Source organism: Pristis pectinata, chromosome 34 (genome assembly GCF_009764475.1).
Source record: "Pristis pectinata isolate sPriPec2 chromosome 34, sPriPec2.1.pri, whole genome shotgun sequence".
Lineage (NCBI taxonomy): Eukaryota > Metazoa > Chordata > Chondrichthyes > Rhinopristiformes > Pristidae > Pristis > Pristis pectinata.
In genome coordinates, this window is record NC_067438.1 from 8689476 (window position 1) to 8811371 (window position 121896).

The 121896-nt window shown below is 52.1% G+C and overlaps 2 protein-coding genes and 1 non-coding gene across 6 annotated transcripts; 1 reads left to right on the top strand and 2 right to left on the bottom strand.

Moving 5' to 3' along the window:
* The first annotated feature begins 3649 nt into the window (after window positions 1–3649).
* On the top strand, window positions 3650–3813 carry LOC127586143 (U1 spliceosomal RNA). The gene has a single exon (XR_007958648.1). It is a non-coding gene; the product is annotated as a U1 spliceosomal RNA (small nuclear RNA).
* Window positions 3814–6860: 3047 nt separating this feature from the next.
* On the bottom strand, window positions 6861–35014 carry LOC127585839 (zinc-binding protein A33-like). The gene is made up of 6 exons (XM_052043539.1): window positions 34607–35014; window positions 16739–16834; window positions 14620–14853; window positions 10481–10503; window positions 8304–8416; window positions 6861–7408 (listed from the first exon to the last, which is right to left on the bottom strand). Exons 1-6 carry the CDS (start codon window positions 35003–35005, stop codon window positions 6861–6863), a joined length of 1413 nt encoding a protein of 470 aa, XP_051899499.1. The 5' UTR covers window positions 35006–35014.
* Window positions 35015–65841: 30827 nt separating this feature from the next.
* LOC127585784 (pre-B-cell leukemia transcription factor 2-like) lies at window positions 65842–121398 on the bottom strand. 4 transcript variants are annotated; one of them, XM_052043476.1, is made up of 9 exons: window positions 121003–121398; window positions 120686–120759; window positions 89866–90110; window positions 88596–88786; window positions 83073–83223; window positions 81363–81411; window positions 75053–75141; window positions 73874–73957; window positions 65842–72381 (listed from the first exon to the last, which is right to left on the bottom strand). In XM_052043476.1, the coding sequence occupies exons 1-9, from the start codon at window positions 121281–121283 to the stop codon at window positions 72289–72291; spliced, it is 1257 nt and encodes a 418-aa protein (XP_051899436.1). In that variant the 5' UTR covers window positions 121284–121398; the 3' UTR covers window positions 65842–72288. The 4 variants fall into 4 exon arrangements, with proteins under 4 accessions (XP_051899436.1, XP_051899433.1, XP_051899437.1 ...); XM_052043473.1 differs by having other exon boundaries at window positions 81255–81411; window positions 121003–121397; XM_052043477.1 differs by having other exon boundaries at window positions 83088–83223; window positions 121003–121396.
* Between the last annotated feature and the right edge of the window lie 498 nt (window positions 121399–121896).

A 121896-nucleotide genomic window follows, 5' to 3' on the forward strand; every position in this document is an offset into this window, starting at 1 on the left:
TTAGGAGTCTGAGCTCTCCATGATATCATGCTACAATAAAGATTTCTGAAGCAGACACCTACCAAGTCTGTGTGATTTAATACCGCTTCTCCACAACAGTGCGTGTGTGTGTGTGTGTGTGTGTGTGTGTGTGTGTGTGTAAGGAAATAGCTGTCAGGCAATGATGCAAGAGATTCTGCAGATACTGGAATCTGAAGCAAAACACACAAAATGCTGGAGGAGCTCAGCGGGTCAGGCAGCATCTGTGGAGGGAAACGGATGTCGATGTTTTGGGTCAAGACCCTTCATCAGGACTCAATTAGGTAGTTTGGTGAGGCAGGGCCACCAGTTGCGAAAGGTGGTTACTGACCGTTCCGGGGTGTGCGTATACGCGTTCAGGAGACCATTTAGCAGTGCCTTCATTTTTGAGTGTGTGTGTGTGTGTGTGTGTGTGTGTGTGTGTGTGTGTGTGTGTGTGTGTGTGTGTGTGTGTGTGTGTGTGTGTGTGTGTGTGTGTGTGTGTGCTGAGAATAAGTTTGAAACTTTGGGGTAACAGAGTTTTATCTGGAAGGGAGTACAACAGCCATGATGAGTTGAGAGCCACAGGAGCGGGAGATTGCAGAGTATATACACTCTCTGGTTTTAAGCATGTGCTGTTTTATTCCTGTCCTTCCCTTGTCTTTTGTTCAGTGTGGGAATTAGCATGGAAAATACTCGCGGGAGAGAGGTAAGTGCCAGGCAGAGCAAGGGGCTGAAGTGGAAGAGAAAAGGGACAGGCACAGAGAAGATTTAGACGGGATGCAAAGACTGGGTTGGATATAAGGAACAGTCAGAGCACAGAGAGAGCGAGAGCGAGAGAGAGAGAGAGAGAAAGCAGATAGAGGAATTAGAACAATATAAGGACCAAATAGTCAGGGACCTGGATAGTCTGAGACATAAATAGGGAAAGGCCCAGTGGGCGGGTGCTCACTGGGCAGCAGTCATGGGAACGGCCAAAGAGGCAGGTGAAGAGATAGACTGGGAGGTATTGGCCCGGGAAGTTGACAAGTGGGAAGGTGCCAGCATACAGGAGAGGCTACACCAGCCTTGCATGTCGGGGTGGCACCTATCGAGGTCAGACAGAGGTAGGCAGGGCATTCTGCCTGAGCTGCCTTCAAGTAGAGTTGCCAGTGGGAATGCAGAATCCTGGTGCAAGCTCCAAGAAACGATCGAAACTCACCCAGTGCCACCCCAAGGATAGACGTGCGCAGGTTAAAGCCAAATGCCCGAGGAATACGTGGGGCAGTGTGGCCCAGGAGGTGCAGGGTGGTACCCGGACGACCAGTGGGAGTGCCAGTCACCAGGGAGAAGTGAGGCAGCGACTGGGGGGAGGTGACATAGCCGCCAAATGTTGTGACTGTGACCTCAGTCCTTGTGTTGCTAAACTGCAGTGATCAGAGTTGTTTCAAGAACTGAATGAAGGGAAGTAGCTGTTCCAGAACCTGGTGGCGTGGGACTTCAGGCTTCTGTACCTCCTACCCGATGGGAGCTGTGAGAAGATGGCATGGCCCGGATGGTGGGGATCTGTTAATGATGGGTGTTGCCTTCTTGAGGCAGCACCTCCTGCAGATACTACCGATGGTGGGGAGGGACGTGCCCATGATCTATTGGGCAGAGTCCACTGCTCTCTGCAGCTTCTTATGTTCCTGTGCATTCGAATTGCCGTCCCAGACCATGGTGCAACCTGTCAGGATACTTCCAACAGTAGATCTGTAGAAGTTTGTGGAGTGTACGCTGACAAGCTGAACCTCCTTAACCTCCTAAAAAAGTAAAGATGCTGGCGCCCTTTCCTTGTGATTGTATTCATGTGCTCGGCCCAGGACAGGTCATCTGATATGTTAACGTCCAGAAATTTAAAGCCGCTGACTCTCTCCACCGTCAATCCCCCAATGTAGACTGGCGCATGTTCGCCCTCCTTCCCCTCCTGAGGTCACCAATCAGCTCTTTAGTTTTGCTGATGTTGAGTGAGAGGTTGTTGTTGTAGCACCACTCAACCAGGTGTCCTATCTTGCTCCGGTAAGCTGACTCATTGCCAGTGATTCATCAACAGTGGTGTCAACAATGTGTGGAGCTGTGTTTATCCACACAGTCATGTGTGTATAGAGAGTAGAGCAGGGGGCTAAGCACGCTGCCTTGAGGTGCATGTGTTGATGGTCAGCGAGGAGGAGATGTAGTTACTGATCCTCACTGATTGAGGTCTGCCAAAGACCCAACCTACCCAGGTCATTCTCTCTTCTCTCCTCTTCCATCAGGTAGAAGATACAGGAGCCTGAGGGCACGTACCACCAGACTTAAAGACAGCTTCTATCCCATTGTGGTAAGACTATTGAATGGTTCCCTTATATGATGAGATGGACTATGACCTCACGACCTTGTTGTGACCTTGCACCTTATTGCACTGCTCTTTCTCTGTAGCTGTGACACTTTACTCTGTACTGTTATTGTTTTTACCTGTACCACATCAATGCACTCTGTACTAACCCAATGTAACTGCACTGTGTAATGAATTGCCCTGTATGGACGGTATGCAAGACAAGTTTTTCACTGCACCTCGGTACAAGAGACAATAATAAACCAATACCAATACCAAGTCAAGGCCCAGGTGCAAGAGGGAGGTACAGAGGCCCAGGTCTTGAAGCTTGCTGATGAGTTTGGATGGGACGATTGTGTTGAACGCTGAGCCGTAGTCGATGAACCAGCAGCCTGACATTTGTGTTCCTGTTGTCCACATGGTCCAGAGCAGAGTGAAGAGCCAGAGAAATCGTATCTGCTGTTGACCTGCTGTGGCGGGAGGCAAACTGGAGCGGATCCAGATCATTTCTGAGGCAGGAGTTGACTCTCCAACCTCGCGAAGCACTTCATCGCGGTTGACGTAGGTGCTACCGGACGGTAGTCATTGAGGCAGGTCACCATGTTCTTGGGCACTGGTACAGTAGATGCCTTTTCGAAGCAGGCGCCAACCTCAGACCGCAAAAGCGAGAAGTTGGATATGGTGAGGGTGCTGATTGCGAGGCCCTTTATGTGAAACACCCTTGAAGACAGGCATTCCCCTCCACAGATGCTGCTTGACCTGCTGAGTTCCTCCAGCGTCTTGTGTGTTGTTCCAGACCAGCAACTGCAGTCTCTCCACATGGTAAAACTTCCTGCTCTTCTCTCAAATAACGCCATGAGGTCTTTCAGCTCCGCTGGAGAGGTGAGTCAGGCCCTGGCCCTGTGTGAGCCGAGCTCAAGGGAGCGCTGGCTGAGCCCGGTCTGTGGGTCCCGGCCGGACAGGACGAGGCGGGGTCTGCAGAGGCTCCGAGAGCGGACGGGAGCCCCGCACCGGGTCCCAGCCCCACGCCCGCGATTTGTGAATGAAACCCTGGGGCGGTGTGACACCCAGCGGGGAGCCGCGGCACTGCAGGGCGGCCGCTTCCATTTAAGGAAGATATGCAGATAAGGAGGGCGAAAAGACAGCGTGAAATGTTGAAAAGTAACACTAGAAAGACGGGAAAGGCAAAACATGGAGATATACGTTTCTCTAGGCTGATTGTGGGTAAACAGAAGCAATGTAAGGTTTGACAATGTGGCTCGTGTTGATGTTAAGGGGTGATGCATGTGGTTGGCTGGGTGAGCGGGAGCGGGGTAAAGCATACTTACCTGGCAGGGAACCGTCGGTGATCAGGATGGCCGAGGTTCCAGGACGAGGCTATCCCATTGCACTGCGGGTGTGCTGACGCCTGCGATGTCCCCAAATGCGGGATACTCGACTGCATAATTTGTGGTAGTGGGGGACTGCGTTCGCGCTCTCCCCTGGTCACTCATCTAAAGGCAGAACTAGTCCATTAACACGACCATTCGCCGTTGCTGCGAGGGAGATACCACGTTAAACTTCAGGCAGGTCTTGCAACAGTTTTAGTTAAGCAGGCTCGCTGCGCCGTTTTAGTCCAGTCTGGAACTTGCTTTTTTTTCCCTGCCACTCGCTTGGTGCCGCCTTCTTGAGGATGTCCTCGATGGTGGGGAGGGTTGTGTCCGTGATGGAGCTGGCCGAGTCTACAACCCTCTGCAGCCTCTTGCAATCCTGACTATGTGGGATACCACAGTAAACTTGAGTCGGGTCTTGCAACAGTTTTAATCTTAATTTATCAGAATCACTGCGCCGTTTTAGTTTATTCTGGAACTTGCTTGTTGCTTTTTCTTCGTCGTAAGCTTTTTTTTCCCTCCTGCCACTCTAGGTATACGTACAGCAGCTTTGATGCTCCTAATTCACCACAAATTGCGCTTGACTTGCATTTAATTCCATAAGAACTCACCACTTTTCATTGGTTGCAGCTTTGTTCTTCCAACAAAGTTGGTGGCTGCACAATCCCAGTTTCTGCTTTACTTCACCAAATTATCAAACGCATGCCCGGCTCCCCTGAACAATGTCCCCAGCACCTTTTGAGAATCCCACTGCTGCTGAAAATGGAGAATGCGATCCCGTCTTCGGGACAGTGGAGAAAAATTGGTGCGCTTAAGGCCGGATGGGGAACAAAAGAGACAGAAAATAATAACGTTGATCTGTGCAGCATATCCTTTTAATGTGAAGAGTGAACTGAGCCAGGTGTGTTTGGAAGGAGCACCAGAAACAACGTCCCAGCCCGCTTCAACAATCCAGAAATCCAAGTTCAAATCCCAGCAGGCCTGCTGTGGAATTTAACATTTCACTAATACAATGTTTAATGATGAAACATCAGTAGCGCTGACACAATGTAAGAGAATGTATTGAATTGGCGGTATAATATAGAGAGACTTGTAGTGATTGCATTTACTTTGTATATCATGAGTAAAGTATGTCTGGAGAAACCAGTTAATAATCTGGAATTTAAATCCAGTTAATAAGAAGTTTATGGTTGACAGAATGTTTGGGGGACATTGGTAGCGATTGTAATGATAAATTTGTTCAGTCTCTGAAGACAATGTCCCGGATTGTGTAACTGTGTTTTAGCAATAATGTATATTTTTTGAATTCACTTAATAACCTTGAATTTGGAACAACTACTACTGCTCTCAGTAACGACGACCACAAAATCTACTGGATTGATGTAAAAACGAAATCCTGGTTCACTGACCCCCTTCCTAGCCCTTACACCTCCAGGGGCACAATGTCATTCCAAGTGGACCATTGGCTAATGCTCAGTGTTCTGCTGCACAAACCTGTCCTCGGGATACGGGTGGTACAAGCAATGTCCAAGTGAAAGTTACAACGTGGCCAGACTCATCTTTGGTGTGTTATGACAACGTTTGCAGTGCCCACAGAGGGCAGCGTCTGTAGAGTGTGGACTTCAACGAGCAAGAGCAATAGCGCCACTTTATACTGAAAGAATTAAATTCATTGAAATTAGGATAGGCAAGAGAGACCCAGTGATGTGTTGCGTCTGTAATATGCTGGAGTTGGTGGGATCTGCAGTAAGGTCTGTAGCTCGAAGAACTTTGGCTCAAAGTTGGTGAGCTGGAGTCTGAGCTTCAGACACGGCAGTGGTGCATCAGGGAGGGAATAGGTGGCTGAATTGTTCAATCAGGCAGTCAGAATTTCTGCAGAATTTACTTGTCCAGAGGAATAGAAGGGTGCAGCTATGAGTGGCACGTTTCTGGGAAGGTGGTGTTGGAGGAAATTCAGCCCGAACCTGGTGGATGAGGGCAGTGTCTACAGGGAGGGTGAGAAGTCTGACCATAGCACTACGTAGAGGAGTGTAACAGTGATAGGGGACGGCCGGCAGGTTAAGGGGATAGATGGTGCTCTCTGCAGCTGCCAGTGTGGGTCCCGAAGGCTGTGTTGCCCACCCAGTGCCAAGGTTAAAGTCATCTCTGCAGGAACATATAGCAGGAGGGGAAATCCATGTGGGATCCTGAGGCATAAATAGGACCAAGAGGGAGGTTCTGAAGGAGTGGGAGCAGCCAGGGACCATGAAAAAGCTGGGGGGGGGGGGAAGGATTGAGAAGGGACCAGGAGTTGGGTTGAGTGACAGGAGAGGGAGGCTGGAGAGCAGTGGGGGATCTTATGGGGCTCCGTGGAGATTTGAGCGGGACCCTTTCCGTGGTGTGTGCATAGATTGGGTGGGAGCTCTGTGTATCCAGGGCTATGGCTGGACCCAAGTGTGGAGGGAGAGCTATCCCTGTGGAGGCTACACACACACACTTATTCTGAGACCGTTACCCCTGGATCTAGACTCCTCGGCCAGGGGAAACGCCCTCCCTGCGTCCAGCCTGCTGAGCATCAAACGTTTCAATGAGATGTTCTCTCATTCTTTTGAACTCTGGAGTCTGCAGTCCCTGTCTACTCAATTTCTCGATTCGCAAACCCACCATCCCTGGAACCGGTCTCGTGAATCGTCGCTGCCTCCCCTTTTATGGAGACGAAAACTCCAAGGCCTTGTGTAATTCCTTAGTCCTGTACTCATATCTCCTCAGAATGTAGCCCATCAGACTATTTCCCTCCCGAAATGCCCGAATGTTCGTCTGAGCGCATTGTGTACAAGCACAGCGAGATCCCTCTGAATATCAACATTACCCAATCAACATTTTAACAAGTTTTGTTTTGTTTTGCGGATGACTTCACAGATTTTTTTTCCACATTATGTTCCCTCTGTCACTCAGTCAGCTACCTCTTTCCCTCCCTGAAGCCTCTTTACAACCTCTCCCCACTCTTCATAATCCTTCCCAACTGAACCCACCCCCACCTAAGTCTGTTGGGCCACCGACTTTGCAAACGCTTTCTGGGACGGGTTGCGGCCCGAGTCTCCCTATTCAGCGGAATTCCAGCCCTTTTCCCCACCCCCCACTCCCCCCGCCAGCCCCCACCCCCAACCAACATTTCCCCACCCTCACAGCCGCAGATGGAAGAGCCTGAGGACCTCAGTCTCGGCCGGTTCCAGGCCGGACAGAGGGAAAACGAAGGGGTAGATCTTCTCGGCGAAGTGGTCGAAGAAGGTGCAGAGGTGCGACATGTCGCCGGCGTCGTAGAAGGAGAGCTGACCCGCCTCGTAGTCCAGGTAGACCCCCACCCGCTGGGGCTTGGCGTCGGCGCAGGAGTGAGCCGATGCCAGCCTGTCGCGGCACCAATGCACCTTGTCGTTCCACAGCCGGACGGTCCAGTAGCCGTTGGCGGGCGTCAGCGGCACCTCCTCGCTGCGTTCCGCCGTCTCCCTGGCGGCGCCGACGATCCAGCCGGCCGAAGTCTCCACGTCCACCTCCCAGTAGTGCGTCCCGGAGGCGAAGCCCTCGGTGGTCAGCGCGGCCGCACAGAAGGCGAACCTCCTGCCGCTCTCCGGCACTTGCCGGAGCTTGGTGCGCCTCTTCACCATGGTGTGGTCCTTGGAGAGCATCAGGCAGGGGCTCGCCGTCTCCGGGTCCAACGTGAGCGGGGCCGGAGCTGGGACAGAGAGAGAGAGAGAGAGGTGGCAGGGAGCCGCCGGCGGGGAACAGGGAGAGGCAGGAGTGGTGGCAGGGAGCCCGCTGTCCCGGGACACCTTGGGCGTGAACCGCGAGGGGCTTCAGAGGAGTGACGGGCGGGCTCCCTGAAGTGTGTTCTGCTTGCCGTTCCTGTGGTGGGGGTGGGGGTGGGGGCGGGGGCGGTGGTCGGGGAGGGATGTGGGGAGGTTAGGGGCTCTGGGTGAGGAGCGGTGGGAGGGAGGGACGAGGAGGAGTGAATGGGGAGGGAAGGGAGGAGGAAGGGGATGGCGAGGGGATGGAGGAGAGGGTAGGATAGGGTGAGGGGAGGGAGGGGAGTGAGGGGGGAGAGAGGGAGGGGAGAGGAAAGGGAGGGGAGGGGGTAGGAGGGAGGAGAGGGGTGGGGAGGGAGTAGGGGAGGGAGGGGTGGGGAGGGAGGGGAGAGGGAGGGGGGCATGGGGAGGGGCGTGGCAGGGGGGATGGAGGGGCAGGGGAAGGGTAGGTGGCAGGAGGAGGGAGGGGGAGGGAGCAGTGGGTGTTAGGCGGAGGGAGGTAGGAGGAGTGGGGGGAGGGTGCGGGCGGGCGCAGGGGTGAGTGGGGGCGGGAGTATCGGGTAAGAGGGTCCCGGGGGGAAGGGCGGGTTGCCGGTGAGGGTGTGGGGGTCCCGGGGAGGGTCGGGTGAGGGAGTAGGTCCCGGAGTGTGTGTGTGGGGAGGGACTCGGGGTGGGTGATCCCTGTGGGGATGTGGGGGTCCGGGGGAGGGTGGGGAGGGGGGTGTAGGTATGGGGCTGAATCTCGGGGTGAAGGGAGGATGTGTCGGGACGGCAGTCCCGCGGAGTCGGAGGGGAGGGGAGGGGGCGTCGGTGCCGGGACCTCACCTGGGCTGACGATGCTCAACATCTGCTTCCACGCCGCGTACTGCAGCGGCCCGCGGAACTCACCCACGCTCATCCCGGGCAGCTGGAGCACCGGCTCCTGGTGCAGGTCGCTCCTGAAACGGCAGTCGCAGCCGTCAGACACGCTCTGGGCCGGTCGGGGGCGCGCGGTGTGATCGTGCACGCGCTGGTGTTCGCGTCCCGTGGGTGCGGTCGTTCCAAGGTTCTGGGTTTGAGCGTGTGTGCACGTGTGTGTGTGTGAAGTGAGAGCAGGTGTGTGCATATGTGAGCGTGTTACATGTGGCAGAGCATGTGAATGTGTGGTGAGTGTGTGTGTGAGTGTGTACGTGTGGGAGAGTGTGTGAGTGTGTACGTGTGGGAGAACGTGTGTGAGTGTGTACGTGTGGGAGTGTGTGTGAGTGTGTATGTGTGGGAGAGTATGTGTGTGGGTGTGTAGGTGTGGGAGTGTGTGTGTGAATGTGTACGTGTGGGAATGTGTGGGAGTGTGTGTGTGAGTGAGTGTGTACATGTGGGAGTGTGTGTGTACGTGTGGGAGTGTGTGTGTGGGAGACTGTGTGTGTGTACGTGTGGGAGAGTGTGTGTACGTGTGGGAGTGTGTGTAAGTGTACGTGTGGGAGAGTGTGTGTGAGTGTGTACGTGTGGGAGTGTACGTGTGGGAGTGTGTGTGAGTGTGTACGTGTGGGAGTGTGTGTGTGTGAGTGTGTACGTGTGGGAGAGTGTGTACGTGTGGGAGAGTGTGTGTGAGTGTACGTGTGGGAGAGTGTGTGTGAGTGTGTACGTGTGGGAGTGTGTGTGAGTGTACGTGTGGGAGTGTGTGTGTGAGTAAGTGTGTACGTGTGGGAGTGTGTGTGTGAGTAAGTGTGTACGTGTGGGAGTGTGTGTGAGTGTACGTGTGGGAGAGTGTGTGTGAGTGTGTACGTGTGGGAGTGTGTGAGTGTGTACGTGTGGGAGAGTGTGTGAGTGTGTACGTGTGGGAGAGTGTGTGTGAGTGTGTAAGTGTGGGAGTGTGTGTGAGTGTACGTGTGGGAGAGTGTGTGTGAGTGTGTACGTGTGGGAGTGTGTGTGAGTGTACGTGTGGGAGTGTGTGTGAGTGTGTACGTGTGGGAGTGTGTGTGAGTGTACGTGTGGGAGTGTGTGAGTGTGTACATGTGGGAGTGTGTGTGTGTGGGAGAGTGTGTGTGAGTGTGTACGTGTGGGAGTGTGTGTGTGTGGATGTGTACGTGTGGGAGTGTGTGTGAGTGTACGTGTGGGAGAGTGTGCAAGTGAGTGTGTATGTGTGGGTGAGCATGCGTGTGAGAGAGTGTGTACATGTGGGAGTGCACATGTGTGAGTGTGTATGTGTGGGAGAGCACATGTATACTGTATGTGTGGGAGAGCACATGTATACATGTGGGAGAGCGCATGAGTGAGTGTGTACCTGTGGGTGAGCACATGTGTTAGTGAGTGTGTGCATGTGGGAGAGTGTGTTTGTGTCAGAGGGCATGTGTGTGAGTGAGTGTATACATGTGGGAGAGTACATGTAAGTGTGTCTGTGTGGCAGAGCATATGAGTGTGTAAGTGTGGGTGAGCATGTGTGTGTCTGTGCATAGGGGAGTGCATTGTGTGTGTGTATGTGTGGGAGAGTGCATGTGTCAGTGAGCAAGTGTATGGGAGTGGCTTAAATAAAGCTTGAGTATGCAAGAGAGTGTAGGTGCAGAATTGTGTGTGCGGATGAGAGGGTGAGAAAATGAGACTGTGCATGGGCAAGACTGCGTGTGTGAGTGAATGGCATGTATGTACATGTGTGTAATTCTGCCAATATATGTGCCTGCCTATGTCATATTAGTTTGTGTCTGTACATGTTCCTGTGTATATTGTGTTAATATGTGTACAAGTGTATGAAGACTGCATGCTCAGACTTACAAATGCACTCACACAATCACTCAATGAAATAATGTTCTCAAACTTTGGCACACCGACATCGGCACATGTACTCCCTGCACCTGCATGCTCACATGCTCTCAAACACTATCATATATTCACACACACACACACACACACACACACACACACACACACACACACACACACCTGCCACACTCCCCGGCACAGCCTCACAGGTTGAGCCAAGCTGCGCCACAATATTTTATGAAAATATTTTTGGGGTGAAGGACACTCACCTTTGGAGGATGTTCTTGATTTCCTGAATAAATCAAAACCAAGCACAATTAATGCTCCAAGTGGTTACCTTTAACCAGCAGGTGTGAGTCCCCCCCCCCCACCCGCCTCCCCCACCCACCCCTGCAGACACACCAGCCCTACAGCACCGAACCTCGCTCAGGAACCTCCCTCAAACCTCAGTCGTGGCGACTTTCCCTCCCCTCCTCCGCTCGCAGGTCCCAGAGATGTTTCCCGTCTTCTGGCTCTTGCGCTTGGTGGTTGCACAGTGACCTCGTGCTGACCCCCAGTGTGGGTCAGGCGTCTGCTGTGGGATTCTGCCAGCCACCAACCCACTGACCTGCAAACCCACACCTGGTCAGTGGTCAACATACCGCCCCATCTCCAGCAGCACTGAACTGGGCTACAATAACCTCACACAACTATAATGACCGTACAAGGGACCTCTTACAGTAAAACTCCGATAATCCAGCATCCAATTGTCTGGATATCCTGATAGTCCAGCATTTGGCTCACCCATTAGTCCGGAATATGAGCCGGGCCTCCAGACTGCAAGCAGGGTGTGCAGCCAGAGTCAGGATTGGGAGCCGGAATGCCGGGGTCTGGAATGCTTGGAAATGTTCTGCTCCCTTTAAACTCACCGGGTTCACCAGAAAAGGTAGTAAATTACATGTAAAAACAGTGAATTAAAAATGTGTTTGGGTATCAATCGGAGTAACATCCAATAGTCTGGAAAATCTGCCTGTTTCAAGGATGCCAGATTATCGGAGTTTACATAGTTATTATCACACAGAAAGGGGTCGTTAGTCTCATTGAGTCCACGTCACCTCCCAGCAGAACAACGCAATGTTTTAGTATGAAACGTTAGTGTCTTTGACCTATTATAAAGGAATGTTTTGAACTGCCTGCTACAACGAATGCAGATAAAGATATATCCAGATTGTATTTACTGTATACTTCAGAAATAAAGTATATTTTTGAAGAAAATCCCATCACCCCCCCCCCCCCCCCACTCTCCCTCTCCCTGTCACCCTGCAACTTATTGTCTCTCAGGTGAACATCAACTTTGAATCTTTTGCCACTTAGCTACACCAGGGGGAATTTACAGCAGCTGATTAACCTATCAGCACATTTTTGGGATGTGGAAGAAACTTTTAACTCTTTAGCCACCTTCCTTCCTTGGCCTTTATAGCATCCTTCAAGAGGGTGAACCCTCAAAAGGTGTCAGGTCCGGATGGTGTACCTGGCCGGGTTCTGAAAATTTGTGCCAACCAACTGGCTGGAGTGTTCAAGGACATCTTCAACCTCTCACTGCTGCGGTCTGAGGTTCCCACCTGCTTCAAGAGGGCAGCAATCATACCGGAGCCCAAGAAGAGCAGGGTGAGCTGCCTCAATGACTGGTATACTCGCATCTACTGTGATGAAGTGCTTTGAGAGGTTGGTCATGGCTAGAATTAACTCCTGCCTGAGCAAGGACCTGGACCTGCTGCAGTTTGCCTATCACCACAACAGGTCTACAGCGGAAGCAATCTCACTGGCTGTCCACTTGGCTTTGGAGCACCTAGACAACAGCAAAACATACATCAGGCTGCTGTTTATCAATTACATCTCAGCGTTCAACACCATCATCCCTCTGTACTCATCAACGAGCTTCAAAACCTGGGCCTCTGTACCTCCTTCTGCAACTGGATCCTTGACTTCCTTATCGGGAGACCACAGTCAGTGTGGATCGGTAATAATATCTCCTCCTCACTGAGAATCAAGGATGTGTGCTTAGCCCACTGTTCTACTCTTTCTATACTCATGATTGCGTGGCTATACATAGCTCAAACACCATCTATATATTTGCTGATGACACCATCGTTGTTGGCAGAGTCTCCGATGGCGAGAAGGATATGTGCAGGAGTGAGATAGATCGGCTGGTTGAGTGGTGTCGCAACAACAACCTCGCACTCAACGTCAGCAAGACCAAGGAACTGATTGTGGACTTCAGGAAGGGGAAATCGGGAGAACACACACCAGTCCTCACTGACGGGTCAGCGGTGGAAAGGGTGAGCAGCTTCAAGTTCCTGGGTGTCAACATCTCAGAGGATCTATCCTGGGCCCAACATATTGATGCAATCATGAAGAAGGCACGTCAGTGGCTCTACTTCATTAGGAGTTTGAGGAGATTTGGTATGTCACCAAAGAATCTTGCAAATTTCTACAGACATACGGTGGAGAGCATTCTGACTGGTTGCATCACCGTCTGGGATGGAGGCTCCAATGCACAGGATCACAAGAGGCTGCAGAGGGTTGCAGACTCAGCCAACTCCATCATGGGCACAACCCTCCCCACCATCGAGGACATCTTTAAGAGGTGGTGCCTCGAGAAGGTGGCATCCATCATTAAGGACCCTCACAATCCGGGACATGCCCTCTTCTCGTTACTACCATCAGGGAGGAGGTCCAGGAGCCTGAAGACTCACACTCAACGATTTAGGAACAGCTTCTTCCCCTCCGCCATCAGATTTCTGAATGGTCCATGAACACTACCTCGTTATTCCTTTGTTTTTCACCATTTATTATTTTGTAACTTTTTATGTCTTTTTATTTAGTAATTTTATGTCTTTGCACTGTACTGCTGCCACAAAACAACAAATTTCATGACATATAAGTCAGTGATAATAAACCTGACTCTGATTCTGAAATTACACAGGGCACTAGTGAGACCACATGGTAATTACCCCGTATGTCTGACCTCCATATCTGAGGAAGGATACATTTGTGGTTAGTGAAAGGGTGGCTAAAGTTCACCTGATTTGTTCCTGGGATAGGGGACTGTCCTTTGAAGAGAGATTAAGCAGACTAGGGCCATGAAGAATTAGCGCTGATCACATTGAAACCTACAAAGTTCTTGCAGGGCTTGACTGGGAAGATGCAGGGAAAAAATGTTCCCCTGGTTGGGGTGTTTAGAACCAGGGATCACAGTCTCAAAATAGGGGGTCAGGATGGAGTCAAGAAGAAACGTCTTAACTTAGAGGGTGGTGATTATTTGGAAATTTCTCCCCAAGAGGCTCCGTCACTGAGAAACAAAAGGACTGCAGATGCTGGAATCTGGATGAAAAACACGATGATGCTGGAGGAACTCAGCAGGCCAGGCAGCATCCGTGGAGAAAAGCAGGCGGTCAACGTTTCGGGTCAGGACCCTCCTTCAGGACGCTGAGTATGTCCAAGAAACAGACTGATAGATTTTCAGATATTAAGGTACACAGGGTTAGTGCAGGAAAACAGACTGAGGGAGGTCAGTGGTGGACATTGAATGGCTGTGCAGAGATGAGGTTCTAGAGGACCCACTCCTGTCTCTGTTTCCTATGGTCTCTGAGCTCTGTGAGTGTCACTCCAATGCCAGCTGATCCCCCAAACTCCTCCTACGGAAAGTCAAAGGCAGCAGATTCAGGGGAACACTACCATATAATCAAACCAGATCCACTAGGAGCCAAGTCTCTGCTGGCTCCCTAGAAAGAGCATCAGCCCCATTCCCCAGCCCTACCTCCGGCAAGTATCCGAATCCCACAGTGATACATCGGGTGGAGTCACTGCCTCACCGTTCAATCCTGACCTTGGGCGCTGTCCGTGTGGAGTTCGCCTGTTCTCCCTGTGACCGCATGGGTTTACAACACGGAACAGCACAGGAACAGGCCCTTCAGCCCACCATATCTGTGCCCAATACCATGACAAATTAAACCTTTTCTGCCTGCATGTGATCCATTCCCTGCATATTCAGGTGTCTTAAACACCACTGTCGTATCTGCTTCCACCGCACCCAGGCAGCCTGTTCCAGGCACCCACTGCTCCCCGTGTAAAAAACCCTGCCCCGCACATCTCCCTTAAATGTTCCCCCTCTCAGGGTGGGTAGGTGAAGTGGCCGCTGTTTGTCCCAGTGTGTAGGTGAGGGGCAGAATCTGATGGAGATGTGGAGAGAATAACATGGGATTGATGTGAACGGACGCTTGGTGGCCAGCACGGACGATGGGCCAAAGGGCCTGTTTCCATGCTGAATGACTCTGTTGAAGACCTTGATGACCCTCATTCGATCTCCCCCCATCCCGACCCATGCCGGCGATTCACTCAGGACCTTCCCGGACAGTTTGGTTCTCACCGTCAGGAGCCTGTCTCGGTCCTCAGTGTCGGTCAGTGAGCGTATCTCTGCGATGAGCTTCTGGACGGAGGCGGTCCTCTTGGAGACCAGCTTGAGGTTTCCCTCCAGCGCCTGCACAAGGCCCTGGGACTCCTCGGTCAACCGGTCCCTCAGCTTCATCTCCTGCTCCGACAGGAGCTGGTGCATCTTGGCAAATTGTGTCTCGATGTTCTCCTGGAGGTTATCTGCCAACTCCTGGGCAAGGAAGAAGGGTTAACGGATGCCAGATCCTACTGGGTGAAGGACTGAATGACTGCCCTCCACAACACCAACCCTCCTGTCCTCTCTCTCTCTCTCTCTCTCTCTCTCTCTCTCTCTCTCTCTCTCACACACACACACACACACACACACACACACACACACACACACACACACACACACACACACACACACAGGGAGACCCATCGTGTGTCTGAGTGCACGCCGTCAAATCTCGCTTCCACCACCAGGTGGCAGCAGGGACCACGCTTGCTCTGAATCGGAGGGCTGGGGACAGGAGTCCCAGTCCCAGAACCGACCCTCAACCCCCGGCTGGGGACAGGAGTCCCAGTCCCAGAACCGACCCTCAACCCCCGGCTGGGGACAGGAGTCCCAGTCCCAGAACCGACCCTCAACCCCCGGCTGGGGACAGGAGTCCCAGTCCCAGAACCGACCCTCAACCCCCGGCTGGGGACAGGAGTCCCAGTCCCAGAACCGACCCTCAACCCCCGGCTGGGGACAGGGGTCCCAGTCCCAGAACTGACCCTCAAACCCTGGCTGGGGACAGGGGTCCCAGTCCCAGAACCGACCCTCAAAACCCCGGCTGGGGACAGGGGTCCCAGTCCCGGGACTGGCCCCGCCCCCGCTGACACTCCGCTCTGCACGTCTCTCGGACGAGATATTAACCCCGGTCGCGTCTCCCCTGTGGACCCGTGCACCGCCCGCTGGCCGAGGTCAGGGCCGATACTTATCCCTCGATCGACACCACGGCGGCGGGCGACCTGCTCGGAGTGGGATCGTGCTGTGCACAAAAAGGAACATCAGTCTGCCGCACCTCCCCGCAGGACCGTGCGGCGGAAGGACTGCGCCATGCCGCAGGGCCGAGAATGGGTCAGGTGCTACAGAAATGAAAGCTTCTCTGTTTGCCCAACGTTCCGCAAGTGGTTTCCAGCTGCCAGTCCCCGCTGGAGCGGAGTCGACCGCAATCGTCCCTCGGGGCTCCCAGTAGCCTGCTGACCCCTCCTCCCACCCACCCACCCCACCCACTTCCCTCCCTGCCCCAAGGCTCCCGGGTCCATTACCAACGTGATAAACCCCACAGGGATCCGAGCCCAGTCCCCACATGTGCTTCCCCCTCTCCATGGGATAGTCGTTAACCCCAGGGGATGTTCGGCCACTGGAGGAGGCACAGTGGGCTCCCCGCGGCTGTCACCCTCCCGGTGCTGCTGGGGGCGATGAGTGGGGGTGGGGGAGGAGGGGGGGGTCGGCGGGGGGGTGACTGTCAGCACCGACAACACTTTCACATTAGCGGCGGGTCGGTGGGAGAGCGGGAAGGGGAGAGCGGGGAACGTTGGTCCGGGGTCAGTCTGAATGGGAATTAATTTGGGGGGGGGGGGCTGTTCCAGTGTAGGGCAGTGAGAAGGGTGGGTGAGTGGGCGGGATCCAGTGTAGGATGAAAGGAAGGGGTTGGGTGGATGGGATCTAATGCAGGACCATGAGAACAGGGCAACAGGTGGGCGGGACCTGGGATGGGAGGGTGTGATCCAGTGTAGGACAGAGAGCAGGGGGTGGGTGTTATCCAGTGATGAGATTGGAGGGCGGGAGGGGGGGATCCAGTGAGTTCACTGAGTACGGGACGGGGGGTGGATTTGTGGGTGGGATCCAGTGTCGAGATCAGTGGGATTCAGCGAGTTCACTGAGCATGGGGGGGGGGGGGGGGGTAGATTTGTGGGTGGGATCCAGTGTAAGGATCAGGGGCAATAGGTGGGTGGGATCCAGTGTGGCGATCGGGAAGTGATGGGTGGGTGGGATCCGGTGAGTTCACTGGGAGATCCTGAGCTCCGCTCCCCTGTTACCCTCCCGCGACGGGTGAAGTCCTCACCAGAGTCTCGGAGATTCGGGCGCCCTGGCTGGACTCCGCCAGCCGATACTCCTCCAATCTCTTCTCCAGGAACGCCGCCGAGTTCTCCAGTTTCTCCTTCAGGGAAACACATCGCCGGGTAAGTCAGGGAGCACTGCAGAATTTCGTCTGGAAGCAGGGATCATCCCAGGAGCTGGGTCCCAGGATCTCACAGGGAGCAGGAGAAGGTCATTCAACACGAGGGACAGCTCCACCAACCAATCAGAGCAGGTCTGGCCTGGATTCCAGCTCCACAGACCAATCCGAGCAAGTCTGGCCGAGATCCCAGCTCTAATGGACCAATCCGAGCAGGCGTGGCCGGGATCCCAGCTCCATGGACCTGCCTTTGCTTCACATCCCCTGTTGCCTTGAGCAATGATCCATTGATCTCCAATGACCCCCGGGATGTGATGGGAAGTTGTGCCTGGGCTCATTGAACGGCTCCTCGACCAGATTACCCCTCAATATTGTACAACAGAATAGGAAGAGTGGACCATTCAGCCCCTCGAACATGCTCCACCATTCGATCAGATCAGTGCCCATCTCTTACCTCAATGCCACTGACCTGCACCTACCCCCATATCCCTTGATTTCCTTAATCTACAGAGAACGTCTATCTTGAATATGCTCAGTGACTGGCCATCCACACCTCCCTGGTATAGGATTCCTAAAGGTCACCACCCTCCGGATGAAGGTACTTCTTCCCATCTGTCCTGAATGCCCAACCCTTTATTCTGAGGCTGTGACCCCGAGTCCCTTGATTCCCCAGACAGGGGAGACTTCCTCCCTGCATCAGGCTGTCGAGCTCACATTTCAGTGAGATCTGTTCTCCTTCTGAATGCAAGAAAATGCAGGAGAACACCCCCATCCCCCATCCCAGGAACCAAGGTAAACCTTCGCGGAACTCCCCGTATCCTTCCTTTAATGGGGACACAAGCCCTCTGCACAATACACACGGTGCAGTCCCACCAGCCCCTGTATCATTGCAGTACGACATCTTTACTCTTGTGTTCAAAAGATCTTGCAATTAAGCCAGATTTATCTAATTATCTAAAAACAAAATTGCTTACTGTACCTGCATGTTAACCCTGAGAGATTGATGTACGTGCATCCTCTGCACACCCCACACCTTGCAACCTCTCGCCATTTAAACAATTCTCCGCCTTTACCAAAGTGGATGTCCTCACACATCTCCACATTACCTTCCAAATGTCAAGCTGTGGCCCATTCGCTTAACCCGTCTGTAGCCCCTCTGCATCCTCCTCATGGCCCTCACTGCCACCCAGCTTCGGATCATCAGCCAACTTGGAGATCATACACTCGGTCCTCCTGGCCAATTTGTTGCTGCTGATCATGAACAACTCTGTCCCAGGACCAAACCCCTTGGGTCACAACCTCCCATTCCATATCTGTTTTCTGCCCAGGCACCAATCCTCAATGTACACCACTATTTTAGCCCCACCTGATGGGCTGTTAAAGAATCTCCTGTGTAATACCTTTGGAAACTCCAAATATCCCACATCAACTGGTTTCCCCTTATCTATTCTGCCAGACTCAACCTCAAGCACTCTAACAGATACAGCATACTTAATTTCCCCTTCATAAATCCACCTTGTCCCTGCTTAATCCTATTATTATTTTCCAAATACTTAATAATAAATTGCATCATTTTCCCCACCGCTGATCTCAGGCTCCTTGGTATATGTGTGGCTCTCTCTCTCCCTCTGTGTAGTGTAGCGGTTAGCATAACGCTATTACAGCGCCAGCGACCTGGGTTCAATTCCGGCTGCTGTCTGTAAGGAGTTTGTACGTTCTCCCCGTGTCTGCGTGGGTTTCCTCTGGGTGCTCTAGTTTCCTCCCACATTCCAAAGACATACAGGTTAGGAAGTTGCGGGCATGCTATGTTGGCACCGGAAGCGTGGCAACACTTGTGGGCTTCCCCTAGCACACTGTACGCAACAGATGCATTTCACTGTGTGTTTTGATGTACATGACCAGTAAAGATATCGGATCAGATCAGAAGTACTGTGGCTAGATCTGTTGAAGTTTGAAAGATAACTGGTACCACTAAGAGAAGCACAGCACCAGAGACCCCGGTTCAATCCTGACATCTGGCGATGTCTTTGTGTGTGTGTGTGTGTGTGTGTGTGTGTGTGTGTGTGTGTGTGTGTGTGTGTGTGTGTGTGTGTGTGTGTGTGTGTGTGCGGAGTTTGCACCTTCTCCCTCTGACAATGTGGGTTTCCCCCAGGTTGCTCCAGTTTCATCCTGCATCCCAAAACCATGCAGATTGGTAGGTTAATCGGTCTCTGTAGATTACCCCTAGTGTGTGGGTGAGTGGTAGACTCTGGGTGGGAGGAGGGAGTTGATGGGAATGTGGGGAGAATAAAACGGGATCAGTGTAGGATTGGTGTCAATGGGTGGTAGGTGGCGGGCGCAGACTCGATGGGCCGAAGGGCCTGTTTCCCTGCTGTATCTCTCTGTGACTTTTTCTACTCTCCCCATCACCACCACTTTCAAACCCTGTAGATGCAGCTCATCAGTTCCCAGGGATTCACTGGCTTTCAATCCCAGTGATTTCTCAGGTGTTATTTTGTTACCCGTGCTTATTATTTTTCAGCCGCTGGAACTGAATTTGTTCACTTTAAGTCCTGTAATTCTCCACATTTTCCAGGATGATTTTTATTTCCTGAAGACAGAAGCTAAATATGTGTTTCATTCCTCTGACGTGTCCTTATTTCCCTCTGTATTTTCTGCGGTCACCATCTGCAAGGGACTCAATTACACTTTGTTTTTTTCTCCCCCCTTTTTACACACCCTAGAAACATTGGCAGCCTTTTTCGATGTTTCTTGCTACTCATATTCTGCTTTCCAATGTCTTGGTCCTCTTTTGCTGACTTCTAAAATTCAGGCTTTTGCTCTTTTTTTTGCAAGATTATAAACCTTTTCTTTTGTTCTAATCCTGTCTTTGACTTCTCTTATTGGCCATGGCTGGATCACTTCATTACTTAACACCCATTTGCATTGGTAAAGCACAGAAACAGGCCCTTTGGCCCATCATGTCCTTGATGGCCGTCGTACCCATCCAGACTAATCCCATTTCCCAGCACTTGGTCCAAGACTTCAATGCCCTGGTGATTTAAACGCCCGTCTCAATTAATTCTTCAACATTGTGAGATCCTCTGCATCCGACATTCACACAGGCAGTGTGCTCCACTGCCCTCTGGCTGAAAAAAAAACTCTTCCTCAGATCCCCTCTGCCTCTTTCACCCGTATCCTTAATATATGACCTCTACCTTTAGACACCTCAGCTATGAGGAAAAGTTTCTCACTACCAATCCTATCCATAGCCCTCATCATTTACTATCCCTCAGTCACGTTCCCCCTCAGGCTCCTCCGCTCCGAAGAAGACAAACCCAGCCTATCCAGTAAGAGAACAATTTTTTTAAAAACTTCAGATGCTGGAATTCTGCGATAAAAAGAGAGAATACCGGAAACACTCATCAGGTCAGGCAGCATCTGTGGAAAGAGAAAGCGAGTTAACTTTTCAAATCAAAGACCCTTTGCCAGAACCTTTCTTTGACCTGAAATGTTAACTCAGTTTCTCTTTCCGCGGATGCCGCCTCGTGTTTCCATCATTTTCTGTTTTAATTCTACTCTGTCTCGTCTCAAATCAAAATGTAAAAAAAAAGCAAATAAATCTTCAAATGTTTGTCACCGTTAGAGACCATTTCTAAGGTTAATGGTGGTTAAGTGGCCTAGACTGGAAGCTGAAGGCTGAGAATCATTCAGCCATAGAGTCTAACAGCACAGAAAGAGGCCCTTCGGCCCATCGTGTCCATGCCGACCATTGTACCCATCTACAAAAACCTCATTTACCAGCATTTGGTCCTTAACCTTCTACTCTTTGGTGATTCAGGTACTCACAGAGATGCTTCTTCAGTGTTCTGAGATTCGCTGCCTCCACCACCCCCTCAGGCAGTGCGTTCCAGATTCCAAACACCCTCTGCAACCCCTTCTAAACCTCCTACTCCTTACCTTAAACCTATGTGCTTTAGTTTTGACACCTCTGCTGCAGAGAAAGGTATCCTACTATTTAATCCACTTATGCCCCTTATAATTTATGGTAAGACAAGATAAGACATTTATTTATTAGTTACATGTACATTGAAACACACAGTAAAATGCGTCTTTTTGCGTTACTGAGAATGTGCTGGGGGCAGACTGCAAGTGTCTCCACTCTTCTGATACCAACATAGCATGCCCACAGCTCCTAACCCGTACGTCTTTTGGAATGTGATAGGAAACCCACGCAGACACACAGGGAGAACGTGCAAACTCTTTACAGACAGCAGCGGGAATTGAACCCGGGTCGCTGGCACTGTGATAACGTTATGCTAACTGCTACACTGCCTTGCCACCCTCATTTTGCGTATCTCAATCAGGGCCCTCGTCACTCAAACGAAAACTAAGGCATTCTATCCAGTCTCTCATCGGAGCTGAAATGCTCCATCCCAGGCAACTCCCAGGTGTATCTCCAGTACAATCACACCTTCAGTCTAACTGCCTCTTGGGACCTTGCACACAGAGCCATGAGTGAACCACACCAGCAACTGCCAAGGGTTTGGGTAGTATTTAGTTTGTCGGGAATCTGACCTATGGACTGTTCCCAGGAACACACACTGAGACAGATGTCAAATGTTGTTGGAAGGTCATCAACTCGGTGAAAGATGCCCTTTCGTCTGCCCAAAACTTGTTGGTTTTCCAGCGCAGTGAGATGTCCGGAAGGGAATGCTGCTGACTGGCACATTCTAGGCTGCGGGAATACGTGCTGAGGGATGCACTGAAGCTCGGTGCAGCCAGGGCAAAGGCTCTGTGGGGAAGGCCTACAGTCTAAGATCCTTCTGTCACTGGGCACTGAGGGGCTGGGTCTGGGGTAGAAACTTCTCCAACACTCTCCAACCTCTCCTCAGTAACAAGAGCACCTAACAGAGAAGTAACTCGCTCTGGGATGTCCTGAGATACCAAAAAGAGATTCACGCCTCTGTATCATCCCAGGGGGCCACATGAGTGGCACTGGTGCCTTGTACATAAAACGTGCTCACTAATTTTTATGAATAAGATTTATTTTTGAAATAAAACAAAGTTTGTTGGGGGTGAATGAGATGGACGCTGGCCCACTTTTGTCCTCAGGACCCTGCAGGAGCTTGTTGTGTCTGCATGACTCCCGAATGCCTCTAACAGTGACTGTGCTTCAGTGACAAGAGCACTTAACAGAGAAGTAACTCGCTCTGGGACGTCCTGAGATACCAAAAAGAGATACATGCCTCTGCTCTCACAGCAGAGAGGAAGCGGTCATTCTTATCATCTCTCTGAATAAAGCTCCTCGCAGTGTGACAATGTTCCCCTCTCTCTGCCTCTATCCAGTTATCACAGATGCAGTTGGTGTCTGCGTCTGAAGGGTGGTCAGGGGTGAGATCCCAGTCCATTCAGCTCACAGACTAGGGATCTGGGACGTCTTACTGAGCTGCCTGTACTAGCTGGAACCTACCCACGGCCCCCACTTATGTTGGCCAGTTCAGTGAAACCAACTCCTTGGCACCATCAGGAACAGGAGGAGGCCATTCAGCCCCTTTGCACCTGCTGTGCCATCCAATGGGATCGTGGCTGATCCGACATTCTGCGTCCACTCACCCGCCCTCTCCCTGCCACCCTTGATTCCCCTCCTGATTGGAAGCCTCTCTGTGTCTCGGCCTGAAGTATACCTGGGTTCCCGCAGTCTCTGTGCCAGAGTTCCAACGATCCGGAACCCCCAGAGAGTTGTCCCTCGGTCTCAGATTTAATTGGGAGCCCCCTATTCCAGGACTGTGACCTCTGGTTCCGGACTCTCCCCTGAGAGGAAACATCCACCCAGCATTTACTCTGTCTGGCCCCGGCAATCTCCTATGTTTCAATAAGATCAACTCTCCAATGTGTAGAGTCCCAACCTGTCTAACTTTCCTCATGGGACAATCCCTCCATTCCTGGGATCATCCCAGTGAACCTTCCTTGAACTGCCTCCATTGAAATAATCTTTCCTTAAATAGAGAGATCAAAATTGTTTATGGCACAGTAAGATTCCAATAAACCAGCACCTTTGGACTCTGTGATACCAGTCTAGTAGGTCTTTCAGACTATTGGACGTTAATATTCTAATATGCTTTATGTTCACATATTTTTCACATGTTATGCAGCAGTATAATAAATTTTCCAGTGAACCTGGTGAATTCAAAGGGAATGCAGGAGATTCCAAACCATCAGCATATCCAGACAATCGGATATTGGATTATCGCACATCCTTAAAGTCTTTGATAGCTGGCCCACAAGCTTAGCTGGCTATCAAAATCATTAAAAAAAAGAAATGTCACAGAAAGTCAAAGAGCCGTAGAGTTGTACAGCACAGAAACAGGCCCTTCGGCCCAACTCATCTATGCTGATCAAGGTGCCTTCCTCAGCTGGTCCCACTTGCCTGCATTTGGCCCATATCCCTCCAAACATTTCCTGTCCGTGAACTTGTCCAAATGTCTTTTGAGTGTTGCAGTTGTACCAGCCTCCTCTGGCAGCCTCTTCCATATACCCACCACCCTGTGTGTGAAAAATCTGCCCTTTGGTTCGCCTTTAAGGCTTTCCCCTCTCACCTTAAACCTATGTCCTCCAGTTTTAGCCTCCCCTACCCTGGGGAAAAGATCTGAGCTTCCCCCTTATCAATACCCCTCATGATTTTATAAACCTCCTTGAGGTCACCCTCAGCCTCCTTTGCTCCAGGGAAAACAGTCCCAGCCTGTCCAGTCTCCCTTTAGAACTCCAGCCCTCCAGTCCCAGCAACATCCTTGTGAACCTTTAGTTCATCCTCTCTAGTTTAGTCACGTCTTTCCTATGTTATGGCGACCAAAACTGCACACAACGCTCCAGGTGTGGTCTCACCAATGTCCTATACAGCTGTAAGGTGACATCCCAACTCTTGTACTCAGTGCCCTGACCAATGAAGGCAAGCGTGCCAAACACCTTCTTCACAATTTTGTCTACCTGTGTCAGTGAACCATGTCCATGCACCCCTAGATCTCTCTGTTCTACAACACTCTGCCATTCCTTTGCCCACTTTCTGATGTTTTCAAGCAATCAAAACAAATTAATCAAACTATTAAAAGGTTTTTAAAGGGAAGCAAATTAGAACATAACCTTTGAAGACATTTAAATAATCTCAATGTCTGCAATCCCTTGCAAGATACCTGAAACTTACCTCTCTACCTCGCTGCTATTCCTCACCACTGAGCTGAGTTGAATCAATGAACCTGGATCAGTCCAACCTGCTGCAGGCTCAGCGGGGCAACTCCCTGGGGATTCAGGAAGCAGCTCCACCAACCCCGGAGTCTGAGTCAGAAAATCAGGAAATCACCAGCCGGGATACCTCTTGGAACTTCTGCCTTGGTGCAGTTTTATCGGAGTCCCCGGCGGTTCTGATCAGAACTACCATCACTTCTCCAGGCACATCGGAACCTACCAGACAGGAGGAGGCCATTTGGCCTCTCAGCTCTGTGCTGGCCCTTTGAAAGAGAGTAGCCCCGCACCCTTTAAGTGAGCAAATTTGGATTCCCATGCAAATTTCAAAGTCACGTGAAGTCCCTCTCAAGTGAAACTTGAAATTGATTATTTTCACGGATCGACCCATGGGGAATTATTGATTAATTTAGTCCAAGCTGGGAGAATTCTAAACTGCTCCAGAATCTCCAGGAACGGTTAATCTCCAGCTGGGAACAAAACCGGGAAAGAAGGGCAAAAAAGTTGGTGGGTTAATTGTCCGCTGTAAGTAGCACCTGGTGTGTAGGTGAGGGGTAGAATCTGGGGCAGGGGGGATGTTGATGAGAATGTGGGGAGAATAAAACGCGATCAGCTGAGGACTGGTGTAAATGGGTGGTTGATGGTCAGCACGGACTCGGTGGGCCAAAGGGCCTGTTTCTGTGCTGTGTGACACAAATACCAGAGAGCGAAGATAGGAATGTTGCTTCATACAGAGCAGTCAGCCATGGCTGGAGCACACTGAGGGGGGATGAGATGGGGGAGCAGTGTGTGGGATCCTTTAAGAGGGAACAGAGTAACCTCCAGAAAGGGAAACAGTTCCAGAACTACAGGGGAGTGGTATTGGTATTGGTTTATTATTGTCACTTGTACCAAGGTACAGTGAAAAACTTGTCTTGCATACCGATGGTACAGGTCAATTCATTACACAGTGCAGTTACGTTGGGTTAGTACAGAGAGCATTGATGCTAATTGGATCTGAGCTGGAACATGCGCAATGCACCAAATGGCCGCTCACAGAGACTTACAGCACAGAGAGAGGACCTTCAGCCCAACGTGTCCATGCCGACCATCAAGCACCCATTTGCACTGATCGTGGGGTCATCCAGCATGGAGGCAGGCCCTTTGGCCCGTCGAGCATGCACTGACCATCAAGCTGTCCACTTTGTTCTCATCGCACTCCCTTCAACGCCTCCCGTTTGAGGTCTAAAATGGTCCCCTTCCATCAAGGAAAATAACAGCCACTGTGTGCAAACCTTCCCCTTCAAGTGATTTTTTAAAAAAAACTGTGTTCGCCACATCCTCCGCTTATCTCTGAGGTTTTGGACATTGCTCTTCTCCCACCCCCCCCCTCCTGCTCTCGCTCTCTCTCTCTCTCTCTCTGCGTGGCTTGAACAGAAACCCACCGCAGGCCAGGAAGTATCAGCGAGTTCAAGGTATGAGATGCAAAGGCGCGGGGGCCGGCGATCCGACGCGGGGAGATGCTGGGGTCCTGCAGCTTGTTCACCCTGTAGCTGCGGCATACCCTGTCTGGGCCCCAGTCCTGATCCAGGTAGGGGTGGTGGAGGGCTCTCCCACTGCTGTTTTTAACCACAATCTCCATCTAGTTCACTCCACAAAACAGCTTCTTCCCCTCCACCATCAGATTTCTGAACGGTCCATGAATCTGTGAACACTACCTCGTTATTCCTCTTTAAGATATCTTTATTAAGATATCTTTATCTTTATTAGTCATGTACATCAAAACACACAGTGAAATGCATCTTTTGTGTAGAGTGTTCCGGGCACAACCCGCAAGTGTTGCCACGCTTCCGGCGCCAACATAGCATCCTACAACTTTCTAACCTGTACGTCTTTGGAATGTGGGAGGAAACCAGAGCACCTGGAGGAAACCCATGCAGCCATGGGAGAACGTACAAGCTCCTTACAGACAGCAGTGGGAATTGAACCTGGGTCACTGGTGCTGTAAGGCATTATGCTAACCACTACACTACTGTGCCTATTTACTTATTTTTGTAATTTACAGTAATTTTTAGGTCTTTATGTCTTGCACCGTACTGCTGCCACAAAACAACACATCTCACAACATATGTCAGTGATAATAAACCTGATTCTGAAGAACAAAGCTTCAGAAACACCGTGGTGAGGAGTGGCATTCAGAAGAGCTACAGTTTTGTGATACCACACCAGCTCTAGGCAGCCTGTCAGCCTGAGGACGGGACAGAGTCTGCAGCTTTTACTTCTGGATCAAACCCCTGGCCCCCTTATTACTAACCCAGTAACCTAACCACCATAATAAAAAGAGAGAGAATGCTTCAAAGACTCAGCAGGTCAGGCAGCATCTGCAAAGAGAAAAACAGTGGATGCGACCGTTCATCTGGACTCAGATTTTTATCTTCGATCTGCAGCTTTCCGTGACTTTCTTTTTTAAACTTAACCACAGCCCTACCTCACCCCTGAACATTGCTGTCTGTTGCAATGTAGGAAACCCAGTACATATAGAGCAAGATCCCATGGACCCAGCTGGGAATCCAAACTAAAAAGCAGCAGGACAAGTGCTGGGAAGACTCAAGTGGGTCAGGCACCAACTGTGGAAGCAGGAATGGGGGTTAACACTTCAGAGGATTTGTTTCTGGGAGGGTTGAATGAGGGGTGGTTGGAACATAGAACACTGGAACAGTACAGCACAGGAACAGGCCCTTCGGCCCACAGTGTTATGCCTAACTAATTAAACTAGTAATTAAATGCCTAACTAAACCAATCCCTTCTGCCTACACAATGTCTATAGCCCTCCTTTCTCTGCACATTCATGAGCCTATCTGAGAGCCTCTTAAATGCCTCTATCGTATCTGCCTCCATTACCACCCCCGGCAGCACATTCCGGGCACCCACCACTCTCAGTGTAAGGAATTTGCCCCGCACATCTCCTTTGAACTTTCCCCTTCTCACCTTAAATGCATGCCCTCTGGTATTAGACATTTGGACCCTGGGAGAAAGGTACTGGCCGTCTACCCTATCTATGCCTCTCTTTCAGCTCTCCCCTTGGCCTCCACCGCTCCAGAGAAAACAACCTGTTTGTCCAGCCTCTCCTTATAGCACATGCCTTCTAATCCAGGCAGCATCCTGGTAAACCTTTTCTGCACCCTCTCCAAAGCCTCTGCATGCTTCCTACAATGGGACAACCAGAACTGAATGCAGCCTAACCAATTATTGGCATGAATGTCAGGGAGGTCCCTGCTCTGTAAGCCAACAGGTTCTTTCATGTCCAAAATACAGGGAAAGGAGCATTCATCAGATTGACTCTCCCATGTTTTCCGTTATGATGTAAGATGAGGCCATTCAACCCATTGAATCTCTGCTGACTCTCTGTGCAATCCCATCACTTGCATTCTCCCCCTTGTCATCCTGTAACCCATTCTCTCTCACTCCCAACACCCACCTATTTCTGGGCAATTTAGAGCAGCAATATTCCCACACGACAAATAAGGAAGCCATTCGACCCATCGAGTCTCTGCTGGCTCTCAGAGAAAAGCCTATTCACCCACTTATTTCCTGCTAACCTATTCCCCCAACTTTCCCATCAACTGTCCCCTGATTCATCTTCCTCCCACCTGCACAATGGGGGCAATTTACAGTGGCCAATTAGCCCACCAACCCGCACGCCCTTGGGATGTGGGAGGAAACCGGAGCACCCAGGGGGAAACGCACGCAGTCACAGGGAGAACGTGCAAACTCCACACGGGCAGCACTGGAGGTCAGGATCAAGCCCGGGATCCCTGGAACTTCGAGGCAGCAGCACTAGTGGTTAGGGCGATGCTATTACAGCGCCAGTGACCCGGGTTCAATTCTGGCCACTGTCTGTAAGGAGTTTGTACGTTCCCCCCGTGTCTGCGTGGGTTTCCTCTGGGTGCTCCGGTTTCCTCCCACATTCCAAAGACGTGGCCACTCCATCTCTTTCCAACGGAAAATTTGTTTCATTTCCAACTCTTCCCTAATCCAGCCACAGAAACGTTAGCAGCTGCTGCCTGATCTGTTGGGTGTATCTGGCATTGTCTGACATCAGATCAGGAGAAATCTCAGCTGCAGGAACTTCTTGAGTAGCAGTTCCCATTCTCAGTTCCTCTGTTGTCAGTGGTGACTCAGTTGTGATTATCGGCGATGGTTCTGGAGATGGTAGGTTCAAATCCCACTCTAGTCACTTTGAGTTATGTTCAGCTGTGTACCATAAGGCTGAATTGTAGCAGGTGAGTGAGACAGCAGGTAAGATTTAAGATATCTCTGTCAGTCACATGTACACTGAAATGCACAGTGAAATGTATCTTTTTGCGTCGAGTGTTCTGGGGGCAGCCTGCAAGTGTTGCCACGCTTCCAGTGCCAATTTAGCATGCCCACAACTTCATAACCCATACCAGTCCCACACCACCAGGTACAAGAACAACTACTTCCCTTCAACCATTCGGTTCTTGAACCAACCGGCACAACCCTGACCACTACAGTTTAACAACACTATGACCACTATGACTTTGATCACTTTGCACTAAAATGGACTTTTTTTTTGTTCTGATTGCATTCTTTCTTGTAAAAATTGTTTAATTTATATTTTTCTTGTGAATGCACTGTGTGCCTGTGATGCTGCTGCGAGTAAGTTTTGCATTGCACCTGTGCACACATGTACTTGTGCATATTGCAAGAAACTCGACTTTGAACGAGGGAAGGGCAGAAGAGGATAAAAAGTGCTGGAGGAAGTAACATCTCCCAAGGGAAAAGCCAGGTGAGCTGTGTAATGAGTGACCATGTCATAACACCCATTTTGGACAATGTTAAATCTCCCTGTACATTCACCCACTACTGTAGGAGCTCTGTGGATCTGGACACAGGCAAGAAAGGAATGAGCCACAACTGTTATTGGGAGAGTCTTCAACCTAAAGTGTAGACCTTGTTCTTCTCACCACAGACGCTGCCTGACCTGCAAAGTGTTTCCAGCGATCTCTGTTTTTATTCCTCAGTAGGTCTTCAGGACTGTTTTAAAGCAATTCCCTAATTTGTGGAAGGGATGCGCTCCCGGAAAATGTTTCATTAAGCAAAATTTTGTAAATCCAAAAGGATTGGTGAAAGGGTGCACAGCATGGCTGCTGTGTTTACTGTATCACAGGGTGACTACACAAAAAATATTAATTCACTGACTTTGAGGTCCAGAGCTCATGAAGATGCTACACAATAATCCTCGGCCTGTACTGAAGTGATTTCATTGCAAGTATTTACTTTGCTGCTAGATTTTCCTAACCTTGTCTATTCCTCACTGTGAAGTGGCGGAACAGAGTCGATGGGCCGAATGGCCTACTTCTGCTCCTTGTCTTGTGATCTTCTGATTCCACTTGCAATGACAAGGAAATAGTGCACAAGTACACAAGAAGATAGGAGAAGGAGTAGGCCACTCGGCCCCTCAAACCTCTCCCACCATTCAGTGTGCTCGTGGCCAATCTGCCCCAGACTTCATCTCCTCTTTTGTGCCGGTTCCCCACAGCCCTCAATTCCACAATCTTTCAATGATTTATCTACCTCTTCTTTAAACAGTAGACAGCCAGTATCTTTTCCGCAGGGTCAAAATGTCTAATACTAGAGGGCTTGTGAGAAGGGGTAAGTTCAAAGGAGATGTGCGGGGCAAGTTTTTTATACACAGAGTGGTGGGTGCCTGGAATGCGCTGCCAGCGGTGGTGGTGGAGGCAGATACGCTAGTGGTGTTTAAGAGGCTCTTAGATAGACTCATGAATATACAGAGAATGGAGGGATGTGGAAATTGTGTAGGCAGAAGGGACTAGTTTAGTAAGCTTTTAATCACTAGTTTAATTAGTTTGGCACAACATCGTGGGCTGTTCCTGTGCTGTACTGTTCTGTGGTCTAAATATGCCCAGTGATCTAACCTCCACAACTAACAGGGCCAGAGAATCCCAGGGATTCAGCACCCTTTGAGAGGAGAAATTACTACACACATTTTAAAAGCTAGCCCCCTCATCTTGTAACTATTTCCCCTTGTTCGAGACGCTCCTGCTGGTGGAAACATCTTGACATCTACCCTGTCGTGCCCCCTGCAGATCTCCCAAGTTCCAAGAAGATCTTTCTCCTAAACTCCAAAGAATATAGATCTAATTTATCTGCTTATGAATGGACAACCCAGCAATTAGTCTAGTGAATATCTTCTGGACTGCCTTCAATGCCTGTATATCCTTTCTTAAATAGTGTAGTGGTTAGCATAACACTATTACAGCACCAGCGACCTGGGTTCGATTCTGGCCACTGTCTGTAAGGAGTTTGTATGTTCTCCCCGTGTCCGCGTGCATTTCCTCTGAGTGCTCTGGTTTCCTTCCTCATTCCAAAGATATATGGGTTAGGAAGTTGTGGGCATGCTATTTTGGCGCTGGAAGTGTGGTGACACTTGCGGGCTGCCCCCAGAACACTCTACGCAAAAGATGCATTTCACTGTGTGTTTCAATGTACATGTGACTAATAAAGATATCATATCATATCTTATCTTATCTTATCTTAAAGGGGACCTAGAGGACCCCGATGTGACCTCACCGACACCCTGTATACCTGCAACTATATTTCCTTACTTCTAACCTCCAGCCCTCTTGCAGTAAAGGCCAATATGCCATTTGCCTTCATAACCACGATGCGTCTGCCTGCTAATTGCTTGCCACTCTTTTGCAAGAACACATCTAACTTTTTTGCCTTTCAGGCACAAGATCGGCTGGATCCCTCTGTATTTCACTCACCTGCAGCCCCTTTCCATTTAGATAAAACATGGAGTGAAGTACTGCCAGTTTCCTAGTTAATTAGGTAACCAGCAAGAACTAGTAACTGAAGTTACCATCAGTGGTCTCAGTCTACTCCTCCCTGAGAAGTTTGCAAAGCCATGGACAAGGGAATAGAACTAGTGAGGTGCTCTGGTAGAGAGCAAGCATCCACACAGTGGGCAGAATGGTCTTCTGTGTTGTAACCACACCACAATTCCACAGTCCTACCTGGGGATGCAGTTGGAAGATTCAGTAGAGCTTGTTTGACCATGCACCTGAGTGTCTATGGAGTGTTCGCTCTGACATGTAAGGGATATTGCAATGGAAAGAGTGAAAGTACGGCTTCATGTTCAAAAGAAATACCACAGGATTAAAAATACTCTGTTTAATTTTCCCTCGGTTGAAGTGATCTTTGATGGGTCTGAGATAACCTGACTGATGAGATCATGCTTTTCTCCGTTTTAAAAGGTCTTGCTCCAAAATTATAACCTACCAAAGACATTTAGCTGAAGCAGGTACCTTGAAGCTGGACTAGTGACTTGACAACATTCTAATTTTAATGAGTTTAAATAACTTGTTGACAACTTAGTAACAAGTTAAGATTAAAGCAGGCCGTGGTTCAGGTGGCATGTTGTAACTGGAGTATGTGGGAGCTGATGGAAACCATTGCGCTCCATGGTGATCATATTTAGAACATGGAACATGGACTAGTACAGCACAGGAATAGGCCCTCAGGATGTTCTGCTGAACTAATTAAACTAGTAATTAGATGCCTAGCTAAACTAATCCCTTCTGCCTTCATAATGTCCGTATCCCTCCATTCTCTGCACATTCATGTGCCCATCTAACACCCTCTGTCGTATCTGCCTCCACCCCCACCCCTGACAGCACATTTCAGGCACCTACCACTATCTGCGAAAAAAAATTGCCCTGCACATCTCCTCTGAACTTTCCCCCTCGCGCCTTAAGTGCATGCCCTCTGGTGTTAGACATTTTGACCCTGGGAAAAAGATACTGGCGGCCTACTCTATCTATGCCTCTCATGATCTTAGAAGCTTCTATCAGGTCTCTCACCCTCCGCTTCTGCCACTCCAGAGAAAACAGCTCAAGTTTGTCCAACCCCTCCTTTTAGCACCTGCCGTCTAATCCAGGCAGCATCCTGGTGAACCTCTTCTGCACCCTCTCCAAAGCCTCCACATCCTTCCTGGAATGGGGCAACCAGAATTGAATGCAATACTCCTGCAATGCACCATCTGCTGGAAGTGTCTGTAGGCTGAGATGATGAGTTGGAATCTGAGCTTCAGACACTGCAATACATCAGGGACAGGAAAGAGGCAGTGACGTCCTTAGGTTTAGATTAAATGTTGCATGAACCTCCCATGCCTGCTGGGCACCTGTAGTGTGGCACAAGTGAGCCACAACAGTCAGGGAGAACCATCGCTCCACTGCCAGAATGTGTGTGTACACGAGGGACAGGTTATGCTGGTTGTGGGCACAGGGTTACCTAGGCACCGTTCTGGGGGTGGGTGGGGGTGGCCCAGGCTGTGCATCGAGGAAGGGGTCCATGACTTCGTGAGGGAGCTACAGCGTCGGGGAAGCACCTTCTCTTGCTTTGGCGCAACAGGTGGAGCCAGCTGCCTCACAGCTCCAGAAACGCCGGTTCGATCCAGACCTCGGGGTTGCTGTCTGTGTGGAGTTTTCACGTTCTCCCTCTGACAGCATTCCCTCCCGTTCCCCCCCCCCCCCAGGGTGCTCCTGCTTTCCCCCCACACCCCAAAGACGTGCAGGTTGGTCGGTTACTTGGTCCCTGTAAATTGCCCCTGGTGTGTAGGTGGGTGAAAGAATTGGGTGGGGGGGGGAAGATGATAACGGGAATGTGGGGGAAATAAAATGGGATTAATGTGAATGGATGCTCAGCATGGACTCAATGGGCCGAAGGGCCTGTTTCCATGTTACATGACTCTGCGGAGCTTAAGACTGTGTCGTCAGCAGAGGATTTCCTGTGGTAGGCACTGCTTATCATTCATTTCCTACATCTGGCCTGCCCTGGTTCTTGCCCTGGCCTCCAGCTTCTGCACGCCTCGCACGTCGCCCAGACCCGCTGATCCCTCCTTCCATTCCTCTCTTCGTAATGCGCTTGCTATGATGCAGGAGGCTATTCGACCCACCCTGTCCTTGCCAGCTCCCAACAGGACAATCCCATCAGCCCCTCTCACTCCCCTGCACCCCCACAACTTATTCCCCCCTCACGTGCCCACCCAACTCCCACCCCAATTCTCCAACCTTCCCACCTATGCCATGACCAATAAACAGCAGCCAATCGACCTACCAGTGTGGGTCACTGCCGATGTCACACTCAGTGCTGGTGGTCAGGATCGAACCTAGTCGCTAACTCGTACTGACATGGTTTCCCCTAAAATTCAGCCTCGTGGTTTGCCTCCCAGTGGAGGTGGCTGTCATGTTCTCACTCGCCCTTGTGCTCAGCTCCCTGTTCTGCTTCTATCGAGGCAAGGAGGCTGAAAGTTATGCAGCCATATGACCTTGGCCGATCTGCCCCAACCTCATCTCCCCTTCTGTGCCAGTTCTCCGTAGCTCTCAGTTCCCTGAATTTTCAGAAATCCATCTCCTTCCTTTTTAAAAAACTCACAATGACCTAACTTGCACATCCCTCTGGGGAACCAAATTCCAGAGATTCACCACCCCCTGCGAGAAATTCCTACTCACCTCAGCCATACATGAACACCCCCTAATCTTGTCTCCTCATTTGCGACTCTCCCACTAGTGGACACATCTTGACTTCTTGCCTGTCAAGCCCCATTAGTATCTTATGTGATTGAGTAAGATCACCCCTCATTCTTCTGAGATCCAAAGAATGCAGATCTAATTTCTTCAGACAGTTGTGACAGGACAACCTCCCCATCCCAGGAGTCAGCTGAGGGAATTTCTTTCGGACCGTCTCCCTCACCTGCTTGTCCTTTCTTAAATAAGGGGAGTAGAACTGTGCAGAGTACTCCAGATGTTGGCTCACCAACATCTCTATACTCTAACCCGCTTGCAGTAAAGACCAGTGTGTCGTCTGCCTTCCCAACCCCTTGCTGCACCTGCCGGCTAACTTTCTTGCGATCTGTGCATGGGAACACCTGGATCCCTCCGTACTTCACTCAACTGCAATCCCTCTCCCGATAATAACCTGCCTTTAGATTCCTCTTTCCCTGCGCTTTCCCCATGCGCTCACTGAACCTCATCTGTACCTTGTTGCAGAGTCCAAGTATCCTCGTCTCTACAAGCCTATTTTGTTGTCTTTGGCAGATCTGGACACTTCATGCCAGGTCATTGATATAAACAGCAAACCCAATACCTTCACCACCAGGGCAGCAGTCACAGGGTAACGCCACTGCCTGCACAATCCCCTCTGAGTTGCACACTGCCCTGACTTGGGACCTTATCTCCAAGTCATTCACCGTCGCTGGTTCTCCCTCCCTTACAGCACTGCGGAGCTTGTTCAGCAGAAGGACTGTGGCAGTTCGAGAAGGTGGCTTAGCTCACCCCCCCCCCCACCACCTCCTCAGGGGCAGTCGGGGATGGACGACAAGTGCTGGTCTTACCAACGACCCCAGATCCTAGAATCATGAACAAGAACCAAAACTGCTCCTGGTCTCGGAGCAACAACACCCCTCCCCCAAAAGTGTTGGCAAGATCATCTCCGAGATCCAAGTCTCCATACCTGGCAGAATGTGTAGGCTTCCTCTGGAGGCATTAAGGATTTCCTTTTGTCCGGATCCCGTGCCAGGCAGCTGGGACACACCAGCATGAGGTTCTTGGAGCAGAAGAGCATTGGCTCTGCCCAGTGGGATTGGCACCTTTGTCCGCTCACCACAGGGCTGGGTTCCAGGCTCAGGACACCCAGGCTGGTCACCAGGGTTGCCAACAGCTGGTTGGTCTTCAGCTCCCTCCTGGGGAACTGCTGGCCACACTGTGGGCAGGAGACAGTGTCCTCTAGGTTGCCCCACAGCCCCAGGACACAGGGCCTGCAGAAATTGTGCCCGCAGTCCAGGGTCACGGGCTCGGAATATATCCGCGCACAGACACCGCAGCGCAGGTTCTGGTCCAAACTCTCAGCCATTTGCCCTGCTCTCTGCAGCTTGAGCTCATCACACTGCTCTGCGCTCAGCCACTGCTGTATTTTTAGATGCTACACTTCCTGCTTTCAGTATTACAGCTCACCGGAGTGGTCAGTGACACAGGACGCAAAGAAAATTCTCTGGGCCAATGAATTAGCGAGTCTTTCATTTGAGGGCAGTAAGTTGGGAAACAAAATACACATCTGGCAATAGCACCCGGCATGGGGAGGTTCCCTCCCCGCTGTCCTGTCACAGGGCAGGGACAGCACAGGTCAGACACCGAGTAAAATTCCCTCTACACTGTCCTGTCACACTCTCCCAGGGCAGGACGACACAGGTCAGACACAGAGTAAAGTTCCCTCCACACTGTCCTGTCACACACTCCCAGGGCAGGTCAGACACAGAGTAAAGCTCCCTCTACACTGTCCTGTCACGTACTCCCAGGGCAGGACAACCTGAGGTTATGTTCGCGCCCAGGTAGCTGTGGAGAGGGAATATGCGGTGTCCACAGGTACCATGGAAGTTTTCCAGATTCGTTGGGCACCACAGGGGTTAAGCACCATCCTTGGAAGGGATGGGGATATTTTAATTTAATTTAGTTTGTGTTCGTGACTGTGTTTAGTCACTGTTATTGTCTCTGTGTTTGTTGTAGCTTTGTAGTATTGTCGATTGTATTTTGTAATAAAGAATTTTTAAAAAAGGGCAGGACAACAGAGGTTAGACACAGAGTAAAGTTCCCTCTACACTGTCCTGTCACACTCTCCCAGGGCAGGGACAGAGGGGCTGCTCCTCACCTTCTGGTTGCACTTTAGCCCCACCCTCTTCATATTTGGTCACCCCCCCACCCCGTGTGTAGGGGTTTGGGGGGGGCAGGGCTGGAGGAGGATGTACTGGTAAGGTTGCTCCTGGGGTTGGCCAAGTTAGCTAGCCGTGGGTCCTGGAGGCGGGTAGCTGAAAGCTCTGCCCGAGCTGATTGCCTGGCAATCTTCCGGGGTTACATCTGAGCCTGGGTATCCTTGGAAAAAGAGCATGTGTTGTCCACAGGCACTATGGAGGTGTTCCGGATAAACTGCATCCTAGATGAGGATGGGAATATTTTAATTTAGTCTGTGTTAACTATTGTTGTAGTTTATAGAGTTTTGTTGCAGTGTAGTATTGTACTACTTGTTATAAATTTGTTTCTGAGAAAAATAAGGGTAGGGACAGCACGGGTTAGACACACAGTGAACCTCCCTCCACACTGTCCCGTCACAATCTCCCAGAGTAGGGACGGCACGGGTTAGACATGGAGTAACGCTCCCTCCACACTGTCCCGTCACACTCTCCCAGAGTAGGGACAGCACGGGTTAGACATGGAGTAAAGCTCCCTCCACACTGTCCCGTCACACTCTCCCAGAGTAGGGACGGCACGGGTTAGACATGGAGTAAAGCTCCCTCCACACTGTCCCGTCACACTCTCCCAGAGTAGGGACGGCACGGGTTAGACATGGAGTAAAGCTCCCTCCACACTGTCCCGTCACACTCTCCCAGAGTAGGGACGGCACGGGTTAGACATGGAGTAAAGCTCCCTCCACACTGTCCCGTCACACTCTCCCAGAGTAGGGACAGCACGGGTTAGACAAGCAGTGAACCTCCCTCCACACTGTCCCGTCACACTCTCCCAGAGTAGGGACGGCACTTCCTAACCCTCTTCCGAAGACATGTCCATGCCCGAGTGTTCCTGGAGAGAGAGCACACGGTATCCGCTGGCTATCTGGAAACTTTCCGGGACCAGTGGGCACTAGAGGGGCTGGAGTGCATCCTGGACAAGGAAGACAATGTTTTAACATGACATTTTCATTTAATGTTCATTTGTAAATACTGAATTAAGAATGGTGTAAATATTGTAAATAAACTTTTTGAAAAAAATAACAAGTTAGACACAGACTTAAATGGAGACACAAGAGACTGCAGATGCTGTAATCTGGAGCTACACACAATCTGCTGGAGGAACTCAGTGGGTCGAGCAGCATCTGTAGGAGGAAAGGAATTGTCGAAGTTTCAGGTCAAAAGCCCTGCATCAGGAGTGCATCTGCCAATTAACCTGCCAACCTGCACGTCCTTGGGATGTGGGAGGAAACCGGAGCATCTGGAGGAAACCCATGTGGTCACAGGTAGAACGTGCAAACTCCACAGAGAGAGAACCCAAGGTCAGGATTGAACCTGGATCCCTGGAGCTGTGAGGAAGTGCCTCTATGTGTTACCATGTCACCCCATTCTGTTTTAAAAATGTCAGAATCAGATTTATTATCACTGACATATGTTGTGAAATCTGTTGTTTTGCGGCAGCAGTACAGTGCAAGATGTAAAATTACTGTAAATTACAAAAATAAATAAACCATGCAAAAAAGAGGAATAAATAATGAGGCAGTGCTCATGGGTTCATGGACAGTTCAGAAATCTAATGGCGGAGGGGAAGAAGCTGTTCCTGAATCACTGAGTGTGGGTCTTCAGGCTCCTGTACCTCCTCCCTGATGGTAGCAACGAGAAGAGGGCATGTCCTGGATGGTAAGGCTCCTTAGTGATGGATGCCTTCCTCTTGAAGACGTCTTACGATATTTTGAAATAACAAAGAAAATTGTAAACCGAGTCATTGGGTGGAAATCCAGTTGTAGGCAGCAATGTTGTGAGCTGACAGCAATTCCACCTTCAAACCAAGCTGTTAGTGTCCAGGCCCAATGATACTGGCCTGCGGAAGCAAATGCCCGGAGGGAGGGCACTGATGGTCACACTGCCCCCTGCACCCAGGCTCTCTAGCCTTCCTCTATGGGTCTTTGAGAGAAGTGTCAGAAAAAGTGGAAGCACATGTGAAGGCACAGTGAGGAACTGAGTATGGCAGTGGATTTATTCACCATACATGCCGTAGAGTTCAGGTGAGATTGAGGCATGGTTCAATTTAAAAGACTGTTTTATTTATTTGAAAGGTCTTGTTCCATGATTCTCATCAAATTTTGGTTAATTGCAGTGAAGTTGAGTGAATAAGAATGCTTTATATTTTCTGGATATATCAGTCTTAGATTGACTTTGTGAAGTGGATTGTACCTCTGAGGTAACATCCAGGACTGCTTAGGAGGTACAGTGCTGAGTTAAAGCCACATGATTGTTATGTTACGGCCGAAAGGATTGAATAATGCACATATAACATCCTTTCAACAAGACGCTGAAGGAATTTGGTAGCACAATGTTGGGATCTGAGCTGCATTGAGGGCTCTCTCCGTGTTAGTCGCTGTGTTCTCACCAGAGGGCAGCAGTGAGGGAGGAGGGGGCGGGGCTGGAGGGGGGCGGGGGTGGGTGGAGCTTGAGGCACTGGGTTTATTAACTGTTAAATATCCAGTACTAGACTATAGGTATCCAGATCTCAGAAGCATCCCGCCAATGCTGTCTCCACAAAATCCTCTAAATTCCCTGGAAGGACAAGCAAATCACTGTCAGTGTCTTCTCCCAGGCCAACATCCCCAATACTGAATGTCTACAGATGTACAGTGGAAAGCATTCTGACTGGTTGCATCACGGCCTGGTATGGGATCTCTGATGCGCAGGAACGCAAGAGGCTGCAGAGAGTGGTGGCTCTCCCCACCATCGAGGACATCTACAGGAGGCGGTGTCTCAGGAAGGCAACGTCCATCATCAGGGACCCCCACCATACAGGCCATGCCCTCTTCTTGATGCTGCCATCAGGCAGGAGGTACAGGAGCCTGAAGACCCCACACCTCAAGGTTCAACAGCAGCTTCTTCCCCACTGCCGTCAGGTTCTTGAACCCACCTGAAAATCCTGAATGCTACTTCAGAACATATTTTTACTCTCTCTCTCAACTTGCACCAGTGTCATTGTGTTTATTTTGTAGTTTATCTTTCCATGTGTGAAAGTTCTGTATAATTTATGCCAATTAAAATTTGTTAAATTAAATTTATCATGTTTGTAAAGTACTGGACTGCTGCTGCAAAAAGCTAATTTTCATTTAACAGAGCCGTGAGGTGATGTTGCAGCTCTATAGAACTCTGGTCAGACCACACTCGGAGTATTGTGTTCAGTTCTGGTCGCCTCATGATAGGAAGGATGTGGAAACTTTAGAGAGGGTGCAGAGGAGATTTACCAGGATGCTACCTGGATTGGAGAGCGTGTCTTATGAGGATAGGTTGAGCGAGCTCAGGCTTTTCTCTTTGGAGAGTAGGTGGAGAGATGACTTGTTAGAGATGTACAAGATGATAAGAGGCATAGATCCAGTGGACAGTCAGAGACTTTTTCCCAGGGTGACAATGGCTACCATGAGGGGACATAATCTTAAGGTGACTGGAGGAAGGTATAAGGGAGATGTCAGGGGAAAGTTTTTTTACACAGAGGGTGGTGGGTGCATGGAACGCACTGCCGGCAGAGGTTGTGGGGGCAGATATATTAAGGACATTTAAGAGATTCTTAGACATGAATGACAGAGAAATGGAGAGCTGTGTGGGAGGGAAGGGTTAGATAGATATTAGAGCAGGATAAAATGTCAGCACAACATTGTGGGCCGAAGGGCCTGTACTGTGCTGTAATGTTCTGTGTTCTATGTTCTATGACATTTATACCCTGCGAGTGTATGCCAATGACAATAAACTTGAACTTGTACTGAAGCCCTAGTTACAACAGTTGGCTCCATTGAGTGCGACACATCATGCCCAATACCAGAGTCCTGAAATGGACACACTACTCTGAGTGGCATGGTGGGGGGGAGGGGGTGGGCTTCAGCAGGTGGGGAGGGGGGAAGGATCAAGGGCGTGATCAAAGTCTCCTTGAAGAAACGCAGCCTCCCCACTGACTCCTGGGAATCTCCGGCCCATGGCTGTTCTTAGTGGAGAAGGAATGTTTGGAATGGCACTGAGAACCTCTAGGCCATGCATCGGGAATACGCAGAGGCCCTGTGTAAGCAGTCGAAGCAGCCAACCACTTCACAAACTGCACAGGGAATGACCTGCCCCATTTCATATTGTCATTTATTTCATATTTCCTTATGATATAGGAGGGCATTTGGCCCATCGAGTCTATACCAGCTCACAGAGCAATCCCACCAATCCCATTTCCCCACTCATCTCCCTGTAATCTATTCTCTCTCACTTTCCCATCAAGTCCCCCCAGGCTCTACCCCTCACCTACACACTCGGGGCAATTTAGTGTCCAATTAACCTGCCAATCAGCTCGTCACTGGGATGTGGGAGGACACTGGAGACGCCGGGGGAAACCCACGTGGTCACGGGGGGAACGTGCAAACCTCACACTGACAGCACCAGAGGTCAGGATTGAACCCAGATCACTGGCGCTGTAAGGCAGTGACTTCACCAGCTGTGCCACTGTGCATCCCTGGCAGAGTCTGGGGGGGGGGGGTCCCACGTTAACATTGGTCACCACAGAACCCACAAATGCAGAGTGGAAGGAAGTTACCCAGGGCACTCGGACAGGAACCTGGATAGGGAAGGCATAGAGGGAGATGGGCCTCATGCAGGCAAATGGGATTAGCATAGATAACCATCACAGTCAGAATGGATGAGGCTCCATTTCTACGCGGCATAGTTCTGTGATTGGTCACCACACCATAGGATGGACAGGGTGCAGAAAAGATTCACAAGGTCATTGGATTGGAGGGTTTGAGTTATCAGGAGAGATTGGATCAACTAGGTCTGTTTACACTGGTGCACAGGAGGCTAAGAGGTGACGCATAGAAACATAGAAAAGCTACAGCACAATTCAGGCCCTTCGGCGCACAAAGCTGTGCCGAATATGTCCCTACTTTAGAAATTACTAGGGTTACCCATAGCCCTCTATTTTTCTCAGCTCCATGTACCTATCCAAAAGTCTCTTAAAAGACCCTGTCGTATCCGCCTCCACCACCGTTGCCGGCAACACATTCCATGCACTCACCACTCTCTGAGTAAAAATCTTACCCCTGACATCTCCTCTGTACCTGCTCCCCAGCACCTTAAACCTGTGTCCTCTTGTGGCAACCATTTCAGCCCTGGGAAAAAGCCTCTGACTATCCACACGATCAATGCCTCTCATCATTTTATACACCTCTATCAGGTCACCTCTCATCCTCCGTCGCTCCGAGGAGAAAAGGCCGAGTTCACTCAACCTGTTTTCATAAGGAATGCTCCCCAATACAGGCAACATCCTTGTAAATCTCCTCTGCACCCTCTCTATGGCTTCCACATCCTTCCTGTAGTGAGGTGACCAGAACTGAGCACAGTACTCCAAGTAGGGTCTGACCAGGGTCCTATACAGCTGCAACATTACCTCTCGGCTCCTAAATTCAATTCCACGATTGAGGTGTATTAAATTATGAGGGGCATAGATAGCCAGTGTCTGTTTCCCATGGTAGTGGTATCTAAAAATAGAGGGCATAGGTTTAAGGTGAGAAGAAAGAGGTTTAAAGGTGATCTGAGGAGTAAGTTTTTCCACACACGGGGTAGCTGGTGTCTGGAATGAGCTACCAGGGGAGGTGGTGGAGGCAGGAACAGTAGTGACATTTAAGAGGCACCTGGACAGGTACTTGAATGAGCAGGGCACAGAGGGACGTGAAATTAATGCAGGTGAACGGGGATTAGTACAGATAGGCATGGTGGTCAGCATCGACATGGTGGGCCGAAGGGCCTGTTTATACGCTGTACAACTCTATGACTGTGATTGTGTGATCTCACTGGACTGCCAGAGAAGATTGGTGGGAGTGCCCTGTGAGCAGGTATAGACTCGATGGGCCAAATGGCCTCCTATATCATAAGGAAATATGAAATGGGGCAGGTCATTCCCTGCGCAGTTTGTGAAGTGGTTGGCTGCTTCGGCTGCATACGCACGGCCTCTGCGTATTCCCGATGCATCAAGTGGATGAGAAAACCAGAGGCCGGGATTCACACTCAGAGTCAGCTGTTCAAATCCCATCAGCAGCTGAGCACTTAAAATTCATTGAAGTTACATAAAGGGCTTTAAAATTCTCTTTAGTGGCAACGATCAAACTGTTGGAAGACTGAAGACCCACCGACTCCAAGAAAGGAAATCTGTCGCAGTTACCTGGTCTGGCCTGTCCCATCCAGGGACACAATGACCCCGGTGAGGTCTTCACACAGGCTTGATGGGGAATGGTCGCAATCTGGGGCCCTCTTGCCATTGCAAGGAAAAACTCAGTGAGGAAACCCCTTGGACTGTTTACACAGAAATAATTAACGTCATGCTCATCGAACGCTGATCTGGCAATAAGTGGATTGAGGCAGTCCTGGTGCGACCAATATAGCACCAAATGCATCCATCTCACACTGTCAACCACTTCTTCCCAATGCACTGTGTTTTATATCTACATGTGTTAAAATGGGGTATTTTTGGAAATATAAAACTTGAGAGATGAACCTGTACAAGTGATTGTCCATTTCCTGTGATTGAAGAAAAATAGTCACCAGAGTTGTGAAGCCAATAGTTTGCAGGTGTGGTGAATTTATTGTTCCAAGAAAAAATTCAGGTCATATCATTTGTGGATTTTTCAGTCACTGAGGAAGATGCAAATCCCCAGGCTGTCAGCATCACAGTTGTTATGTTGGGTTTCTGTGTGGTGTTCATGTCCATGCATGTTCACATCTGTGTGTTCACGTGTGTCCATGTACTCTGCACGTGTTAATGGTCGGATTCTGCGAATTACATGTGTATCTGCATGCGTATGTCTGTGTGACTCATTTTGTCTATAAATATATAAGTGGCTGTTTATGAGGCTAGGTCTATATTATATTCATTTGATGATGTGTTGGTGTGTGCTTGTCAATGTGTGTGTCTACGTATACATGTGTGTTTTTGTATGGGTGTGTCTGTCCATATATGCATGTGTGCATTTATATGTGTGGCTGTTTTGCTGTATATGGGTATGTGCATGAATCTGTACGTGTGTGTGTGTGTGTGTGTGTGTGTGTGTGTGTGTGTGTGTGTGTGTGTGGGGGGGGGGGGGGGGGTGGTTTGGTAATTTATGACTCCAGTGTAATGTGTCTGTGTGTGTATGACTGTGCACCTCTCTAATGCGTGTGAATCTGTGTGGGACATGTGTACTTCTGTAATATGTGTCGCTTTGTACGCCTGTGTATGTAGCTGTGTCTATCTCTCTGTGTGGCTATGGATACTGCTATCATATCCATATTTCTTTACAGTTTAGTGGAGGCTGTTCAGCCCATTGAGTCTATGCCAGATCATAAAACAAGCCCATCAGTCCCTTTCCCCCAGTTGTTTCCATGTAACCTGTTCTCCCCACATTCCCATCAACTCCCTTCAGATTCTACCCTTCATCTACACACTAGGGGCAATTTACAGTGGCTAATTAACCCACCTTTGGGATGTGGGAGGAAACCAGAATGGGGGGGGGGGTGTACCCATGCAGTCACAGGGAGAACGTGCAAACTCCACACAGACAGTTCTAGAGGCTAGGTTTGAACCTGGGTCTCTGGCACTATGAGGCAGCAGCACTACCTGCTGCCCTCATGTGCTGCTCATAAAGAGGCATTGCAGATAGACACTTCATGTGCATGTGTCTGTGGGTATGTGTATTATTGTGTGTGTGTTGTATGACTGTCCTTTTGTAAAATGTATATGTGTGTGTACACCTGTTTGTGGCTATTGGTATGTATCTGTGTATATTTGTGTGTGTGTGTGTGTGTGTGTGTGTGTGTGTGTGTGTGTGTCTGTGTCTGTGTCTGCATTTGGTGCATATGTCTGTTGGTATGTTTGTGTATGTGTCTGTGCCTCCAATTTTTAGTCCGTGTATGCCTACGTTGTGGGTCTGTGTATCCATGTGTGTGTCTGAACATGTGTCTATGAGTACTGGCGTGTGTATCTTGTCGGTGTTTCCATGTTGTGTATTTCCACGCATCTGTGCATTCCTGCATGTGTCTAACTGTGTGGCCATATACTTCAGTCTGTGTGTGGGTCTATGTGTGTATTTGTGTCTATGTTTGTGTCTGTGTGTGTGTGTCTATGTGAATGTGTGTCTGGCATGGTGTCTGGGTGTCCATGTGTGCCTTTGTATGTGTATGTCTGTGTGCATGTGTGTTTCTGTGCATATATGTGTGTCTTTGTGTGTGTCTGTGTCTTTATTTGCCTGTGTGTGTGTGTGTGTGTGTGTGTGTGTGTGTGTGTGTGTCTTTATCTGCCTGTGTGTGTATGTCTATCTACCAGTCTGTGTGTCCACACCTGACGACCTGCAAGTCCAGAAAACAGCCGACCTCACCGACCAGACGGGCGGATGGGACGCCCGCGAAAGCGGCCGAGCCCCCGCTCCGCCTGTAGCCAGGGGAGGGGAGGGGAGGGGAGGGGAGGGGGGAGGGAAGGGAAGGGAAGGGAAGGGAAGGGGGGGGCAGGGAGAGAACAAGGCAGCAGACAGGCAGCCAGGAGGTGGAATGAATTACCCAGCACTTAGTGCCAACCAGCAGCCGAGAGCCTTGACAATTAGAGCAATTACGACAATTAAAGCAGCTAATTAAAAACCAATTACACCAGTAAAGTGTGGTGATTATAGGATTTTAAATGATAATAGAGATGGAAATTAGATTAATTACATATTCATAGGAGCCAAATTAGAACAGGGTATCCTCCCTGGCGCTCGCCCTCCGAATATAAATCTAAATGGTTTTAATCAGCCACTTGTCGGCACTTACAGCGCAGAGAGGGAGGACCGATCGAATCTTATTTAAACTGTAATGAGACTGACAGATTGTGATGGTGCCGCTCAAAGGGCTGGCAATTTAACAAGAGAGCCCGCCTTCACTTAAAGGGGAAGTGCGCCTCTCCCGTTAAAGGGATGGGTTGTTTTTATTTTGCCGGCTGCTTTGTGCAGACTGCTGCATTAGGCCAATGTGGTGTTATAACGCCGTGAATTTGTTTGATCAAAGGTTGCATGTAATTGGAGTAAGGGGTTTTGTGATGAAACTTGACTTGAATGTTTTTTAAAATCATTTTTCAGGAGCTGGGCGTCGCAATATTGGGCGTGAGAAGGTGGGGGTTAGCCTCCTACTTGAACCGCCACAGTCCTTTTTTATTTCAAACATAAACTTTATTCATAATAATACAAAATATATACGAAAGAATAAATAGTGCAAAACTTTGCACGGTAGTGTAGCGGTTAGTGTAATGCTTTACAGCGCCAGTGACCCTGGTTAAATTCCGGCCACTGTGTGAAAGGAGTTTGTACGTTCTCCCCGTGTCGCGTGGGTTTCCTCCGGGTGCTCCGGTTTCCTCCCACATTCCAAAGGTTAGGAAGTTGTGGGCGTGCTATGTTGGTGCTGGAAGCGCGGCGACACTTGTGGGCTGCGCCCCAGAACACTCTACGCAAAAGATGCATTTCATTGTGTGTTTCGACGTACATGTGACTAGTAAAGAAATCCTATCTTATCTTTTTATGGCCATATGGTCAATACATTCAGTAGTGTTAACACCTTTTTTAAGCCACAGCACCATTGCCACTCATGTGGCCCTCTGAGGTGATCCACCATTTCAACGTTTGAGGGGCTTCCCCACCCGACTCAGCCCCTCTGTGTGCGGCAGCGGAAGGAGCCCAGACTGTGGTCCATCTCCACAGAGCCTTTGCATTGGCTGCACCCAGCTTCAGTGCGTCCCTCAGCACGGACTCCCACAGCCTGGAATGTGCCAGTCAGCAGCATTCCCTTACGGACATCTCGCTGTGCTGGAACACCAGAAAGTTTCGGGCAGACCAAAGGGTGTCCTTCACCGAGCTGATGGTCTTCCAGCAGCACTTGGTGCCTGTCTCGGTGTGTGTGTCCCCAGGAACAGCCCATAGATCGGAGGTGTCCTTCCAGTGAAGGGGCTGCCACAGTGCTGTTGGGGAGGGGGGGGGTTCTTGGATTCAGACCCAGTGATGATGAAGGAGCAGCGATGTGCGTCCAGCTCAAGACTTGGAGGGGAACCTGCAGGTGGTGGTGTTCCCCTGTCCTTCCTGGTGATAGAGGCATTGTGTTTGCTGGTTATGTTATTGACCTAGAAGAAGGGGATAGAGTGTAATGTATCCAAATTTGCAGATGACACTAAAATAGAAGGGAGAGTTACACAGCACAGAAACAGGCCCTTCAGCCCAGCTCATCCATGCTGACAAAGCTGCCTACCTGCGCAAGTCCCATTTGCCTGTGTTTGCCCCATATCCCTCTAAACCTTTCCCATCTATGTACCTGTTCCAATGTCTTTCAGTTGGTTGAGTGAGTGGATGGGGAAAGTGTGAGGTCCTGCACTTCTTGAAGAGGGATCGAAAGGCAGGTTATTATCTGGACGGAGAGGGATTGCAGATGAGTGAAGTCCAGAGGGATCCACTGAGTCTGAAGTTAGTGGTGCATACAGGGAGTAGAAGATAACTGAGGGCCAGTGATGGATGAAACCAGGGCAATATGGGGGTTTTCAGGTGGGGAAGTCATCGTCTGAGGGACCCAGGTGCAATCCCGACCCATCTGGTTCACTCATGTCCTTCAGGGGTGGAAGTTCATTTTCCGTATCTGGTCCAGGCTGTCCGTGACTCCACTTTACAACCTGGAATTTCCTTGTTCCTCCTTCTCCCCGGGTCAATTTCTCCAGCAGTGCGCCATTCTCAGTGAGGTTCCTGGGGCAATCTCCTGTGGTTTTCTCCCTCTGTCTCGCTTTGGGCATGCCGGTAGAGGTATGAACCACTTTCCTTGTTTCCCTTTCTCTCCCAGTCTCAAATCCCCACCCCACACCCTGAGATCAACAAGGTGTCTCCACAGGCTGGAGTGACATTGTTTGAGGAGACGATAGTGAGACTGTGTCTGCACTTTTCCCATTTATCATCACCTTCCTCTTCCCATTAACAGGCCCATTTTCAATCCAGATGGCTAATTTGCCATTAATCCTGAATGCTTTCGTTGTGCCTGAAAGCCTGAAAAGTGAAATGTGCTTTCAAATATCTCCTCGAGAGACTGGAATATTGGTATGAAATCTGTGCTGATTTCACCTTGCGGGTTTCTGAGGAGTCTCCAAGGGTGAAACTCACAAGGTACAATGATCTGAGTGTGAGCACTCTCGGATGTAATGCCTGAATAAAATATCCTAAAGGTGGGATGTCCGGGCACTGAGGTAGTAAGGATGGAATGTTCCAGGTGGTGAGGCTCTAAGGATGGGATGTCTGGCAAGTAAGTTTCTAAGGATGGAATATCCAGGCAGCCAGGTTCTAAGAATGGAATGTCCGAGCGGTGAGGTTCTAATGATGGAATATCCGGGCAGCGAGGTTCTAAGGATGGAATATCCAGGCAGTGAGGTTCTAAGGATGGAATATCCGAGCGGTGAGGTTCTAAGGATGGAATATCCGGGCGGTGAGGTTCTAAGGATGGAAGATCTGGGCAGTGAGGTTCTGAGGATGGAATATCTGGGTGGCGAGGTTCTAAGGATGGAATATCCAGGTGGTGAGGTTCTAAGGATGGAATTTCCAGGCAGTGAGGTTCTAAGGATGGAATATCCAGGTGCTGAGGTTCTAAGGATGGAATATCCAGGCAGTGGGGTTCTAAGGATGGAATATCCGAGTGGTGAGGTTCTAAGGATGGAATATCTGGGCGGCGAGGTTCTAAGGATGGAATATCCGGGCGGTGAGGTTCTAAGGATGGAATATCTGGGCGGCGAGGTTCTAAGGATGGAATATCCGGGCGGTGAGGTTCTAAGGATGGAATATCTGGGCGGCGAGGTTCTAAGGATGTAATATCCGAGCGGTGAGGTTCTAAGGATGGAATATCCGGGCGGTGAGGTTCTAAGGATGGAATATCCGGGCGGTGAGGTTCTCAGGATGGAATATCCGGGCGGTGAGGTTCTAAGAATGGAATATCCGGGCGGTGAGGTTCTCAGGATGGAATATCCGGGCGGTGAGGTTCTAAGGATGGAATATCCGGGCGGTGAGGTTCTAAGGATGGAATATCCGAGCGGTGAGGTTCTCAGGATGGAATATCCGGGCGGTGAGGTTCTCAGGATGGAATATCCGGGCGGTGAGGTTCTAAGGATGGAATATCCGAGCGGTGAGGTTCTCAGGATGGAATATCCGGGCGGTGAGGTTCTAAGGATGGAATATCTGGGCGGTGAGGTTCTCAGGATGGAATATCTGGGCGGTGAGGTTCTCAGGATGGAATATTGTCCAAGCAGCAGGAATATAATATCTGGGATGGAATTCTGTCCTCTCCTCAAGTAACCACTGATTCTCTATCACACGTTACCAGTGTTCTTATCTAGGATTCCATCTAGTCCTCTTTCTATTATTATCCCTGGTATTATCCTGATTTGCCCTCTATTAGAAGCTCTAAATCTCCACTGGTGTTTTCTCTTTCACGTCTGACAAACCTGTTGGTTTGCTTTGAGGCTGTAATTCGGAGCATAGATTAGAGATGTGATACATTGGACTTCCAGAAGGCCTTTGATAAGTTGCCACAAAAAAGATTGTTAAATAAAATTAGAGCACATGAGATTGGGGGCAAAATACAGATTTAAATCGAGCACCGGTTAATGGGCAGAGAACAGAGAGTCAGAATAAACGGAGCGTTTTTGGGTTGACAGTGCACCGCAAGGATCGGTGCTGGGTCCCCAGCTATTCATAATCATCATTAATGATTTGGATAAGGGGACCAAGTGTAACATATCCGAATACAATGTGGGCTGTGAGAAGGATGAGGGGATGAGGACAAGACAGACGGAAGACACCACGGAAAATGTGAGGTCATCCACTTCAGTGGAAAGAAACGAAAGGGAGAGCATTACATAAATGGCAAGAAATTGAAAGATGTTGGATTTCAGATGGTCTCCTTGTATAGGAATCACTGAATGTTCAACTGAAAGAAGATGGGGAGGCAAACAGTATGTTGGCCTTTATTCCGAGAGGATTTGAAAATGAAGTGGGCCCTGGCGAGACAGTATCTGGACTATTGTGCAAAGGTCCAGTCTCCGTAACCTGGAGAAGGATTTACTTGGAATAAAGGGAATGAAGTGAAGGTTCACCAGAACCTTCTTGTGATATTTGACAGTGTAGACATGGATTTTGATGCTCCCCCAGCCCGAGGTCAGAGTGTCAAAATAAGGGGTGGGACATTCCAAACACAGAAGAGGAGGAACTTCTCTATCTCAGAGTGCAGTGAAGCTCAGTCTCTGAGTATATTCAAGATGCAGATTGTTACGTTTTTGCATTTTAAGGGAATGGCGGGATATGGGGATAGTGCAGGGAAGTGATGCTGAGGTGAACAAGCAGTCATGGTCCAACTGAATGATGGGGCAGGCACGCTAGGCTGAATGGCCGCTTCCTTCTCCGATTGCTTGTGTTCATAAGGATGTGACATAGCTGGTGATTTGAGGAGTCTCGGTGGGTTGGTTAGTTGATTGTACAACAGCTCAGTGTTTGAGGACGGACATTCCCTGCGAATGCAAGGCTAGGGAAGCCAACTGTCGCCACCTGGGGTTGCCAGCTCTGGTTGGCTGTATTCCTGCAAGTTTTGTCCTGCCCCGAACCCCACCACTCCATCAGCGAGCCTTTACTTACCCCCCTCAGCCAACAAGTGATCAACAATGAAGACAAGAAACAAGCCGCTCTAGTTTCCATGGAATCCAGGGATGGAGCAGGAATTTGCTGGGATAGAACTAATCAGCAGGAAATCTGCTATGGATCTCATTCTGGGTTCGACCTTATACAGAATCTCTGAGCCCTGTTGTGGACTGCAGGAGAGCAGAGGAGAAACTGAAAAATAAAGCATTACTTCTTTAAAAATTGTTTCCGCTTGCTTTAATTTTAAAAAAATTGTTAATTATGCTTTGAAGTGTTCTTAATTGATTTTTTAATTCTCTTTGAAAGGTTTAATTTTTTTTTAAATCTTATTTTGAGTTGTTTATCAAACAATGAAAGACTAACTACTTTGACAGCTGGCAAAGCTGGGGGCTGGGATGTGCTGTCTGTCAAAGGTTTCCAGGGGAGCCACTCACCTCACTTCACTGGCCGGGCCAATCCATCCTTAAAACCTCCTCCACCAGACATCCCATCCTTAGAACCTCACCACCCAGACATTCCACCTCACTTACAATGTTCCTCGAGACCTGCAGATAGTCAGAACCTGGCCTCTCAGCTCCATAGACATTAGGGTTGTGACAATGGACTTTCAGATCTGGCGAAGGCAGGTTCGAAGGAACAGGGACCGGGGCAGTCAGTGGACCTCACTGTGTGTGTGTGTGTGTGTGTGTGTGTGTGTGTGTGTGTGTGTGTGTGTGTGTGTGTGTGTGTGTGTGTGTGTGTGTGTGTGTGTGTGTGTGTGCTGTTTGTGTATGCTGACGGCAACCTGATAGACAAATGTAAAATGATGAGAGGCAGAGATAAGGTAGAGAGTCAGTCTTGTTCCCAGGGTGGAAATGTCAAACACCAGAGGGTATAGGTTCAAAGTGAGAGGGGGAAAGGTTAAAGGAGATTTGCAAGGTAGTTTTTACACAGGGAGAATGGCAAGTGCCTGGAACGTGCTGCCAAGGGAAGTGGTGGAAGCAGATACAATAGCAACATTTAGACATAAAGAGGCAGGGAATGGAGAAATAGGGATCATGTGCAGGCAGATAGGATTAGTTTGGACTGGCATCATGGTCTGCACAGACATTGTGGGCTGAAGGGCCTGTTCCTGTGCGGTACCACTCTATGTTCTACCACATTAAAGAATTCTCACAATCAGCAAACCATAAAATGAAAAGGCACATCTTTTAGATAACTTTATTAACATGATACTGAGGGAAAACTGAAGATAAGAAGGTCTTATGAAAGCTAACATCCTGTTTAAGAGCCGCAAGTTAGTGATACAGCTCTACAAAACTGGTTAGACCACACTTGGAGTACTGTGTCCAGTTCTGGTTGCCTCATTATAGGAAGGATGTGGAAGCGTTGGAAAGGGTGCAGAGGAGATTTTCCAGGATGCTGCCTGGATTAGAGAGTATGCATTATGAGGAGAGACTAAGGGAGCTAAGGCTTTACTCATTGGAGAGAAGGAGGATGAGAGGAGACATGATAGAGGTGTACAAAATATTAAGAAGAATAGATAGAGTGGACAGCCAGCGCCTCTTTCCCAGGGCACCAATGCTCAATACAAGAGGGCATGGCTTTCAGGTAATGGGTGGGAAGTTCAAGGGAGATATCAGAGGGAGGTTTTCACCCAGAGAGTGGTTGGTGCATGGAATGCGCTGCCTGGGGTGGTGGTGGAGGCTGATACATTGGTCAAGTTCAAGAGATTGTTAGATAAGCATATGGAGGAATTTAAAATAGAGGGATATGTGGGAGGAGGGGGTTAGATAGCCTTAGGTGAGGTTTAAAGGTCGGCACAACATGGTGGGCCTTAGGGCCTGTATTGTGTTGTATTGTTCTATGGTTCCATGGTTCTATAGGTCTGTAATGTGTTTTTAAACCCTAGTGTAAAATGTCTATCGTGGAAATGAAATCTGCATAAGTGAAGGCTGGAATTTTTAAGAGCCAGTGAGTTTGGCTTGGCCAGCCATTAGGAACCGCGTGTAAGCTGTCTAAAGGTAGGACACAGTAAAGAGGTGGCATGGTAGTGTAGCAGTTAGTGTAACGCTATTACAGCGCAAGTGACCCGGGTTCAATTCCGGCCGCTGTCTGTAAGGAGTTTGTACGTTCTCCCGTGTCTGCGTGGGTTTCCTCCGGGTGCTCCGGTTTCCTCCCACATTCCAAAGATTTACGGGATAGAAGATGTGGACGTGCTATGTTGGCGTCGGAAGAGTGGTGACGTTTGGGGGCTGCCCCAGTAGCGCAAAAAGATGCATTTCACTGTGTGTTTCAATGTACATGTGACTAATAAATAAATATCTTATCTAAAGTTTTCAGGGCAGTTCACAGTGGGGCTGGTTCGAGCAGGGGCAAACTTCACACAAACTCAAGCAACTTCTAGGATTGAAGCAGCAGTTGGTCCTCCTGCTTCAGGGATCTGGGGAACTGGGTTCAACCCTGACCTCCAGTGCCTTCCGTGTGGAGTTCTCCCTGTGACTGGGTGGGTTTCCTCCCCTGGGGGCTCCGGTTTCCTCCCTCATCCCAAAGATGCGGCTTGTGGACACTAAATTGGGACCCCCGCCCCCGGCATGTGGGTGAGTGGAAGAATCTGGGAGTGTGGCATGAATAGATTACAGGGAAAATTGGTGGGAGGTGCAATTGCTCTGTGAGCTGACGTAGACTCAATGATAAGATAAGATGGTTATTAGTCACATGTACATTGAAGTACACAGTGAAATGCATCATTTGGCATAGTTTACTGGGGGCAGCCCACAAGTGTCGCCACGCTTCCGGCACCAACATAGCATGCCCACAACTTCCTAACCTGTATGTCTTTGGAATGTGGGAGGAAACCGGAGCACCTGGAGGAAACACACACAGACACAGGGAGAACGTACAAACTCCTTACAGACAGTGGCCGGATTTGAAGCCAGTTCGCTGGCGCTGTAAAGTGTTAGGCTAACCACTAGCACGTACCACCAGGCTCAAGGACAGCTTCTACCCCACTGTGATAAGATTATTGAACGGTTCCCTTATACAATGAGATGGACTATGACTTCATGATCTACCTTGTTGTGACCTTGCACCTTATTGCACTGCACTTTCTCTGTAGCTGTGACACTTTACTCTGTACTGTTATTGTTTTTACCTGTACTACGTCAATGCACTCTGTACTGACTCAATGTAACTGCACCGTGTAATGAATTGATCTGTACAATCGGTATGCAAGTCAAGTTTTTCACTGTACCTTGGTACAAGTGACAATAATAAACCAATACCAATACTACTGTGCCTGCCAAGTGACTTCCTTCTACGCCATAAGGAAAATGGTGACGAGGCTTGGGATGGAGATGGTCTTGGATTATTGGAACACGAATGGCACAGATGTAAAATGGTCTGTTTATTCCTCTCTCCATCTGCAAGGCCCCACCATTTGTGTTTTTGAGGTATGCCCCGTGTCTAAGGAGTATTGCAACCAGGAGATGGCGACCTTGGTCTTCCCGAATCAGGGGAATTAGTTCCGTGTTAAAGTTTAATCAGCATGCGTGGCCATTGGCTCCTGTCTGTTCCGGAGCTGCCGTGGAGGTTGCCTTCATTTCCAGTCTCCACCCAGCACCAGCACGGAATCAGGATGTCCACCGTCTCCACAGGGTGTGGGTGAACCTGTGCTGTGGTTGCTCACACCTCGGAGTCGAGGGTTCAATTCCCACCATTGGCATTCCTAGTGCAGCACCCAGGGGCCCTGGACAGTCAGTAGATGTGGAACCCGTCGCCCCCCACTTCCCCCCCCCCCCCCACGCCCCTGCCTCCCACCGACACTCTGAGGGAGATGTGAGGGGTCCCGCAACAGGACTGGGGACAGGAGCCAGGGTGGGGGAGCAAGTCTCCCCGACGTCACCTGACTGAGTGGTGACTGGCACCTGGTCGGTTCTGGGACCTTGCTGGCCAATAACTGCCCGGGACACCTCAGTCAGGGGTCTCCACCCACAGGCGGCGCCTCAGACAGGAGTCCCTGCCCACAGGTGGCGCTTCAGACAGAGTTTGGCACCTCCCACAGTCTGGCACCCCTGACAGTGTGGCACTCCCACAGTGGGCACTCCCGCAGTAAGGCACTCTGCCATATTGAAGCCCTGTTTGTCTAGTGGTGGGTTCAGACTGACAGAGGTTGGGTGGTGAGAATGACCCGACCTTGCTAAACTGGTGTTTGTGTAGAGCAGACATATGCCTCAAAGTGCCCCAGTAGTGTCCTATTGAGTGACTGGTCAGGTTGCCAGCTGACCCTGTAAATGGCTGGCCTGACCTTTGACCTGGAGATGGTTTGAAGTGCCCTCTGACTCTGGCTATGGGTCAGTTGCCACCTGACTCTGGATGGGCTGAGGCGCCCTCTGACCCCAGGTTTGGGTTCGTGTTCGTGTTCCACCTGACTCTGGAACCAGTTGGCGAGCCCTCTGACCCTAAGATGGCCCAGTGCGCCCTCTGACCCTCAATGGGCCGGGTGCTCTCTGACCTTGGGTATGGGTCAGTCAGCCCCTTGACACTGAGAAGAACTGGGGGGGACTCTGGCTCTGGGCTTGGTTGAGGTGCCCTCTGACCCTGGGAAGGGTCACAGTGCCTCCTGGTAATGGCAACATGAGTCCTCCCCGTCATTTGACCTCCCTCTTGGTGCTCCCATGGACATAAAGATTGTCTGACTGTCCCATTCACCTGCATTTGGCCCATGTCCCTCTAAACCTTTCCTATCTAAGTACCCGTCCAAATGTCTTTTTTAAATGTTGTAATTGTCCCCGCCTCTGACACTTCCTCTGGCAGCTCACTCTGTGTGTAAAGGTTTCCCCGCCAATCCCTTTTAAAGTCTTTCCCCTCTCACCTCAGACCTATTTCTGCCGTGTTTAGTGTTTACAAGCGTACAAATCAGGAGCAGGAGTGGGTCTCTCGCCCCCTCCTCTTGTGTCTCCACTATTTTACATCACCGCTTTTTGGACTGTAACCCCACCACCCCCCCCAACAGTCTCACCTACCCCCAGTAACCTTTCACCTCACTTAGCATGAACCTACCTCCACCTTAAAAATATTCACAGTCTCTGCTTCCACTGCTCTGAGAAAGAGATTCCAAACCGCTCAACTTTCTGAGAGTAGCAACTTCCCCTCGCCTCCATCTTAATGGGACGACCTCTTATTTTTTTAAGCAGTGACCCCCTGGTTCCAGTTTCTCCCGCAAGAGGGAAAGTCCTATCCACACCCACCCTGTCAGGATCTTACATGTTCCAATCGAGTCCACTCTCACTCTGACACAAGAGATTCTGCAGATGCTGGAATCCGGAGCAACACACACACAAGATGTTGGAGGGACTCAGCGGGTCAGGCAGCATCTGAAAGACTTCCACAGTGAACATGAGGCGGTCAGGGTCGGGGAACTGAAAGTTGTTGAAGTGATGGAGAACATTGCCTATCCTTCTATTCTGGCTTCTGCCCTCTTTCTTTCCCGTCCTGATGAAGGGTCTCAACCTGAAACGTCGACCGTCTATTTCCCTCCATAGATGCTGCCCGACCCGCTGAGTTCCTTCAGCGCTGTGCGAGTGTTGCTCCACTCTCACTCTCCTGCACTCCAGCAGACACAAATGCAGCCTCTCCTTGCAGGATAACCCACCCCATTTCCCCCACTCCCTTTCCAGTCACCAGTCCGGTAAGCCGTCGTCTTTATCTCAGACCTCCAGCAGCTGCAGTATTTTGCTCCTGTGTTGGTTTGGAATGACCTCTGATCCTCGCTGCATTCTCAACACGAACCTTTGCCACTTTCTCTCTGCCTGGGCCTCCGATCCCAGGCCGCAGGAGATCTCCCCAGTGGGAAGAATGTAAAAGCGAGATTTATGTGAGCTCTTTTTTATATAGGGCCCTGTGCTGTCCTTTTGAAGAGATTCCCAATAAACAGAAAGGAGGCCAGCCATGTCCAACGACATATTAATGACTACAGCAGACAGCCGTTTTACTCTCTTTGATTGGGAAATATTTACTGCTCATATAAATGTAACAGCAACCCTGGGATCTGTAAAAAGGGACTCGGCTCCTCACAGCACTGGAGAGGTGGTTTTGAAGTTCATTATCATGGACAGCTCTTTTCCGGGAGTGGATAAACTGGGATCTGACATCAGACCCAGAGGCATTCCAGTCTGGCTGAGCGAGGGGAGGGGGAGGGGTGCTGGGATTTTATAGGGAGGGGTGGTGGGAAGCGGTGGAGCAAAGACTGTATTAACACAGTGCACTTCACGGAGTCTCCTTCCCTGGAATTTCTTCGGGATCGAAGACGACTTGATTCCTTCTGCCGTCAGTGGCTGCTCGTGGGACCCACAGACTCATTCTGGGGGTGGGGGGGGGGGGCGGTGGGGGGAGGGGGTGTGCGGGGGGGTGGGATGCAAGTGTGCCCGGGCGAGCAGGTGGTCATAGATTCGTAGGGTTATACAGCACGGAAACAAGCCCATCGGCGCAACTCATCCATGGCAACTAAGGTGTCTATCTGACCAATCCCATTTGCCTGCATTTGGCCCATAGCCCTCTAAGGCTTCCCTATCCATGTATCTGTCCAAATGTCGTATAAATGTAATTGCTCCTGCCTCTACCACTTCCTCTGGCAGCTCGTTCCATATACCCACCACCCTCCGTGTGAAACACTTACTCCTCAGGTCACCTTGCTCCTCTCGCTTTGAACCTATGCCCTCTAGTTTCAGGCTTCCTTGCCCCTTAAGGATCAGTGTGGCCGTCTATGTGAGGAGCCATGCAAGATGGGGGAGGTCTTCAATGAATACATCTTGTCTGTATTTACTGTGAGTCGAGGGAAGAGAGGACAGTGATGTTCTAAAACATATCGGCATTACGAAAAAGGAGGTGTTGGTGGTCTTGAAGTCTGTGGTGCGGTGTGCCCCTCTGCCACTCCTAACGCCATCCCTAGTGCATTAATGGGACCAAAAAGCCCCAAACTTTCCCACGAAATATTGTTTATGCCCATGGGAGCACCAAGAGGGAGGTCAAATGTGGGGGATATCCAGTGTAGCGGTTAGCATAACACTATTACAGCGCCAGCGACCCAGGTTCAATTCCGGCCACTGTCTGTAAGGAGTTTGTACGTTCTCCCCGTGTCTGCGTGGGTTACCTTCGGGTGCTCCGGTTTCCTCCCACATTCCAAAGACATACGGGTTAGGAAGTTGTGGGCGTGCTATGTTGGCGCCGGAAGCGTGGCGACACTTGCGGGCTGCCCCCCAGAACACTCTACGCAAAAGATGGATTTACACTGTGTGTTTCGATGTACATGTGACTAGTAAAGAGATCTCATCTTATCTTATATGTCCCAAATGAAGAAGGAAGGAGAGACGGAGGAAGGCAGTCAGGGACTTTAGGCCTTTGTGAAGGTGGGAAAGGCAGTGAGGTCTCTTTTATATAAGGGGAGTCTCTTCCAAAGGACAGCATGAGGGAGCATCCTTACCAGGGGAGGTCATCCTTACCTTCTCAGGGACAGGCAATAAATGCTGGCCTTGTTAGGAAAGCCCAGATCCTGAAAAATGAATAACTAAAACATTTAAGAAAAATCCAAACCAAAACTTGTCATTGCTGCTGTTTTGTGATAAATTCGAACCGTCCACTAATGTCACAATATCCACCAATTATAAACGGCAGCGTGAAGGAGACTCACACGTGAGCTACAGGAACTCTGTGGCAGCGTGTACTGCCTGATGCCCACCCACTAGGCCTGAGGTCTATTGTGTGCAGTTCTGGTCACCCCATTACAAGAAGGATGTGGAGGCTTTGGAAAGGGTGTGGAAGACGTTCACCAGGATGCTGCCTGGATTAGAGGGTATGAGCTGTAAGGAGAGGTTGGAAAAAATGGGTTGTTTTCTCTGGAGCGTCGGAGGCTGAGGGGAGGCCTTGATAAGATTATGAGAGGCATAGATAGGGTAGACAGTCAGAATCTTTTACCCAGGGTAGAAATGTCAAGTATTAGAGGTCATGCATTTAAGGTGAGAGGGGGAATATTTAAAGGAGATGTGTGGGGCACATCTTTTACACAGTGAATGGTGGGTGCCTGGAACAGGCTGCTGTGGGTGGTGTAAGCAGGTACAAATGGGGCAGTTAAGAGGCTGTTAGATAGGCACATGAATGTGCAGGGAGTGGAGGGATATGTAACAGTCTTTTTCCCAGGGAAGGGGAGTCAAAAACTAGGGAGCATAGATTTAGGGTGAGAGGGAAGGAATTTAAAAGGGACTTGAGGGGCAACTTTTTCACATAGAGCTGCCAGAGGAAGCGGTTGAGGCAGGTATAATAGTATCATTTAAGAAGCACTTGGATAGGTACATGCAGGGGTGGGGCTTGGAGGGATAAGGGCTGAACGTAGGAAACTGGGACTAGATGGGTGGGCACCGTGATCAGCATGGACTTGATGGGCCGAAGGACCTGTATCCTTGCTGTATTGCTCTATGCTCTATATGGATCGTGTGCAGGCAGATGAGGTTTAATTTAATTCGGCATCGTGTTCAGTGCAGACATTGTGGTCTGAAGGGCCTGTTCCTGTGCTGTACTGTTCTATATGTGCCAGTGGCTCTACTTCGTTAGGAGATTGAGAAGATTCGGTACGTCACTAAAGACTCTTACAAATTCCTATAGACATACGGTGGAGAGCGTTCTGACCGGTTGCATCTCTGCCAGGTATGGAGGCTCTAATCCACAGGGTCACAAGAGGCTGCAGAGGGTTGTAGACTCAGCCAGCTCCATCACGGGCACAACCCTCCCCACCATCGAGGACATCTTCAAGAGGCGGTGCCTCAAGAAGGCAGCATCCATCACTAAGGACCCTCACCACCCAGGACATGCCCTCTTCTCATTACTACCATCGGGGAGGAGGTACAGGAGCCTGAAGACCCACACTCAACCACTTAGGAACAGCATCTTCCCCTCCGCTATCAGATTTCTGAATGGTCCACGAACCTATGAACACCACCTCATTCCTGGTTTTGCACTATTTATTTGTTTGTAATTCAGTCATTTTATATCTTTGCTCTCTACTGCTGCCGCAAAACAACACATTTCACGACATATAAGTCAGTGGTAATAAATCTGATACTGATTTTGTTCTACGTTCTATGTTCTGCGAGGCCTGCCGACAAGCACAACACAATCCGGCTAGGGACTGGGGACGTGCCAGAGGACAGGAGTGTGTCGACCATCTCTGATCACCGAGAGCGTTTGGAAGCAGTGCAGAGGGCTTTGGCACTTCAAGGTGTCAGGAGGCCAGTGGGGAGGTCCTTGGTCAGGCCTTGGGTTCCATTCCAAGACTGAGGCCTAACCACCAGGGATGAAGCCTCCTCACTGGCACGAGACTGGATCACCAGGCCTGAGGGTTACTTGCCCAGACTGAGGCCTGTGGACTAGCTGTCCCAGTGACCGCTGACCCCTCATAAGGACAGGTTTTTTTGAGGGACCAGGTCCTATGAGCTCCCTGTGGGGATGAACAGTCTGACCCTCTGGTCCTCAGGAGGCTAATGGACTCCTACTAAATACTACCAACCCACCTTTCCCGACACAGGCATCGACCGTCGACCAGGACACGGCCCCTCTCTGAGAGGCAGCCCTTTGGCCGTCCTGGCTGAGATCTCCTTCATGTTGCTTCCCCAACATGTGTATTCAGTGACTCACTGAAGACCACACAGTGCCGGACAGGGACTTTGCCTCAGTATCAGTGCTCAAAGGGTGAACATTTGGGGGAGGGGGAGGTGACTTGGGCCCTGGGAGGAGTTCTGGGAAAGCTGCACTGGTCCTAGAGTTGGTCCCCACTTCCTTCTCTCTGCCTTAGGGCCTGTGGTGTAGATGGAACTTCCCAATCAGTGTGAGTTAACACCCCATTCCCGTTTCCATAGCCTGTTTACAAAAGAGAAATCCACAAATCTCTTTAAAATGGACCAACATTGACTGGTATTTCCAGATTCCCAGCTCCCTCTGTGCTTAGGAACTTATCCCAATATTCCCAAAGGGCCTGGCTGGAATTTTCCCACCATCCCTTCCAGTCCTTGTATCCAACGCCAGGGGAAACCAGACCTCTCCTTGCTGCCCTGTCAGTCTTCCACAAACCAGGCAGCCTCAGTCAAAGTGCCCCTCACCCTTCCCCATCCCAGCTCCTGTTCCTGGCATCTTTAACCCCTGAAGCCCTGGTCTTCGCACTGGGATGATAGGGTACTTCCGAGACATCAGGAGGCCGGTGTGGTGGTCCTTGGTCCGGCGTCGGGTTTCATACCTGAGACCGGTCTGCCAAGGATGAAGCTTCCTCAGCAGCACAAGGCCAGAATGCCAGGCCTGAGGGTCACTCGCCTGGACCGAGGCCTCAGAGGCCTGTGGACTAGAAGCCCTGGCGACCACAGAGCCCTCCTGAGGGAACAGGTCCTGTCCTGTTATTGACCAATTGGGGCTTTGCATGGCCTCAGTGTTACTTCTACCCCTCCTGGTCTGGACGCAGAGGTCTGGGGTGGGTTGGTCCTTCCAATTACTTTCCATATCTCATTGAGTCATCGAGTCGTAGGGCACAGAAACAGACCCTTTGTCCCACCACATCCATGGCACCGTATCTACATGAATCCCATTTATCCACATTAGATCCACGGCCGCCTCTATCTTGATGATTCAATTTGTCTGGATGCTTCTTAAATGTCTTATCTGCCACCTCCACCTCCTCATGAATCTCTGTGTGACTTTGGTCCCCTTACCTAAGAAAGAATATAGTAACCTTGGATGCCGTCCACAGGGGATTCACCAGACTAATTCACCAGGGTGAGAGGGTTGTTCTGTCAAGAGAGGCTGGACAGGTTGGGTCTGTATCCCTCGGAGTTTAGAGGAATGAGCGAATGACCTCTTTGAGACATATAGAGGATGACCCGGTAGATGTCGAGGTGTTTCCACTGTTGGGAGAGTCTCGAACGAGGGGACATAGTTACAAGATAAGGTCCAGCCATTCAGAACTGAGGTGTGTAGGAATTTCTTGTGGAAGGACAGTGAATCTCTAGAATTCTCTGCCCCCGAGGGTGGTGGAGGGCAGAACACCGGAAGTGTTTGAAGAGGAGGTAGATAATGATTGAAAGATCGGGGAATTGGTACGGAGGAGGAGCTGAGGCCTGGGGCAGATCAGCCATGATCATATTGCATGGAGGGGCAGCCTTGAGGGGCCTTTAATAAGGTTCCACATGATAGGGTGCTCTGGAAGGTAAGATCGCATGGAATCCAGGGAGAGCTGGCTAATGGGATACACAATTGGCTTGATGGTAGGAAATAGACGGTGAAGGCGGAAGGTTTTTCCTCCAACTGGAGGCTCATGATTACTGGTGCGCCTCAGTGGTCAGTGCTGGGCCCATTGTTGTTTGTCATCTATATCAATGATCTGGATAAGGATGTACAAGGCATGGTTGGTAAGTTTGCAGATGACACTAAAATAGGTGGTGTAGAGGACAAGGAAGCTTATCAAAAATTGCAGGGGAATCTCGATCAGCTGAGTAAGTGGACCAAGGAATGGCAAATGGAGTTTAATTCGGATTAAGTGCGAGGTGTTGCATTTTGGAAAGTCAAATCCAGGTAGGACTTACACAGTGAAAGGCAGGGCCCTGGGGAGTGTTGTAGAACAGAGGGACCTTGGAGTTCAAGGTTCACTGAAAGTGGAGCCACAGGGTGGTGAAGAGGGCGTTTGGCACGCTGGCCTTCATCAGTCAGGGCATTGAGTATAAAGGTTGGGAGGTCATGGTGTGGTTGTACAGGATGCTGGTGGGGCTGCACTTGGAGTATTGTGTTCCATTTTGGTCGCCCTGCTGTAGGAAAGATGTTATTAAACTAGCAAGAGCACAGAAAAGATCTATAGGATGTTGCCAGGACTTGAGGGACTGAGTTATAGGGGGAGGTGAGACAAACTAGGACTTTATTCCTTAGAGCATAGGAGACTGAGAGGTGATCTTATAGAGGTGTATAAAGTCATGAGGGGCATTGATAGGGTGAATGATGCACTCTGTCTTTTTCCCAGGGCTGGGGAATCAAGAACTAGAGGGCATAGGTTTAAGGTGAGAGGGGAGAGATTTAATGGGAGCTTGAGGGGCAACTTTTTTACACAAAGTGTGGTATCTGTGTGGAAGGAGCTGCCAGAGGAAGTGGTTGAGGCAGGTACATTAACAACTTCTAAAAGACAGTTGGACAGGTACCTGGATTGGAAAGGGTTATTGGCCAAACGCTGGCAAATGGGACAAGCTTGGATGAGGCATCTTGGTCAGCACGGACCAGTTGGTCCGAAGGCCCTGTTTCCATGCTGTATATCTATGAGTGGCCCACTCCTAATGTTCTCGTGTTGCCCCCGGACACCCCGACCGATACCTGTCCATCAACTGGTACCAAGGCGAAGATGGTGTCCCAATGGAATTGGCCAGGTGAACCTCCTCCAATGCTACTTTATCCTTTGTTAGGTAAGGGGACCAGAACTGTGCCCAGGGAGGTCTTCTGCGGCAACACGCCCCTGCGGTGTTGTACATCCACCCGAGTCAGGCCCTCAGTCCCACCCAAACGGCAGCACACCTGACCATTTGACCTCCACCCGGGGGGGTGGGGGGGGTGTCAGTACATCTCTGGGGTGGGGCTTGTTCTACAACATGACTGCCTTAGATGGGGAGGATGGGGAGGGGAGTCGGCAAGGGCTTGGTGCTCAGAGGGAGCCTGTCTAGACTCAAGAATTCATAATGGGTTTCTTTTTATAGAGAGAAGAGTCATCCAGCTCGGAAACAGGCCCTTCGGCCCTCAGAGTCTGTGCTGATCATTAACCACCCATTTTGGAATTGGAATTGGAATTGGTATTGGTTTATTATTGTCACTTGTACCGAGGTACAGTGAAAAACTTGTCTTGCGTACCGATCATACAGATTAATTCATTACACAGTGCATCGAGGTAAAACAATAACAGAATGCAGAATAAAGTGTAACAGCCTCAGAGAAAGTGCAATGCAGGCAGACAATAAGGCGCAAGGTCACAACGAGGTAGATGGCGAGGTCAAGAGTCCATTTACACTGATCCTTCATTAATCCCATTTATTTATTCTCTCCACATTCTCATCAACTCCCCCCCTAACTGGAACATTACATTCTGCATTTTGTTTTCTTTACAATAAATTCCAATAAAAAACCTGTTTTCTTTTTACTACCTCGAGTTCATTCGAGTAATATTTTCCGCTCACCCTTTGGTCACCCTGTGGCTAGAGCCAGTAGGTTTTTAGCTACTGTTTGTGGACAGGGTGGCACAGTGGCTCAGCTTGTTCAGCTGCTACCTCACAGCGCCCGAGACCCGGGTTCAATCCTGACCTCCAGTGATGTCTTGTGGAGTTTCCCCTACATTCCAGAGATGTGCAGGTTGGCCATTCTACATTGCTCCTAGTGTGCAGGTGAATGGAGTCTTGGTTTATTATTGTTTTCACATGTACCAAGACACAGTGAAAAGGGTTAGCGGAAAATATTACTTGAACAATTGACCTCCAATAAAAATATTAGAAAAGAAAATCCTTATTTAAAAAAGTAGAGCAGCAATATGGCCTAGGGCCCTTCTTTAGTTGAAGAAAGATTATTACAAAACAGCAGAAGTGTTCGTTAATGACTGCTGATTTGTGTTTTAATAATAACTGTACTGAATTAGCCCCTACTCCTCCAACTCTGTCACTCTCACTGAGGTCAGGCTCTAAGGGCACATTGGAAACGAAGAGGCGGAACTTATGGGGCCTCTGGGGTAGAGTGAGAGAAAGGCAGAGAGGCGATGGCTCAATTCCCAGACGGGGAATTGGGGTGGTTCTGAAAATCAGAGTTGGCCAGAGTTGGTGGATCTGCCACTTTAATATCCACACTGTGATAATTTGCCATTTCCCTATCCCAAACTAAATGTCTGCGTCTGAATCCGTGGGGTGTTAAGTGCCTGCGTCCTCTGGGAACGCCAGCCACCGTAGACTAGGCTTCGGGCTGTGGTGCAAGCCCCGCTTCTCACGGTTGCAAACAGGACATTGTTCATTTCCCCTGGTCTCCCACAGCCCCCTCCCCGTCACTGTTACAGAACGAGCCAGGGATGGTGAAACAAAGGAAAGTTCCAGAAGGAGCGGCCAATGCATAAGCATTTCTCCGGCAATGGCCCAAGTTATTGCAACTTCCAGCTGTCAGCGATCTCCCCCCCTCCTTCTCAAGTGTTGATCCATCCGTTTGGAGGACACAGCCTTGATTCCAGCATTGTTGCCATTTTTGTTTTTATCTGACTCCCGTACCAATTTAATCCAATTCACCAGCCGTCTTGCAACCTACCACTTTGTTTCACCTGGTGCAATTTTGGCTTCCATTTCCGCCCGTGCCCCTGTCCCCTGTCCCCTGCGCGGTTTCTATGGAAACCAGGCCTTCGGTCCTACACTGCCGGCTAGGCCAAAGGCTTCCCCACTCCTGTGGTCGCTTCCAATTATCCAGGCCTGCAGGGCGCTAAGCAACAGGATCCACTCGAAATTTATGAGCTGTTGGTTCCCTGCCAGAAATTTCCAGCTGTTCTGAGTTTAACCTCACTCCCTGAACACTGCAAGATCACATCCCCTCCAACAAGGGCAGTGGCTCCCGGCTTCAGTTATGGCCCTGCTCCTGTTCCTGTTCCCTGCCATTACACCGAACAGGGACTGGACACAAAGCTCCAACTGATAAAACTGATCCATTTTCGCTATCTGGGCAGCGGCGGCAAGGCCACCATTTAATCGCCCATCCCTAATTAGCCCCTTGAGAAGGCAGGGGTGAGCTGCCTTCTCGAACAGCCGCGGACTTTCTGGTGAAGGGACCCCGACATTTGGGGAGGGAGTTCCAGGATTTGGACCCAGCGATGGTGAAGCAGTGGCGACATACTTCCAGGTCAGGATGGTGCACGGCTTGGAGGGGAACCTGCGGGCGGTGGTGTCCCCCTGCACCTGCTGCCCCTTATCCTTGTTGGTGGGCTTGAGAGGTGGTGTAACCCTCCGTCTTATTACAGAGGCACGCGAGGAATCTGGAGCAAGATACACTGTTGCTTTGTGTGGTGATCTATCTTACTACCTGTCTCTCACACATCCATCAACTCTGCCTTTGATTCTTCTATCCCTAACCTGCACACTAGGGGGCAACTTATGGCGACCAATTGACCCACCAACCCGCACGTCTCTGGGACGTGGGAGGAAACCGGGAGCACCCGGCGGGGGAAACCCGTGGGGTCACAGCAAGAGACGTGCAAACTCTGCACACACAAACACACACACACACACAGCACCGGAGGTCAGGATTGAACCCGGGTCTCTGGAGCTGGGAGGAAGCAGCATCACCAGCCGACTTGTTCCTTAAAACTTCCAAATTAATGACTGGGAATTTTAATTCCAAGTCAGCTTGGTGGGATTCAAACTGGTGTTTCTGGATCAAGGATATTACCTGTGCCGAAACCTCTCCAACTGTTGGCGAAATAAGCCCCCCACAAGCCCTTCCCCCCCAAGTGCACGTGGCAGTTAAAGGCTCCCCAACCTCAGACATAACCTGGTCCAGGGGGAAAGGGCTCTCGCCTTCCATTGAGAGCCCAGGTGGGGGTGGACCCTGGTAGCGGGAAGGGTGTAGAGATAGGGGTCTGTGTGAGGTGACAGAGGGGATCGGGGTGCTTTGCACATTTCAAAGGGAGGGGGGACAGGGAAGGGGGGGAGATGAGGAAAGGTGAGGAGGAAGGGAGCGGGAGCAGAGGGTGGGGGAGGGAAGGGAGGGCAAAAGAGAGGGGGAGGTTAAGGGGGGAGGATGTAAATGGGAAGGGGACTGGGCACAATGAGTGGGTGGAGGAGGAGGGAGGGGATAGGCTGAGGAAGTGGGAATAGGGGTAAGAGGGGAGAGCAGGCATGTGGAGGGGGGAAGAGGTGTGGGACATCAAGGGTCGGGATAGGACGCGATGTGGTAACTTGGGTTGGTTAAATGGCCACTGTGGATTGCCTCTGGAGTGTAGGGGAGGGGTAAAATCTGGGAGGGGGGGTGGGAGCTGATGGGAGTGAGGGTCAAATGGATTGCAGGGAATGGGATCACTCTGAGAGCCGGCATTGACTCAATGTGCCGAATGGCCTCCTTTTATGCCTTTTGAAATGATTTCCCTTTACTCTCTGGTTGGGATGGGAGCACCTGATCGAAAATCTTTTACCGTGACCCTGCGCAGTGTCCCGGAAGGTAAATCCAACCTTGGCCACCCGGGAAGGAGAAACCCTCTTAACAAAACACGGGGAGAAAGGTTGCATGGAACAATAAAGTTTATTGAAAGCAATCATGGCTACTTAGCAGCACAGAATGGCAGCATAACACTGGAGGAGACACTCCTGGTCTCGGCAAACCCCTTTACAAAATGTCATCTTAAAACAAAAACAAAGCCAACCTGACTTTTGGCAAACAGCTTGCTCAAGGCTCCTTGACACCTCCAGTCTCCGGGAGATTTACTTTCCAAAAGTCACCAAAAATGGGCTCCAATTCCACAGGAGTCCTCCATCTACTTGCCCCTCAGTCCACAAGACACAGTGACTGGGGCAGGTGCCAGGGACAGTACCTGTGGAGAGTGAGAGGGTTGATAGTCTGGCTGGAGGGGTGGGGAGGGCAGAGTAGGTGTGGACTCGAACACCACAAAGCTCTCTTTGCCCCTGAGGCCAGGGATCATCCTGTACCACAAGTACCCCTTTTGTCTCTCTGCAAGGACCACTTGAAATGGAAAAAGCCCCAGACCACAGCCCATTCTCCATCACGGCCAATTTTTTTTTCCTTTTTCTTTTTACTTTACAAAAAAAAATGTGCACATTCATATCGTAAAGCATAACAGAGAATACATCGAAACAGGAGGGAAAGAAATACTGACTAAACAAAATAGAAATTAAAAATCAGAAACCGTTAGGAGTTTCAAATCTAACCCGATGGGGCCCCAAGTTGAGGCAATGTTCAAACTTGGACCTCTTCCCACCCAATCAGGGGCATCGAGCCAGTTTACGGCTTTTTGGGATTGGCGAGGGAAATCTCATACCTCACCGCCCTCCCCCCACCTAACCAACCCCCCCCCCACCCCCACACCCCACCCGGTTTCCTTTCTTTTGGCTGGGGAAGAAAAGGCTCGAGATCCCAGGACGGCATGGGGCTCCCATATAAGGCCATGAGGCGTGGCCGCCATTTTAAGTTGGCCATTTTGTTTCGACTTCCAACGCCAGTTGCTCGGCTTTGACTGAAGTTGCTGTGGAACGGAGGGGTGTGGGAACAAACTCTCGGATGTGGGAAACAACTCTCTGGTGTGGGAACTAACTCTCGGCTCTTACACCACCCCCCCCCCCCCCCCCCCCCCACACTTCCCAGGAATCATCTCACCAATGCACAAAATCTCAACTGGCCAACTCACAACACTTACTCCCTCCCCCATCTCCCACCCAATCCAAAAATCAAGAGCTGCACGTTCACAATCTAACTTTAAGTAACGGACGCTCTCTGTGGACACGCTGGAGCTGACAGGAAGTGGCGTCGGGGATGTCCCCCTTCAAGTGGTTCCCTGGCCTAATGCCACACCAATAACGGCCCCCCGGAGATAGCTGGCTACTGCCCGCCAGTGCCCCTGGACGCTGGTGGTTGTCATAGCGCATTTAGAAGCCCTGTAACCTTGGTAACCCAGAGGGTGATCCCACTTGGGATCTACTGTCCTGTGATGAACTGCCCCCAACCCCCTCCATGGCTGCCTGACCCACCACGCCTTGCCCGGTGGACCTATCGACTGGTGAGAGGCCTCCCTGGTTGACTCAGCGGGGAAGCACGGAACATGAACAGTGCAGGGGCTGCCCTTCAACCCAGCGAGCCCTGTGTTGGCTCTCCGGCGGGCGAGTCTGTTACTCACTTCCGAAATAACTCAATGTGCCCTGAACCAGAAGATTCTGCTCCTGGGCCACAGTTACACGAGAGGGGAAGGAATACGTTCAGCTCCAATCGGGAAGGGCTGGAGAGCTGTGGGCAGGAGGAAGTGGGGATGGTGTTAGTATCTGGGGTATGCTCCTTGCGCTCCCCCCCCCCCCCATGTCCCTAGAGAGACCTGATCCCGAACCAGGCAGGACATCCTGAGAGCCCTGTCTTAATAATAAGGAACCTCCAGCCAACCACAAGCGAGGGAGTGGAGGTTCGAAGGTCAAGCTGAACCTGGCCACCAATCACGCGACCAGGCGTGCTGTGACCCCACCCCCTCAACTCCCAGCAAAGCTCAGCACCCATCACTTGGGCCCTGTATCTAAGGAAGGATGTGCCAGCCCTGGAGACGGTCCAGAGGAGGTTCACAAGAATGATCCAAGTAATGAAAGACTTGACGTATGATGAGTGTTTGATGCCTCTGGGCCTGTACTCGATGGGTCAGGAGTGGGAGGGTGGGGATCTCATTGAGACCTACCAGATACTGAAAGGCCTGGAAGAGTGGACGTGGAGAGGATGTCTCCATCCAGAATCCGAGGGCACAGACTCAGAATAAAGGGACGTCCCTTTAACTGAGATGAGGAGGAATTTCTTCAGCCAGAGGGTGGTGAATCTGTGGAATTCGATGCCACAGAGGGCTGTGGAGGCCAAGTCATTGGGTGTATTTAAGGCAGGGATGGATAGGTTATTGATTGGTAAGGGGGAGGGTTAAAGGTTATGGCGAGAAGGCGGGAGAATGGGGTTGAAAAAGAAAATCAGCCATGATTGAATGGCGGAGCAGACTCGATGGGCTGAATGGCTTAAGAGCTCTTGAGGTCAGTGCACAGGGATGCCAGCTCTCTGGGGCATCATTGGCCAGGGGGAGCCACCTTGACCTAAACCCCAAGCTACCCCCCACAACCTCAACACTCAACAGGACGGAATAGGCCCTGATCGGGCAATGGGCAAGCCAGCTGGGCAATGCCCTGTGTTCCCTTCTCTCCCCTCCACCACCCACACACCCCACCCCTCCACAGTTGAAGGGGCCACACGCGAGATTTAAAGAAGCAACGGGCACAAGTTACCTGACCGCAAAGAGCTGCCACAGCCCGAACCACAGCCTGTTCCAACAGCTCGTATATCAGGGTGGGGTGAAGGGGAGGGGGGGGGGGCGCGATAATGACAATTTACCCAAAACAGATGCAGAAGAGACCAAACAAAAAAAAACTCAAATCGATCTCTTATTTTGATCCTTGACCCCTCTCCCCATTGAGCTCAGAAACCCTCCAAGTAAGATTTGAAAAATTTGAAAAACTGGTCTCTGATTTACAGGTTTTAATATGTAACAATCAGCCTGCCGCTGTCTATATTCCAGGATGCGTGAAAACCGTGACAAAATTATCTTTTTTTTATCAGCGCCTTCAACTTAAAATCATTACACACTGCAATTTTGTGCTGACTTCAAAAACCACTTTACAAAGAAAAGAAAAAATAAACAAAAAAAAATGTTCTAGTGTGAATGTCAGAGGTAGTATGTGAGCACTCTAAAACTGGTAAAACATGTAGTAATTCTATTGGTTTATATGAGCTTGCATGAGGTAATAAAGCCGTTTTTTATTATTTTTTTTGATTGGCTAATCATGTACAAATACTTCTTTCTACAGTATATACACCGTGCCCCCGAGTTAGCACAACTAGATCGCAGTGTTAAAAACCTCACTGTAAAACCCTAGTCTTCAATGTGTGGCAAACAAAAGAAAAACATATTAAAACAGAGAGAGAGAGAAAGACCCATAGAAAAAGAGGACTCTCCCTGCTCCCCGGAAACCCACGGCAATGCAAAACCACGCTCCCACCCACCCAACGCAAAGTGTATAAAGTGAAAGTGTTCACCTCAGAGGAGGAGAGATTGGCCCAAGATTTCTCTTGATAACCGCAGGGGAGGTTGCGGGGGGAAATGGGGTGCTTTACAAAGCTGTGACACCGAGGGGTTTGTGGAGAGATGGGTCCTTGTGGTCGATGCCCGCTCTGGAAGGTCAGCATTTCCCTTCCGAAATCCGGTACCCTCGACCTCAGTGGAAGGAGGAGGTTTGGAGGGAAGGGCGATGGACAAGATGACACACGTTTGGCCGATGCAAGAGCTCAAGGGATTTCTGCTCCTCTTCAAGGGCTCCATACCTGCTTCCAACACAGGAGGCCATTCAGCCTGTCGAGCTCCTGCCTGTTGAGCAATCCTAACCCCCCCCATCCCCCACTATTTTGTTAGGTATTCTCCCTGCATTCACGTCAATTCTATCCCTCACCTACACACCGGCGGTAATTTACAGCGGCCATTTAACCCACTGACCTGCACATCGTTGGGACGTGGGAGGAAACCGGAGCGCCCGGGGAGAACCCGCGCTTTCACAGGGGGAGCGTGCAAACTCCACACACAGACAGTGCCAGAGGTCGGGATCGAACCTGGGTCGCTGGAGCCGTGAGGCAGCGGCGCTACCCACGGAGCCACCGGGGAGGTGATCCTGTGGGGAAGCCGAGGGTTGGAGGGTGTGTGGGAGGGTGGTTCGGTGGGGCCTCAGCACTCCAACATGCACTTGCCTGCCTCACCTACTCCACATCTACCATTGGCTGCCACACCCGTCCATCACTTACATCTCACAGACTCTGCCACCTGATTGGTCGATTCTCAGCTGTCAGGGAAGGGGAGCAGCCAATGACGTTGGAGTGACCAACAAGCGATAAGAAATAGGTCAAAGAAATAACCTTTCCTCTGATCGTTCAGGGGGCCGCAACCATGAGGTGGGACTGGAGACATGACCCTGGGGGTTCGGCAGTGACAGGTAGTAAAGGGCTGGGCACAACTTCTGTGGGTCCCAAACACTGGGTGGTGGGGAGCTCCTAGCTCTCTGGCCCGGGTGTGGCAAAGTGAGAGAGGGTCCCCTAAATCACTCAGGGCTGGAGGTCACGGGTCTGAACTAACACAGGAGGCCAGTCAGTCTGTCAAGCTCCTGCTGGCTCATAGAGCAATCCTCCCCCCTCACAACTAATTTTCCCTGTAAGCTATTCTCCCTGCATCTACAAACCCTACACTGCCCCTGATGGACGGGGTACAGAGGTTGTCAATCCCACTGGCTTCATACACACCCACTCACCACACCCATGTACCAAACAGCACACACCACACACAAAAAAAACACACAATACACTACACACAGACAGACACACATGCGTACACACACACACACGCAGAAAACACAACACACACACAGAAAACACACATGCAGAAAACACCACACACACATAGAAAACACACATGCGGAAAACACACCACACACACATGCAGAAAGCACTCCAGACACACACACGCAGGAAAAACCACCACATACATACTACACTCACCCACCACAGAAGCAATGCGTGCGTGTGCGTACACACACACGTCAGACACACAGATGCCATAGAAACACACACTAGGTGCAAAAGCAGATGCTATGCACACCACAGAAATGGGCACATACACAGACATATGATAGATCCACAGACACACACACACACACACACACACACACACACACACACACACACACACTCCTGCACATACCACAGACAAAGAACATCTTCAGCCTGAAGACTCATTCCCAAATGTAGCCAGGTTGCAGGTGAACTCCCTTCCATCGCTGAACTTGGAAAACTAAAAATTCTGTCCAGTTTAGAGAACAAACTACTAAGGACAAACCAGTGAGAGGGGGACAGCAAAATGGCGTGGGGAGGGGGAGTTGAGAACAGGGGGGCGTGCAGGGACAGAGAGTGGTGGGGGTAACAGTGGGGGTGAGAGAGTGAGGTGGTTGCAGTAGGGGTGAAGAGAAAGGGAGAGTGCAGGACGAAAACAGTGAGGGAGGGCACAGAGAGAGAGTGTGGTGGGGCAAGAGAGGGCTGGAGGGAGAGAGAGAGCGAGGGGGAGGAGTGAGAAGGGGAGAGTGAGAGGGGTGGGGGGATGGGTGGGGGAGAAGGGAGAGAGAGTGGGGGAGCTGGGGGAGAGGAAAGAATGGGGAAGCAGAGACGTGGGGAGGGGGAGTGGGGAGAGAGAGAGGGACAGGGAGCAAGTGGGGGGAGGGAGAGTGTGGTGGGGTGGGGAAAGGGGGGGGAAGAGTGGGGGAGGGGGAAGAGAGAGTGGGGAGAGAGAGGGGGAGAGGGAGAGAGTGGAGGACGGAGAGCATGTGGGGAGGGAGTGTCGAGTGAGAGTGGGGGGAGGGAAAGAGTGGGGAGAGAGGGGGAGGGAGAGAGGGGGAGGGAGAGAGGGGGAGGGATAGTAGGGGGGAGGGAGTAGGGGGAGGGAGTAGGGGGAGGGAGAGAAGGGGAAATTGGCTGGGTGAGGAGCCAGCACAAAGGCCAAGGTGAGGCGCACCCACGCGCAGCCCCTCCACCACACACACGTCCCTCAGACACCACCCCACGTGTTAACTGCACACCCCGGCCGTCACCCTGGACAACGGAGACACAGGTCGATCCCACCACCAGTCCGCGCGCCACCGGCGACCAAACGCAGGCCCGTACACGGGGCAGGACTTGGCCTTTGTTGGGAGCACCATCTCTCTACTGGGGTCAAGCCCCCCACCCTCTGTACACTGAGGCCCAAGGTTTTACAGTGAAACACACAAGGAGATAGGTTAGTATCAACGTCACCCCCAACTTCCGAAATCCTCCTCTCATCCGTCCTCTTCTTTCTTATTGGTCAATGCTGGAGAAAGCCCATTGGATCAGGGAATGGTCCGGTTGCTCGGAGATCAGTTGGAGGTATCAGAGTGCACGCTTCCGGGCCCTTCTGTTGGTGATGTCACGGAGGACGGGGTGGCTGCGTCCTGCCAACCTCCATTAGCCTGGGGGTGGGGGGGGAAGCAGGGTTGGAAACTGGGTGGCATGGGAAGAGGTCACAAAGCCCGCAGGGCCAAACCCCAAGCCCCACCCCTGACCAAACCTCAAGCCCCAACCCTGACCAACGCCATCCCACCCCTGACCAACCCCACACCATCCCTGACCGACTCCAAGCCCCACCCCGACCAAACCCCAAGCCCCACCCCTGACCGATCCCACTTCACCCCGACCAACCCCTCCCCACCCCTGATCGATCCCACCCCACCCCTGACCAACCCCACTCCTGACCAAACCCCACCCCACCTTGGCCCGAGCCAACCCCCAAGGCCCGCAGGTGATTGCCCCTTAAGCCCCACCAAGATGCCCCCTCCCTCCACCCACTGTGGAGATCCAGACCCCTTTCCAAACATCCATTCCAACAAAGACATTGGCTCCTCCCAACGAATAATCTGCCAGGGGAGTTCGGTCTGTCGGCACCACCTCCTGGCCTCTAAGTGTTTCCCCTCAGGAAGGTCTCCTTAGTTCAAAGGGAGCAGCCTCCCCCTCTCTCCTCACAGCCCCAGCCCAGCTCCAGTGTCCTCCTGTCAGGCAAGGACCCGAGCTCCAGCTGTAGGCTCACTAGTGTTATCAATGACACCCAAGAGGGCAAGAACTGACTTGCCCAGTGCCCCTGCCTGGGGCATCAGGAGCCCAGAGGAAAGGCTGGTGGTGGTCCCAACTCAATGCCTTGTAACTCACATCGTGCCCTGTACGTTCACTGGACACCTTCCTGCAGCCAATGGTGTCAATGGCCCTGTTGCAATGTGGACAACCTGACGGAACAGCAAGATCCCACAAACAGGTACAAGGACATCAGAGGGCTGTGGAGATCTGCGGTGAGTGGATTGAGAAGCCGTGGGGAGGAAAGGAAGGAGGATTCTTTAAGACAGGGGTCCTGGGATCATTCTGTGCACCTGAGGGTTTTAGTCCAGTGACCCAACTGACAGAACAGCAACTCCTCCAGATGCCAGACGTCCTGACACTGAGGTGGCCTCTCTGTAATTTTCATCCTTTATCTCTGGAGCTCCCTCCCTCCCTCTCCCCACCTCAGGAGCTCTCGCCCTTGCCTGCCCATCTCTGAAGCTCCCTCCTTCCACATCGCCCACCTCCTTAGTTCTTCCTCCAACCAATGATCCAACTACAAGTAGCCCCCTTCAAACGGGGCCTTCCTAAACATCATCCCGTCTCTCTCCGAAACCCCTGCATCCCCCCCATCATCTATCCCCTCCCCACCACCACCCACAAACCACCTCCCACCACTGCCCACTCCTTCCCCCGAGCCCAGACCAGACTGTGGGTGAATGAGACAGTGGGGTGGGGTCTCCCTCTCACACTCAGGGGCCCGTCTCCGCCTCGCACCCCTTGATCACCGGCCCCTGACCACCCACTCTCCCACCCCTCCCGCGCCCCCACCCCCCCTCCCCATCTTCGGGAAAGGGGCTGCCGGACCCCACCTACCCTCACGTCCCGTGGGCTGTACATCTGGTTGGCGGCCAGTCCTTCCCCGTAGGGCTGGTTCAGGGAGTGATGGAGTGACTCCACCTGCAAAGTACAAAGGAAGATCCAACCCATGAACATTGCCCACCGAGACTCCTCCCCCTCCCCAAACAACCCCGCAAACACCCCCCAGACCCTCCCCCCCCCACCACCACCCCTCTAGCGTCAGAAGGGGCCTTTCCCTCTTCCCACAGGCCATTTGGCCCTGCTGCCAGTGGTTGACTCCCACCCATCCTGCTCAGGAGCCTAGATTCCTTGCCCCCTCCCCCATCGTGGGAGGGGCAATGGGAGGCAGGACCCTTCTATGCACAGGGTGGAAGGGCGATTTCTCCCCCTCCCCCCGCCTGGCACAGTTGGACCTGAGGTGAGTGGGTACCAAAGCCCCCTCCCTCCCCCTTCCCCATGTGGTTGGGCTGGGAGCCTGGTTGGGGGGCGGTGGTGGTGGTGGTGGGGCGCGAGGGAGCAGAAGGTTCCAGAACTCAGCACCCACGGTCCCACCCAGCCTCAGCCCAGGGCCGACCGATCCCTGCTTGGCTCCCCTCCCAGAGTGCCTTGCAGCACCAGGAGGCTCACACCTGGGGCCGGATGGATTGACCTGCCCCCTGCTCGCACCCCCCAGCTCCCAAAACACCCCCCCCCCCCCACCGTCTCCTCATCGGCCAGGTCCTGGGACAGACTCAGACCCCACGGCCATCCGAGGGCCACCACCAGCTCTCTGAGTGGGAGGTGATTGAGGGTGGGATCCCCCTGTGCAGTTGGGGGACAATCAGTGGTGGGTGGGAGTGATGGGGGGGGGTGGCAGTCATCGGTGGAAGGGATGATGGTGGGTGGGGGGGAGAGGAGCGAGGGTGGGGGAGGATGATCGAGGGTGGGGGAGAGGATCGAGTGTCAATTGAGGACAGGGGAGACATTTGAGGAGCGAGGTGGGAGTGATTGAGGGTGGGGGGGAAGGATTGAGGGCGGGACTCGGGACGATTGCGAGTGGGATCCCCCTGTGTGAGTGGCCGACACCCTCGGGTGGGATCTGCTGCAGAAGCCCACCCCCCCATCCCCCCCACCGGTGGACCAACCCACCCACGAGAGCCCCACAGCAGTCACCCTCCCCCAGACCCTGGCAGGGAGAGGCCGCGAGGTACTAACCTGTGCCCCTGGGTAGGAATCCCCGTTTAAGCCCTGCATTCCCATGAACATGTCCCCAGAAGCGGACAGATTGAACGAGCCTGAGGAACCTGGAGGTGGAGAGAAGGAGAGAAGAAAGAGCACTTGAGGTCAGTGCTGGGTCGACACAGGCAGGGCACTGGTGCAGCCAGTGACAGAACTCTGCAGTAATACCCCCACTTCCAGCAAATACCCCCCGTGCCCTGTCCACCGGACTCTGCAACAAGAGCACAGCATGAGTAGTTCAACCCCAGAACAATTCTCAGTGTCCCATGTAACGAGGATCCTATCACTGTGGGACCATGGGCAAGTGGCCCAAGGCACACGGACACACTCAAAGGCACAGGCAGACTGATACCCAGGCACACTGAGGCACAGACACACACTGAGGCACAGTGTTTACATCTGCAGGTGGGAGAACAGAGGTTGTCCTAAATCCACTTGAAATTTCACCTGGTCACGGAGATCGAAAGCGTTAAATAGGGCAGGAGGACGAAGTGTCTGAAAGGAACGAGAGAGAGAGAGAATAAAAGAGAGAGCGAACGAGAGAGTGAGAACAAGAGAGTAACAATGAGAGAGAATGAGAGAGGAGAGAGAAGAAAGAGAGAGAAGAAAGAGAGAGTGAACGAGAGAGGAGAGAATGAGAGAGAGAATGGGAGGAGAGAGAGAGAACAAGAGAGAGTGAGAATGAGAGAGTGAGAACAAGAGGAGAGAGAAAATGAGAAAGAGAGAGAATGAGAGAGAGAGAACGAGAGAGAGAGAACGAGAGGAGAAAGGAGAGAGAGAGAGAGGGGAGAGAGCAGACAGATGGGCAGATACTGAGGGAGAAAAAGAAACGCAGTGAGTGGGGCAGAGAAAGACAGAGGGAGAGGTGTGAAAATCCAGGGAGGGTAAAGGGGGTGATGGGAGCAGCAGAGAGGGCAAGGAGTGAGTGTGGGGCCAAGCCTGAGGTGGGGGGTGAGGGTTGTCGGTGAAGGTAGCTGGGAACCGAGGTGGAGAGGAGAGCTGGGGGAAAGGAGACGATGCGGAACAAGCCGAGGGAGTTGGGGGTGGATCCGTGAGAAGGGAGGCGGGTCCAGGGAAGGTGAGGGAGGGCCTGTGGGCGAGGTCAGAGCCAGTGAAAAGAGGCGGACAGAAGGTGAGGGGGAGGAGGGAGACACACGGATGACGGGGGGTGGAGAACAAGAAGCTGGGGGTGGAGTCAGGTGTGGACAGCCCAGAGATCACCACAGTCACTGATCCATGGCTACACACCAATGCAGGGGGGTCAGCCCTTCATAACCATTGCGTTTCAACCCAGCCAGGGTTGGTAACAGCAGAGGACGTCGTCACCAGAGAGAGGGCTTAACCTGGTGGACGAATGCGGCTCCATCAGATCCAGTCCTCCAGTGCGAACATCCGGGGCCGAGAGACCGTCCTTCCCATCCTGAGCTCTGGAACCCCCTCCCCAAGCCCCGGAACCCCCTCCCCAAGCCCCACTGCCTCTCCACCCCTCTCTCCGGACAAGATCTCCCAATTAGACGGTGGAAGTGGACAGGCACAATGACCTTTAGGCTCCCACTATCAGGCCAAAGGTCACCGGCACAGTGGTGCCCAACGTCAACCTGGACTGAAGAATACAAGAAATGGGAGTGAGAGTTGGCACACTCGGCCCTCGAACCTCACACACGAGGTGGCGGTGGATAATTCCACCCCGCTGCCTGCATGCCCTCGGCCCCCGAGAGTCCAACATTCCAACAGTTTTGACCCTCGCAGCTCTCTGGGGCGAGGAATTCCGCAGAGTTCATCCTTCCCATGGAGGGAAGGAGATCGGGCGGCCGTGACGATCCGTCCATTGCCACGGGGAGCGTAAGATGTGGACCTCGGAGAAGATCAGGAGATGAGGTGAGCACAACCTGAAGCCAGAGCGGACACAGATGGGGAAGAAGTGTCCCCTTGAACTGCAGGGCGAAGCCCATTGGCCGACACGTTGTCAAGGGAAAGCAGGGGTGGCCTGCCACGTGCCAAAGCCCAAAAAACCCTGGGAGATGGGGCTGTAGCCCAAGTCATCTCTTCCAGGCCTAGTGACAGTGATAGGACGTGCTGGGGAACGATGTAGAATGGGCATGGAGCAAAATCGGGCACACAGAGAGCCCAAGCAAAGCACGAGGACTGCGGCAGTGAGGGTGCGATCTGCACGCTGACCATTTGCTGCCAACTGTGTCTGGAAATGGCAGACGTGGTGCTGGACAGGCGGCCGGAGCAGGGCAACAGAATGGACGGGCAGAGCTCGACCGGTGCACAGGCCGAGGACCTGAACTCGTCCTGCAGCCGCCGCAGTGGTGGCTCCCAGAGTGGGTAACGTCTACCGGTCTGAGTGAAGGGGCTCTCGCCACGACCTCACGCTGAGCGGTCCGCATGGAGGCAGAGAAACGGCGTTCCAGCTGGAAGGTTCTCCAGACACTGAATGCCCCCTCCTACCCCTGTTTCTTGTGCTCACTGTCAAATTGTCGGCAACGGATCTTTGGCAGACGTTTTTGGAACTAACCACTGGAAACCTCTGTGCAGCCAGGTTCATGAGCCAGCTGGATCTCTCCAGAGTGAATGAGGGATCGATGATGCCTTTGCATTGATCATTAATCACTCAGATTGAAGAGCGAAAGGTGACAATCCCCGCACCAAACGGACTGTGGTGAGCCGAGGTCAAGACTGACTGGGAGACCACAAGCCCCTTACTTGTCACCCACTCTGTTTGAGAGTTTCCGGAAAAGGACTTGGGATTGAACCCCCACTTGTTCCTTGTCACCCGGCTTCCAGTGGGGCACCTCTGGAATGGAGAGCAGGTCTGTCCACCATCACGGGGGTGTACGCCCGCAGAATCCTTGACGGAGAAAAGGATTGGAAACTTGCCAGAGGCCCATCCCGATGGCCTTCGTTTCCCAAGAGTTGGACAGAAACCAAAAGTGATACTAATGGGGCAGCAAGCTGTCATTAGCTGAGTCCTTGGCAGTCATAATCATACTGAGACGAGAGGCAGGAACCAGAGTCAATGGTTTGTGGAACGAGGTCACGTTTGGGTGAGATTGGGGGCCAAGTCCTTGCGGTTGTGAAAATCAGGTGACCTCTCCTGGAGATGAGGATAGCGATCCACTCAAACCACAAAGTAGTGGCTGAGGGATCCAGTGCAGATCTCGGCAAGCAAGCCTAACACAGGGTCAGAACCTCCTGCAGGTTCAAATCCCAACACAGCCACCCCAACGTTGACCCGAGACTAGGAAAATGCTGAGAACCAGTTACTGGACCAGATTCAGAGCTGCCGTTCATTAACTTTGTAAATATATGAGTTACTTTATCTTTAAAAGAGGGAGAGCAGTGCGGAGTTTCTTTAAGCTGGGACAGAATCGGTTCGTGCATTCAAACTGATGTCGATGGGGCAGTAGTCATGTGGTGTGCCAGCTTCACAACAATGCAATAGTGCCATGGACACAGCTTAAATGCTTAACATGTCAATTGCTTAAGTGCTTTGCAAATAAACCTTTACCATTTTTTTGATATATAGGACCTCAATATCACTCCCATCTTAAATGAGCAACCCCTGAATTCTGAAATGATGCCCTTAGTTCTAGATAATAAACTTGCCCCGCTCATCTCCTTTAAACTTTCCCTCTCTCATCTTAAATGCATGTCCTCTAGTACTTGATATTTCTACCCTGGGAGAAAGATTCTGACTGTCTACCCTATCTAGGCCTCTCATTATTTTATAGCCTCTGGTGCTCCAGAGGAAACAGCCCAAGTGTGTCCAACCTCTCAAACCCTCTAATCCAGGCAGCATCCTGGACAACCTCCTCTGTACCTTTTCCAAAGCCCTCGCATCCTTCCTGTAATGGGGCAACCAGAGGCTCCTCAGAGGTGTGTGTGCAGCAACAAAATCACCTCTCGTTCTTCTAAACCAACAGATACTAGCCCAACCCACTCAACCAGTCCTTGTGAGATGATCCTTTCGTCATAGGGATCCCCGATCCCTGGCAGCCAATGATCAGACTGAAAGAAAGGTCACCCCCGCCCTTGGTGGGATGATAGGATCAGAGATAGGCCACCTAGCCCCTCAAGACTGACCCGCCATTCCATAATGTCGTGGCTGACCTGAATGTTACCTCAACTCAACTTTCCCACCTACCTCCCCAAACCTTTCACCCTCTCCCCTGCCCCCTTTATCAAGAATCTGTCGAGCTCTGCTTTAAAAATATTCAAAGACTCTGCTTCCACTGCCCTTTGAGGAAGACAGCTCACAGCTCGAAAAGTAAATGTTCCCTCTCCTTTCTGTCTGAAATGGGTGGCCCCTTATTTTTAAACTGCTATGTGCCTGTGATGCAGGTGACTATAAACTCGACTTTGACTAGTTTCAGATTCTCCCACAAGAGGAAACATCTCCCACACCCACCCTGTCGAGACCCCTTGGGATCCCAGTGCACAGACCACCGGAACTCAGACCTCCCAACTGGAAAGTTTGAGTCCAGACACACAGGACTCGGGCAAGAACCGGGGGAGTAGGGGGTGGGACAGGACTTTTCTAGATTTGGTGGGACTGGGAATGGGACTGAGCCAGACCAGACAAGGCCGGATGCTTTGAGTCCAGCAGGGAACAATTCCTAGCAGGATTTGCGCAGTCTGCCTTAGGGTCATAGAATCGTACAGTACGGAAACAGGCCCTTCGGCCCTCTGAATCTGTGCTGGCCATCAAGCATCCATTTGCACTAATCCTCTTATTCTCCACACATTCCCGTCCCACCAAACCTACCACCCACCTACGCACCAGGGGCAATTTACAGCGGCCAATTAATCTATCCTTGGGATGTGGGAAGAAACCGGAGCACCCATGGGAAACCCACGCCGTCCCAGGGAAAATGTGCAAACTCCACACAGACAGCGCAGGAGATTGGGATCGAACCCCGGTCTCCGGAGCTGTCAGGCAGCAGTATTACCCGCTGCGCCACTGGCCGCCCCTTTGCAGGGAAGTTAAAACTAATAATGTTAACCAGCCAGGATTCCACCCCCACCTCTGAATCACTACGCACCATCACCCCACGATGTGCACACTCAGCAAAATCCAAGGTGGACTGTGATGCCCCAGTGGTTAAATAGCAGCCACTGTCTGGCCCCAGCTGGTGGAATCATGCCGTACAGTGGTGAGGATTGGCAGGCTGATAGTGGGGATTTGGTTAACCGCAGGCTGGGTGAAGGTCGGGAGACAGTGTGATAGAGGGCAGAGGGGAGAGGGAGAGGGGCAGATGTACAGAGAACCATAGAGAAAGAGTGAGAGAGTGCGAGAGATGCAGGGCCAGAGGAAGAGAGCGAGAACAAGTGTGCACAACTGCGGGAATGAGGGAGAGGGGCTGAGAAGAGGAGGGAGCGAGGAGGGGAGAACGAGGGGAGTGATGTGGGAAGGGAGTGAATGAGAGGGGAGAATGGGGGAGAAAGAGGGGAGAGAGTGCGGGGGAGTGAGTGGGAGAGTGTTATGAGGGAATGGGGTAATGAGGAGAATGTGGGTGGAACAAGGTGTAGAGAGTGAGGGGGAGAGAGGGGGGAGGGAGTGGGGGGGGGGAAGGGAGCGAGGGAGAGGAACATGCACTTGAGTGAAAGCTCTGGGCATGGTAGGAGAGAGAATAACCAAACTCCCCCAAACCCTCCACCAGTGACCCAGTTACTCCAGGGGCTCGTTGTCCAGGGCGGAACAACATCGTGCAGTCCCTCCCCACTCCCTCCGTCTCCCTCACCTCCACTGGGCAGGTCAGGGGACCAGGAAACTACCCCAGGACTGTTGCCGGGAGTCAGGAAGGGGGCAGAGTGAGGGAACAGCATTGTAAGTGGGACAGGGAGGGAGGTGGGTGTGTGGTGGGGAAGGGAGGGGGGGGGTGCGGGTGGAATGTATCCCAGAGGCAGCAGAACCAAGCTCCCAAGTCCCAGCAAGACCTGTCCCCCACAAGTGAAACACCAGGAGATGCCCACAGCGAGGAAACAAACATCAAACCCCAGAGCTACCGGAAAGCACAAAAGGACCACAGGTACGGTTAACGATACTGCGGGAGGAATTCTTTCTTGTTTTTAAACCAATCAGGTTGTCCTTTTTAATTTTTGCCCCCTTTTTTGTTTCAAGTTGACAGAGCCAATCAGTGCAGAGGAGAGTGTCGCTCGGTTAGCAGCCTACCTGCGGAGGTGGGAGTGGTGGGCGAGTTTGCTTGACTGTTCTGAGAAGCAGCAGTCGCATTGACGGCGGTCTTAACAGCGTAAATGTTAGCCTCCTCCTGGAACTTACCAATGTTCTTCTTATACCGAATGCGCTTGTTTCCAAACCAGTTGGACACCTGCAGGGAGAGGCAGGAGGTCAGGCAAGAGTAGGGAGGGAGGGAGGGGGTGAGGGTTGTGGGAAGGGGAGAGGGAGAGAGAGAGAGGAGAAGGGGTGGGGAGCGGAGGAGAGAGGGAGGGGGGATGGAAGAGAGGGGATGGAGAAGTGGAGGGAGGGATGGAGGGGAGGGGAAGAGGGAGGGGAGAACGGCAGAGGAGGAGGAAGGAAAGAGGGCAGGAGGGTGTTGATGGTAGAGTTGGAGAGGAAGGAGGGAGGGTTGGAGGGAGGATCTGGAGAGAGGTAGCAAGGGGAGGGGGAGGAAAGGAGAGAGAATGGAAGGAAGGGTGGGGAGGAAGGAGGGAGGAGGAGGAGGGGAGAGGATGGGAGGGGGGGAGAGTTGGAGAGAGAGGAGGGAGCAACACCCCAGGCCCGGATCACAGAGACCATGGACTCATTTTGGAGCTGCCACCGCAGTCCCAGAGGTGTGAGCCGACCTCAACCACCCCCTTTCCCCCTTAGACCGCCCCGACTCTGTGGGCTGAGGCACAGCAAGAGGCCATAAAAGTCTCGGAGGGATTCCGCCCCACCCACCTCCCTCTCAGGCGGAGACTTGCCTCACCAACCCTCGGGCTGGATAAAGTAACCCTTTCTTCATCACCCCTCCAGTCTTCAGGCCTTTAACTTACTCCCCCTTATTCTACTGCCCCCCTCCCAACCTCTGGTTACTAGTTACCCCTGCTAGGTCCAGTCTGGGGCTCTCAGACCCTCCTCTTCGGTCTAAACTCAGCGTCTCCACTCTCTCCTCATAACTATAGTCCCTGGCAGTGCCCTTCCCAGTGCACCGTCTTCCCCAGTGCACCTTCCCCAATTTAACTTTGCCCCCCGTACCTTCTCCAATGCCCTCTCCCCAGTACGATTTCCCCGGCAAACCTTCCCCAGGTCACCTTTGCTGGTGCCCCTTCCCTGGGTGCCCCTTCCCCAGTGACCCTTTGCCAGTGCACCCTCTTCTGTGCTATCTGTGTGGAGTTTGCATGTTCTCCCTGTGACCACGTAGTGAATAGCAAGGTTTCCTCCCACATCCCAGCGATGTGGGGGTTGGTAAGTTAACTGGCGCTGTAAATTGCCCCCAGCGTGTAGGTCAGCGATAGAATCTGGGGGGAGTTGATGGGAGTGTGGGGAGAACAACTTACAGGGAAATAAGTGGGGAGAGGGTGAGAAGGCCCAAAGAGCTAGCATAGACTCAATGGGCTGATTGGCCTCTATCTAAGCCATGAGAAGTAGGAGCAATAAAACAGAACCTAGAATGCAACTGTCTACCCAGCCTAGTGTCCTTTCTTCTGGGTACATCTTCCTTAAACCCCAGACTGAACAAAATATTTCCATTCCTCCTTCCACATCCTATCAGCTCTTTGAGGAAGAGAGTTCCGGACATCCGGCATTTCCTTCCCAACCCTGCTCTAACTCCCCAACTCCCGGCTCCGTCGATCCCTTTGAACAGCGACCACCATTTTACCCAGCTCTACCACACCAATTACTTCGATCCACCTCTCCTCCTGGTTCCCTAGTAGTTGGGGCATCCGAACACCTCGCGGGACCGACACAGACCCGAGCCCGCCCCAAGCCCCCGGCCCATCAGCGGCAGACCCCCACAGTACCCGGAGAAGGTGAAACGGGCCTAACCTGGGATACACTGACCTGCGACACAGTGATGCCACACTTCTTAGCCAGTTCTTCCTTGGCCTCCTCGCTGGGGTAGGGGTTACTGAGGTGAGAGTAAAAGTACTCATTCAAGATCTCTGTGGCTTGCTTGCTGAAGTTACGTCGTTTTCTCCTACAGGAGGAAGATTTGGAGGTTACATTCGTGGGCCCAGACAGCATTGGAACAGGAGAAGGACACTCAGTCCCTCTAACCTGCCCTGCCATTCAATATGATCATGGCTGATCTGCCACAGACCTCAATTCCCCTTCTGTGGTAGATCCAGGCACTGTAGTGTAACGGTTTGCATAACGCTATTTACAACGCCAGTGACCCAGGTTCAATTCTGGCCGCTGTAAGGAGTTTGTACGTTCTCCCCATGTCTGCGTGGGTTTCCTCCAGGTGCTTCAGTTTCCTCCCACATTCCAAAGACGTAGGGGTTAGGAAGTTGTGGGCATGCTATGTTGGCGCCAGAAGCGTGGCGACACTTGCAGGCTGCCCCCCAGAACACTCTATGCAAAAGATGCATTTCACTGTGTGTTTTGATGTACATGTGACTAATAAAGATATCATATCTTATCCCCCTAGACCTCATTTCAAATATTTATCTGCCTCCACCAGCGATCTGTCCTCCACAACTCCCCGGGGCAGAGATTCACCACCCCCTGTGAGGAGAAATTTTTTTACACTCGGTTTTAATTGACCCTCATTTAATAACCACGTCCTCTTGTTCGAGACTTTCCCACTAGTGGAAAATGTAGCTAACTCCAACACAGAACGATTGGATAAACACCAAGCTGGGATTTAAAATAAGCCAGGGACCCAGCATGCGTTACTGTTTGTGGTACGAGTTTCACCACCTCCCCCCTCCCCGTACAGTTTCCCCCAAGGGCTAGGTCCCTTGTCCCAGACTCCCTCTAACCCCCGCAACCAGCAACATCAATTCCCCAAAATATTTAATCAAATCGCCCCTTAATCTTCCACAGGGAAGCCATCGTTTGTGTAATCTCAGCAAACAGTCCCTTGGAGTCTAGGTCACCCTCCAGAAGCTGTCTCTGACCTTCACCCTCTCCTCCGCCCACCTCACTGCCTCTGCCTCTTGTTCTGTTTGTCTGCCTCCATCTATCACCCACCTGCCACTGCCTATGAGCTCTACTCCCTCCCCTCCCCTACCTGGTGCAACCTGCCCATCATCTTTCACCCCTCCCCAGTCCACCAATCACCTCGGGCTCCTGTCTCACCATCCCCTTCTCAGAGAATCATAAAATCATAGAACAGTACAGCACAATTCAGGCCCTTCGGCCCACAATGTTGTGCTGACCTTTAAACCTCACCTAAGACTATCCAACCCCTTCCTCCCACATGTCCCTTTATTTTACATTCCTCCATCTGCTTATCTTAACAATCTCTTGAATTTGACCAATGTACCTGCCTCCACCACCACCCCAGGCAGTGCATTCCATGCCCCAACCACTCTCTGGGTAAAAAACCTTCCTCTGATATCTCCCTTCAACTTCCCACCCATTACTTTAAAGCCATGCCCTCTTGTATTGAGTATTGGTGCCCTGGGAAAGAGGTGCTGGCTGTCCACTCTATCTATTCTTCTTAATATTTTGTACACCTCTATCATGTTTCCTCTCATCCTCCTTCTCTCCAAAGAGTAAATCCCTAGTTCCCTTAGTCTCTCCTCATAATGCATACTCTCTAAACCTGGCAGCATCCTGGTAAATCTCCTCTGCACCCTTTCCAACGCTTCCACATCCTTCCTATAATGAGGCGACCAGAACCAGACACAGTACTCTAAGTGTGGCCTAACCAGCATTTTGTAGAGCTGCATCATTACCTCCCCTTCCTGGCCATCTCCCCTCTCCCCTCTCAGTCCTGAGGCAGGATCTTGACCCAAAACGTCGACAATTCCTTTCCCTCCTACAGACGCTGCTCGGCCCGCTGAGTTCCTCCAGCAGATGGTTTGTTGCTCACTCTGGTTAATCTACACTCTCCTCTCATCTAATTCATATTTTCTTACAACATCAAAGGAAGCCATTTGGCCCATCAAGTCTATGCTGGTTTGTAGCACAATCTCATCTGTCCCTATCTATCTCCCTGCAACCTCTTGTCTCCCACCTTCTCATTAATTTCCCCCACCGGTTCTCCCATTCCCCACCTACACACTAGCGGCAACTTAACCAGTTAACCTACCGACCTGCAACAGATGTCATACAGCATGGGAACAGGCCCTTCAGCCCACAAGTCTATACCAACCGTTAAACTCCCTTTGACACTAACCCCATTTCATTTTCCCCACCTTCCCATCAAATTCCCCCAAATTCCACTGCTCACACTAGGGGCGATTTACAGCAGCCAATTAACCTATTGACCTGCACATCTAAGGGGTTTGGGAGGAAACTGGAGCACCCAGGGGATACCCACAGAATCATAGAGTTATACAGCACGGATAAAGGCCCTTTGGCCCAACTGGTCCATGCCGATCAAGAATCCCACCTAAGTTAGTCCCATTTGCCCGCGTTTGGCCCATATCCCTGTCAACCTTTCCTCCCCACGTACCTGTCCAAGTGCTTGTCGCAGGGAAAATGTGGTAACTCCACACAGACAGCACCAGAGGTCGGGATCGAACCCAGGTTGCTGGAGCCGTGAGGCAGTAGCACCACCTGCTACACCGTGGTGTCACCCGCAAAGGCCAACTAAACCTTCCTGCAGTGAAAGTCTTCCAGGTGTGGTCTGCTCAGGGCTTTGTCCAGCGGTTACATAACCCCTTAAGCTCTCGTTCTTCTTAATATAAGAGGCCAATACTCAGTCTGTGTCTGTCTCATTCACCGCGATGCTGGTGGTAACGTTGACTATCGACAAGGGAATGATGGTCAGCTACCATCCTGACACCTTCCTCCTTGTAAACAGTACCTACCACGCTCCCAACACCTCAAAGGACGTGACAGCAAGAACATTCATTGTCCGTGGACTGAAAATTACTCACAACATGTATGCAATTGGGTGGCACAGTGGCGCAGCGGGTAAGCCACTGTCTCACAGCTCCGGAGGCCCGGGTTCAATCCCGACTTCTGGCGCTGTCTGTGTGGAGTTCCCACGTTTTCCCTGTGACTGCGTGGCTTTCCCCCTGGGAGCTTGGGTTTCATCCCCATGTCACACAGACATGCAGGTTAATTGGCAGGTAATCGGTAGGTAAAACTGGCTGCTGTAAATCGCCCCTGGTGTGTAAGTGAGCGGTGAGGGTTGGGGGGATTTGATGGGAATGTGGGGAGAATAAAATGGGATGAGTATAAAATGGTTGGTGGGCTGAAGGGCCTGTTCCCTTGCTGTATGACATCTGTTGCAAATCCAGGGGACTTTTTGATCATTTTCTTTCCCTGTCCACGACATTCTGGTGATCTCTGTCACACACAGCCCTCAAACCCCTTGTTCTCCACTGGTGCCAGCTACACGCGCTGTAGAAACTACTCTGTACCATCCTTAAGCTCAACAGAGAGTTTGAAGACCTTCGGGGCTCGGACCCGAACAAGGCAGCCATTCACACACTCGGCATCACAGGACTGATCACGCTAATTGGCACTTCCCTAACTCTGCGGGTGAGGCTAATTTTGGATCAAGCACCCAGCCGGGACAGTCAGGGCCATAACATTAACAAACCAGTCAGTTCTTGGCAAAGCAGTTTCAACACAGTTTAGTGCACGCTGGTTTAAAATAAATGACAAATTATCTGGAAATTGAGGAACTAAGTGAAGAAGTGAGCTCTGGGAATATTGAAACATAAATCACAGAGATTGTAGTTGGATAATGGCTGTGGGGGGGGAACAGATTAAGCATTGGAGGAATATCATCGAAAGTAAAGGTACTACTACGTTATAAACTTGTGGTTCCAGAGAGGACAGAAAGAGTGCTTTTTACTATGCACAATCTGGATTACCAGCGAGGTAATTACCACAGAAAAGGGTGGCACTGGTGGGACTTTACAGCACTCTGGTGGTTTCCTGGAGGGGGACAGAAGGTGAGCGAGAGAGGGAAAGGGGAGGGCAGGAGTGAGTGGGGAGAGAGAGAGTGGAGGTGAAGAGAGGGTAAAGGAGGGAGAGAGTGGCTGAGAGGATGGGGGGGAGAGAGAAAGCCAGGAGGGAAAGAAGTGGAAGGGGAGGGGGGAGCGGGAAGTGGAGGGGGGAGCGGGAAGTGGAGGGGGGAGCAGGAAGGGGAGGGGGGAGCAGGAAGGGGAGGGGGGGAAGGGGAGAGTGGTGTGGGAGGAGAGGGGAATGGAGAGGAGGAGCGGTAGGGAAGGGGGTGGGGAGGGGAGAGGGGTGGGGGTGGTTGGGGAGGGGGCAGGAGAGGAGGAACAGGAGGGGAGAGAGGGAAGGAGAAGGGGAAGGGGAGGGGAGGAGGAGAGGGGGGTGGGGAAGGGAGGGGAAGGAGGGGGGAGGGGAGGAGTGGAGGAGGGGAGGGGGAAGAGCTTTGGATGCGCCTGTAACCAGTGCAGGCATCAAGACGACAGAGAAGAGGAGGTGAGTTGGGATGGAAAGGTGAGGCGGAACAGGGGGAGGGGGCTGAGGGGCTGGGGGTGGGATGGGGCGCCAGTTCAGTGCAGGCATCTGCCTGGGCACCCTATGGGGGTGCTGCACCGAGCTTGGAACTGGCTGGGAAACCTCCTATGTCCTGGGGCTACAAACAAGGCACTCGTTTCACCGCCCAGACTTCAGGATCAGACAAGGAACCTGCAGGAATTAAGGATAAATCCCCAGGATAACCATCCGGAGACACTCACGGGAAGAAAAATCAAAGAGACGTTAAAGAGGAGATGAGGTATTTATAGGGTCACAAAGCCGCACAGCGCAGAAACAGGCCCTTCGGCCCACCATGTCTGTGCTGACCATTGAGTCCCCATCAACACTAATCCCATTCAGTAGCTACACCTTGGCGATTCAAGTGCCGCTCCAGATACTTCTGACATGCTGTCCCTCCACCACCTCCTTAGGCAGGCGGTCCAGATTTCAGCCACCCTCTGGGTGTAAATATTCCTCCTCAGACTCCCTCTAAGCATCTTCCTCCCACAGCTCTGTTGTGGGATAAAGCTTCCTACTGTCTCCCCTCCGTCCCCTTGTACCTCTTCCATTGCCACATCAGGGAAGGTCCCACACCAGGTTGCCAAACCCCAGCGGACAAGACCTGGTGCCGAATTTGGGCTGTCCCACAAAGTGCTGGAGGAACTCAATGGGTCGGGCAGCATCTGTGGAGGGAAATGGATGGTCAACGTGACCCTTCATGTGGAGTCCAGTCCAGAGGAAGGCTCTCAGCCTGAAACGTCGACTGTCCATTTACCTCCACAGATGCTGCCTGACCCGATGAGTTCCTCCAGCACTTTGTGTGTTGCTCCAGATTCCAGCATCTGCAGTCTCTTGTGTCTCCACCTGGCCCTGTCTAGCCTGGTTCCGGGGCCCCTGCACCTTCACCCAGTCCATCCCCACCGCCCCTTCCCCCCGCCCAACACTAACCTGGCGTCGAGGAACCTTGACCTCAGGATCATGACCGCCTCACACGTGCTCTGTTTTAGCTGCATCTGGATGGAGCTAAACTTCCGATGGATAATCCCGACCATCCTCTCGATCTCCTTGGGAGAGATCGGCCGTGTCCGGCTCTGTTCCCGCAGGAGGTTCATCACGTGTGTGGTAAACTCGTTGCAGGCCTGTGTACGGACAGAGGCAGGCAGAGTGTTAGGAGGGCCCAGCCCATGCCAGGGGCTAGTGCGCAGGCCAGGAGCGTGTTGGGGGGTTACAAGACCCGGCTTACACGGGGCAGATCCCCACAGAGGAGGAGCTGAGAGGAAGGAGGGGGAAACTCCATGGGACAAGAAGCAGGAAGAGGGAGAGAGGGAGCGGGGCGAGGGCACAAAGAGTGAGGGGAGAGGCCGGGAAGTGAATGGTTTAGAGGAGAGAGGGGGAGGGAGGGACGGGGAGGGGGGAGAGAGAGGGTGGTAGGTAGATAGAGGGAGAGGGAGGGGGAGGGAGAGGGGAAGGGAGAGGAGGGGAGGGAGAGGAGGGGAGGGAGAGAGGGGGAATGGGGGTAGGGAGGGAGGGGAGGGAGAGGTGGGAGGGGCAGGGAGGAGGGGAGGGAGAGGGAGAGGGAGAGGGAGGGGAAGGGGAAGGGAGAGAGGCAGGGGAAGGAGAGGAGGAGAAGGAGGTGGTGGGGAAGGAGGTAGAGGAAGGGTTGGTTGGCCCTAATGCCCAGACTGCATGGGAGCTGATGCTCCCCCAGTGATCCTGTGGGATGGTCTCCAGCTCTCACCCCAGTCCAGGGTGATGTGACCACAGGATGAGGACAGGAAGCCTTCATTTAATCCCCTTCACATCTCACTCAAAATATTATTGCCGACAGTGTAGAGAGAGATTAACTCTTGTGTCCACACTCTACTGTCCCTGCCCTGGGAGTGTGTGACAGGACAGTTTGGAGGGAACTTCGCTCTGTCTAAACTGTACTGTCCCTGCCCTGGGAGTGTGAGACGGGATGGTGTGGAGAAAGATTAACCCTGTGTCTAACCCGTACTGCCCTGGGAGTGTGTGACGGGACGGTGCGGAGGGAGCTTCACTCTGCACCAAATGCACTTCCAGTCAACATCCTGAGACATTGCGATGACTCGCGCTGTGGTATTTCACTGCGCGGTCCCACAGCGCTGCCCAAGCCCCTTCCCCCCCCGCGTGGTCCCACAACAACCCCCCTCCCCCCCAGCGTACAGCCTCCACCCCCTCCCACAGCCCCCACCCCTACCTGCTCGTATTTCTCCAGCTCTGTGTGGTAGATCTGCCGGATCTGGGCCAGCTTCGCCCGGTAGTCGGAGTGCTCGATGGAGTTGTCGGGGGAGACGCCGCCCGAGGCAGCCGCCGCCGCCGCGGCTGCCGCTGAGCCACCCCCCTTCTCCGGTCCGGCCACGCCCTCCGCCAGCAGCATGTTGTCCAGCCGCATCAGCTGGGGGTCCACTGGCTCCTCCTCCTGGCTGCTGCGGATGCTCAGGCCTGGAACGGACAGCGGGCGGGTCAGATCATCTCTGTCGGGACCCCCCCCTTCAACCCCTGCCCCTCCATGCCCCCCTGCCCCAAACGTAACCACCCGAGCAGTCAGCGTCCATCTCGACCTGCGCTAAAAGGCGGGACACCTTGTGTATCACAAGGGGCTCAGGACGTGTCGGATGCTCGGACAATCCAGCATCCGATTGTTCCAAAATCCCGATGGTCCGGCAGCCGGCTCATGCTCCAGAACGGGAGCCGGGCCTCCCAAGTCAAGTCGAGTCTATTGTCATGTGCACACGTACGGTGAGGTACAGGTACAATGCAAAACTTGCTTGCAGCAGCATCACAGGCAGGTAGGTACAGCCAACACACAGAACATAAATTATACAAGACAGTGAAAAGAGAGAGAGAGAGAGAAACTGCAAAAACAAGACCTTGGGGCAAAAGCCAAAGACAACAAACAAAAAGACAACGGAAGCAAGTCCACGGTGGTGCCAGAGGTGGTCCGTAGTGTTCCGTTGCTGAGGTAGGGTTAGGGTTGTGCAGATTGGTTCAAGAACCTGATGCTCGAAGGGAAGTCGCTGTTCTTGAACCTGGTGGTGTGGGACTTCAGGCTTCTGTACCTCCTGCCCGATGGTAGCTGTGAGAAGAGGGCATGACCCAGATGGTGGGGGTCCTTGATGATAGATTCTACCTTCTTGAGGCAGCGCCTCAGGTAGGTGCTGTTGATGGAGGGGAGGGCTGTGCCCGTGATGGACCGGGCTATGTCCACTGCTCTCTGCAGCCTCTTGCGTTCCTGTGTGTTGGAACTGCCGTACTAGGCCACGACAAGCAAGCAAGGAGTGGGGACAGAGCGCAGCAGCGACCAGTCCAGACTGTGTGCCGGATACAGGGTTGGAGTCCACAACTCTGGGAACAAGGAATGTGGGGAGGTTTGCAGTTGGAACCATAGTCCAGAGTGCTGGTGTGTTCCCTGTTCCCTTCAAACTCACAATGCTCACCAGAAAATGTGTTATACTACTGTGCAAACTGTGCAAAGAAAGTTAATAAAAATGTATCCGGGTATGAAAAGGAGTAACGTCCAACATGCTGGAAAATCGACCAGTCCGGCACCTCCAAGGTCAGATTATCAGAGTGTCACTCCACCTCCCTGCTCTCCACACCCTCGTGAAACAAATTCTCTGCCACAATGATAGATAATTGGCAGCTAAACTGCACGCGGCAAGATCCCAGGCACAACTGGGATCATGTGACCAGGACCAAAGCACAAGGCTGGAAATGCCCAGCTGGTAAGGCAGCATCTACAGAGTCATGCCCACAGTGTCGGAAGGCAGCAGCGCGCTGGGGTAAATGGCCTCCTCCTGTGTCGTGAATTCTCCACGATTCAGTGGCCAGCACCGTCATGATGGAGTGAATGGCCTCGTCAGTGCCCAGCCTTTGCTCTGCGTCGATGAGGCTCAGGGCTTCACCCATGGAGCTAAACCAGGGTCCGATCGGTCGCTCTCTCTTGGACCCAGGGTCAGGGGCGGGGGTGGGAGGAGAGGCGAGGATTGGGGGACGTGGGGAGGTGAGGGAGGGGGAGGCGAGGGTGGGGGAGGTGAGGGGGGAGTCGAGGGCTCAGGGGAAGGGGCGAGGATGGGGGTGGGGAGAGGAGGGGTGGGGGAGGCAAGGACGGGGTGTGGAGGGAGTTGAGGACGGGGAGGTGGGGGAATTGACGGAAGGGAGGTGAGGACAGCGAGGCTAGAACAGGGGGGTGGGGGAGATGAGGACGAGGGGTGCGGGGAGGTGAGGACGGGAAGGGTGAGGGAAGTGAGGACAGGGGGTGGGAGGGGAGGTGAGGACAGAGGGTTGGGGTAGGTGAGGACAGATGGGAGGGTGTGCGGGGGGGGAGGTAGGATCCTCCCAGTGGCCTGGTCAACACCACTACCATGGTGGACCTGACCATCGATCACACTCCCTCTGTGGGAGGGTCCAGGCTCACGATCGCCTCCACTTCCCGGCATGGAGCCACCATGAATAATCCCCTACTGGAAGAGATGGTAGAGTGAAGGAGGGGGGAGTGGGAGGGGAGAGGGGAAGGGGTTTATGTCATTTCCAGGCTCCCAAACCCCTTGGAGCAGCACCTCCATCCACCACCACCTCCGCCCACCAACCCTTCATGGGATCGGCCTGTGCCTTTGGCTGTCAAGGCTCTGCCCCTGGCTGCCAACCACAGTGGCCAATGGAAGTGCCCAGTCCCCACGTTCCCCGAGACCCCCACAACAGGGCCGGACACGCCCGTGTTGGAATGTTCAAGCCCCCGCTCCATTCCGAGGAGGTTCCCTCCCCTTCCCCTTCTTTCAGGAGTGGGGGAGAGGGCTGGAATTCTCCCCAGAGGGAATTTTTTTTTTGGGGGGGAGGAAGCAAAGGAACTGGATTTATCCATGGCCTAACCTCGGGCAGCTGGGAGCTGGGACCTAGGGATGGAGGCCTGCCCAGTTTTGGGGTACTGACCCCCTTGCCCGAGGATGGGGTGAGATAGGCAGGGGACCCTGGGGGGGGGGGGGGGGGGTGGGGGAGGATGGGTGTGGGTGGGTGGTGGGCACAATGAGGCTGCACATTCCCCAACAGTGCAGCCGCTGTCACCAGGTGCAATGCATTGGGGAAGGCCGGGAGCCCGACTCCCGCACTGCTTCACTCGACACCACTCGGTGCCGTCACCATGGCGACAACCTAGCAATGACCTTTCTCCCTCCTCGTCCCGCGGAGGGACGAGTGGGGGGAGGGTTGGGAGCAGCCGCCACGGCAACACACAGGAATTCCTCGCATTTCTGCAGCGGGGGTGGCCGGGGCCTGCGAGGCTGCGGGGCCTGGTGTGGGACGGCCGAGGGAGAGGGGGGCAGCTCCTCCTCCCCTCGCCTCCCCCCTCCCCCTCTCGTCCAGTGCTGCCCCACCTCACCTCCTCAACCCTCCTCCAGACTCTCACACACTCCCTTATAGCCCCCACACGTACGGTCACCCTGATCCACCCCACACACATTCAGGCGCACACACACAAATACACTCAGGAACACACACACCCAAACACATACACATTCATACAGGCACACACACTCAGGCACACACACAAAAACACACACACACTCAGGCACATACGCACACAGAAACACACACGCTCTGGCACATACACACACACAAACTCACTCAGGCACACACACACGCTCAGACATACACACACACACATGCTCAGGCACACACAGAGTCAGGCACGCACACACGCAGGTACACACACAAGCACACTCACAGGCACAGACTCACACACTCAAACACACAATTGCACTCAATCACACAAAATCACACACACACCCACTCACACAAACACTGAAGTACATATGAACACACACTCATACACAAACTCATGAACACTCACGTACTCACACACACTCACAAACACACACACTCCCACACACACACAAATGTGCTCACACACAGAAACTCACACTCAAACACACACTCACACAAACTCAGACTCACACATTCCGCTATCCACTGCACACACACACACAAAGCTTTGATACACTGCACACCTGCCAACTGAAGGCAGAACTTGTTCGTCCAGTAACTTTACACCTCAGGAATGCTGAGGCCAAAAATAAAATCTACCTCCGCACCACCCCCCCCCCCCCACCCGCACCCACCCAACTCCAACTTGCCTCGTGCCGATCACGGCAGCACGTCAATGTCCAGTCCCCGTCCTTCCCCCAAAACCTCCCCCTCAACCTCAGGGGGCTGACTTCAGATGGGAGAGAGGGAGCAGGGTTGGTGATGCCCTCTTCTCGTTACTACCATCGGGGAGGAGGTACAGGAGCTCGAAGACCCACACTCAACGATTCAGGAACAGCTTCTTCCCCTCCCTCTGCCATCAGATTTCTGAATAGTCCATGAACCCATGAACACCTCGTTATTCCTTTTTTTTGCACTATTTACTTATTTTGTAATTTATAGTAATTTTTAGGCCTTTGCACTGTACTGCTGCCACAAAAAAACTTTCACAACATGTCAGTGATAATGAACCTGATTCTAACTCCTGTTGGAAACGTTCCTCTCAATCTCCATGCAACACCCCACGCCACCCTTCCGCAACACCCAAAAACTCTTCACCAATGTGGCCTCTGCTGGAGAAACAGCTGTCAACCTGTGCACAGCAAGATCCTGAGGCCAGTAGTGTGATCATCACCATCAACTATCTTCCCTTTAAGATATATTGATGAGAGATAATCAGCCCCAGGACACTGTGGGAGAGGGAGAATTCCTGCCAACCAATGCCGTGAACTCCTTCAGGACACGGCAGGCGGGTCCTTGGTTTAGCCTCTCATCTGAGCGAGGGTACCGCTGACACTGCAGCACTCCCCACTCCCTCCCTCCCACCGAGGTTGTCCCATGGACCCGTCCCACCACTCTGCACAACATCAGCCGATGTAGCAACAACTGAGGACAGGGCAGGGTTGAGGGGGAGGGGAGCAAGAGGGGAAGAGGTTTATGTGACTTCCAGACTCCCGACCCCCGGGAGCAATATCTCCATCCACCCTTCCCCCATGGAATCAGCCTGTGCCTTTACCAAGGCTGTACCCCGGCTGTCAACTGCTCTTGCCAATGAAAGTGCCCACCCCCCCCCCCACCCCCGACGTTCCCCGAGATGCCTTCCAACGGGTCATCCATCTCTCCCTCCTCGGGACAGGCTGCTTAATGTTTGTGTTGGCCCAGTGTTGGAAGGTTTGAGACCCAGTCTCTTTTCCAAGGAGGTCACCTCCCCCCACCCTCCCTCTTTCAGGAGTGGGGAAGTGGGCTGAAATTCCCTGGGGCTTTTTTTTGGGGAGGAGGGTGGAATCTGAAGGAACTGGATTTATCCACAGTCCTACTGCAGGCAGTCGGACGCTCGGGCCTAGGGATGTTTTCTCTGCTGTGGAGGAGACCAACTGGAGAGATGCCCTCTCTCCCTCCCTTGGTGGGACCTTTGGAGATTGGCCACCCAAGTCCACAGTCTCCTCCCTCATCCAGCCCTGGCCCTGACGCAGGCTGTGCTATTGGGAAGGAACACTGCTGCTCCTCCCCATTGCACAAAATCCTTATACTCAAGGACACATCTTGTTTCATGTAATTTACAGATGCACCATAGAGAGCATCTTATCCGGATACATCACAGCTTAGTACGGCAACTGCTCTGCCCGTGACCTCAAGAAATTGCAGAGAGTTGTGGACACAGCCCAAGCCATCATGAAACCCAGCCTCTCCTTCACTGACTCCGTCTACACTTCCCGCTGCCTCGGTAAAGCAGTCACGATAATCAAAGGCCCCTCTCACACCAGTCATTCTCTCTTCTCCCCCCTCCCATCGGGCAGAAGATACAAAAGCTTGAGAACACGTACTACAGGCCTCAAGGACAGCTTCTATCCCACTGTTATAAGACACTTGAACCTACCTCTTGTACGATAAAGATGAACATCTGATCTCTCAATCTACCTCGTCATGGCCCTTGCACCTTATTTATCTACCTGCACCGCACTTTCTCTGTAACTGTAACACTATATTCTGTATTCTGTAATTGCTTTTCCTTTGCATACCTCAATGTACTTACCTGTGGAGTGATCTGTCTTGATGGCAAGAAAAACAAAGCTTTTCACTGTATCATGGTACATGTGACGATAATAAACCAATGACCAACCTGTCCCACACTGGTTGAACCTCAAATAAAACCCCTTTAACCAGCCCAGTTAAAGACCTATGAGATGGATGATGTCAAACTCCACAACGAGCCCTGGTGAGATTTGAATCCATTAACCTTGTGCCTGACTGTAACAATCACCCCCACACCACCATCCCCCCCCACACCCAAAATCTGCCCACCCTACCGGAGGAGTCCGCTACCTCCGCAGGCAACTGTGACCAGATATCGCTACGGCAACCACGAGTGAGTCAGGCCTGCTTGCTCAGGCCTCGACAGGCCCGGTCGCCAGGCAACGAGTGATCGGGTGGAGTGAAGGGAAGGTTAGAGCTTCAAGCTGAAATAACACGGCTCTTAAGAGTTGGTATTAACCCAAATCTGGGCTGCAGCTGGAATACCGGGCAGGCAGAGAGCATGTTTAGGCAGGGAATGTGGATCCAGCTTGCAGCTACTGGGAGCGAGCTCCAGTCTGCAAGGTCCCTGCTGCATTTTAATCTGGGATCACACTTTGCCTTCTCGAACTTCAAGGCTGTTCGGGCGAGCAGGGGGGCCAAAGGTCGTTCCGTAAGCTGGCCTCCAGGAGCTCGGACTCCTTGCTGGAGTGGAGCTGTGGGACCGCAGGCTCCTGAGGAATTTATAGGCCGGTGGGGACCTTCCTCTGGAGCCAGTGTGGGTGGGAGCAGGTCCCTGTATCCAACGTTCCTTCCTCTTGAAGGTGGGGGCTGCTACGGTGAGGGGAGGGCTTGGCGGGGCTTGGGTCGGGGGTGGGGGGGAAGGAGACTGCAGCCTGCTGGAGCAGCTTCTGCTTGTTGTCACCCCTAATCCTCCCCTCTGCCTCTCAAGGCTGCTGGCTGCTCCCACCTCTCCCATCACTGTCCTGGTCCCCTCTCCCCTAAGTGACCTCTGTCCCGAGCACCTCCCCCTCAATGACCTGTCCCGGGCACCTCCCCCTCACTGTCCCGGACCCCTCTCCTCACTGTCCCAAGTGCCTCTCTCGTCAATGAACTTTCCCTGAGGGCTGGATGTGGGGGAGCATTTAGAACCAGGGGTCAGTGTTTTGAAAATAGGGGGGTGACCCTAAACTTAGGAGAGAGAGGAGATGACATTTTTTCTCCTGAGGGGGTTTGTATTTGTGTAAAGTGTTGGAATCAGTGGAGGTTTATGGATGGGATGAGAGGGGAGGGAGTTTGGACAGTCCGGGATTGTGCCTTCTGGAGGTTTGAGGTGTAAGAGGGAACGTGATTCGTACAAGATCTTGAGGTGTGTTTGTGTGTCTGCCTGAGTGCATGTGTGCCTGAATGTGTGTGTGTGTGTGTGTGTGTGTGTGTGTGTGTGTGTGTGTGTGTGTGTGTGTGTGTGTGTGTGCGCGCGCGCGCGAGCGCGCATGCGCCTGCCCAAGTGTGTGTGTCTGTGCCTGAATGTGTGTGTGTGTGTGTGCCGGGAGAATCTAGAACAGGGGTCACTGTTCAAAAATACTTAAGATGGTATTGAGGCAATTTTTTTTCCCTCTCGGACAGTGGAGAGTCCTTGTAACTCTGTTCCTCAAAGGACGGTGGATGAGGGCAGTGGTGGAGAGAGTCTTGAAAAGCAAGAGGCAAAGATTCAACACAAGAGCCCTGTTTGTAAAATACTTAGTTTGCTGGCTCCCGTACTTCAATACAATTTCTCGTATTTCTTAACGGCATAGAAGGAGGCCACTTGGCCCCAACAACCCACGGAGCAATCCCATCCCCTCCACTTATCTCCCTCTAACCTATTCTCCCTCAGATTGCGAGTAGCTCCCCTCAATTCTCCCACTGCCCACCCACAAACTCAGGGCAATCAACAGCCAAGTAACCCACACCAAGCCCCGCAGGTCTTCAAACTCTTTGTTTAAGGATGGGGCAGAGTAACCTCTAAAGCATGTGTAGCTGGCACCGGTGAACAACGAGGGGGTTGAGTGCTGTGTGTGACGGAGATTACCAGTACGTCATGGGCAGGGATAGAAAACAATCAAAAAAACTCCTGGAGTTGCAACATACAGCACGGAAACAGGCCCTCAGTTCACCGAGTCCGTGCGTCAATCACTCATGCACACTAATCCCATTTTATTTTGCCGCCCCCTTTCCCACCAATTCCCCCCCAGATTCTACCACTCACCTGCACACTAGGGGGACTTTACAGTGGCCAATTAATCTGCCAAACCCCACGTTCTTGTGGAAACCGGGGCACCCAGGATGCATAGAATAGACGTGATCGTACTGAATGGCGGGGTAGGTTTCAGGGGCCGAGTGGCCTACTCCTGCTCCTACTTTCCTGTGTTCAGGGTGAGCAGAGAGGGGGCGGAGGGCCGGAGGAGGTGACGGAGACAGGGAGGGGCCAGACCAGTGGGAGGTTTTAAACGTGGGTGGGGGGGCGGTGGGGTCTGTTTATTGAAGTACAGAGGGGAGGGTACAGGAGAGGAGGTGGTCCTGGACAGTAGACCACCACATTGGACCAGCCCACAGCCATGCCAACCACTCGAGCCCTGCCCCCAGGACAACAGAGCGGCCGCAGAATGAACTGGAGACTTCCCTCAGCTCGACCCTGAGTCTTGCCCTCCCCGATCTCTCCAAACCTAATCAACAAGGCGGGATTCCCACACTGCCAAGCCCTTGACAGCTCACATTGATTAAAGATCGTGTTAAATGTGGGATCCAGCACGCTGGCAACCTCCAGTGAGCGATATACTGTCAAACATGTTTAAAATTACACCCATCACAGGGAACTCACACATTACTTGTGCTGAGGAATGAAATTATATCACTCTGGGGGTGCTGTAAAGAGGCAATGAGTGACTTGTGAGCTGTCTGTTTTATTGGGCTGCCGTTTAAAGCTGTAATGCATTACAGTTACCCTGTTCCCTGCACCCAGCCACACAGAACAAGCCAGACGCTTCCCTCATCGCGATGGAGAGTGGGAGTAGGCTCCAGGATTGCCACTGGTCATCCCCGACCTTATCCAGGAGGGTTGCAACATCACCAGGAGCGCCCGCCGGTGCGCGTAGCCGTGGTGGCGTCCTGCGGGAGCGCAATCGGGGCGGAGGTCGTCCCACTACGCACGCCGAGGGGGTTCACCGAGACTTCCTGAGGAATAGTGGCAGCTTTCCCCACCGGCTCCCGGGAATACCAGTTCTGCCACACATCAAAGTGGGGAAGCAACATTTGGGAAGGGGGCGGTGGGGGGGTGGCGCAGTGGTGTAGCTTGTAGAACCTGGCTCCAGGGGCCAGGGTTCAATCCCAAACATGGGTGCTGTCTGTGCGGAGTTTGCACGTTCTCCCTGTGACCGCATGGGTTTCATAAAGAGTCATGGAGAGATACAGGGCGGGAACGGGCCCTTCCACCCAACGAGTCCGTGCCGACATCACCCACCCATTTATGCCAACCCTACACTGATCCCATTTTGTTCTCCCCACATTCCCACAGTCTGCCCCTCATCTACATGCTGGGGGCAATTCACTGGGGGCAATTCACAGTGGACAATTAACCCGCCAATCCGCAAGTCTTTGGGATGTGGGAGGAAACCGGGAGCACCCGGGGGGGGAAACCCACCCGGTCACAGGGAGAAGGTGCAAACTCCACACGCACAGACAGCGCCAGAGGTCGGGATCGAACCCGGGTCTCCGGAGCTGGGAGGCAGCAAGCCCAGCGTTTATTGCCCATCCCGGACAGCCCATGAGCCCAGTTGCCTGTTGGACCTCTCCAGGGTCAGGGGTCAGGCACAGGCCCATCCGGGTAAGGAACGGGACAGCCCGCTCCTGGTGACACCCCCTCACCAGGAATTCCACTGACTCCCACTCACGTCTCCCACTGTGTGATCCCCTCAGCTCGAGAGACAGGAGCGGGAGAGGCCATTCGGCCCTTCCAGTCTCTCCCACCATTCGACAGCTTCATGGCTGATCTGCCACCTCCGCATCGTTTACCTGCGCTCCCCCCAATGTGCCACCCACCTCTCTGGGTGCTCCGGATCCCCCCCACATCCCAAAGACGTGCCGGTCGGCAGGCTAACTGGCCACAGTAAATTGTCGCTGGGGGGTGGTGCTGAGGGGGTACAACCTTGTGGGGGGCGGCGGGGGGGAGTCGATGGGAATGTGGGGAGAATAAAATGGGACTGGTGTAAGTTGCTGGTTGGCACGGACCTGGTGGGCCTGTTTCCATGCAGTGTGACTCCATATCTACGACTGCATAGTGACCACAGGGCCGCTGTTTACTTTCGGCGGGGATGGGAGCGTCACCCACAAGGTGGATGAGAGGTGGGATGTTTTTCACTGGAACTCTCTCCCTCAGTGAGTGGTGGGAACAGTCTTTAGGACAGAGGTGGACAGATGCTTGATAAGCAAGGGGGGGTGAAAGGTTGCCAGGCAGGTAAAGCGGGATTGCAGTGTCAAGGTTACAATCAGATAGTTCACGGAACAGTGAAGCAGGTCGTGGGGCTAAATGCCTTCCTCCAGCTCCTAACTTTGACGTCCTGTAAGGTGACAGAGAGCGGTGGGTGCCTGGAACACGCTGCCAGGGGAGGTGGTGGAAGCAGATACGACAGCAACACTGAAGAGGCATCTGCACAGGAACGTGAACAAGCTGAGGATGGAGGGATACAGACCACGTGCAGGCAGATGTACAATTTAAATTGGTATTGGTATTGGTTTATCATTGTCACTTGTACCGAGGTACAGTGAAAAACTTGTCTTACGTACCAATCGTACAGGTCAATTCATTACACAGTGCAGTTACATTGAGTTATTACTCAGTGCATTGATGTAGTGCAGGTAAAAACAATAACAGTACAGAGTAAAGTGTCACAGCTACAGAGAAAGTGCAATGCAGTAAGGTGCAGGGTCACAACAAGGTGGATCGTGAAGTCATCTCATTATATAAGGGAACCGTTCAATAGTCTTATCACAGTGGGGTAGAAGCTGTCCTTAAGTCTGGTGGTACGTGCCCTCAGGCTCCTGTATCTTCTACCCAATGGAAGAGGAGAAAAGAGAGAATGACCTGGGTGTTTCACAGTCGGCACAGACATTGGGGCCTGTTCCTGTGCAGGCAGCACTGACCCCACCACCCTCCCCACACCCCCCAACCCCCCTCCCCCACCCCTGGGCAGTGAGGGTCCCCTCTCCGTCAGCCCTCCCTATCCGCAGATCACTGCCCCGGTGCCACTGGTGAGGTGGGACAGGAAGGGGCTTGTGTTTTGGGGAAGCGTCCAGCTGCCAGGCACAGGGACGCGGACCCCAGCAGCTCTCGAGCGCGAGCCAGTGCAGCTCCTCGATGCACCCGCTAACAATAAACGAATGCAAAGTCAGCAGAAAGCAACGATGCAGGATCTCAAAATCCAGGTCAAACTCGGGACAAACAAAACCCAAGGATCCCATTGCTAATGTATGCAGAAATGAATTTAAAAATAACACCAAAGGATTTGTTCGAGGTGACAGATAAGCTGGATGATAAACAGCAACAGGCCACTCAAAGCCTCCAACCTGTTTCACCATTCTGTCGGACTGCAAGATCAAATCCATTCCCACCTCAGTGACATCTCAGCCCTCGGTTACCAGGCACCTCCCCACCTCTGCCTTATTCTACGACTCTGCTCCCACTGCTTTCCAAAGACTCACCGCCCTGGGAGAGAGGAAACTTTGCCTCATCTTTGTGGGCAACCCTATTGGGTGCAGTTCTGGTGGCCCCCATTGCAGGAAAGATGTGGAGCCTTTGGAGAGGGCACAGAAGAGGTTCACCAGGATGCTGCCTGGATTGGAGAGTATTGGCTATAGGTTGGACAAACTTGGACTTTCTCTAGAACAGCAGCGGATGAGCGGAGACCTGATAGAAGCCTATAAAATTATGCAAGGTGTAATTAGGGTGGACAGTGAGAGTCTTTTATCCCCAGGGTGGAAATGTCAAACACCAGAAGGCATAGCTTTAAGGTGAGGGGTGGAAGGAAGTATTTAAGAAGCATTTAGCCAGACACATGAACAGGCAGGGAATGGAGGGATATCGACCCATGTGCAGGCAGATGTGAAGTTTGAATTGGTATCATGGTCGGCACAGATATTGTGGGCTGAAGGGCCTGTTCCTGCGCTGTACTGCTCTATGACCTCTTGTTTTTAAACACGTTCTAGGTTCCTCCATATCACCATGTCAAGATCCCTCAGCAGACTGGGGAAAAACCTTGATCTCCAGCCCTGGGTTAATCATTGGTGCCAGGCTTCCCACAGCTCCAGGATTCCCCCACTCCCTCTCTCCCTCCATCTGGCCCCTCCTCTCCTCCTTCACACGCTCATTAACCCCGTCATGTTCCCCAAGTTACTGCTCACCAGCCCTGATGTTGCCTGCCTGGACCCAGCGTGGGTCCCTCCCTGACCGGGCTCCTCCGATGAACTTTGGGAAGATGGAGGCTGCGTTTCTTTGGGATGTGACTTTTGTTGTGGTCTGGGCAGAGGTCGAAGGTAGGGCGGGGCCACAGGTGACAAGGTGGGGGGGGGGGGAGGTGGGGTTCAACCAGTTGAGTGGGGTCAGGACCACCTCGTGTGGAGATGGAGGGTCATGACAGAACAAGGCCAATGCAGAAGGTTGGTTAAAGACACCATAACAACACCCAGCTGGGGGAGGGGGATGGGGAAGGGAGAGAGGTGGTGGGGGAGAGGGGTGGTGGGGGAGAGGGGGTAATGGGGGAGAAGGGTGGTGGGGAGAGGGATGGTGGGGAGAGGGATGGTGGGTGGAGGGATGGTGGGGGAGAGGGATAGTGGGGGAGAGGGGTGGTGGGGGAGAGGGGTGGTGGGGGAGAGGGGTGGTGGGGGAGAGAGAAGAGGTGGGGAGAGGGTAGAGTGGGAGAAAGAAAGAAGAGAGACAGAAGGAGAGAGCAAGCGAAGAAAGAGAGCATGAGACTGACAGAGCGGTGCACTTGTGAGAGGAGGGCACAGAGGGGGAGAGGAGGGGGGGTGAGAGAATGAATGGGGAGAGAAAGGGGTGGGGAGAAGGGGGGGATGGGAGGGATGAGGAGAGAAAATGGTTAGAGATGGTGGGGTGGGGGAAGGAGGGAGGGGGAGAAGGGAATGCAAAGATCCCACAGCACCAGCCGAAAGCAGAGGTAGGAGGTACCTCTGGCCAATATTAATTCCTCAATCCCATCATTGCTGTTTGTGGGAGCTTGCTGTGCATTATTTTTTCTTTTATTAACTTTTCACCGTCTGGTTGTCCCTGACAAGGCTAGCATTTGTCACCCATCCCTAACTGCCCCCAAGAAGGTGAGGGGGTGTGAGCTGCCCCCTGGAACCGCTGTGGTCCTTCTGGTGAAGGTGCTCCCGCAGTGCTGTTGGGGAGGGATTTCCGGGATTGAGACCCAGTGACAGTGAAGGAACGGCGATATATTTAGAAGTCCAGGGTGGTGGGGGTGACTTGAAGGGGAAGCTGCAGGCGGTGGTGATCCCCGGCGCCGGCTGTCCTTGCCCTGCTTGGAGGGAGAGGTGGCAGGGTTGGGAGGTGCTGTGCGAGTCGCCTGGGCAGGTGACTGCAGTGCGTTTTGTAGATGGTGTACACTGAGGCCGCTGGCGGAGGGAGGGACTGTTCAGGGTGGCAGGTGGGGAGCCATTGGGACAGGCTGCCCTGCCCCGGATGGCGACGAGCTCCTCCAGAGTTGACAGAGCTGCACTCACCCAGGCGGGCGCTCCTGACCTCCAACCTGTCCTACCCTGAACCAGCGACCACCTCAGTACGTCCCATCTCAACATCCCAACCCGGAAAAGTGTGAAGTGATAGACTTTGGGAGATCTAATTCCAAGGCAGAATACAAGGTTAATGGCAGGACTCTTAGCAGTGTGGAGGAATAGAGGGATCTTGGGGTCCACATCCATAGATCCCTCAAGGTTGCCGCGCAGGTTGATAGGGTTGTTAAGAAGGCGCATGGAGTGTTGGCCTTCATTAGTCGGGGTATTGAAATCAAGAGCTGCAAGGTGATGTTGCAACTCTATAGAACTCTGGTCAGACCACACTTGGAGTATTGGGTTCAGTTCTTACTATAGGAAAGATGTGGAAGCTTTAGAGAGGGTGCAGAGGAGATTTACCAGTATGTTGCCTGGAGTGGAGAGCATGTCTCATGAGGAAAGGTTGGGCGAGCTCGGGCTTTTCTCTTTGGAGAGAAGGAGGATGAGAAGTGACTTGATAGAGGTGTACAAGATGATAAGAGGCATAGATCGAGTGGACAGTCAGAGACTTTTTCCCAGTGCGACGATGGTTAACATAAGGGGACATAATTTTAAGGCAATTGAAGGAAGATATATGTCTGGGGTAAGCTTTTTTTTACACAGAGAGTGGTGGGTGCGTGGAACTCACTGCCTGCAGAGGTTGTGGGGGCAGGTACGTTAGGGATATTTAAGAGACTCTTAGATAGACACATGAATGATAGAAAAATAGGGGGCTATGTGGGAGGGAAGGGTTAGATAGATCTTAGAGCAGGATAAAATGTCGGCACAACATGGTGGGCCGAAGGGCCTGTACTGTGCTGTAGTGTTCTATGCTCTATGTTCCTTCTTCTGTCAAAAGATCCTTCCATCTGCCTACTCTCAGGCCAACCCCAGTGCTGAACAAAGGCACCGATCTCACACAGGACGGAGGCTTCGACCGGTAGCTCCACAGGTCAAGGGGCATCAAGCTTCCCACTTGGGACCCTCCCCATTTTACACCCCACTTCTCCCTCCTACCCCCCCCCTTTCCCAACCTTCACAACAGTACAACCAAGTGTGTCCCGTCCCCTTTGAAACACCCAGCCCCCTCCTCTGGTAGTCCACATACAATGATCCTACCCCGTCCCTTCCGATTCCCCCTCACGCCCCTCCCCTCTCTGTCCCGGCACCCAAAAACCCTGCACTCAGTTCGGACGAGAGCAGGAACCTGGTTGCTGGGATAAGCCCACGGGCTCTCCCAGTGGACTGTGTCCCAGGATATCCCATGGGATGACTTTACGGATATATAAAAAAAATCCCATCCTGTGGGAAAGGCACAGCTTCCCTCCCGGGAAAAGTTAGCAGAACAAACAAGAGTTTGACCCGATCCAAGCAGCACATCAATCGCAGACTGACGCGCATGCAGGGAGACATTGCTCATACTCACTCCCACAGCCACCGGCTGGCTCCGTGGGGGAACAGTGCGCGGCTCTGTGCTGCCGTTCCCGAAATCCTGCAACGTCCCAGTTCCAATCCCAGCTGAGCGGCTCCGGGATTGAATTCAATTAAAGTTCTTTTTAAGGCCAGTCAGCCCATCAAATCTGCTCCGATGCGCCACAAAGCAACGAAACCTAACCAGCTCCTGAAAGGGTGCGGCGCAGCGGTAGTGCTGCTACCTCACAGCTCCAGCAGGCGGGTTCGATCCTGACCACCAGCACAGTCTGTGGGGAGTTTGCACGTTTTCCCTGTGACAGCATTGGTTCCCCCCCAAACCCCACCCCCGCGAGCTCTGGTTTCCTCCCATGTCCCGAAGACAGGCAGGCTGGAGGGTTAAATGGCTGCTGTAAATTGCCCCTCGTGGTGGGAATGTGGGGAGAGTAGGTTACAGGGAAAATTAGTGGGGAATGGGATTGCTCTGTGAGCTGGCATAGAGTCAACGGGCCAAATGGCCTCCTTCTGTATGAAAAGGAAATATTACCCAGCAGGGCTGACACCAAGAGGGATTCAGTGTTTGAGGAACACTGTCACCAAAGACACTTGCAAATTTCTACAGATGTACAGTGGAGAGCATTCTGACTGGCTGCATCACTGCCTGGTATGGAGGCTCCAATGTGCAGGATTGCAAGAGGCTGCAAAGGGTTGTAGACTCAGCCAGCTCCATCACGGACACAACCCTCCCCACCATCAAGGACATCTTCAGGAGGCGGTGCCTCAAGGTGGCATCCATCACTAAGGACCCTCACCATGCAGGACACGTCCTCTTCACGTTACTACCATCAGGGCGGAGGTACAGGAGCCTGAAGACCCACACTCAACATTTCAGGAACAGCTTCTTCCTTTCTGCCATCAGATCTCGAACGGTCCATGAACACCACCTCATTATTCCTTGTTTGCACTACTTATTTATTTTTGCAAGTTATAGTAATTTTTAGGTCTTTCATTGGCGCCAGAAGTGTGATGACACTCGCGGGCTGCCCCCAGAACACTCTACGTAAAAGATGCATTCCACTGTGTGTTTTGATGTACATGTGACTAATAAAGAGATCTTATCCTGTCGCTGTACTGCTGCCGCAAAACAACAGACTTCACGACATATGTCAGTGATAATAAACCTGATTCTGATCCCACACACAGGCACCGAGACTCAACTAGACCAGCCACATAAGTACTGTCATTTCAAGTGCAGGTCAGAGGCTGGGTATCCTGTGGTGATTGACTCCCCTCCTGACACCCCAAGGCCTTTCTACCAACTACAAGGCACAGGTCAGGAGTGTGACTGAACACTCTCCACTGGCCTGCACGAGAGCAGCTCCAGCAACTCTCCAGGAGCTCGACACCAACCAGGAGAAAGCAGCCGCTAAATCGGCTCCCCATCCACTACCCTCAACGCTCCCTCCCTCCCTCCCTCCACCCACTGGCTGCAGTGCGTGCTATCTGCAAAAGGCACCGCGTCACTCGCCCTTGCTACTATGACAGCACCTCCCAAAACCACTCTCTCTAACACCAAGAAGAACAAGGGCAGCCCTCAGGGGATCGCGTGTGTTGTGGATGGTGAGAACGCATTTCTTCTCTGAAGTGTTGCGTGCGCACTTAGCGGGTGTTAGCATTATCTTGCTGCAGTTATGTAGATGCTTAGTTTGTTCCTTCTCTTTCTGTATTGTAGCGTTTTGACACTGGTTGTCCTTTTGCAGTGTTTTTAGCTAATATTAAAATTTTTTAGTTTATATTAAAAAAAAGGACAAGGGCAGAAAGTGCACAGGAACACCACCATCCCCCCACCCCCCCCCCCCCCCCCCCCCCAACTGCACACCATCCTGACTGGGAAATCTATCACCAGTACTTCACTGGGTCTCAACCCTGGGACGCCCTCCCCAACAGCACTATGGGAGCACCTCCACCAGAAGTACTGCAGCGGTTTGAGAAGGGGGCTCAGCCCCAACTTCTGAAGGAGCAGTTGGGGATGGGCAGTAAATGCTGAACGAGACCCTGAAGAAATGGAAGGAAGAAGCTCCCAGCTGCTCTCCTTGGAGTTTGCCAGGCAGCAAGTGACATGAAATTCCATGTCCACCTCACCTCCCCGGAGCTCGGTCAACCGTCGAACGTCAGACTGGGGAATTCTGGGTTAGATTGACGAGAACAGTTTGCAACCCTCCACTCCCCCGAAGCAGTCTCAGGGGCCTCTTCCAAGTGTGGGAACTTTGCAGTGAAGGATTTGCAGCAGGACAGGGCATAGCGCTGTCCTCGCTTGACAACGCACCCAAGTCACGCACAATACTTGCCATGGAGTTGGGAATCAGACACACCGTTCCAGTGGGATGGAACTAGCTGCCGAGTTGGGGGTGGGGGGGTGGGATGGAATTGCTCCATGAGCTAGCATTGTCTCGATGGGCTGAATGTCCTCCTCCTTATGTCCTAAGCATAGAGATGGGCCCTTTAGCCCAACACGTCCATGCCAAGCCATCTACACGAATCCCATTTGCCCACATTAGGACATTACCCTTCCCTGCCTTGTCTATTTAAATGTCTGTCTAAATGCTTCTCAGACGTAGTGATTGGGTCTGATGTGAGAATCCTGCACTTGCAAACAGCACAACCCAGAGATAAAAACCAGTCTTTCCACCAAGAAACAGGATTGCCCAGTTTCTGTCATCAAACCTCTGATTGTCTCACAGCAGCCATTTCAGAGAGAGGCCTACCAGTTTCCCAGCTTCCAGGGAAGGACGCTCCACTCTGGAATCTACTAAAATGCACGCCTCCTTCTACCCAACTCTCCTCCCCAAAGTAAGTTCAGGTCTACCCTACCCCCGGAGGAAATGTTCATGTGCCTTGACGTGTTCAAGCACTGTGGTCGACTCCCTGTTAGACTGGCACCTTCCCTGAGTGCGGCGGTGAGGCCACACCTGGAGTACCGTGCACGGCTTTGCTCCTCTTATTTAAGAAAGGACATAAAGGCATTGGAGACCATCCAGAAGAGATTCACTGGGCTTATTCCTGGGATGAGAGGGTTGTCCTATCACCAGCAGCTAAAGAAATTAGATCTACCTACCTTGGAGTTTAGAATAATGTGAGAGGGTGAAAGTTCAAAAGAGATGTGCGGGGCAAGTTTTTATTTTTACGCAGAGAGCAGTAGGTGCCTGGAATGTGCTGCCAGGGGTGGTGGTGGTGGAGGCAGATACGACAGAGGCTTTTAAGAGACTCTTAGATTGGCACATGGATGTGCAGCGAATGGAGGGATATAAACAAAGCAGAAGGGATTAAGTATCATTAGCTTAATTAGTTCGGAACAACATTGTGGGCTGAAGGGCCTGTTCCTGTGCTGTACTATTCTATGTTCTAATAAGGAGAAATTGTATAAGCTACTGAGGGGCAAATGGCAGGGGAGATGTCGAGATATTTTCACTAGACAGAAAGTCTCAAACGAGGGGACACAGTTACAACTTTAGGGGACGGTCGCTTAGATCTGAGGTGGGTAGGAACCTCACGCAGAGGGTGGGGAATCTGTGGAATTCTCTGCCTCAGAGGGATGTGGTCGGTAGATCATTGGGGGTATCTTATAGCTGATGAATTTTCGAAAGATCTGGGAATTGAAGGCTGTGGGGAACTGGAGGATCTGAGGCCCAGGGGAGATCAGCCATGATCATATTGAATGGCAAGGCAGGAGGGGCCGAGTGGCCTTCTCCTGTTCTGCTTTCCCTGTGATCTTACGTCCTCCCACCCCTGGGCTTATTCCAGCTGCTCCCTCAGTGAGGACAACACTTTTCCCAGGTGGGTGACTGTTCCTGATCTGACCAGCTAACTTGCCCCCGGGTGGTGGGGAACAGAGGCACGGGGGTTCTGTGACCCTCCACTCAACCCCACCTTCCATCCCAAGCACCCAGCACCCTTTGTCCTGGGGAACTGGGAGCAATAGTAGGCCATTCAGCCCTTTCAGACTGTCCCACCCTTCACCAGGATGATGGTTGACAGTCCTCAGCACTAACCCCAAAAACCTTAACATCCAGAAATCTATTCACCTCAGGTTTGAATTAATTCACTGACCGAACGTGTAGGGTAGCAAATTCCAAAGATTAACCCCAAACTCCAAGACCTAAACTCAACACCTCCCTCAAACTGAATCCTTGACTTTCTAACAAACAGACCTCAATCAGTGAGGATAGGCAGCAATACCTCCAGCACGATTATCCTCAACACTGGTGCCCCACAAAGCTGTGTCCTCAGCCCTCTACTCTACTCCCTGTACACTCATGACTGTGTGGCCAGATTCTGCTCTAACTCCATCTACAAGTTTGCAGACGATACCACCGTTGTAGGCCGCATCTCAAACAGCAATGAGTTGGAGTACAGGAAGGAGATAGAGAGCTTAGTGGAATGGTGTCATGACAACAACCTTTCCCTCAATGTCAACAAAAGAGCTGGTCATTGACTTCAGGAAAGGGGGCAGTGTACATGCACCTGTCTACATCAATGGTGCTGAGGTCGAGAGGGTTGAGAGCTTCAAGTTCATAGGAGTGAACATCACCAACAGCCTGTCCTGGTCAAATCACACAGATGCCATTGCCAAGAAAGCTCACCAGCGCCTCTACTGCCTCAGGAGGCTAAAGAAATTTGGTTTGTCCCCTTTGACTCTCACCAACTTTTACCGATGCACCATAGAAAGCATCCTATCTGGATGTATCACAGCTTGGTACGGCAACTGCTCTGCCCAGGACCGCAAGAAACTGCAGAGAGTTGTGGATGCAGCCCAGCGCATCACTGACACCAGCCTCCCCTCCTTGGACTCTGTCTTTACCTCTTGCTGTCTTTGTGAAGCAGCTAGCATAATCAAAGACCCCACCCACCTGGGACATCCTCTCTTCTCGCCTCTTCCATCGGGTAGAAGATACAGGAGCCTGAAGGCACCACCACCAGACTTAAGGACAGCTTCTACCCCACTGTGATAAGACACGGTTCCCTTATACAATGAGATGGACTCTGATCTCATGATCTATCTTGTTGTGACCTCGCACCTTATTGCACTGCACTTTCTCTGTAGCTGTGACACTTTACTCTGTACTGTTATTGTTTTTACCTGTACTACATCAATACAGTCTGTACTAACTCAATGTAACTGCACCGTGTAATGAATTGACCTGTACGATCGGTTTGTAAGACAAGTTTTTCACTGTACCTCGGTACAAGTGACAATAATAAACCAATACCAAATACCCCACCGCCCCTTGTTGAGTGAAGGAATTTCTCCCGATCTGTCGCAAGCAACCTCCCCCTTACTCTGAGACTGGGACCACGAGTCCTAGACCCCACCGCTAGGGAAAACGTCCAGTCTGCCGAGCCCTGTAAGTGTCAATGAAATCTCCTGAACACTCGAGGGCACCATCCTGGTCCACTCAATCCCTCCTGAAGGCGCAAACCCACTGTCCCTGGAACCTGTCTGGTGAATCTCCATGGTTCCCCTCTCTCCCCTTCTCTCAGTATTTCTCTCTCACCCCCTCTCTCCTGTGCTCTCACCCCCAGGCAGGCACGTTAGTGCATGGGCAGGCACAGTAGTGTAGTGGTTAGCGTAACACTTTACAGTGCCAGCGACCTGGGTTCAATTCCAGCTGCTGTCTGTAAGGAGTTTGTACGTTCTCCCCGTGTCTGCATGGGTTTCCTCCAGGTGCTCCGGTTTCCTCCCACATTCCAAAAAAAACGTACAGGTTAGGAAGTTGTGGGTGTGCTATGTTGGCGCCGGAAGCGTGGCGACACTTGCGGGCTGCCCCCAGAACACTCTACGCAAAAAGATACATTTCACTGTGTGTTTCAATGTACACGTGACTAATAAAGCTATCTTATCTTATCTCCCTCCCTCTCCCTTCCCCTCTGCCCCCTCATCCCTCCTCTCCTGTAGCCTCAAAGCCCTCCCACAATGGGTTCACTCCTTGGCACCTGCCCAAATCTAACCTGTCTCATCACGAGGGGGCCTTAACCTCAGTGGCCTGGCCTCCTAAGCTCCAGAACTAACATCCCCCACGCCCTCCCTCTGCACCTCTCTGAGTGAGGTTTGTCTCCCAGTCTAACACCTCCTCCTGGGGGATGGTGTCAAGTTGCGTCTAATGAGCCTTCTGGATGTACCAAGGGGATGATTTGGTGATTTGTGCCGTGGAAGGGAGACTCTGAACACCCGATGGTTTGCCAAGGACGTAATGCGTTTCACATCGGACATCGGTTCCCCCCCCTCTTACCCCCTCCACCATTCTTGACTGGGATATTGGCAGATCTGTGTGACCCTACCTCGTTAATTCACAGGCTTAAAAAAGATGTGCAAAATCAGCTTAAAAAAAATAGTGAGCAAAAAAAAACCAGGTCAAACAGAGAAAGGAAATGCACCTGTGAAAAAGGAGAGGGTTACTGATTTAGACAGACTACTGGGATCGAGAGAGGGAAGGGATTCCATGGATGGTGGATAAGGAGGGGGCCAGAACCTTTAAACAAGGGGCAAAGAGAGGTGAGGAACTGTTAGACTGGGATCAGTGGCGCAGCGGGTAGAGCCGCCGTCTCCCAGCTCCGGAGACCTGGGTTCGATCCCGACCTCCGGCGCTGTGTGTGTGTGTGTGTGTGTGTGTGTGTGTGTGTGTGTGTGTGTGTGTGTGTGTGTGTGTGTGTGGAGTTTGCACGTTCGCCCTGTGACGGAGTGGGTTTCCCCCTGGGTGCTCCGGTTTCCACTCACACCCCTACGACCTGCGGGTCGGTGGGTTAATTGGCCTCTGTAAACTTCCCCTTAGTGTGTGGGTGAGGGGTAGAATCTGGGGGTGGGGTGGGGTGGGGTGGGGGGAGTCGATGGGAATGTGGGGATTGGCGTAAGTGGGTGGTTCATTGTTGGCACAGCCTCAGTGGGCCACGGGGCCTGTTTCTGCACGGGGTGACTATTTCCTGCAGGCGTGGGATCCTCTCCTCCGAAATGCCGAGAGGAGGAGGGGTGTCCAGTCCCCAGCGCCGTGGGCAGTGTGTCCAAAGCTTCCTCTGACCCGTGCATCAGCCAGGAAGAGGCCCCAATCTCCCAGCGATTGGCAACGGAGGTGACTATAGCAAGGTGGGCCACCCAGATTGTACCCAAATACCCAAAAAGATGAGTGAGTCCATACCACTCCCCCACTCTTGAGATGCCAGGCGAGGCTCTGGCACTCACTCTGGGGGTTGGGGAACATGGGACCCGATCTGACAACTGGCACCCACGGCAGTGTGGCACCCTCTCGGCACCACACTCGATGTGCCTGGAACACAAAGCCGGGCAGCTGTGGAATGGCAGAACGGGCTCAATGGGCTGAATGGCCTGCTCTCCCCGTTTCATGTGCTGCGTCAGTATTACTGACAAACCTGGCTGTAGAGTCAGGCAGCAGGGGAAGAGGCCCTTCGGCCTACCGAGTCTGTACTGACCATCAGCCACCCATTTACACGGATCCCCTCCCATCCTCCCCACACTCCCATCACCTCCACCGCCACCCCCCCCCCCCCAGGTTCTACTCCTCACCTACACACTCGGGGGTGACTTGCAGTCATTCTGCTACCGACCCGCATGCCTTCAGGACACGGTCGCGGAGAGAACGTGCGGACTCCACACGGACAACGCCGGAGGTCGGGAGCGAACCCGGCTCTCTCCCAGCTGCACCACTGCACAGTAATCAGCCCCCCTGGATGTCTTCTTCCCCTATTGCCCACCTCTCCACCCCACCCCCCAAAACCAGGGCCGGAAATTGCCTTGGGAGAGGTGATCAAGGACCAGGTGTCCCTGTGTAAGTAGCCCACACAATCAGCGAAAATAGCTTGCATCAGCAGTGTTAGCAAGCTGGCCACAAGAGGAAGAAATTTAAGTAACTTCCACCCCTCGAGGGAAGGATTATTTGTCCTTTTATAAATGACAAGGACACTGGATAAAAATCCCATAATAAAATACTCCTTCGAGGTCTTTCTCATCAGCCTCAGAGGTGAGACAACAACAGGCCTCACAGACACTGACCCTGCCCTCTGACTATAGACAGGGTGATCACATCCACTTCACAGACACACAAACATTAATGGAGGCAGAGGGGGAAATAAAAGAGACCCATAACATCTTATGAAGACATCGGTCATTTTAATGAGAGTTATAAAATGTGCTCTCAGCCCAGTTATAGAATGAATAAAAGATCACATGTATCGAAAATCTCTACTTTAATGGAGTCTCATTTATTAAAAAGATACATGAGGTGTGATTATTGAACCACCTCCCTCACTACTTCAGATAAAAAACCCACAGGATGTCAATGCTTCCTTCCAATCCCAGTGGGTCGCAGCCTCTCCCAACACACGCACAATCCCAAATTGGGGCCTTTCCGACCGTGTCAAATGGATCACAATACTCGCCCATTCCTGCAATCCCACCTCCCCACCCACCCCCACACCACACGATCCCAATGGATCACCACGCTTCCCGCAATCCCAAAGGATTTGTAGCCATTCTGACCGGAATGGATCACAATTCCTCCCACCTTCTCCTCAACCCTGACAGACTGCGGCCACTCTCACCAGATGAATAGTGGTCATCCTGGCGATCCCAATGGACAACAGCCAATCTCACCATTCCCACAGTCCCAATGGTTTGCAGCCACCCCCCACCATCCCAAATGGATCCCAACCCATCGCACCATCCCTGCGGTCCCAAAGGATGGCGGACCTTTGCCCCCCCTTGCCCTGACGCACACCGGACTGACCAGAAGCTCTCTGTTTTCGGCCAGTGGATCCCCTTCCCCCGTCCCTTCGCTGCTCCCCTCCCCAAATCCCAAGCCACATCTTCGACCGGAGCCTTAATGAAGGGCTGCTCCCATGCCTGAACCACATGGGGGTGGGGGGTGGGGGGAAGGGGGAGGGTGTAGGCAAAAGACCCCGTCAATCTCATACACCTCGCGCAGGGCAGACAGAGTTAACACATCAGGCCAGTATCCTGACACATGGACTCAGTACCCTTCCTGAGGCATCAGCAAGCATCTCCAGCACTTTCAGTCTTGGGCCAGAGTCAGGCACAGAACTGGAGAGCAAGTCAAAGGACACAGGAGGCTGTTTGGCCCATTGGTTCCATGCCGGCTCCTGGGGTTGCAATCCCATTAGTTCCATTTGTTCCTCCATGTAGCCCCTGTAGCTCGCAACCCATTCTCTCACCCACATCCGCCCCAACTACCCCACCCCCCCAGATTCTACCACTCACTCACACACCAGGGGCAAGTTACAGCAGCCAATCAACCCCCCAACCTGCATGCCTTTGGGATGTGGGAGGGAACCGGAGCACCCGGGGGGGGTAACCCACACATTCATGGGGAGAGTGTGCAAACTCCACACACAGACAGCACCGGAGGTCAGGATTGAACCCGGGACTCAGCTTGCCGCTCCCCCACCCCCCCCCCCCCCCCCCCCACCCCAAACTTTATAAGACTCTGGTTAGGCCGCATCTGGAGTATTGCATTCAAATCTGGTCACCCCACTGCAGGAAGGATGTGGAGGCTTTGGAGATGGTGCAGAAGAGGTTTACCAGGATGCTGCCTGGATTACAGGGCAGGTGCTATAAGGAAAGGTTGGACAAACTTGGGTTGTTTTCTCCAGAGCGGCGGAGGCTGAGGGGAGACCTGATAGAAGTTTACAAAATTATGAGAGACAATAGATAGAGTAGACAGCCAGTATCATTTTCCCAGGGTTGAAATGTCTAATACCGGAAGGCATGCATTCCAAGGACTTTGCCTGCACCCACCCTTTTGAGGAAGGAGTTCCAAAGACTCATCACTCTGGGAGAGTAAACCTCCTCGTCTCCATCTAAATGGGCCATCGCTTATTTTCAAACAGTGACCCCACCCCCCCCGCCGACCCCCACCCAGTTCTCGACTGTCTCACAGGAGGACAAATCTCCCACAGCCACCCTATCTGAACCCTTCAGAGGGTCAACCTCACAAAAGGAGGTGATTCTCCTCCCAGCTAGTTTGTACTTCTGCTGAGGGGTCCGAGCAGGGTGGGTGCGGAGAGGATTCGGTGGGGGATGTGGAACTGAGAAGCCTTTAAGATGGAGATAAGGCAACGTTTTTTCTTCTTTGAAGCAGCTAGTTTTAGAACTCTCTTCCTCAATGTCCCGTGTTCCCGCAATGTGCCAGAGCTTTCCGTCCATGTTCCTGTGGGAAATCGCCGCGGACTTGGGCTGTCAGGTGGCATGGCAGGTAGAGCCGTTGCCTCCCAGTCCTGGGGATCCGGGTTCGATCCCAACCTCCGGTGCTGTCTGTGTGTGTGTGGAGTTGTGTGTCCTCCCCATGACCACTTGGGCTTTCTCCTGGATGCTTCAAGTTTCCTTCCACATCCTAGAAACATGCGGCTCGGTGGGGTGAATCGGCCGCTGGTGTGTGGGTGAGGGGTAGAATCTTGGGTGGGGGCGGGCGGGTGGGGGGGGGGGTGGTGGAAGTGATGGGATTGTGGCGGAGAACTAAATGGGACTGATGTAAGTCGATGGTTGGCACAGAATCGGTGGGCCGAACGCCTGTTTCCCCTGCGGTCAATCTCCAGGGGGAAGGTTGAATGGGACAGAGCCCTGCCCCTCACCCCAACCTGAGCCCCGAACAGACCTGAGTGCCCCGTCCCATCTGGGTCTGGGGCTCGGTTGTCCGAGGGGCCTGGGGGTGGGGAGTGAGGGGTGGGGGGCGTGGGGTCAGCCAGATTTGTGAGGCAGATGGGTTTTTTTGACGTTTGTCCGGGGCAGAGCCAGGAGCTGGGCACGGACCCAAGTCCAGGAGTCGGATTTCTTTGGCAGAGCCTGCGCGTGTTTACCAGGACCTGCCTGATCCAGTCCCCTCCCTTTTGTGGGAGAATTGCCCTTGCCAAGTCAGCAAGGGTTGTCAGGGAGACGCCAGGGGGTGGGGGGAGGGAGGTCAAGGGGCAAGGCTGGGCTGGCGCTTCCCTCCCACGTTCACAGCTCAATATTAAGACTGACTGGGAGGTGGGGGGTGGGGGGGAGGTGGGTGGGGGGTGGTGGGGGGCAGCGTGTGCTGATCACCGGTGGGACAACACCCTCCCGGAACTTCAACCTGCCCTGGAACCTCCTGCCGCAACTGTTCCCCTCCCCACCCAGTGACCACAGAACCCAGGGCGGGAAAGCAAGTGACACCGGTCTACTTCACACCTGTGAGATCACCTGATACAGTGACCCAGTGCACACTGTAGAATGATCCCATTGGGATCTGTGGTGTGCACAGGATCACTGAGTGATCCAACGCCACACTGTCCCACCGTATGCCCAGAGCAACTGATACAGTGACCCAGTGTACACCATAGAATGATCCCAGAGTGATCAGGTGCACACTATACAAAGGGGATCCCAGAATGATCCCAGTCCACACTACACCAAGTAACCGATCCCAGAGTGATCCAGTGCACAATGCAATGAGGATCCCAGACTATTTCCATTCACACGACACAGAGCAAATGATCCCAGAGCAATCCAGTGCACCCTGTACGAGTATCCCAGTGCATCCAGTCCATAGCATGCCCAGAGTGACTGATCCCAGAGTGATCCAGTGCACCCTGTACTATGAGGACCTGAGTGATCCAGTGCACCTTGTACTATGAGGACCTCAAGAATGATCCAGTGCAATCAAGATCCCAGAGTGATCCGGTGGGCACTGTAGCAACCCGTAAACAACTGATTCCTGGCACATACTATACACCCAGAATGAGGCAACATACATTCTACACCAAGAGGCTTCTGAAGCCCAAAACACAGTCCACATTTATACACCAAGAGCAACTGGCTCCAGTGACCAGCGCACACTGTATGCCCAGAGTAACTTGCCCCAGTGCGCACTAATCCTGGATAACCCAGTGAACACTGTACACCACAGAGTAACTGATCCCAGAGTGACTGATTCCAGTGCATCACCATGGCTGGGTCCAAATCCCAGAGCTCTCTCCCCAACAGCACCTTCATCAGAAGGATTGCCTGGCTCAAGAGGGCAGCTCACCCTCCACACCCACACCCCACCCCCCCCAAGGGTCTGGCAATGGCAGATCATGAGAAATTAATTAAATAAACACGGGCGGCCTCTCCCTCTTTCTCAATGGCGTCGGGAAGAGGCGGGTGATGATCCAACACAGGAACCCTGTCAATATTTCGACCCCTCCCTCATCGAAGCCACCCTGAAGCATGGAGGGATTTGTACCCCAGCCAGGTCCACCACCTTGGACTTGGGACAGAGAGGGAGGGGGAAGTATCAGATCACGGGTCCTCACCAGATTAAAGTCTCACCAGACTCCCTGGGAAAGGTACCACCAACAATCCAAAGGCAAAATATACAGCAGCCAAACTACCTGTTGTCAGAATTTTGACCAATAACCAATCATTCATCCAGCACGCTTGGCAGAAATATTCCCTCAGGCTTGACGTGAAGAGGCTGCTGGTTACAAATGTAGAAGGAGATTGGTGTGTGTATCACACCTCCTGCCACCTCAGAAGTCATAGCACCGTCCGACACCGTCAACTCTTGCAACGCAGCAGACAGAGCGCAAGAGAAAAACCCCCACACACACACAGCAAGATCCCAGGATCAGCTGACAAGGCCAGCGAGCCCACCCTCCGGTTCACTGGCCGACACCGCCTCAGGGCATCGATACTGGCCAACAGTTCCGCATCGGTGGGATCTTCCCGTCCACCCAAGGGGACAGTCGGGGCTCTCAGTTGCAGACCCGAGTGTCGCAGCCTCACGTTTGCGTGTTTGAGCCTCCGGATTGCGACGGGGTGCCAGCCGACTGACAGACAGGGGGCAGATCGACTACAGGCACCATTGCTTTCAGGGGAACTCTAGGCAGCCACTTTTCCCGCTGAAAGCGGGGTGGTGCGAAGTCTCACACACCAGGTGCAACCGCAAAACATTAGCCTACTCACACTGGGAAGATGCCGCCCGTGAGGTGTGCCCTCCGCAAGCCAGAAGGCAGTGGGTTCCAATCCCACTCCAGCCTCTTGGAGCTTTGGAAGTTGGGCTGATACCCCAATGCAGTACCGAGGGAGAGCTGCACTGTCAGCAGTGCTGTGTTTGGACAGGATGGTCCACCCAGACAAGCCACGAAGACCACCCACTGTCCTGCCAGCCAGTCGCTGTACCTCCTGTGCACCATTCAAAGAAGAGAGGGGAGGTGGCCGTCCCAAGGCACGTCCGTCCCTTGGTAAACATACACCCATCGCATGCTCTGGTCGTTACGTGGGGCTTACTGTGCAGAAATTGGCCCGCCAGCACCTCTTCCCAATTATACAGGTGGCTTCCTATCATGGGTTCAGATGGGCCTGGGACACCCCAATCGGGAAACCCCTTGGGCAAAAAACCAGATCTAATCTCCCAATTAAACACAATGCAATGCACTTGAACACAAGCACGTTCGTGCAAGGAGGGCAGTGCACGTGTGAGGGAGTGTATGTGCAAGATGGAGTGCGTGCAAGAGGGGAGTGTGCGAGGGATGAGTGTGCAAGGGCAGTGTGCAAGAAGGGCAACAATGGGGTGAGTGTGCAGAGGGACTGCGATGGGGTAAGTGTGCAAGAGGGGCAACAATGGGTGAGTGTGCAGGAGGGTCATGCAAGGGGTGAGTGTGCAAGCAGGGTATGTGTGGAGTGAGTGTGCGAGAGGGGGCTGCGATGGGGTAAGTGTGCGCAGGATGAGTGTGCAAGAGGAAGGCATTTGCACGAGAGTGTCTGTGCAATTACACAGAGGTGTCAGACACCAGAACAAGCCCACGGTGGCAAACAAACATTCAATAATCACAACAACCAGAAACATCACCTCAACATCCGGTATTACATAAAAATTCACTTATTTTATAGAAATGTAAATTTTCCAAATCACACGGCAAACATTCTAAAAACAGAAGCTTTTCCTTCTATTCCAAGGCTGGATTTTCAAACACATGAACCACCATTCTGAGATATTTCTGTCACATGAACTCATCCTGACCAACTTTCTCCCAGAGCTTGGGGACTGGATTTCTAACCAGCACCCCAAGTTCAATCTGAAGCCCCAGCCCTCGCCCCACGCAGACAAATACACAGCCCTGCACACACTTACTTCACGAGTACAGCCGTGTACAGGGGTTAGGCAGCAAACAGAACAAATTTGAGAGAAAGGAAATGGTTTGTCAGATCTCCAAAGTTAACAAGAGTTGTGTTGGGTGTTCCCTGGTGCATGACAGCAGGGTGAAAGTTACTCTGTGTGTGTGTGTGTGTGTGTGTGTGTGTGCGCGCGCGCGCGCACGCACATGCCTGTCTGTGTGGTTGTGCATCTGAGTGCATATACCTGAGACTGTGTACATGTGAGTGTGCATCTATGTGAGCGTGTCTGAGAGCCCATGCACCATTGTGTTTGTGTGTGTACATGTGTGTGTGTGTGTGTGCACATCTGTATTTGTGTGCTGTTTGTGTGTGTGTACAAGGCTGGGGGTGAGTGCGTGTGAGTGTGTGCGTGTCTGTGTGCGCATGTGCGCGCGGAAGAGTCTGTGTGTGAGCCTGTGTATATGAATGCACAGATCTGTGTGTGTGTGTGTGTGTGTGTGCGTGTGCACGCGCGCGGGCGCACATGAATCTGTGGGTGTGTGTGAATCTGTGTGTGTGTGCAAGCATGTCTGAGAGTCTGTGTGTGTGTCTGACATTCTGAGTGTCTGTCTGAGGTGATGTGTGTATACCTGGAATCTATGTGCGTGAGAGAGAGAGAGCGAGAGAGAGAGAGAGAGAGAGAGAGAGAGAGTGAGAGTGTGCATCTGAGAGTGTGTTAGTGTGTGTCTGAGTGTCTGAGAGCCTGAGTGCCTGTGCGTACGTGAGTGAGTGTGCGTGTGTATGAGATTGTATGAGTGTGAGCGAGCGAGTGTGAGACAGGGGTTGCGTCTGTGTGTGTCTGAGAGTTTGTGTGTGTGTGTGTGTCTATCTGAGAGTCTGTGTGTGTGTGTGTGTGTGTGTGTGTGTGTGTGTGTGTTTGAGCGAGCGACAGTTGCGAACGGTGAGAAGATTGTCAAAATTGCTGAAATTCACACAATGTTGGGGAAACTGACCAAAGAAACCTTTGTAGCGCCGAACAACGATCCGAAGAAAGAAAGAGCGTGTGTGGGGACGGCCAGGGGCCCAGAGAGAGAGAGGGAGAGGGAGAGGGAGGGGGGGGGGGGTGGTGGTGGACGGGGCGGGGAAGACAACAAACTGAAAAGGGAAATCTACCGAGAAGGGAGACGGGACCTAGGAAATGCACTGATCGGTTTCACATGGTGGATCCGGCACAGAATAAACGCTTGGCTTTCTGCCGTCCCGGCTGGTGATCAGTGATCGGAAGCGGTATTGTGTCCCCTCCCGGGAAGAGGCAGAGAGAGAGAGAGAGAGAGAGAGAGAGAGCCAGAGAGAGAGAGAAGAAAAAAGTCACAAAGATTTGAGCCGGGCCCAGAGACACGGAACACACACAACACACACACACACACACACACACACACACACACAAAACACACACATACACACACACCCTGGAAAGAGCAGTGTGCGCTGGCCAAGATGGCGGGCAAGAAATCTTTTTCCTTTTTGTGTGTTTCTGAGTGAGTGTGTGTGTGTGTGTTAGTGTGTGAGAGAGGGAGACGGACGGAGGGATACGTTCATTTACACCCCCCCCCCCCCCCCCCCCCACACACACACACTGACACAGAGAGGAAACACTCACCCGTCTTTTCCTTGATCTCACATAAAACACTGAAGAGGGCAGGTTTCATTCTGTGACAATTCAGCGCGTGTTTCCTTAAACGGGAGAAATTCACATCAACACAAAAGGCAAATAAAAAAAACTTTTAAACGCACACTTTAAGTCTTTTGTCTATTAAACATCCACCAATATATCTACAGATCAGTTGTTTTTTTATAAAACACAGGCAGACACAAATATAAACATAATTTGCAAATTTAAAGACATAATTCATTTTTTTAAAAAATGCATTGTTTAAAACCAAGGAAATTGCTAAGGATTAAATAATGAGAACCAACTTGGCTTGTGCTTCGTCCAGACTTTGATCGGTGATGGTCATGATCTGGTGGAGAATGTCCCCGATGTCTTGCTTCCTCCCGTCCCCATTATCTGTGGGGCTTTCGCGGAGATGGGTCGTCAGGGGCTGTAGGCCGGCCGACGCCGGGTGCACAGACATCGTTACCCCGCCGCCGCCGCCGCCTCCTCCCCCGCCGCCTCCACCTCCTCCTCCTCCTCCTCCGCCGCCTCCACCTCCTCCGCCTCCTCCTCCGCCGGCACCCCCGGCTCCCCGGGCCTGCATCAAGCGGCTTCTGCTCTTCCATCCCGACTCGCAGGCTGAAAATCGTCAGGGAAGGGTCAGCGTGTTCCCGGGGAGAGAGAGAGAGAGAGAGAGAGAGAAGAGAGAGAGAGAGAGAGAGAGAGAGAGGGGTGGTGCGGGGGGGGGGGGTTAGAGAGAGGGGGGGTGAGAGAATTTCAGGCAAATCCCCCTACCGACTCGGGCAGAGCGGCGAGTTTCACTGTGGTGTGTGTGTGTGCGCCTTCTTTTTCCGCCCTCTCTCCCTCCCTCAAATGAAAGAGAGAGAGAGAGAGAGTGCAGATCAACTGAAATGTTTACTTTCTATTCTGCTTGTCAGTTTCCACGGGCTTGTCAATTTCACTTCGATCCCCAGATCGCCGCGGCCGGAGGGTGGGATTTACCCAGGACTAGGAGAAAATATCTTTCTCTCCCCCCACCCCACCCCCCCTTCTCCCCGCACAGAAGTGAAAACTACCGCCGCTTGCAACGTTTCCCTTCCATAATCAACTCAGTCCGTACCTCGGCACTGCCACCGCCATTTACTTTGTGGTGTACATGGATATTGAGAGAGAGGGGGGGGGGGGGGGGTGGGGGGGTGAAGCTGAAAGGGGGGGGG

Bases quoted from the DNA above. Each gene is read 5' to 3' on its own strand.
- LOC127585784 (XM_052043473.1), bottom strand. From the start codon at position 121,283: ATGCAGGCCCGGGGAGCCGGGGGTGCCGGCGGAGGAGGAGGCGGAGGA. The intron at 83,224-88,595 runs GTTAGTGTTGGG...TTCCTCCTGTAG, and splicing joins TCAAGGTTCCTCGACGCCAG to GAGAAAACGACGTAACTTCA. The intron at 75,142-81,254 runs GTAGGCTGCTAA...CTCCACCTCCAG, and splicing joins CACCACTCCCACCTCCGCAG to GTTCCTCAGGCTCGTTCAAT.
- LOC127585839 (XM_052043539.1), bottom strand. From the start codon at position 35,005: ATGGCTGAGAGTTTGGACCAGAACCTGCGCTGCGGTGTCTGTGCGCGG. The intron at 14,854-16,738 runs GTGAGGACTTCA...TTCCTTGCCCAG, and splicing joins CCCGAATCTCCGAGACTCTG to GAGTTGGCAGATAACCTCCA. The intron at 10,504-14,619 runs GTGAGAACCAAA...TGATTTATTCAG, and splicing joins ACCGAGACAGGCTCCTGACG to GAAATCAAGAACATCCTCCA.